This window comes from Solanum dulcamara, chromosome 5 (genome assembly GCF_947179165.1).
Source record: "Solanum dulcamara chromosome 5, daSolDulc1.2, whole genome shotgun sequence".
NCBI lineage: Eukaryota > Viridiplantae > Streptophyta > Magnoliopsida > Solanales > Solanaceae > Solanum > Solanum dulcamara.
The window spans coordinates 2594125-2738303 of NC_077241.1; the positions used below are offsets into that span (position 1 = coordinate 2594125).

A 144179-nucleotide genomic window follows, 5' to 3' on the forward strand; every position below is an offset into this window, starting at 1 on the left:
TCTCTTGGATGGTTTTCACCTTCTCCATAGCTTGGTGAACCAAGTCTGGTCCAATCAACTCAGCTTCGCCAACTTCGAACCAACCAATTGGTGATCTACATCTCCTCCCATACAGAGCTTCATAAGGAGCCATTTGAATACTCGAATGAAAGCTATTATTGTATGCAAACTCAATAAGAGGTAAATGATCATCCCAATTACCTTTGAAGTCAATGACACATGCTCTTAACATAAACTCCAAAGTCTGTATCGTACGCTCTACCTAACCGTCTGTTTTTGGATGAAAAGCAGTACTAAGGTTCACTCTTAAACCCAAACCCTTTTGAAATGACCTCCAAAATTGCGCAGTGAATTGAGCTCCCCTATCTGAGATGATAGATAAAGGAACTCCATGCAGTCTAACAATCTCTCAAAGATACAGTTTGGCATAATCCTCTACAGTGTTCGTAGTCTTAACCGGCAAGAAATGGGCCGATTTGTTCATCCTATCCACAATCACCCAAATAAAGTCATGATATTTGCGGGTTCATGGTAAACCGGTAATGAAGTCCATATTGATCATTTCCCACTTCCATTCTGGGATCTCTATATTCTAAGCCACTCCACAAGGCCTTTGATGCTCAACTTTAACTTGTTGGCAGTTCGGGCACTTGGACACAAACTCTGTTATATCTCTCTTCATTCCACTCCACTAGTATACTTCTCTCAAGTCATGATACATCTTTGTTGAACCTGGATAGATGGAATACCTAGAATTATGGGCTTCTTTCATGATTCTCTCCCGAATGCCATCAATACTTGGAACACATAATCTTCCTTGATATCTCAATACTCCATCTCCCCCTTTGGTAAAAGCCATTACCTTCTGCTTATGAACCTCATCCTTCAGTTGAAGAAGAATGGGATCCTGATCTTGCTTTTCTTTCACCTCTGCAACTAGAGATGATTCAGCTCCATTTCAGACTATTGTACCACCCTCACTAGAGTCAATAAGTTGAACTCCCAAACGTGCAAGTCTATGCACTTCCTTTGCCAACTCCTTCTTTTCCTCTTCCACATGGGCTGTACTCCTCATGGATAACCTGCTAAGAGCATCGGCAACTACGTTTGCTTTACTTAGGTGGTAGAGAATGCTCATGTCATAATCCTTGAGCAACTCTAGCCATCTCCTCTGCCTCAAGTTCAGCTCCTTCTGGCTGAATACATACTGCAAGCTCTTATGGTCTGTGAACACATCCACATGTACACCATAAAGATAGTGACGCCAGATCTTAAGAGCAAATACCACAGTTGCCAACTCAAGGTCATGAGTGTGGTAGTTCCTCTCATGAGTCTTAAGTTGTCTGGAGGCATAGGCAATGACCTTACCTTTCTGCATCAATACACATCCCAACCCAACTCTGGAAGCATCACAATAGATTACAAAACCATTCGTTCCTTCGGGTAGGGATAGTACTGGAGCAGTAGTCAATCTAGCTTTCAACTCTTGAAAACTTTTCTCACAAGCATCAGATCATTGAAACTTAGCCTTCTTCTGAGTCAGCTTAGTCAATGGTGAGGATATGAATGAAAATCCCTCAACAAACCTCCTGTAGTAACCAGCCAAACCTAAGAAACTCCTTATGTCGGTTGGAGAGGTGGGTCTGGGCCAGTTCTTAACTGCCTCAATCTTTTGAGTATCAACTTGAATTCCATCACCAGATATAATATGGCCTAGGAATGCTACAGACTCAAGCTAAAACTCACACTTCAAAAACTTAGCATACAACTCCCTCTCCTTAAGAGTTTGAAGGACAATCCTAAGGTGATTAGTATGCTCACTCTTACTTCTAGATAGACCAAAATATCATCGATGAAGACAATTACAAACGTATCCAGGTATGGCTTAAATACCCGGTTCATGAGGTCCATAAAAGCTGCAGGAGCATTTGTCAATCCAAAGGACATAACAAGAAACTCGAAATGACCATAGCGGGTTTGGAAAGTCGTCTTCGGGATGTCATATTCTCTCACTTTCAACTGGTGATGGCCTGATCTGAGGTCTATCTTAGAGAAGCATGTGGCACCCTGAAGTTGGTCAAATAAATCATCTATTCTAGGGAGAGGATACTTGTTCTTTATGGTGACCTTATTTAGTTGCCGGTAATCAATGCACATTCTAAGGGACCCATCTTTCTTTCGCACAAATAGGACAGGAGCGCCCCAAGGTGAGACATTTGGCCTAATAGGAGGTCTTTCAGTTGTTCTTTCAACTCTTTCAACTCAGCGGCAGCTATCCTATAAGGAGGAATGGAGATAGGTTGTGTATCCAAGGGATCTGTACATGTAGTTTCATCATGATCCACAGCTTATTCATAGCATTTATAGGTTGCACAAGCGGAAATTAGGTGATTTTCTCATTTTTCGTGTGTATTAGCCCATTAATATTTTGCTGAACTGACTTTCAATCAATTCTTTTTTGGAACCTTTATAGGATCCTCTGTAAGTATTTAGGAAAGTAGTACGTGTAGACTCGACATAATCCACGGCGTATTCATAGCATTTAGGGGTCGCACAAGCGGAATTAGGCTATTTTCTTATTTTTCGTGTGTATTAGCCCATTAATACTTTGGTGAACTAGGTTCTGTCAATTTTTTCCGATACATTTATGGGACCCTCTGTAAGCATCCGGGGGGTCAGTACGTGTAGCATAAGCATGATCCATGGTACATTCATAACATTTAGGGGCCGCACAAGTGGATTAAGTGATTTTCTCATTTTTCGTGTGTATTAACCCATAAATATTTTGGTGAACTGGCTTTCTGTTAATTGTTTTTGAAACCTTTAAAGGAACATTTGTAGGTACACTGGGGATCAGTATGTGTATCCTCGAGATGATCCATGGCACATTCATAGAATTTAGGGTTTGCACAAGCGGAATTAGGAGATTTTCTCATTTTCCGTATGTGTTAGCCTAGAATATTTAGGTTAACTAGCTTCAGGACAATATTTTTTTGAAACCTTTATGGAATCCTCTGTAAGTACCCAGGATATCAGTATGTGTAGCCTCGGCATGATCCATGAACATTTATAGCATTTAGGGGTAGCAAAAGAGGAATTAGGTGGTTTTTTTCCATTTTTCGTATTTGTTAGCCCATGAATATTTTTGTGAATTTGATTCCTGTTAATTTTTTTTAAAACCTTTTTGGGACCTCTGTAAGTACCCCGGGGATCAGTACGTTTATCTTTGACAAGATCCATGGCGTATTCATAGCATTTAAGGGTCGCATAAGCAGAATTAGACAATTTTCTACTTTTTTCGTATGTGTTAGCCAATGAATATTTTGGTGAACTGGCTTCCGGTCAATTTTTTTTTCTGAAACCTCTATAGGACTCTCCATAAGTACCCGGGGTATGAGTACTTGTAGCCTCGGCCCGATCTACGACACATTCATAGCATTTAGGACTGCACAAGCAAAATTAAATAATTTTTTCATTTTTCGTATGTGTTAGCCATGAATATTTTGGTGAACTGGCTTCGATCAAGTGACATGACTGATAGCTTTCGAGCTTGGTGACTCTTCCCAACTTTCCTCTTTTTCTTGAATACTACACTTCATTAACTGAAACTTATAGTTCCCACCAAAGTCTAATTCTATTTGCATACTCTTATTATGTTCAAGCCTAACTCGTAGTCACAAGGCACTACCTATAAGATGATCATATTTGTACAAATATGACCTAAGAGATTCATGTCCTATACCTTAATAGGGACTCTCATTTAAAAGATGCTACTTCTTCTTACCTCTCTAACACCCTTACCTAAAGCTCTTAACAAAGGTCACTAACAGCATAGTGTAATTAACCACATACCTACAAACACAACATTCAAGCCTATCATTCTCATCACTTTATGGCCTCATGTAGTCAACATCACTTAAGAATTATCATATCTACTTTAACATCTCTACATCCGCATTTGCATTAACTCCTATCAAATGAGCACACCAATATACCCTTACCTATCTAATACACTTAACAAGATCCCATCTCGCTCTTCCTTCATGTCTATAACCTTAATTAGAATAAGCATACCACAATTATCACAATAAGGAACACCCACTCTCTCTCATCTGCCATAACTGATCTACTATCATCAACATCGCTACCAAGACTAAAAAGAAAAGATCACTCAAAGGTATTAGAGCAAAAAATCATAAGCACTATTCATTCAAGAAATCCGATCTGAGAAAATTCATAACGTAATATGATCTCACTAGCTTTTTAAGGCATATCATGAGTTTATGGAACTGAGCATACTATGAAACGTGAGTGCATATATCATGTCTCATATAACATAGGGCCGGAAATTCTTAGATTCATGAAATAAGATCGAGATCATTGAAGGAAGTTAACACTCCTCACTCTAGGAATTGAGCATGAACATGAATCAACTTGAAGTGCATGAGTATGGGCCATGGGTATGGCCCTCATAAACAAGATAGGTGTAGGGTATCACCTAGTCAACTCATCACTTCTTAAAACTCAAGACCTACTTTGGTTCATTACCTCATCATCTCTCCCTTAGCTTGAACGTCACTACCCTGAGCCCGTAGAATAATTCTCTACACTAAGATATTAGCACACTGCTCCACATGGCCAAGGCATCACTAAACACAAAAAATCTTCGGTTATACTATACTCGAAGACACAAAACCACTACTAGGGCTTCATTCTAAGATACTTATCTTAACTTCCTTCTCTCTTTATAGGTATCTTTCTATACTTGCTGCTCTTATTGGAGTACACAACCACTTTTTCTAACTCTTGTGATCTAACCGGACAGCCGTTCGTAGCATCATAAGGAGGACCCTCCATGCTAGGATGAGCTAGGCTTTCAACAGCATAAGCCACCTCCCTCTTCTCTTTAGCTTGCTAGCACTCACTGGCGATCTGAAGGTCTCCTCACTGAACTATTCGGCGAGTCGCCGAAAGGGCACTTTAGATCACCTAAAATAACAGTTTCTGGAGGTTTTCGGGTCCATTCAGCGAGCTTAATTGGCGAGTCGCCAAATTGGCAGTGAGCTAGCTGAATTGTTCAGTCCAGACATGCTTCAGTAAAACAGCCATAACTTTTTACTCCAAACTCAGAATGATGCAAATTTGGTAGTGTTAAAAAGAAGACTCATAAACCTTTAATTAGATAGTTCATGGGACACCTAACTCTTTATATGCTGAGAGATATGGTCGTTAAAAGTTGACCATAATATGAACTCATGTAAAAACTTAGCCGATAGAAATGCTTTGAACTTGACTTGGTGTTTGAGGTTCCTTATGACCCTAAGCCACATCGAATATACTTAAAATACCTAGGAAAGGGCCTTAACATCTATACACAACTTAAAAGTCATCAGGTTCAAGCCTATAAGCATACGAAGAATGGTTCGAGTCTTAGCTTAGAAATTTTTGGGGTGTTACAAGATCCATGGCACATTCATAGAATTTAGGGGCCGTAAAAGCGAAATTTGCCAATTTTCTTATTTTTCATGTGTATAATGCCCATTAATATTTTGGTCAACTGGCTTTCTACCAATATTTTTTTAAAACCTTTATGGGACCCTTTGTATGTACCCAAGGGATAATTAAAAATAGTCTCGGCACGATCAACGACACATTCATAGAAGCCGCACAAGTAGAATTAGATGGTTTTCTCAATTTTTGTGTGTGTTAGTTCATGAATATTTTGGTGAACTGGCTTCCAGTCAATTGTTTTTTGAAACCTTTATGGGACCCCTCGTATGTACCCTAGGATCAGTATGTGTAGCTTCTAAATGATCCACTATACATTCATAGCATTTAGGGACAGTCTAAGAATTAAGCGATTTTCTTATTTTTCAAGTGTGTTAGCCCATAAATACTTTGGTGAACTAGCTTTCATTTAATATTTTTTCGAAATATTTATAGAAACCTTCGTATGTACCCAAGAGAGTAGTAAGTGTAGCCTCGGCACGATCCACAGCGTATTTATAATATTTTGGGGTTGCACAAGTAGAATTAGATAATTTTCTCATTTTTCATGTGTTTTAGCCCATTATTATTTTGGTGAACAGGCTTTCGATCAATTTTTCTGAAACCATTATGAGACCCTTTGTAAGTACCTGTGGTAGCAGTACGAGTAGCCTTGGCATGATCCACGATGTAATAATAGCATTTAAGGGTCGCACAAACAGAAGATGATTTTCTCATTTTTTGTGTATGTTAGCTCCATGAATATTTTGGTGAACTAGTTTTAGGTCAATTTTTTTATGAAACCTTTATGGGACACTCTGTACATACCTAGGGGAGAAAAATGTGTAGCCTCGACACGATCCACAACGTATTCATATCATTTAGGCGACGCAAAAGCAAAATTAGGCAATTTTATCATTTTTCGTGTGTTAGCAAATTAATATTTTGGTGAATTGGCTTCCGGTAAAAAAATCATAGCATTTATGGGACCCTCAATAAGTATCCGGAGTAAAAATACGTATAGCATCGGCATGATCCTTGGCGTATTCATAGCATTTAGGGGCCGTAAAGTTGGATATAGGCGATTTTCTCATTTTTCATTTGTTAGTCCATTAATTTTTTGGTGAACTGGCTTCCGATCAATTATTTTACAAAATATTTATGAGACCCTCCATAAGTACCCGCAGGAGCAATATGTGTAGCATCTGTATGATCCACTTCGTATTCATAGTATTTAGGGTCGCACAAGTGGGATTAGGCAATTTTCTCATTTTTCGTTTGTGTTAGCCCATTAATATTTTGGTGAATCGGCTTTCGATCAATTTTTATTTGAAACCTTTATAAGTTCCTCTGTATGTATCCAAGGGATCAGTACGTGTAGCCTCGACACGACCTACGACACATTCATAGCATTTAGCGGCCGCACAAGAGTAATTAAGCAATTTTTTCATTTTTTGTGTATGTTAGCCCGTTAATATTTTGGTAAACTGACTTTCAGTCAAAAAAAATTTAAAATCTTTGTGACACCCTCTGTAAGTACCTAAGGGAGAAGTACATGTAGCCTCAACATGATCCACGGGTTATTCATAGTATTTAGGGGTCGCCCAAGCAAAATTAGGTGATTTTCTTATTTTTCTTTTGCGTTAGCCTATCAATATTTTGGTGAACTAGAATCCGATCAATTTTTTTCCGAAACCTTTATGGATCCTCCATAAGTACCCGACGGATAAGTACGTGTAGCCTCGCTATGATCCATGGTGTATTCGTATCATTTAGGGTCGCACAAGTGGAATTAGTCGATTTTTTCATTTTTCGTTAATGTTAGCCTATTAATATTTTGATGAACCGGCTTTCGAGTAATTTTTTTCTGAAACCTTTGTGGAACCCTCCGTAAGTACCTGGAGAGTAGTATGTATAGCCTGCCTCGGCAATATCCATGGAGTATTCATAGCAATTAGGGTCGCACAAGCGGAATTAGTCGATTTTCTTATTTTTCGTGTGTGTTAATCCATTAATATTTTAGTGAACTACATTCGGGGAAAAAAATTTAAAACCTTTATGGGAACCACGATAAGCATCCGATGGAGCAATAAGTGTAGCCTCGGCATGATCCACGACATACTCATAGCATTTAGGTGCCGCACAAGTAGAATTACGCAATTGTTTGATTTTTTGTATATGTTAGTCTATGAATATTTTAGTAAACTAGTTTTCAATTAATTATTTTCCAAAACCTTTATGGGACGCACCGTAATTACTTGGGAGAGTTGTACGTGTATCCTCAGAATGATCCACGGTGTATTCATAGCATTTAGGGGCCTCACAAATGGAGTTAGGCGATTTTCTCATTATTCGTATATGTTAGCCCAATATTTTGGTAAACTGACTTTCGATTAATTTTAAAAAAAAAACATTTATAGGACCCTCTATAAGTATTTGAAAGATTAGTATGTGTATCCCGGACACGAAATTTTCTCATCTTTCGTGTTTGTTCACCCATAAATATTTTGGTGAATGGGATTTTAGTCCAAAAAAAATTCTAAAACCTTTATGGGACCTTCTGTAAGTACCTGTGGGATCATTACATGTAACCTCAACACAATCTACGATACATTCATAGCATTTAGGGGTCGCACAAGCGAATTAAGGCAATTTTCATATTTTTCGTGTATGTTAGCCCATGAAGATTTTGGTGAACTGACTTACGGATAATTTTGCTCCAAAACCTTTATGACACCCTCCGTAAGTATCTGGGAAAGCAATACGTATAGCCTCGATACTAACCATGGTTTATTAATAGCATTTAGGGCCGTACAAACGGAATTAAGCAATTTTTTCATTTTTTCATGTGTATTAGCCAATGAATATTTTGGAAAACTGGCTTCTGATCATTTTTTTCCCAAAATCTTTATGGGACCCTTAATAAATATTCGGGGGAGAAGTAAGTGTAGTATCGACATGATCGATCGTATATTCATAGCATTTAGGTGTCGCACAAGCGGAATTAAGCAATTTTCACATCTTCCATGTGTGTTAGCCCATAAATATTTTGATGAATTGGCTTTTAGTCAAAAAAATTCTAAAACCTTTATGGGACTTTCTGTAAGTATCCGGGGGATCAGTACATGTAACCTTAGCACGATCTACCGTACATCCATAGCATTTATGGGCCGCACAAGCCAAATAAGGTGATTTTCATATTTTTCGTATATGTTAGCCTCTAAACATTTTGGTGAACTGGCTTTTGAATAATTGTTTTCCAAACCCTTAATGACACCCTCCTTAAATACCTGGGGAAGCAATACATATAGCCTCGGCACTAACCACAGTGTATTAATAGAATTTAGGGCCGTACAAACAAAATTAAGCAATTTTTCTCATTTTTCGTCGGTATTAACCCATTAATATTTTGGTAAATTAGCTTCTGATCAATTTTTTTTAAAACTTTTATGGGACCCTTAATAAATATCCGGGGGAGCGGTAAGTGTAGTTTTGATACGATCCACCGCGTATTCATAGCATTTAGGTGCCGCACAAGCGGAATTAGGCAATTTTCTCATTTTTTGTGTGTTAGCCCATTAATAATTTGGTGAAATAGTTTTCAGTCATTGTTTTTTCTAAATCTTTAAAGGAACCCCCGCAAGTAATCGGGAGAGCAATACGTGAACTTTTGGTATGATCCACAACATATTCATAACATTTAGGGGTCACACAAGCAGAATTAGATGATTTTCTAATTTTTCCTGAGTGTTAACCATGAATATTTTGGTGAACTGGCTTCCGATCAATTGTTTTTTGAAACATTTATGGGATCTTTGGTAAGTACCTGGAGGGTCAGTACCTGTAGCTCCGGCACGATCAACGGCACATTCACAATATTTAGGAGCAACACAAGTGGAATTAGGCAATTTTCAAATTTTCCATGTACGTAAACGCCCATAAATATTCTGGTGAACTGACTTTCGGGTAAAAAAAATTTGAAACCTTTATGTGACCCTCTGTAAGTACCTGAGGGAGAAATACATGTAGCCTCTGCACGAACCTCAGTGTCTTCATAAAATTTAGGGTCGCACTAGAAAAATTAGGCAATTTTCTTATTTTTGTGTGTGTTAGCCCATGAATATTTTGGTGAACTGGCTTCTTGTCAATTATTTTCAAAACCTTTATGGGACCTTCCGTAAGTACTTGGGAGATCAGTACGTGTAGTCTCAATATGATCCATGGTAGATTCACAGCATTTAGGGGCAGCGCAAGCTGAATTAAGAGATTTTCTCATTTTTTGTGTGTATTAACCCATTAATATTTAAGTAAACTGGCTTTCGATCAAAAAAATTTCCGAAACAATTATGGGAACCTCGGTAAATATCCGAGGAAGCAATAATGTAGTCTCACACGATCCACAGCATATTCATATCATTTAGGTGCTGCACTAGCAGAATTAGGCGATTTTCTCATTTGTTTTGTGTGTTGGCTCATTTCTATTTTGGTGAACTGGATTCTAATCATTTTTTTCCAAAACCTTTAAAAGACTCTCTTAAGTAATCGTGAGAGTAGTATGTGAAGCCTCGGCACAATCCATAGCGTATTCATAGCATTTAGAGGCCGCGCAAGTGAAATTAGATGATTTTTCTTATTCTTCTTAAGTGTTAGCCATGGATATTTAAGTTGACTGACTTTTGGTCAATTTTTTTCTGAAACCTTTATGGAATCCTCCATAAGTACCCGGAGATAAGTATGTGTAGCCTAGGAATGATTCACGGCAAATTCATAGCATTTAGGGGCCGCACAAGCGGAATTAGCAAATTTTCTTATCTTTAATGTGTGTTAGCACATGAATATTTTGGTGAATTGGCATACGATAAAAAAAATCAAAACCTTTATGGGACCCTCTGTAAGTACCTGGGGGATTAGTAAGTATAGACTCGGCACGATCCACGGCATATTCATAGCATTTAGGGGCCGTTCAAGTAGGATTAGATGATTTTCCTCATTTTTTGTTTGTGTTAGCCAATTAATATTTTTGTGAACTAGGTTCCGATCAATATTTTTTCGAAACCTTTATGGATCTCTCCATAAATATAAGAGAGAGCAGTACATGTAGCCTCAGCACAATATACAACACATTCATAGCATTTATGGGTCGCACAAGTATAATTAGGCAATTTTCTCATACATCATATGTGTTAGCCTATGAATAATTTGGTGAACTGGCTTTTGGTCATTTTTTTTTGAAATATTTATGGGACCCTCTGTTGTAAGTACTCGAGAGAGCAGTACGTGTAGCCTCAGTACGATCGATGGTGTATTTATAGCAATTAGGGTCTGCACAAGGGGAATTAAGCAATTTTCTCATTTTTTGTGTGATTTAACCCATGAATATTTTGGTGAACTGACTTTAGTCAAATTTTTTCCAAAACCTTTATTATACCCTTCGTAAGTACTTCAGAGATCAATACTTGTAGCCTTAGTACGATTCACATCACATTCATAGCATTTAGAGGCCGCACAAGCGGAACTAGGCAATTTTCTCATTTTTCGTATGTGTTAGCCCATGAGAATTTTGGTGAACTTACTTCCGGTCAATTTGTTTTCAAAACCTTTATGGGACCTTCCGTATGTACCTAGGGGATTAGTACATGTAGCCTCAGTATGATCCATGACATATTCATAGCATTAAAGGGGTTGCACAATCGAAATTAGGTAATTTTCTCATTTTTCGTGTGTGTTAGTTAGCCCATAAATATTTTTGTAATACGGATTTCGGTTATTTTTTTCCGAACCTTTATAGGACCAATGGTATAAGTACATGTAGTTTGGCATGAGGGGTTGCACAAGCTTTTAAGATAAAATAGATGTAGATATAAACTTATTATATACGAATATACGCAAACTATACATAAAGAATATGCTTGGATTGAAGAGAAAAAAATTATGTCAAGAGAATTTTTATGAAATCTAGCAAAGCAATGTACATTTTCACAGATATAATCTTATATAGTATTATGTAATGAGATACGTATCATAATATTTATGTTGGACTGTATATGTTTAAAAACTTAAATTTTTTTCATAAATCGCTATCAGTGAATGCGATTTATGTCTTATCATTCATCTCTTTATTTTTACTTCTATTTTTTATATTTGAGCCGAGGTTAAAGTAGAGTTTCGAATATTGGGTCAGAATTCTCTATGAGTAAGCATAAAAAATCCCCTGTAAGCATTTAGAGGTTGCACAAGTGGAATTAGATGATTTTCTCATTTTTCGTATGTTAGCCCATGTATATTTTGGTGAAATGACTTTCGATTAAATTTTTCCCCTTTATAGGACCCTTCGTAAGTATCCGAAGGAACAGTACATGTAGCATCGGCATGATCCACGGTATATTCATAGCATTTAGGAGCCGCACAAGCGAAATTAGGCGATTTTTTTATTTTTCGTGTGTGTTAGGCCATAAGTATTTAGGTGAATTGATTTTCGGTCAAAAAAAAATTCAAAACCTTTATTGGTCCTTTCGTTTGTACATAGGGGTGCAATATGTGTAGCATCAACATAATCTAAAGTGTATTCATAGCATTTAGGGTCTTACAAGTAAAATTAGGTGATTTTCTCATTTTTCGTGTATGTTACCCATGAATTTTTTGGTGAATTGGCATTCGGTCAAATTTTTTCTGAAACCTTTATGAGACCCTCCGTAAGTATCCGGAGGAGTAGTAAGTGTAGCCTCGGCACGATCCACAATGTATTCATAATATTTAGGGGCTGCACAAGCAGAATTGGGCGAGTTCTCATTTTTCGTGTGTGTTTGCCGATTAATATTTTTATGAACTGGCTTCCGGTCAATTCTTTTTCAAAACCTTTATAGGACCCTCCGTAAGTATCCCTAGGGATAAGTACGTGTAGCCTCGACATGATCCAGAATGTATTCATAGCATTTAGGAGCCACACAAACGGAATTAGGCGATTTTCTTATTCTTTGTGTGTTAGCCCATGATATTTTGGCGAACTGGCTTCCGTTTAATTTTTTTCAAAACCTTTATGGTACCCTCAATAAGTACCCGGTAGAGAAGTACGTATAGTATCGATAATATCCACGGTGCATTCATTATATTTAGTGGTCGCACAAGCAGAATTAGGTGATTTTCTGATATGTTGTGTGTGTTAGTTAGCCCGTGAATATTTTAGTGAACTGATTTTCAGTCAATTTTTTTCGAAACCTTTATAGGGCCCTCTGTAAGTACCTAGGGGATCGAGATCAGTACATGTAGACTCGACATGATACATGACGCATTCATAGCATTTAGGGGCCGCACAAGAGGAATTAGGTAATTTTCTCATTTTTTTGTGTGTTAGCCAATGAATATTTTGGTGACTGGATTTCAGTCAATTTGTTCCAAAACCTTTATATAACCCTCCTTAAATATTCGGGGGATCAGTATGTGTAGACTAGATAGGATCCACAGTATATCCATAGCATTTAGGGGTCGTACAAACGGAATTAGGCAATTTTGTCATTTTTCGTGTGTGTTAGCCCATTAATATTTTGGTGAACTAGCTTTCGATCAATTTTTTTGAAATCTTTATGGGACCCTACGTAAGCATTCGGGGGAGTAGTATGTGTATCCATTGCACAATCCACATCATATTCATAGCATTTAGGGGGAGTACAAGTTGAATTGGGCAATTTTCATATTTTTCTTATGTGTTAGCCCATGAATATTTTGGTGATTTGGCTTCTAGTCAATTTTTTTCAAAACCATTATGGACCCTTCGTAAGTACATTGAGGAACATTACGGATAGTCTCGGCATGATCCACGATATTTTTATAATATTTAAGGGTCTGACAAGCAAAATTAGGCAATTTTCTTATTTTTCATGTGTGTTAGCTCATTAATATTTTGGTGAACTGACTTTTAGTCAATTGTTTTTTGAAACATTTATGGTACCCTATGTAATTATCCGAGGGAGCAGTACTTGTATCCTCGGCACAATCCATGGAAAATTCATAGCATTAAGAGGATGCATAAGCAGAATTAGATAATTTTCTCATTTTTCGTGTGTGTTAGCCCGTAAATATTTTTGTGAAATGGCTTCCGAACTATTATTTTTTGAAACCTTTATGGTACCGTCTGTATGTATACAAGTTATCAGTATGTGTATCCTTGGAATGATCCACATCACATTTATTGCATTTAGGGGTCGTACAAGCAGAATTATGTGATTTTCTCATTTTTCGTGTGTGTTAGCTAATTAATATTTTGGTAAACTGGCTTCTGATCAATTTTTTTCAAAACCTTTTTGAGACCTTTCGTAAGTACTCGGGGGATCATTACTTGTAGGCTCGACACGATCCACAGCATTATCATAGCATTTAGGGGTCCCACAAGCAGAATTAGATGATTTTCTCATTTTTCGTGTGTGTTAGACCATGAATATTTTGGTTAACTAGCTTCCGATAAAAAAAATTCTAAACCTTAATGGGACCCTCCATAAGTATCCAGGGGATAAATACGTATAGACTCGGGACAATTCATGGCATATTCATAGCATTTAAGGGCCGCACAAGTGGATTTAGGCGATTTTTCTCATTTTTCCTGTGGGTTAGCCTATTAATATTTTGGTGAACTGATTCTCGATCAATTTTTAACGAAACCTTAATGAGAGCCTCTTTAAATACCCATGGGATCAACACATGTAACCTTGGCCCGATCTACAATGCATTCATAGTATTAAGGGTCATACAAGGGAAATTGTGCTATTTTCTCATTTCTCATGTGTGTTAGTCCATGAATATTTTGATGAACTGGCTTTCAGCCCAATTTTTTTGAAACCTTTATGGGATCCTCTGTAATTACCTGGGGGATCAGTACGTTTAGCTTCGGCAGGATCCACGGCGTATTCATAGCATTTAAGGGCCGCACAAGCAGAATTATGCAATTTTCTCATTTTTCGTGTGTATTAACTCATGAATATTTTGGTGAATTAACTTCTGGTAAAAAAAATTAAAACCTTTATGAGATCCTCTGTAAGTATCTGAGAAATCAATACATGTAGCATCGACATGATCCACGATACATTCGTAGCATTTGGGGATCGCACAAGCAAAATTAGATGATTTTCTCATTTTTAGTATGTGTTAGCATATGAATATTTGGTGAACTAGCTTTCGGTTAATTTTTTTCTGAAACCTTTATGGTAATCTCCATAAGTACTTGGGGGATCAACATTTGTATTCTCGGCACGATTTACGGCACATTCATAGCATTTAAAGGACGCATAAGTAGAATTAGGCAATTTTCTCATTTTTCGTGTGTGTTAGCCCGTGAATATTTTGGTGAACTGGCTTTCGAACAATTATTTTTCGAAACTTTTATGGTATCCTCCGTATGCACCCGAGGTATTAATACATGTAGCTCCGGCATGATCCATGGCACTTTCTTTGCAATTAGGGGTCGCACAAGCAGAATTAAGCGATTTTCTCATTTTTCGTGTGTGTTAGCCAATGAATATTTTGGTGAACTAGCTTCCGGTCAATTATTTTTTCAAAATTTTTTTAACACCTTTCGTAAGTATTCGGGGATCATTACGTGTAGGTTCGACACGATCCACAGCACTATCATAGCATTTTGGCTCGCACAAGTGGAATTAGATGATTTTCTCATTTTTTGTGTGTGTTAGCCAATGAATATTTTGGTGATATGACTTTTGTTCATTCTTTTTAAACCTTTATGGGATCCTCTATAAGTACTCGGGGTAGAAATGCGTGTATCCTTGGCACGATCCTCAACGTATTCATAACATTTATAGGCCACACAAACGCAATTAGGCGATTTTCCCTTTTTCATGTGTGTTAGCCCATGAATAATTTGGTGAACTAACTTCTGATCAATTTTTTTCTGAATCTTTATGGGACCATCCGTAAGTACTCGGTGGATAAGTGTGTGTAGCATCGGGCAAGATTCACGGCGCATTCATATAATTTAGGAGTCGCGTAAGCTGAATTAGATGATTTTCTCATTTTCTATGTGTGTAAGTTAGCCCATGAATATTTTGGTGATATGACTTTCGTTCATTTTTTTTGAACCTTTATGGGACCCTTCGAAAGTACTCGGGGTAGAAGTACATGTATTCCCATCACGATCATCAGCCTATTCATAGCATTTATGGGCCGCACAAGCACAATTAGGCGATTTTCTCATTTTCATGTGTGTTAGCCCATTAATATTTTGGTGAACTGCTTCGGGTCAAAAAAAAATTGAAACTTTTATGAGACCATCTTTAAGTCCCATGGGAGAAGTATGTGTATCCTCGGCACGATCCATGGCATATTCAAAGCATTTAGGGGCCGCACAAGCAGAATTATGAGATTTTTTCATTTTTCGTGTATGTTAGTCAATGAATTTTTTGGTGATACGATTTTCATGCACTTTTTTTCCAAAACCTTTACAAGACCCTTCGTAATGATCTGGCGGAATAATAATTAGACCCTCACCATGATCCATACCCTTTTTTAGCATTTAGTGGCTACTCAACATGAATTAGGCAATTTTCTCAATTTTTCGTGTGTGTTAATCAATTCATTTTTTGGAGATACGATTTTTGCACACTTTTTCCGAAAAACTTTCAGGATCCTTCGTAATGACCTAGGGAAACAGTATTTAGATCCTCACCATAATTAATGCTATTTTTCTTTAGTATTTAGTGGCCACTCAACTGGAATTAGACAATTTTCTCAGCTTTTCGTGTGTATTAACTTATGAATATTTTGGTGATATTATTTTTGGATACTTTTTTTTCAAAACCTTTACAGGACCCTCTGAAATGATCTAGGGGAATAGTTCGTATAACTTCACCATTGTCACGACCTAGCCCCGTGACTAGTGTCCAAATTGGACCCTCGTATACACACATATTATCTATAGTCAATCGGCAATTAAGCATGATAAAGGATTTATATGGGTAGCACGTTGTCTCAAACTGTTACTTATATATATACTAAAATCACCTATTTCTTGGGGAGTCTTAATTGTCAAAAATAAGATAACATAATATGTAAGCCGACAAGGCTTCCATTCTGAATGTAAACGTCCAAAAACATAAGTCATACTAGTACACCGGACAACATCTATATACAACCCACTCATATGTCTACAGACCTCTAAGAGAATTAACAATAGCATATGACGGGACAGGGCCCCGTCGTACCCCTAAATACACAAATATATACATTATAAGAATTAGTACCCAAAGTTTGGGCTCCGAGACAATGGAGCACTTCAAACTCGTTGAGTAGAATCCTAAGTTGGCGGCTCTCCAAAATGAGTATTTGTACCTGCAGGCATGAAATGCAGCCCCCCGAACAAAAGGGGGTCAGTACGAACTATGTACTGAGTATATAAAGCATAAAATACCGTAAAGGAGATCACATCTGAAATAAAGATTCAGGAGTCAAGTATCATAATCAATAAATCACTGTACCTGTGTCTTATAAAATGAAGACATGCATATCATCATATATCGTACCTAGCCCGTTATGAGACTCGGTGTCACAATTATATCAATATATCGTCATATGTATATATATACCATACCCGGCCCTCTAGCAAGGGACTCGGTGAATAGAGTAGTGTACACTGATACCGTACCCGGCCCATTATGGGACTCGGTGCCATAATCATATCGTCATATCATCATAATATCATATTATCATATCACGTACCCGGCCCTCTAGTAAGGGACTCGGTGAATAATGTAGTGGAATCCATACATGATAACATACCCGGCCTATCGTAGGACTCGGTGAATAATACCATAACAATATGCACGAATAAGGTATCATTAGCAACCTTGCGAAATTTGATCATTATCGGAGACTTAATAGAATAAGCAAAATAGTCCATCATTTGAAAACCAAGACAATAGTCATTATGAATCACATCAATTATGGATTATACTAAAATATGAATTGTACCACAACATGAGTTATACCAACTAGGATGGCTGGAATCATACACATGAGTCAAGACATAACAATATAAATTTTGAAAATCAAGAACGGTAGCCATCCGAGTATATCTACGAATATGAGTTTCTTTGGAATTTAAGCATACGTCATTCGTTCGTTTCATATGGATCATGCCAAAAGAAGAAGATGTTAACTTTACATACCTTTAGCGTTTATACATATATGTTGTCCAATATTGTCTCAACCTATATTAAAACGTTAAGCACTATGATTAAGCTATGGACAAGAATAAAACGTAGTCTATCGTTAGTAGGTTATTTCTAAAAAAAATTGGACAGCACCTCCCCTATACCGCTCACTTTTCCCACTTTCAAACCAGCCATATAATCATCAACCAACATCAACAATCCAAAATATTGACACAAAATAAGATTTATTATTCATGTTACCAAAGCAGTAAATTCGGAAAGTCAAGTACCTCACGTTGTATCTAAATTTTGAAAATGAAAACGGCAAAACTGGACTTTATAACCTTCATGAAACATTTATATCTCTGTCTTAAGTTTCCAATGCAAAAGAAATCAACTCAAAATTCATTTTGTGCAAAGAGATATCATCAAAATACGAACAGCTATACATGAAGGAATTTTCAATCCAGAATCTGGACAGAATTTGTCTTATGATTCATGCTCAGTTTTCGACATAATAACAGCAGATATAGACTAAGACATAAACATAAGAGTTGTAGGTACGTGTATTAGCTTTCCAAAACATGTTTAATATCTAAAATCGAAGGTCTACACAATGAGATATTCCAGAATTACTACCAGCTACTCAATTCCAAAAACGGGTTTGAACATTCACAATCTTCATACACCTTTTTCCTCCAAATTCAAGAACAACAACTCATCAACAACATCAAAACAATATCAACCATTATTATACATCATCACTAAGATAATTCCATCTATTTAATCTACCTAAAACAACCCTTTAACCCATAACTCTCAACAAATCACCAAACTAGTTTATAACACTATTTTCTCCGTTCTAATCCGTTAAAACTCTAACTAAACTTGTTAACAATGAAAAGGAGACTTTAATATTACCTTAAATTTGCAGCACCACATAAAATCTTCTCCTTATTGGCTGATTTCTAGCTCAAATTGAAGCCAACGCGACGTACAACAATTTTCTCTTCATGAGCTTCGGATTTCGGGACTTGAATTTTGGTCGGATTTGGGATTTCTCTCAAGAACTCCCTTTCTCTCTCTCTCTGGAAATTTCCAGAATTATGTTGGTCTAAAGTTTGAAGGAATAGTTACAAAAAATCAGATCTAATTTCGTAGGTATTGGGCCTGACCCGAATTAGAATTGGGTTGGGCCGAATTCACTATTTAGTTTGGCCTGTCAGACTTAAAACATCTATATCTTATTACTCCGATATCACATTTCGTCCCACAACCTATGGTTGGAAAGATATTTCAATTATCTACAACTTTCATGTTGAGAGTTTTCCCAAATTCTCAAATTATAAAGAGGTTATGGCCTCCCGAAGTTAGCTTACCCGAAATGTGACTTTAAGAAAAACATATTTGATGGCTTCTATTTTGATTTGGCTTAAGGGTCCTTCTTGAGATGTATTTTACTACACATAAATTATTCATATAACTTGGCATCTACAACGAATCATGTCATTTTAAAATTCAAAATTAAAAGTCCTTGAATTTATAATCGTTAGCTTACGAATAATCCAAAATGCAAAAATACGGAATGTAACAACCATGATCCACACCATTTGGTATATATTTAGGGGATTCAATAAGAATTAAGATGAAGGGGAGCCTTGGAGTAACTGGTAAAGTTGCTGTCATGTGACCAGGAGGTCATGGGTTCAAGCCTTGGAAACAGCCTCTGGCAGAAATGCAAGGTAAGGCTGCGTACAATAGACCCTTGTGGTCGGGCCCTTCCCCGGATCCTGCGCATAGCGGGAGCTTAAGTTCACCGGGCTGCCCTTTTGCCCTTTAATAAGAATTAAGATATTATCTAAGTTTTTTGCATGTGTTAGTTTAGTCAATGGATTGTTTGATGATATGGTTTTTTGACACTTTTTTTTTTTCAAAATCTTTAGAGGACCCTACATAATGATATGAGAGAACAATACATATAGCATCAACATGATCCACGCTATTTTTTTATCATTTAGGTGTCAATCAACACGAATTAGGCAATTTTTTCTTTTTTCACTTGTGTTAATCAATGGATTTTTTGGTGATACAATCTTCGGGCACTTTTTTTTCAAAACATTTACAGGACCATCCGTAATGATCTGGGGGAACAGTACATATAACTTCACCATGATACACGCATTTTTTAGCATTTAGGGGCCACCTAACATAAATTAGATTATTTCTCAATTTTTCGAATATGTTAGTCAATGAATTTTTGGTAATACGATTTTCTGGAAAAAAAATTCCAAAACCTTTAAAAGACCCTCTGTAATAACCTAGGGGAACAATACGTATAGCCTCACCTTGATCAACGCCATTTTTTAGTATTTAGGGGTCACTCAACAAGAATTAGGCAATTTCTCAGGTTTTTTGTGTGTTTGTCAATGAATTTTTTGGTGAAATGGTTTTCGTGCACTTTTTTTCTAAAACATTTACAGGACCCTCCGTAATGACCTGAAAGAAGAGTACACATAGCCTCACCATAATTCATGCCATTTTTTTAGCATTTAGGGGTCACTCAATAGGAATTATGCAGTTTTCTCAGTTTTTTGCATGTGTTAATCAATGAATTTCTTGGTGATATAGTTTTCGGGATTTGGATGTCAGTAATGACTTGGGGGAATAGTATGTATAGCCTCACCATAATCCACGATATTTTTTATCATTTAGGGGCAACTCAACTGGAATTAGGCGATTCTCGTAGTTTTTCGTGTGTGTTAGTCATGAATTTTTCGATGATACAATTTTTAGACACTTTTTTAAAAAAACTTTTACAAGACCCTTCATAATGACCTAGAAAAACAGTACATATACTTTTACCATGATTCACACTATTTTTTTAGAATTTACCGCCCTAGTAATCCAAATTTGAATGCTTTCAAATTAAACATGACCAAAAGTATCTTTCAAATTAAACATATATAAGAATGTGCAACGGTAAGAATATAATATTAAAAAAAGTTAATATTGTGATTATAAAATAAAGTTAGTATAACATAACAAATATTACCCACTGAATAGTTTGGTATTAAATATGCAATTTCGATGGCGTTGAGCCAATTTTTTTCTATAAAAGGATTCAAAATATAAGAAAATAAATATATAAAAATTGAGAAAATTCAACGTCTATTATATATATATATATATATATATATATATATATATATACCCGTTAGTTCCTCTCATATGCCATTCCTAAGAGGAAGCATCACTATAAGATAAAACAAAATGAGATCAATGTTGAATTTCAAAACTTAATAAATATAAAAAGGCAAAAAAAAAAAATTAAACAAATTAATCAGAAAAATAAAACACGTAAATAAAAAGGAGTTTCTTTAATTATCAAGCATAATACAAGAGCAAATGAGAGAAAAAGATAGAAAAGGATTGAAAAGTATATACATAGTAATAGTAATAGTATTATAAAAAATGATTGTTATATAGATGTCTAACTGTCTTTATTAAAACAATTTCAATATTTTATCTAAATCATTGATTATACGTGTATTTTGATAGAAAATTCGATGAATTCGTGCGATAAACCTCGTGCGATGAATTCGATCGAGAAAATATGCCGGTCATTTGAAATATCACCTGATCAATTAATTCGGTCTGGCAAATAATCATTGGGAAATTTACATAAATGTATTGCATTAAGAAAATATTTATCATTTATAGCAATAATATTTTTTCACTGAACACTTATAAAACAATTTTAATACACATTAGCGAGAATAATTTATAAAACTCATATAATACAAGTTTTATTCATGGATAATATATTTATCACATACTTTAATACACTTATAATACATTGTGTCAATTTCTTACCAAACAAGTATAATATATTTTAAAACACTTATAATACATTTATATTGCATGCATAATTCACTTTTAATACATGACAGATATATCATAATATTGCTATAAATGGTAATAAATAAAAAATATCACTAAAATCAGTAATTATTTATTAAAAAGCTTTTTCCCTACTAATTTTTCCATAATCATACAATGGATGACCCGACCCGGAATTGGCCCAATTAAGTTCAGACAGAAAAAGCCCAAATTAACCTCAAGCCCAATAACTATTTTCATCAGTGCCACCAAAATCTCTTCTTTCTCTGTTTCATCTTCATCAATACTCCAAATTCTTCTCTTGAAATCTAAAAGAAACCACCAATTTCAATGGCACTTTCTGCTCTTTCACCAATTTTCTCTACAAACCCTTCTGCATCATCAACTTCTATATCAAGAACAAGAAGAATCACTCAAAAAAAAAACAAATTTAGTGTCTTTACTACACCTAAATTCACTCCAATTTCAGCACTTTCTGATCCATATGTTCTCCAAATAGCTGAAACTCTTGAAGATTCTTTGCCTTCTACCTCTTCTACACCACTTCAGAAATTAAGAATCAGTTCCTCAGACACCCTTTTGTCAACCCCTTGGCCATCTCGTAAAGATGAGCCTTTTAGATTCACTGACACTTCTTTCATCAAGAATTCAAGAATTGAACCAATTCAACCTCCAAAGATTCCATCTTTGACTTCTTTGGATGTTTCTGTAGATACCCTTTTGCCTACTCTTTCAATTGTTGATGGTTATATAATGGATTCTTTGTCTCAGGTAAACGAATTTCCTAGTGGGGTTTATGTTGGTAGTCTGTTGAGTGTAGATTCTGAAACTATAATGAAAAGGGTGTCTGAATATGAGTTTAGTTTTAAAGGGGATTTGTTTTGGTCACTTAATGGTGTAGGTACCCCTGATGTAGTACTAGTGTATGTACCAGAAGGGTGTAAGGTTGAGAATCCATTGTTATTGAGGTACATTTCTGTTGAAGGTAGTGATAAAGAGTCAAAAGCTTTGCCTTTTTCGAACCCGAGGGTGTTGGTGTTGGTGGAGAAGGGAGGTGAAATTAGTATAGTTGAAGAGTATGTAGGTGGAGATAGGGATAAATGTTACTGGACGAATTCCGTTATGGAAGTGGTTGTTGGGGAAGGGGCAAAGGTGAGTCATTCTTACATCCAAAATCAATCTTTCAATGCTGCACATATCAAGTGGACTTGGGTTCAGCAGGTAAACTTGCTCTTCTTTTTAATTAAAAAATGACCTTGATAGCACGCACTGTTCGAGTATTTCTGTATAAGTATGTCATCTATTGTGTAGTTTTAAGCAAATATCTAAACTGAAAAATCGTACTTGTTTGGTTTGGTTTGGCTTGCTTCACCACGAAAGACAATTTTAACCAATACATACAAGTCGCTATGGTTTATTCATGTAGGAAAAGTAGAAAATGATCTAGGCTTTCACATAAGAGAATGTTCACATATTTCTTAGAATTTCTGATTTGATACAATGTACCTTTAGTTTTGGTGGAGAACATGTGAGAAAGTGAACATCTCAATGATATAAAAGATTGGGGTTCGTAGATTCTCTACTTTCTGGTATACTGCTTTGTACAAGGGACATTTTCCATTATTAATAAAATTATTACCTTATAAAAAAAGAAAGAAAAGTTATAGGGAATATAGAATGATTTGGCTGAGTTGTGAAGACAACAGAATACCAGTTAGCTTCTTTGGTTTCTCTTCTCTATCTTGACTCGGTCCTTTTTTTAATGTCCTTCTCAGCACCTAGAACGGGTTCTTGATCGTCTTGTACGAATCAGTGACCTCTGAGAAGTGATGGTAGTTGTAAGCATTGTTCTCTACTTCATCATTTCTCTTTTTTGAGAATGATAACGGTTACTCTATATATCCACAAGTACACTACCACAAAAGTGTAGTTCCCCTCCAAAAAGTGTTATAATTACATTGACCCTTGATTCTATTAAATTACAGCCAATCTATACTTGTACTAATTGCTTGTGAGCTATCTAAGACTACCTATTTACACCAAAAACAGTACAGAGCTAAAGAATAGAACTTAAATCTCTGAATGCTGCTCTGTTTTCCTTCTAATTATCTCTGATTCCTCTCTAGCCATACTGTCCACCATATACAAGATAGGACAATCTTCCATCTCCTCCTTTCTTCCTGCATTTCCATCCCTATTCCAGCACTTCAAAACCTCTTTGATCCTCACTGGTTTCACCCAGCTGATCTTTCTCATGATGATGAACATTTGCCACAGCTGGTCTGTCCACTTGCTGTGTAAGAAGAGATGGTTGACTGTCTCTCCTTGCTCTTCACACAAAAAACACCTGGAACATAGGTGAAATCCTCTTTTGTTCAAGTATCTTTCTGCCCCTTCATCCTCTCTGAAAGCTGTGAAAGTTGTTTCTCTAATTGGCCATGTAACTTTAATTTCTTTGAGTTGAGCTGGTTTCGCAAGTTCCTTAATCTCTTATCCTGGTGGGTTTTGTTAACGTGCTTCTTCCCCTTAGCCTTACACTCTAGGTTCTGTAGTATTTCCTCAAGCTTCTTCAGGGTTCATATTTGGATGTAGCTTTGTGCCTTGCTTTATCAAGCTGCCGCCAACAAGCAACAGAAACCAAAAAAAAAAGAGAGACTACATTAAGTGGTTGAGTAGCATTCTACAGAATTCTTATAGGCAAAGGAATGGAAACAACACTTGGAAAAGAATATGCATGTTAAGAGGTATAGGGACTGTGTAAATACAATGCTTGGACTATGAAGGGGAGATTTGGCACAATGGTAAAAGTTATCGCCGTGCGACCAAGAGGTGATGGGTTCAAGCAGCGGAAACAACCTCTTGCCGAAATGCAACATAAGGTTCCATACATAAGACGCGATGTGGTCCGGCCATTCCCTGCACACCACGTATTTTGCAGGAAAATTAGTCCACCAGGCTGCGTTTCATGAAAAGAAAAATATTTATTAAGATATTAATATCAAATGGCACCAAATCCTTCTTCACTCTTGGATCAAACCCAAAGTAAAAAAGTAATAATGCTTTCCTCTCCCCCCTGCTGTTTCCGCATGGCTTTTTGTTCCTTTCTAATGTATGCATTATGCAGAGCATCCATGAGATGTGGTCATTATATAGATGATACGGTTATGGACCTTGATAATTAACTCGTCTAGTCTTGGTGATACTGTAATTTTTTTAAGAGCAATTTTTGTTTGAGCGTGAAATATGAATACCACTCCCTGCTTACTGTCTCTTTTCTATTTGATGCTAATTGTAAGTAACTTATTGTTACCTTTCCCTCCATGAGCAGATTTAGTGAGGGAAGCGTATACTTTTTCTGTTCCAGGAGATGGATCTTATTAGTTGCTTAAAGCAATTCCTTAGGAACTTCTGTAACATTTTTAGTTATTTTATTTATTTGTCTTTTGGGCAGATTAAGTTTGCTTCACAGTCGAGTTGATTACTTTCAGGAATCAACTAGCAAATACGAGCATGTAGAAGTAAGCACTGGTGGAAAGTTGAGCAGGCACAATATTCACATTCAGCAGGTTGGTCCAGACACGGCTACTGAGTTATCTACGTTTCATATGTGTGTCTCGGATCAAACACAAGATCTACACAGTAAATTAGTCCTAGATCATCCACGAGGTGTCTCTCAACAGATCCATAAGTGCATTGTGGCCCATTCGTCTGGACAGGCTGTTTTTGATGGAAACGTTCAAGTCAATAGGTATTGTTATTCTGTCTCACCTTTGATGTTTATTTTAGCGACTCGTTATTCTCCAAATCACCAGTGTTGAACATTTAAAAGTACTCATATTGTTTCATTAGCATGTTCTAGATCTCGTCATAGTCTGTTCCAGTTCATGTTTGCGTGTGTGTATTTCTTTTTAAATTATCTACGAAGCTTAAGAACTAATGTCCTATGCATATGGGGAAACTTTTTTCTTGGAAGGGTTCCAATGTTACTTCGATTAAAAATACTTTTTACTATTAGTTCACTCTGGTATAATCTAGTCATTTCTTGGTTTATTGTTCTGCAATCTAGTTACTAAAGCAACTTATTAAGATAGTACAAGGTTGAACAGAAGTTGCATATTCCATCTTTGACGTAGGTGTAAATTAGTAGTCTCTAGAATCTAGTCAACTCTTGCTTTTCGGTGGTCGATAGACGAGGTGTCTTTTGCTAAGTATGGTACTCAAATCCCTCATTTTTCTCGACTCTTCTTCTTATTCTGCCCATGTCTAGCAGACACTGGTACTTCACGACGCTATCTTAAAAATACTAACTGAACCTATGATAAGAACCTGTATGATTGTATCCGATAGTCAAATGGTCCATGTGACATACCTGACCAGCACCTTATTAATGACCTTTTCAATTTATTCTTTTTCAGTCGGGTAATGATTAGAAAACAAAAGCTTGATGTTCAACTATTGCAAGTTTTGTCTTATCAATAAGAGATGTAATGCAAACTTAGGAGAACCTTCACCTTATTTCCTCCTATGTTTCTCGGACTCTCCAGAAATGTCTCTTGCACCCGTGTCTGATCCTCAAAAGATGCAATACTTTTGGAGGAGTTCAGACACTTAGTGGCATGTTTGGAGAGTCCCAGCAACCTAGCTTTCCTCCCTTGACTTGCTCAAGCACAGTTGAGGGACACCAGCTAGTGGAAGTTAGTCAATAAGAAATGTAGTGCAAACTTAGGGGAGTGTTCATACGGGTTGTCTATGATTTTGATTATTGTTTATCTAATGTGTAAGATTTAAATGTGTGTAATTTTGAACAATGTTGCAGATATGCGCAGCAGACAGATGCAGGACAACTTACACGAAGCCTCCTTTTGGAGCCTCGGGCAACTGTGAATGTCAAACCTAATCTCCAAATCATCGCTGATGATGTCAAGTGTTCCCATGGTGCTGCAATCAGTGACCTCGAAGAGGACCAATTGTTTTACTTCAGGGCACGGGGTATTGATGCTGAAACTGCCAGAAAAGCTCTGATCTTTTCGTTTGCAGCTGAAGTAGTTGATCGTTTCCCAAATGCCTCAATTAGGAAGAAAGTTGAAACTCATATTAGAGAACTGCTAGATTCCTCACGCCCTTCACAGTGAGCCATTTTGAAATGTGGCACATTTTTCTTTCTTAGTTTTGCGCTGCACTAATGATAATGAATGAAAGCCTGTCTTTTACTAGATGAATATAAGCAGTTGTTCAGTGTAATGTAATTCTTTTTTGTATTGAAGAAATAAATATGGTGATGTTTATTTGGAACTTCCATTGGCTGCACCAAAAGTTGTAATCTTATTTTCTTTTCAAGAAAGTGGAATTGTTTGATAGGAAGTACAGTGACTTGTTTCCCAGTGAGGTGCTTTTTAATTTTGCACTTCTGAATGCCTGTGCTCAACTAAGGAAGGTTGAGATGATCACACTTCAAACTGATATCGAAGCAAGTAAATGCTTGTCACCCATTGTCATCATAAATTTTCACGTGTTTGGCTAATGAGATAAGAATCAAGCTCACACATGTGAAGACGTGTTAAGATAACAATTATATAGAAGTGTGTTCATTATGATAAAAGTTTTTAAATGAGAGAATTACACACTAAAACAACGATAAATGACTTGTTTACGCCCAACTAAGCAATTTAATCTTAACTAGTCAAATATTTAAGTGAAAAATACATCATTTAATCATCATGCATCTACTAAAAACACGTTAGCTTATGATAGACCAAAGAAAGGCACTAATAGAGTATAGCAAGCTGCTCGTAAAATAGCAATAACTTGATTGCAAGCTTACCAATCAATAGCTACAATACCACATTCTACCAGTCATTGATTTGATTAGCTTACTGTTCGCGACAAATTTCGTGTACGGAAATTAATAACTGCAATCACGAAACAAATGTAAAGAAAAATAATTTTCTTAATCAAACTTGTGAGTACAATTCTGTCTATCCCCTGATTCTTGTCTCTAATTTCTTTTCCTTGATTCGAGGGCTGAAGCAACGTATTTCTCGAGCACAAGATGATGTGGACCTCCTTTACTTTACTTGATCATTACTTGCATTCATTTGATTTGGCAGGAACACTAGATGAACATTGGATGCGAATAAATTTTTTACCGTATCTATCCGAGAGATACTGCAATCAGCACAAAAAGATATGGTGTACCTTTCCCTTTACCCCGTTCTGTAAAGACTTTACACAAGGGTTCAACAAGAATTCTCTCCTCTGTAAACCACATTGGTGGAAATCCACCTCCAAAATAAAGACTTATCCCCTATAGATTACAAATTACTTAAAGAACTTGAATGAATGAAAAGATCTACAAAGCAAAATCTAAGAAGAAACTAAATGAAAAGATCCAGTTTCTTTCTTTTCTAGGAGCAATTCTAAGCAATCCCAACTACAAAACTTCTACTTTCACGAGCCTTGTCGTATCTAGCACTAGTTCTGGCTGCTGTTAAAGGTATAACTGGAGCAAGAGATCAAAATTTCTGCATCACTATACATGAAATAGATCGCCGGGACAGTAACATCAGAGGTATTTCCCAGATGACTTCCAAATTCTTCCTTCGAGAGATACCACCATAACTGTAACATCATCGTGGTACTTCCTACGATCTCCTTGGGGGATGTCCAGTAATTCATGCAAATCCATTCCTGCAGATAAAATTAACATTCAGTTATAAACATGTAGTTTTGCATGCCCTTAACCAATAACCGAAACAAGTCATTTAAAGAGGCCTGTATAAGATAAACATGAAATCAAAGATTTTGTTACCATAGTTTTATCTAAACCAGACACTGGTACAGAAACAAGATACTACAGTATGGAGAACAATAAAATTGTCTGGAGTTGTTTAAAAGGAATTTTTTTTCAATCAGACCGGTTCTTTGTGAGAGGGAGGGGATGTCTGCAAAACCTAAGACACCAACAATTAAAAAAAGGTACACATAACTTGTTCAACTTCAGCATACATAGCCAACACGAATACAAACAGCAATATAACAATCAAAACTTCTGACACTTATTGGTGCAGCCATGTAGCACAGACAAAACATTGCAGTGCTAGCAAGGATGCAGACTCAAGACTTCCCAGTTATTTTAAGATCTCATCATGCAGCACTAGAACTATTATTCTGACTTGCATCTAACTTGACTTTTGGGGAAGATACAAACTTGTATAATTGGAAATCCACATACTTTACCATCAAGTAGTCTATTATAGTTCATGGCTTAGATTAAAAGGCATTTCTAACCTTTTATTGCCATAATTTTTTTAAAATGGCATATCGTAAAACTCAAATAATTGTTGTTTGCTAGAAATAAACTAGCAGTGGTGAAATTATTTCATAATAACAATTGTTAGGTGACATTTGAGAAGGATAACAGAATACGATCGTTTTAACGTTCTTTTAAGCAGGGGGTATTTCAATTCATACAACAAGTATTCAGAATAATGAAATGGGCCAAGCATAGATACAAAGAATTCACACAGCCTATCTCTAATTTGAGATTGAGACATAAAGCTTCAGCTTTTATGAGAAGGAAACTAATAGTTAACTCATCAGCTTCTAGATGTTCAGGTTACCAAATACAAAATTGGTCTAAATTAGAGAATAAAAGAAAGACGACACCAAGTCTAAAAAATTAAATGTAATTTTCACATCAAAAACTCAGGGTATTCAGCCAAAATCAACAGTAACTTAATACCCTTAACTCCCCACAGAAAGACTAGAAAGAAAATATACCAGCTTTCTTGGCTGCACGGAACAAGAGCTCCTCAATCAGATGCTGAGCAGGATCCCCATCAGGAAATTTCTCCATGAAATTCTCAACATGACAAACAACCTCCTGATTGCTCAAGTATTGGTATAAGCCATCAGAGGAAAGAACCAAAAACTGATCTCTAGGACAGAGTTTATGATGTCGCAGCGAAGGTGTACAAGATAGGTAAGGAGCATCCCCAATATACTCGTTCCGAAACATTTCTAGCAATGGCTCATTCAATTTAGGCTGCATCAGCACATCTCAAAATATTAGGCTGACTGGAAACAAGCATGTCAAAACAGAATATAAGTCTACAAGGGCAAAGAACTACGTCAACTATTTAAAGCATGACGCCGCCCAAATAAGTAGATGTCTGGCAAACTTTTGCATGTTCAGAGTAACTATACATAGAAAGGAACAGTAGTTGCTAGGGCAAACAGTAGTTGCTCATTCCATCTTCCAGACATCCATAGATAAATTTAATCGAATCAGAAAAAATGCACAGGCCAGTATATCTGGCATATCAACTATGTAATAGCACAAGATGGAAAATAGACCAAAAGAGGTCTGCTGGTGCCATAACTTTTAATATAAAACAAGCACCTGAACAAGCAAATGTGCAATTTGATCCAACAGCTGGAGATCTTTGGGATTGCAAACGAGGATGGAGAAAGAAAAGCAAATGACTGACCTTTTTAAGGAAGCCCGCTCCAAAAGCACGAGTGACTTTTAGACGACCTTTCACTCTATCATTAACAATGCAGTTGCTGTCGTCTGGGTGTTCATTCTTAATTCTAGTAACTTCCTGGAGATTGTTACATGAAACAAACTGTCTAAGACCCTGATTAATTAAAATACAAACATGGAGAAATATAACAAGCAATAGACAATTAAATATGTTACAAGTTTCATTATGAAAGGTAAGATTAATTTAAATTACCTGCTTTATTCATTTAGAAATAAACTTTAAATTTTTCATTTTATTGTCACAAGTATCAATGGCTTGTTTAGGCCACAAGTTTCGAAAGTCTTTGTTTATTTCTTCAACACCCAAACATACATAAAATGTGACCAAGGGGTATATTCATAACATTTTTTAATAATTATCTATAAGATTTCTGAGTATAGTTACTGTCTAGTGCTGCTTTTTGAAGACAGCTCATGTGTGATGAGGCACGTATCTTAGCACCTTGGTGCCTACACTAAAGCGACACCTAAGCGAGGTGAAGCACAACCTAGGTTTTGCCGAACTTCAAGCCTTAAGTGTGCCACAAAATGAGCCTTCAACAACACTCCAAGGAATTAATGCAAGCAATCTCATTGTCAATATCATAAGAACTAGAAACTACACATCTGACACGGAAAAGATGAATATGATAAAGGATGTGATGATAACATTTTAGTGGTTCTTCTGCCCTTCCACCCACCGCAGGTTGGCTGAGAGGGAGGTTCACAAGCATATTGCTTAACTAGTCTAAAAAGGCATATTAATTCACCATACTCACAGTATATTAACATTAGGAGCGGGAACTTTAGCGCGGATGGCAAACAATGTCAGACAGAGTACTGGCTATCTCTCAGCCTCAACTCGGATGGGAAAAAATTCAGACAGAGTACTTGCTATCCTCCCACTCACCACTGCCAAAGCCGAGTTTTGTTTTTAAGATAAAGCAGCTCATCTTTCTTATCAAGCTACATGCTGCTCTCCTACTACCCCTTCACAAAGCCTTGTGTCTATTTTTCCAATATAAGAGTTCTGAACAGCAACCAAGCAGAGGCAAAAAGTTAATTGATTTTTCACATCTCAGTCTTGAGAGCAGAGTTACCCAAGTACATGTACTAGTGAAAGAATGTAGGTAGCAGTGAAATAGTCGAGGTGTACGCAAGCACGTTCGGACACCACCACTATTGAATCCCTAATCAACCCTAATGTACAACCCTTCTGCTTCAAACCGCGCCATTCTGTAAGAGCAGCAAACAAAGCCACAGAAGACGGCCCACTTAACTAATGTAACTTATCTATCTGCAAGTCAGAAGGGAAAGAAATTGACTAGGAAGACTAACTCTAAACTCTGTTCTCAAAGTAACCACTTAAATTAGCAGAAACTTGCGCTCATGTTGCTTCAAAGCACAACTTCTCTCGAACAATAACATGTGTGCAAATCCAGTGCATAGTTAGCAAACACCAAAATTGTCCATACCATCAGATGGACCTTGAATATTAACCAAAAATCTCCTTTCATTGATGTCAAAACAGCTTCAATAGCTGTATGAGAGTTGGATGCTCATGCTCACAAACATTTTCTATTCCAATTCAGAATATCCAACCATTAGTCATGGTTATGTCAGGGTTAAGACTGGTCAGAATTATGAGTGGTGGCATCGCATGTGAAGGGGTCCACAGTAGTGTGGTCTGGTGTAATTGGTAATAGGTGTTACGGCAAGTAATTTGTTCAACAACTAGCCAGACCAGTGAACTACAACTATTATCTGTGGCAAGTTAAACAAAAAGAGCAAAAGATCCACTTGAATTTGCAGACTCATGTTGGAGTCATAAAACAATATTTTGCACTTATTGATCTCAATTAAGAAGGCTCAACAAACACAAGACACAAAAAGCTTCTCATAAATGTTACATGAAAATGAAGATACGCAACAAATCTGTTTTACTTCTTTTACTTATCCACCTCATCCTCTTCCTAGCACTTTTTTCTTTCCCTTTGTGTTTTGGCTTTGTTTCGCAGGAGTACTAAACCCGGTGCATTGCTTCCTAGTTCATGAAATCATCAAAGAAAATATCTAGTTGAACACTCACTATCCAATAAGACATTCAGATGAAAATGATCAACTCCTCTGGCAGAAAAAGATTTGGTATGACTTAACAATAGACAAGGGCATCTTCTCAACTAAGCACACGTCCTTTACTTGGGCATAATTACCATCATTTAATCATGATAGGAGTTGTTGATTCATCCCAATAGTCGAGGTTTCTTCCAACGCTCGGTAACGCGAGGATAGGGGAAAGGGAAAGAACCCATTCACTTGGCATTCAGAAATTTATCATATTCATTCTTGCCCATTGACCCAAGACTAAAAACTAAAAAGGTTGAGAACATCGTATTAATACATAGCTGAAGGAAAGCTGTGACCACTATTCGACTACAAACAATATCTTGCTTAAAAAGAGAGAGATGTGGAAATAAAAGTGAAGAATAAAAGAAAAAAAAAAGAACACAGAACGATCCGTTTATAAATACTAACACCTCAAGTACAAGTAATCTGTTTGTAACAAATTCAATAATGCATCCGATACAATAGTTATTACAAGTAGAGAACGTACTAACAGAAGCTATATTTGAATCTAACTTGGAAATTTCCTCAACCCGTTATTTCTTTTAGATGGATAACGAGTACTAGACAAGACAAATATCTTGACAGCTGCTTTTACTAAATCTAGAACACTCACATTTGACAAAAGGGTCAAATTTTTCTTAAAACACCTATACCAGCAAAAACGCTGCAAACCCTAAAATTTAATGGTTCAATTAACGTCTACCAAAAGTTCACAAGATGAGACCAACAGAGAAACCAGTTCGGCAGACAACAATATGAAACAGCTTTGCATATCACTAAAGCAGGAAACTGACTTTGCGATCTCTTTGCTTCTGAGGTTCCTATCTAGAAATGATATCCTAATGAAATTGATTAACCTACTACATTCAATGATGTTAACCAGTAAAGCCAGTATTGAGCACAAGGGAAATTGTTTCGGGACAGTAGATAAATGAAACAGCTTTTAAGTTACATTGATTGAGACTTGAAGTTTAATAACTCCTACTGAGCAAAATATTAATATAGTACTTAGAAAAGAGTTATACTTCTTAGTTCTTACCAAATTATCAAACTTCAAACATGGAATGAAGCACCAAAAAAAACCAATTGACAAAAAATAAAGAAACCAAGGACTCTTACTTCCTCAATGCTAGTGCTGTGATCGGTAGACAATTGCAAGGCAGCCAGCTTAGCAGCTTTAATAGGTATATCATTCATCACCTTATTTTCCTCATCGCCGGCAACTACGGATTCTTCAACAATGCCCTCAACAGCCAACTCACTGTTACCTGGAACTCTTGATTGTGAACTAGAACTAACCTCTTCAGGCTCATACTGTGCCACAATAGCACGACTATCGCCCACATTCATTACATACACATCTTCATCTCTCATCAGAGCAACCAACAAACAAGAACCCATTAATGCAAGCTCAGGATACCGATCAAGAACTTTATCTGTCATATCCAAGTATGCGAGCTCAGTGAATTCGAGAGCTCTTGACATTGCTCTCAAAACTAACTCATGATCAACTGGACCCACCTTACGCCGTTGTTCACTTCTATTAGTCCTTTCTTCTACTCTATTCTCCCCTACTTCAACTTTCTCTTTAGCTTGCAATCCAAATTTCCATGGAAATAACCTCTTACTCTCTTTATGCTTAATTAACAATCCGTGTTTCAACTTCGACAACAACAACGACCTCCTATTAACTGCTGAACCTGCACTATTTACACTTAACGCGTCATCTACTGAAAATGCAAATCTATCCGAACCCGAAAGATCAAGACCATCCTCTGTCTCAGCTTCTGCTAAATATTCCCACAATCTCCTCCTCCTAAACACTATTTCCCCTGATTGAAAAGTCACCTTCTTTTCCGACCCTTTATCTAGCTGTTCCAAATTAACCTCATTTTCACCTTCTTCTACTCCCCTACTTGTGGGGTTAGCTTCTCGATTAGAATTTGGTTTGTTTGAGTCCTCAATGATCATTTCATTTTCTAAACCTGCATTTTCTGCCTCCTGGTTACTAGTTTCTTCACTATCCCAAAACAAACCCTCTAATTCTCTGTACATTGCTTTGTACAGATTACTCATCAAGAATTCAGGTCCATCTGGTCCATTAAACCCATCATAAATCCCAACAAAGAGCCACCCATGTTCCTCCGATACAACCACATGCACGCGATCCTCACCGGCTTTCCCCAATGCCCATTGGACATTTGAATCACTCCCCACATCCGAATCACGAGTACAGTTTCCGGCAGCTGTCATTTCCTTTCTCCCGATGAAGTTTCTCACCGGAACCACCCACGGCCTCTTTTTCTCACTGAAGTTCCGGTAGAAAGCCTTCCTAATTCCTGCAATGCTCTTCTTCCTTCTCTTTTTTACATAAGCTCCACCTAATGGAGCTGAGAAGGGAACTCCATTCCCTCCTCCACCGCCGCCATCGGAGCTAGCGGCGGTGTCTAGCGGTCCAGATAGAGCACCCCGCTCGATTGGACCGGACATGAAAAAAGCTCTTTCCATTGGACCGGACGGTTCGCCGCCGCGAGGAACCGGCTGAAGAGGTAAAGCACAAAACGACGACGTACTTTCAAACCCATTGACAACACTACCCTTTAAACCACCACCAGCAAAACCCACAACACTACCATCACTACCAGTGGCATCATCGTAAATATTGTCAAGTTGAAGGACAGTTCTAGGAGTCAAAGTGTTTGCACTTACAGAAGCACCGGAAATCCCTCTGAACCCGGTTTCCGTCGAACCGGCCAGTCTGTTCCTCCCCGGTTCATCAAACCGGAGTGATTGAGAAGGTGAAACAAATCGATCTGAGTTGGTCGGAGAGATAAACCGGGCCGATGACCTTACATAGCAGAAGGAATGACCAAGTGTTTCATCAAGCGGTTCACTTCCGGTGAAGATCACCTCCGGTTCACCCCGGTTCACCGCCGGGTTAAAACATGGAAACAGCTGAGAAAACCCTCCTCCCATCACATTCGATTCATTTCACACCCACCCACCCCCTTCTACTACCCCACTTATATATATATGTATATTATATATATATATATATATATATAATTCTATCTCTATATTTCCACAAAAACAGAGCTACACAGAAGAGCAAAAAGAAAAAAAAACAGTGAAAAAGAGAAACTGGGTTTGCTTGATGAAGTGAAAGGGAGTGTAGTTGTTTGAGTTTCTTGGATTTGTTGTGAGAGAAAGTGATGATATATAGAGAGAGAAACAACTATACATTTATGTATAGATATAGAGAGAGAAAATGGAGTTTTGAGTTTTTTTTGTAATGTTTTTGCGGGCTGATGGAAGGTTTGTTTTTTTTTGTTTGAAAATGTACTATATATATCACTTGACATTTTTTTCTTTTGGTTTCTTATTAGAGGTTCCATAATCGTATTAAGATTTGATTAAATTGAATTAACTAAGTTTGACTAACTTGAATTGACATTGAGAAAGTGATTTCAATATAAGAAAAAATGGAAATGTAAGGGTAAGTCATTTTCCACTAGCGTTGTTTTTCTTTTTCGAATTGATTTGTAATGAGATCTATATATATATAATTTTTTTAAGATTTTATTTATAAAATTACACTGAATATGTTGTTGAAAAAAAATATACTATATCATTGAAGTTTTTTTTTTCTAATTTTTCATCAAGTATTTGATATATGTATTGAGTCTTAATTAATATGAATTCAAGTTGACAAAGTGATATTTTGATAATAAAGAGAAATGAAAATGTACTTCTAAACTTTATTAATTTTCCTTTTTTGTTTCTCATGAGATGTTTTATACTTATATTTAGGTTTTAGCTAATTTGAATTTTGTGTTGAAAAAGTTATATCGATTTAGAGAGAAACAAAAATCTACTATATTATTGAACTTTCATGAGTTTTGTTTTGTTTTTCGCCAAGTATTCGTTATTTATGTTGAGATCTCGATTAATTTGAATTTGTTGTAAAAAATGATATCAATACAAAGAGAAACGAAAATAAAGTATATCACTCAACTTCCATTTTTCGCTTTGAATTTTTTGTTAAGTGTTTAATATTCTTATTAAGGTTTCGACTAATATGAATTTACTCCGACGATAATCTAAATTTATATTGCGTTAAACTCATAAAAAAAACGCTCACTATAAAAAAAAATCTATATCTAAAACTCAACCTACAATCTTTAATTATTATAAGTGAAAGAATCTTTATTTATATCTTGAGAATCTTATTACATTATCTCCACTAATAGAGAAGTACATGTCAATTTGAAAGAAAAAAAGTAATTAAATATTTTGAGTGATCTTATTACAGTAATCCACATAATACTGAGTCTAAATCGTAAACAAATAGACACAATAAAAATCATAAATTTTCAAATCTTATTAAAAAGAGATAAGGACAATTTTCATTTACTTAAATTGTAATAATTTTTCGATTGCTGACTACGAATAGATTGAAAAAGATTTATAAAATTCATATATCTGAATTTAACTAGCTTGAAATGACTACGGAATAATTATGTATGCAGAAGTGAATGAAAAAAGAGATATATTAGCGATATTAAATAGTGATGTTTTTTTCTCCAACTTAAATTCTTCGATGTTTAAAATTTGCTAGCTCGATTAATTTGAAGCCTAGTTGGATAAGCTTAATGCAAAACTAAAACATTTTTTATCGAAAAGCATGAACCCAAAACGTTTAATTAAGAGTAAAGAGATCTTGATCTTCCAATCAAATCTCAACTGATGGTTTTTCTTATAGAATCTAGAGACAAATTACAGATGTTAAAGTTAATCATAGGTTTTGAACTGTCATCAAACACATATTCCGTCTTAGCATTACTGAGTTCGTATTTAAATACTTATACATATTAAATAAGATTATTTTTTTAATATAATACAATAACTAATTAAAAGTTACTAGGTTTTCTAAACCCTTAAGCTTGGAGAGTTGCAGTGCTATAAGGAAAACTCTCAAATTATATTGTATATATAAGGTCAAAAATAATTATTTTTTTTAGATATAATAAATATTGAATTCACTCAACTTTCTTCTTATTTTTTACTTCGTTATATTATAAATCCCTTTGATAAAAATTTAACTCCGTCATTATCATAAGCAGGGGCGGAACCAGAATATTTGATAAGGGGGTTCAAGAAAATTAAAAAATAAGGGACTGAATGAAAAAAGTAAAAAAATGTGTCATTGCCGAGAATCAAACCCGCGACCATGGGCTCAATCACAGTCGCCTTATCCACTGATCCACAATCTTCATTTGTTAAGAGGATGCAAAAATAATATTTGTACATGAATAAAAAAAATTGCAGTATATATATAGTGCAATTCTCCGACGAAGGGGGTTCGGTTGCCACCCCTCGCACCCCTGTAGCTCCGCCCCTGATCATAAGTAATACTCTACATCTGCCCCTTAATACATTGGTAGAGGAGAATAAAATGCTACATTAATTTTACATATATATAGTAAATGTTAAATTCTTTTTACATCTTTTTCTATTTTACTTTGTTATATTTCAAATCTCTTTGAATCCCTCCCCCTCCTTCCCTCGAATTTGACAACAAAACTTACTTTAGTACTTGGCAACAAAAGTTTAAATACCCATATAGTTAAAGTGTTAAAGTAAATTTTATTGTCAAATTCAAAAGAGATTTGATATATTTATTCTAAAATTTTAACTCCATCATCATCTGTAAGCTAAATAATACTTCACGTTCTCACCTTGTTAACCACGTCAGAATATCCAAAAGAGAATGTGCCTACATTATATATTGATGAAATTTTGAACTTATCACTTCAACTCGTCAAGTGAGATAGCCCTCAATCCGACGTTTGTGATGATAGTTTATGGACAATTTTAGATCTAAACTCTAAAGAATATACTAGTAAAGTGTTTGTTTAATTTTTTTAAAAAGGAAAATGAAAGGGGGGGGGGGGGGAGTAGGGTCAACGTAGTGGGTATCGAGGGGCATATTTTGTCTTTATTTATGGGTTGCTTTTGTCTTTATCGTTGTTTTTGGGTTACTGCGTCTGACTATTTGTTTTTGTTTTTACACCCTCCCAAAAGGTCAAGCCTAAGTTGAATATTAATAACCACTAGGATTTGGACTCTTTCCATACTTTCTTATGACCCTTTTACCCCTTAATAATAACTTTTTTTTTTAAAAAATAATAATATTACTTATCAAGTCATGTGATCGCACTCTGATTGTTAGGTGCGGAGCTAAGTGGGGGCTACCAAAAAATTATGCGATATGTTCAAGGTTAATTTTTTTTCCCTTATGTTTATATGATAGATGTTCATCAATTTTCTTGAATTCTTCGTGTCTTTACTTCCTAATATTTTGAACTTCTTTAATGAAAAGTTTAACTATACCATTGTTGATCGCGCTAGAATCACAAAACTCGTGAGAGTTGCTTTACGATGGCACAATAATCGCACAAAAATATCATGTAATTCGTAGAAGTTGATCAAATATGGTGAACCTATCGCACTCTCACCACACATTGCTAATACAAGTTTGACAAGAGTGGTGGTTGATGGCTAAGAGGTTGGGGTTGGACGGAGGGGTGGGGTGGGGTCGGAAGTTAGGAAGTGGATTTTGAAGATCAGGAATAGACAATCAACGAGAAATGTTATTTATATATCAAGAAGTTTTGTTTTTCCACATGAGAAATTATTTCCTAACTTTTAATGAATTTACTTTTAATTTCTAAAAAAAAATATTTATTTGACCAATTAAGTATAAAAAAATTTTAAAATACTTTCCTCCGTATCAAACACATGCATAGTCTCTTATCCTCTCCATTAATTTTCAAAACTTTTAAATACGTAGACTTCAAGGGGAAATTAGCTAACCTATATTTGTCCTAAATATATATATATGGCACTACAATGCTACATTTCTTTTTGACAAATCTAAGCTAATTATTTAGATAGTCAACACCAACTTTATGAAACTTCATATCATATGATAAATACTTTTAATTGGAGATTTAAATTTCAGCGGGTTAAAAATATTAGGTGTTTACATGTACCTCACGAAATTAATCAAAAGTGCAAAGAAACTGATTTAGACATTATAATTATGTGTAAAAAAAATAGACTGAAATCAATTTAATTTATTTTTTTGAGTGCTTGATCAAGGGTATAAACACCCAAAATATGCACATTAAAAATCTATAATTTTTATTTAATTAATGTTTTATTCATAGCAAAATATAAACTAATAATTTATATAATCGTTGATAGTGAAAGTAGATAAAGTATTGAAAAAAAGAAAGAATAATATTTCGGCTAGTTGGAATATTGGGTCCATATAGGGTATTAGTTGGTCAACGAATTGAAGAAAATATAGTCTAAAATTGTGGGGTCCATGTTGATTTTTTTTTAAAGATTTAAATTTATTATATCGTTCGATCAATTAATTTTTATATATATAGTATGCATATATATAAATATATATTTGATAAAAAATATATTTATTTTTTACATTTTGAATATATTTTGTAAGTTAATTGATCGAAGTATTTAGGACCGTAATCATACTTTTATTATAAAGTGAGTATTGACACACTTTTCGGTTAACACTCACATAATCAACTCTTTAAAGTTTATTCAATAATAGTAAGTTATCTTTCTAGCTTCATTTTTACTGTCCGAATCTTACATAATCAATATTCTAACCATGATTTGAGTTCGAAACACAAAAATAAATTGAATCAATCAACGATCAATGAATACTAGTATAAGTATTAGGTAATTCTGTCCACCAATAAAAGCGGATGTAGGTTGATGGATGAATTTTACAAAACTCAATAATTTTAGCTTAATTTATTTAATATGTAAAAATTATTAATTAAAATCTAATAATTTAAAATTCATATATTTCAAATTTTTAGTGTGCCTTTGCCCACCAAAATTTTAAATTTCAAACTTAATAAATAAAAATATAATTTTTAAATTCTGAATATGCCTAGAAGTTTTTGCTTGAGGCAAGAAACACGAATCTCCATCTACATATCATTTAAATAATTCATCCATATATTAATTTAATACCAAGAATCACAAGTAAGACTTTGCCAGCAGACATTCTTTTGCCAACCACACACAAATAAATTACTGGGCTATAAATGGATATAAGAATTTATAATAGCAATGTGCAGTTGCCTATCAAGAAGGACACAACAATAATAAAAAAAAAATTAAGGACAATTTCTAAAATTAATTAAATAACAAAAAATTATAATTGTTCTTATTATTTAATAATAATTCCTAATGAATTATCAAAAAATTATGTTAACTACGAATTATTCAATGCAAAAAAGCACATGATCTTTTTATATATCCATATGGTTGAGGCAATGAGGAGTTAGTTTTGTAGACAATTAAATGCAGGAAATATTTAAGAAAACTAGTAGTTGAGAATTTGAGTACGTAAAATTTAGGTCCTACAAATATTAATATGTTGAATTTTTGGGTGGAAGTTAGAACAAGTTCTTCTTAAATGTACTTTTAAGCGGTCGCTTTATTGTTAGAATAAGGGATAATAATTTCAAAAAAAATTGAGATTACTTTTTTGTTGTTAATGTATTTTAATAAATTTCATGGTGTACCTGTTTACTCTCACTAGCATAGGTACATGGATAATTCTGTCCACTCATACTTCAATAGATGAAAAGAAATAATCTATAGTGGATTAAGAACTTTGAGCTCAGCTTGATACGGTTACTAACTCTATTAAGCTTGGCTATACTGGATTCAAATTCGACTTGATATTATAATAAGCTTGATTGAGCTAGTTCGAAAGTGGTTTGCTCGGTTCGATTGACCCTAAACCTAACCAGGGTTCAACATAAATTAAATATGTTTTGCCGTTTTTAATTATAAAGAATTACAAAATCAATTAACCGACTATATATTCTATTTTATACAATCACAAATAATATTATATCAAAAAAGTCTTTCGTTGACTATATTTTGTATAAACATTTAATGTTTTAATATAAAAATCGTGATTTAAAATACTTTTTATATAACTTCTAACGATGTTAAGTCTGTCTCAAAAACTTTAACAATATAATCATCTTTATCTCATTTTATACTCCTTGTGGTGATTTTTTTTTTTAAAAAAAGAATATCGTACAATAGTATTCTTTTTTCTTTTAAATATACCTTTTTCTGTTTTAAAAGAAAAAAATTTGGAAGTTTTTGACAAGTCAAGTTGCGTGGGAAGAAAAAAAATGGCAATCAAATTTAAAAAGGTGCCTAAAAGGGAGAATATTTGTTTGATTATAGTAGAAAATTTAAGCATGTTCTCACAAGGTCAACTATCTAACATATATATTTGTCTCAAGTAGCTAGGGGAAACAAATTTATAAGAAAACTATAATTATAAAAGGTGTCATTTTCATTTTATAAAGTATTGTCAGACACCGTTTGAAATAAGGTATATTCATTCTTGGGTGAAATAGTAAGTATCCATTCAGTCTTAATTGGAGGTCTTAGGTTTTAGTCTTGACTCTTGAGAATAAAATTGTTTGCGCTGAAAAATATTTTTCCTTTCCCCCTTCCTAAGTAAGACTTTTCGGCGCAAATTATTAGTCAAATATCAAAGTGAATACTGAACGTCAGATGGAAATAAAAACAAATGCATATAGCACTAGGTTGGATTCAAAATTGATCCAAATTGGTGTAAATCAACTTGAAACAAATCCAAATTTGATGAACAATCTTCTAATTAATATCAACGCCAATAACTCTCAATGGTTGGATTCAACACAACCTTCACAAATCAATAGACTCACTTTGTTAACGTCAACACAAGCTAAACAAAATCAAACAATATAATGACGTTCTTCAAGTTTCTTCAACCAAACCAATCACAAAGTAAATAAGCAATAAGTCTTCAATTTTCTACAACACATATGATGATATGAAAGAAGAAAGGAGGAGAAATTATGACTTGAACTGATGACTTACATCACATCATAGTAACACTTAATCGCTGAGTTATATTCCTTTTTCACTCCCATCAAAAAATATAATTGACTAATTTAATGTCAAAAGGTTGAGAAACTCAAAGCTATTATTTTGACACTTAGAACCATATTTTTGCACTATTATAAAATATAAAAATAATGATCAAAATCAAATTCAATTATTAATTGTACCTATCAAAAATAAGATTAAATATTGATTCTGAAGTAACTGTAGTTACATATCTCTTTTTCATTCAAGAATTCTTATGCATTTTCACACTCCATTAAGACCCTGAAAAATGGACAAGTAACAAATTCCTTGATGATTTATATTTGCAGAACTTTAAAAAAATGGAATTTTTTTTTAAACACAACAACAATAATATATACAGTATAATTTCATAAATTAAGTCTATAAAGGATGACATGTTTCTTTACATAATCCCTATTTTTGTGGGAATAAAACAACTATTTTTGATAAATCTTCAACTTTATTAGGAAAATTCTCGTACTAATTATGTAATTATGTTGTACAATAATTATACCTAGGTCTATCTATTGTCTTATCTGTTGACCTAACAGAAAATTCAAGAATAGTAGCCACATACTTTCCACACATCATTAAATGTAAAACTTTGACTTAGAAGTGTATAGTATATGTTATTAGTCCTAAAATTCTTTTTTCAATTTTTGGACAGACAAAAAATAAAATGAATAGAACCAAAATCAACAATCAAACATTTGATCATCATTGTCTTTACACACTGTATTGACGATGAAATTACCTGTCTATATTGCCACATGCCCTCTTCTATAAGTTAATGTATTAACTTTTGTTGTCCCCAAGAGGATGCTTAAATGATTGAGGTACACATGAACACTAATATGATGGTCCCAAGTTGAATTTTTTTTTTATTCTATTCCTATTGCAGTTTCGATTAATTCTTATTTTTAATATTCACAACTCATATCAGAAACCTCTAATTAATATTCTTAGTGATTTCAAGTTCAAATATCAAAAAACTATTACATTTCTTATTAACTTACAAGACATTAATAGACAAATTTATTTGATATTTATGTTTTTTGAACTACGATTAGACAACATACATTTTTTGGACCCCATTATTATTGAAAAATGAGTTTGTTTATAGGTTATGATCGTGTAATTTATTTGTAGATTATTTGCAATTTAATCAATTATAATTACATGTTATTATTTTAATTTTTAAGTTACCATATCAAACTTGTATGCACCAGCTTGGTTAGAATTATTTCTTCAAAGTAAATTTGAAGACAAAAGTTCTAGTGAAAGAAAAGGTTTTCATGTCATAGATCACTCTAACTAACAAGAATTGTGATGGAACGCTTTATCCCAAATCTGAAATTTTTTGGCACAAATCAGAATTTAGTCGCAACTGGTCAAATAAAAATTGACCAAGTTTACTGAATATTGTAATTGCATGGAGGGAAAATTACCATATGAAACATTCATATTGATTTCTACAAGATCAAACCTTGCCATAATTTTCACTAGCAAAGAAGCAAATGTCAATACTTGTGAAAATTCAAGACTTGTTATAGCATGTAGTACTCTTCCTCAATGTAAACCTCAATGACTTCCTCTCATAATTCTCTTTGGAATTTCCATGAGTACTGCCCCTTAATTTGGATTTCCACTCAAGCAGCGCAGACGTGTCAGTCATCATGCCTGATAAGAAAACCCTGTAGAACCTGAACGCACTAGACTGTCCTTTAGAGACAATGACCACTATGGTTAATTTGTTAGTGTTATTCTTGGCAAATGGAAATGCTTCTAAAGGGTTTTTTCTTTCCCTATAAGTCAAAGTTCATCACTTAAACTATTGAAGATATCAATTACTATTTCCCTCAAAAGGCCACTCAAGCCGAAAAGTGATATATCGATCGTTCTTTAACGCGACACCTAAAAATACCATTTCAATCAATAAGGAAAAAAAATAGTCATCGATTACACAAGTCCCTTAATTAGTACATTTTACTAATCAATAGATCAACCATGAAACTTCATAATCCCTCCCCCCCCCCCAAAAAAAAAAAAATCACTTTTCTTTTACTATTTCACTTAAAAGATCACTTAAGCCGAAAGGTGATATATCAATAATTCTTTAATGACACGACACCTGAAATAACATTTCAACCAAAACAAGGAAAATGATCATCAATTACATAAATCCCTTAATTAATACACTTCTATAAAACCATGAGACTTTATATTTTTTTTCCAAATCATGTCAATTAATCTCCTGCATGAGTTGGCAATTCATTTTGTAATGGCATTGCATGTTTTTCATCAATATTCACAACAAATCTGTTCTATCATCTTGATCATTATACTCTTTGAAATGTGCAATTCTTCCCAATTCTTCAATATCCTCAATGTCAAGTCTTGCCATCATCTCCACTAGCAAAGAAGCATATGCAGCCAATGGTAATGCCTTCAAAAATTCAAGACTTTGTAATAACAATCTTTCTCAATGTTAGCCTCGACAATTTTCTCTCACAATTATCTTTTGAATTCTCATGAGTAGTAGTAGTACTACTCCTTAATTTGGATTTACACTCAAGCAACGCGGACGTACGTGTAGGTTTTCATACTGGATGAGCCCATCCTACGGGAGTTCAGTGCATCGGGATTTCCTTTAGAAACAACTGTTGCTAGGGTTAATTTGTTAGTGTTGTTATTGACAAATTGAAATGCTTATAAAGTGTTTTTATTTTATTATAAGTTGGAATTTATCACTTAAATGGTAACGAAACTATTAGATAGATGAACAAAGAAAGCCACTTATCTTTTACTATTTCACTCAATAGGTCACTCAAATCGAAAAGTAATATATCAGTCATTCTTTAATGACACGACACCTGAAAATACCATTTCAACCAAAATAAGAAAAAATAGTCATCAATTACACAAGTCTTTGAATTAGTACATTTCACTAATCAATAGATCAACCATGAAAATTTATAAAAAAAATTCGTATGTCAATTAATCTCCTGCATCATGAGTTGGCAATTCATGTAAAGGCCTTGAATGTTTTTCATCAATTGTCACCACAACATTTTCATCATCTGGATCATTATACTCTTTGAAATGTGCAATTCTTCCCAATTCTTCAACTTCTTCAATAACAAGATCAAGCCTTGCCACAATTTCAACTAGCAAAGAAGCAAAAGCAGCAAATGGCAATGCCTCTGAAAATTCAAGACTTGTTATAGCAATCTTGCTCAATGTTGGCCTCAATGATTTCCTCTCATAATTCTCTTTTGAATTTTCATGAGTAGTACTACCACCCATTAATTTGGATTTCCACTCAAGCAGTGCAGACGTGTCGGTCTTCACGCTCGATAAGGAACCCTTACGAGAGTTTAGTGCACCAGACTGTCCTCTAGAGACGATGGTCGCTAGGGTTAGCTTGTTGGTGTTGTTTTTGGAACCAATGAAGAGTTTTGGTTGGGATTTTATGGCCTTGTTGAGGTCTTGTAAAGCTTCATGAAGGTGATCAGATAGAATTTCTGGTGAACAATGTCTACGATATCTTATGCTATCTCCTAATTCCTTTAGAGCTTTTGCTACTTCTCCTGAGAGTCGTATGCATGGATCTTTGAACATTGCTCGAACCGATCGAGGAGTCTGAATAAAAAATATTTACACAATCAGATCATTCATAAAAATAATTATAAGTATATCAAAACGATAAAAGTAATAACTAATTATATACTATAGTTAAAAATCTTTGGACAATCAATATATGTAACTTAAAATAATGAGCACCAAACTTCATATATCCATTGTATAACAAGTTTCATAAGTAACATTTCACAAAGATTGTCTCCTCCCTATCAACCCTGCCCCCTCCCTACCAACACCCACTCCCCCTCGACCACCTTACCCCGCATAGTATTTATCTTGATTATATATAATTGTTTTTGGAATAATATTTATCGCCTACTCATCAAATACCAAATAATAAGTAAAAAAACATCACTTATTATCTAAGGGAACATTTACACACCCTAGGTCCTAATCTTGCCCAATCCTAGCACCCCCACCCATGATTTATCTAGATTATGTATAGATTCTATGAAACATGAGAAAATAAGAAAACATTTTTTTTCGTACCGAATACATCCTAGGTCCTAAACTCTCCGCCTCGTGCAAAATGAATAATTAAAAAAAATTTAGAAAGATAAACATTATTATAGAGCCAAACAACTAAAGAAAAAGAATAAATCATATGTACCTGAATTTCAGTTTGTAGACAACCATGAAGAGCCACAATTGTGTATCCAAAATGGCGAAGAACATTTCCCAATTTTACATATTGTTGCCATGGAAACCGATAACAATGTCTGGAGTGCCTTGGCTCCCAACTTGCATATAATGCCTGCCCCAATAAAATTTCATTCTTTAATTTTGGTCATGGCGTACGCAGAATTTTACAGTAATTTATATCAGTCTATAATCAGTGACAGAATCAGAAATTCATATAATTAATGAGATTAAAATATATATATATATATATATATATATATTAAAGTGTCATGTCACACCTAAGATTTGTGCACAAAGGTGGATTCAGGAAATGAAGTTTATAAGTTTTGGATTTAAGCCCTTTTAAGTTATTAGGTTTTAGATTGATAAATTATGCATGTTAAAGGAATGTGTCAAGGACAAATATATGGTCTCGAGCAAAGCTATTGGGTTTTATTGAACTCATACTGTCAACTATATATCCATCCTTGTTTGAACATATGATCTTGAACCCTCTTTATTACTACATTTGAGACTTTTCTTAAAGGAGATTTAACAATTCATATATGAATTAAGAAAAACTATTTGTGTACATAGTACAATTTCAGGAAAGTTGATTCAGTTGAACCTCTTGCCTCCTTTTAGCTCCGACCTTGCCTATTATCACTACTCGATTAGTATGTGCAAGGTGTCTCCATAAGTGGTGAAGCCACATAGATCGAAGGATGATCCGGTGACAGTTGAACATCCTTCATCAAAAGATTACTTATAACACACCCTTGGCACTATTTCTGTTGTAGAGGAGCTAATATTTTCAAGTTAGGTAAAAACTATATGCTAGTATATTTAATTATACTGGATAAATTCAAGTACTTACCAAGGTTTCATCAAATGATTTGGAATCCAAAACAGTCTTGTAACCATTGTAAATAGGATCCTCCAAATCTGAAGAGTTTTCTTTGGCTTTTTGTTGTTCCTCATCACTGAAATACTCATTAACACAAGCTGCATATATAGTTTATAAGTTTAAAATATTCATTAATGTAATAAATATAATTGAATTATGTAGCATCAAATAAAACTATATATAATCAGTCATGATCAAATAAGACATAGTTTATGTGACTTGTACAACAACTGCTAGTAAGAAAATGAAATGAATTTAAGAAGCATTTAACTTCTAAGAACTAATATTAATGTAATAGTCTTTTCTCCAATCAGATCACCTAAAAGATAATTATGATACAAATAAATGCCTATAATAAGTAAAAATAGCTATACGGAAAATAAAACAAACAACCTGCTATAATAGATCATTAATAATCACTTTAGGTCTCTTGATTATGGGTAAAATATGATTTTGATTTTTATGATATTCGACTAATACATTTAACCTTCAATTAATTTAAACGTGCACTTCTAATCTCTTTGCTTGTGAATGTTCACAAATTTAACCATAAATATCTATTATTCCACTACTTAATTATGAATGTGTTATATTAAGCTTATACTATATATTAATCTATAGCTCATGGTAATATTGATATAGCCCAAGTATAACATATATACTTCCAATATAAAAGTACTAAAACACATATATTTATAATTAATTAAAAATTAAATATGTTTAGTGAGATATCGCAAGAATCAAAATAAAAATTTACCAATAATCGAAGGACCAAAAGGGTTAATATCCCATTAGTAAATTACCTTCAATGGATTTTGCTAAGCCTTCAAACTTAGCAGCAGTGGAATTATGGAGGTCTTCTCCTGACCAATTTGGAAATATCAATAGGCTCATGAGGAGGCAAATACCACACCCAATAGCTATGGTATAAAAACGCTCGTGAGCGATTTTTAACACGTTATTAACACGATAGCTTGATACAGTTATTAAGTTGAAAGTCAAGAGGAATATCACCACACCATAATCGTAGTTTCTCTTTATGTAAGGGATAAATCTCATATACGTCGCTATAGCACCTGTCAAATAAGAAATTAATTAAATAAATAAAAATTTGCAGCCACGTCATGTCAAAAATATAATAAATAAATATGAAAGGAGTTTGTCGTATATCTTTTAGATGAGATTATCATACAATTCGATATAAAACTATGCTACCAAAATTATTAAAGAAAACAATATTCACAACACTTGAACTATGAATAATACTTCGGCTAGCACGTGCGAGGGAATGTTAAATTTAAATAAATAAAAATGTTAAAAATGAGATGATTATACAATTCAACAAAATAAATCACTTTTTCGTATAATTCTTAAATAAAATTATCATAAAATTCAATACGAAATGAGATCGTAGTCAAAGGTCAAACGACCAAATTTCGTGTCACCACTTATTAATGAAAAATATTCACGCACTTCAACCATAAAAGAAAATTCGACTAGTACGTTACAAGAATGTCATGTTAAGGACGTACATAATTAAATAAATAAAAGTATTTCATCTCTAAAAGATGGGATGATTATACAATTATTCAACAAAGTGAATTACTTTTTTTTTTAATTTCTAAAATAATTCTCCATTTGCATCAACTAATTATTATACAAACTTAAATGAATCTTACCAATAAAAAAAAGTGCAGCTCCAATAAATATAGCTCTAAATACGTGGCCAGTTTTTGTGGCAACATATTCAATCAAGAATGCCAATGATCCTGCTAATAGTGTTCCCAATCCTCTATTTAGCCCTTTGCACAATGTTGCCCCTATCATTTAAAAAAAATACACAAATTTAAGTTCTTTATACATACTGACAGTATAAAAATATATTTGTAGAATCAAGTTATTTAATTTATAACGTGACTACAAGTAAATTTCTACGATAAATTGTAGCAGAATATCGTGAGTTCACTAGTCATCAATGGTGCAAATTGTCGATTTCAATCGGGGCATATATATCTTGTCTCAAGCAGTGTCACAATATACTGCTTCGTCGATTACTTTTACTAGATATGTATATATAGATAATAAGAAAATTAAACAAAAATAATAGGTATAAATATAAAAAAAAATGACACTACCTATTATTAGTCACATATTAATTTGTTCGCTTCTTCAAATATGTTGAATACTCCATTTATGAAAAAAATCACTTTTTGAGAAATACGAGATATCTAAGTCACATACATCGTGTTTTGATCTAAAATTTCAATTCTTCTTGTGTTAAAATCCTGTGTATTCATGCACGACATCAATTTAGTTCAATAACACTATCGCGTCAAGTTACATACATGAGTTTGAGCATATGCATGCATATATTTTATTTGAATGACTTATATATTTTTGACTTTCAGGGACGTGTATGAGTAGATAAAAACTTATTGATAACACGTAAAATAATGTTGTTATTACCTGCGGTGAATTCGAGAACAACCACTACAGTCATGAGAGCCCAAATAGCATTACTTCCAAATCCTTTGAACAATGGCTCCATCAAATACAACAATGAAACCAATGTCAATGAAATTCCAACTTTTAGTGAGTGAATTACCCTTCTTGGATCTTCTTTCCCAACTCTCCAAATTGTCTTACATGTTAATTTTGGAATTTTTTTCATTTTTTCACCAAGAACATTCATGTGTAATTTCTTCATAATTGGTACCCAGTTATTAGTAGTATTTTCTCCATTATTCACCTCCATTTCCACTACCATATTGGGTATTTTTGTACCTTTTTTTTGTGTGTTAAAAAATGGCTAGGCCATGCAAAAATATATATAAATGAGAGGTTATAGTTTATTGAAAGTATATTGGGATTTATAGAGGAAGGGTTTCATTACTTTAAATTTATTACATTGAAAAAAAGAGAGGTGTGATGTTTGGTATGTTCACATGTTTCCTAATAAAGATAGTTTGAGATATTAATTATGCTCACTAGCATTTTATATATGGACAAAATAAAGTCAAAGTAGAGAAGAAAAACCAAAACTAATTTATGTGGAAAATATTTAGGTGAAAGGAGGTGATTATTAAAGATTTAATTTCTATAATAATTTATCGAAAACAGTCACTCTATCATATTCTTATGAGATAGAATTAAGATTTGTATGTACTCTACACTGGATATGTTATTATTGTTGTGATTTCTATAATAAGCTACTAGGTTAATTAGCACATCATTATCATAATTTTTTTTTAAATGACGGACGTTTATGCTTTAAGAGACCTTCTATGTCCAACCCAAGACACTAAGATTCTTTTTTAAACCTGCTCCCATTTTCGAGATGTATTTCCAACAAGCAAATTTACGATTAGGACTCATTGAAGCCCTATTATGTGTATATTCAAACATCCTAGCTCCATGGACGAACCCTGCAGAGGAATCCTTAGATTTTTGAGGCATTGAATTCTCACCAATGTTTTCGTTACTCAATAGATTTTTTTACAAAATTTGCGTTTTGTGATATTATTAATTAATGCATTATACTTCTTTTACCTGTTCTGGTTTTGTAGAATGTTCACGAATGGAATTAATTTTAACAATTTACCAGACATATAATACTATATAAGAGGAAATAAAAAGAAATTAACAGACACCAAAGAATACATAATACATAATAAAGATTAATTTCAACATTATTTGACAGAAATTTCGTACCACTTAATTTCATACACTAATAATATTTTAAAAAATTTCCGTTTATCTAATTTAACCGATTATAACATATTATTACTCTATTATAGGTTGTCAATAGCATGTATGATATCGAGAGTTATGTAAATATAAAAATTATTTATATTGTCAGTACACAAAACATAAACTCTTCGTGGAATTATTGTGTATACCCTTTCAAATGGTTTAAATTATTGCAGGTAGATATCACGGGTCATTAGCTGTGAAGGGTAAAAAAGTAGTTGACTTTAGCTTAGCTACTAAAGGAAAACATAGTTAGGCAAATGTTAGTATTTTTCAAAAAAAAGTTACCATCAAAGATGAGGGTGGATGAATAAGCTTTGAGATCAAGTTCGAATTTTAAATATGAAAAAAATGATAGAAAATGTTTTTTTTTCTTTTGTAATAGATCTTACATAACATAAATTTGAATTAGTCAGATTTCCGATACGAACATCAAAGCTAAATGAAAAAATAATGTTTGTTAAAGTAAAAGTAATGATTGTGTGTATTTAATTAGGGTTACAAGAATTATATACGTACATACTAACAAGGCTTGTGGTGAGATGAATATAATTTCTAGTTAAAGGATTTGGGTTCAAGTTTTGAGTATAATAGTAATATTATTAGGAAGTGCTTCCCTACGCAACGCAAATCTAAAGTAGTCGAAACCTTAATACAAATATCGAATATCGGATAGGAAAAAAGTATCATATGTGTGATGTTGTTCTCAAAACAGCTGGGCTGTTATAAACACTTGACTTTTGATTCTTTCTCGTGCATCTCAACTTCCCCTCTCCAATAAACCATCCGTCCAAATTGCACCACATGTCGTTCATTCATTCGCCACATGTGTTATGTAATTTCAGAACATATGGTACTCGATTCGTTTCAATTTATGTAACACACTTTGACTGATCGCGAAGTTTAAGAAAGAAAGAATAAAAACTTCTGATAGTGTAATCTAAAATAAGTCTCACATATTTATGTGGTTATATAGACCATTTTATTTAGGGTAAAATAAGAAAGTTAAAGTAAATTGTTTCTATCATTCTTTTTGTATGGACTAAAATGAAAAATGCATCACATAAATTAAAAAAAGTGAGTAATAAACATTCATAAAAAGTGACGTACACAGAATTTTATGGTTTTTTCTTGTCATAATTTAACCTGTAATTAGGATGCTTAAATTTAGGAGGATTTTAGGTTTAAACTTTCTATCTCACTTGTTGCTTTATTATATACATACATATAACTATATCTTAAGAAATATTCTAATATATTTACAAATGTATGCTGATAGAAATTCGTAAAATACACATTCATTATGTGAATTGAACTTAAGAAATTCACTTACAAAATGGAAAATGAATAATAAGTAATATAGTCTATTCCTTCATTCGACTGAAATATCAAACTTTTGGTCCACAACAAAATTCAAACTCGCAACATACACATCACATATTATGCTTTTACTACTGAATCAACGCTCGGGGAACTAAAGAGGCATTACGCTCTTACTATTGAACCAAAGCTCGGGGAAGGAGGCATTGCGCTCTTACTACTAAACCAAAGCTCGGCAAAGGAGGCGGTAGTTACTGTTGTATATAATTATACTTTCACCAATACTACCAGGGGCGGATCTACATGGACTCCAGGGGTTCATCCGAACCCCCTTCGTTAAAAAAATACACTGTATATATAAAATAATTTTTTTAATTTATGTATACATATTTAATATTGAACCCCTTGAACATAAGCTAAAGGACTAGCTCAGTGGCAAAGGGGGTTCAACATTTCGCCTTATCTTGCCTTAGGTTGTGGTTCGAATCTGAATAACCACATTTTTTTTTCTTCTGATTTTAGGTACATTTTTAGGCTAAGTTTTTGATGTTTTTAAAATTAAATGTAAATTAAAAAATAACTTCTTAATATATTAATTTTTTTTTAATTTTAAATCTTTAATTGAAAAATCACCAAATAAAAAAAACCCCTCTTTTTCTAACTTCTAGGGATTTCATTGTCTTATTTTCTCTCCAACTCTTCTCTTCTCCAATCGACTTTCTGCTGCTCTCTTTGTTGGCTGCTGCTGTCTATTTTTCATTGCCGCTTTCCGTTGCCGTTGTCCGTTGCTCGTTGCTCGCTGCTGTAGTCTGTTAAGTTCTTAGTTCTTCTTCCTTTTTTTTGTTCAAAAAATTTTCAGAATTCGTTGTTGTACCCCTTTATTGTAACATTAATACCGTTTTGCCTCCTATTAGATTACATAACTATTGTACTGATCTCAGATATCAAATTGTGATACATGAATGTGTATTTTAAGCAGAATAGTGGTCAATTTGTTAAAAAAGATGATGGAACCATTTATTAGATTGTACCATGCATTTTTTACTTAGATTGATTTGTATGGAACCATTTATCAAGAACTTTAGGTGCTATACTGATTGATCATGTCAGGTATTAGTTAATTTATGGTTTCAATTTTTAAGTTGTGATTCTACTCTCTAATAATTTTCTCGATTTGATTTCTTCATCAGAAATTAGAAAATTCTCTCTTTGTGTGTGTATGTGTCTTTGTTTTGTGTACATATATAGAGTGATTTTGGAGATTCAAAGCAAGTTGATAAGTTCTCCATGTTTTATGTTAATTATTTGTTTTCATCGTGCTTTCTTTGTACATTATAATGAAAATTTGAAAATATAGTCATCAATTTAACTGGGATTTATAAAATGATTTTTCATTGTACAAGTATCATTGTCAAATTTTGAACTAATTGGTACTGATCTCAATTCTGATATCTGAGTTTTATTTTGCGGACGAAGGGAACCTTAGTGCGTTTGTCCTTTTTTGGCTTTAGTATAATGGTATTTATTGTCTTATATATGTGCTCTTTACGATTCAGTCTCAAGCTTCAATGAAGAAGTATTTCACCAAAGTTTCGAAATCAAGTTTAGCCTCTCATAGTCATAGTCAATCTAACCAAGAAGAAAATGCTAATCATTCGGAAGTATCATTACATTCTTCTCAAGAATTTGATTTGGGTTCTTTAAAGTTTGATCCTGGTGAAAGAATCTCAATATTGAACTATCATCCAAATCATCGTGATGTTATTAGAAGAGCATACCTTTTGAATGGTCCTTGCCAACCTCGTCTAGCGGTGCATGAGTATCCTCAAACAAATATTTCTGGATCAATACATCGTTTTAATCATGAATGGTTTGATGATGTATATCATGATTGGTTGGAGTATAGTGTTAGTAAAGATGCAATCTATTGTTTGTATTGTTATCTATTTAAAGACCATAACATTCATCAAGGAGGAGGTGAAGTATTTTCAAGTGTTGGGTTTAAGAGTTGGAATAAAAAGAGTAGTCTTGATAAACATATTGGTCTACCAAATAGTATACATAATCAATCAAAAAAGAAATGTCAAGATTTATTACGACAACGACAGTCTATTCAATTTGCATTTGAGAGGCAAGCTAATCAACTCAAGTATGGATATTGGATTCGCTTAAGTGCTTCGGTTGATGTAGTAAGACTTTTCATAACTCAGAAATTTGCATTTCGAGGTCATGATGAATCTAAATCATCACTTAGTAGGGGTAACTTTCTTGAAATTCTCTCATGGTATGCAAAAAAATGTGATAAAATCTGTGATTATGTACTAGAACATGCTCCTCAAAATGATCAAATGATTTCTCCAATGATTCAAAAAGATATTGTGAGTGCATGTAAAATAGAGACCGTTAAAGTTATTCTTGAGGAATTAAATGGTGATTACTTTGTCTTGCTAGTTAATGAATCCTTTGATGTGTCACGCAAGGAGCAAATGTCTATTGTATTTCGGTATATTAATAAAAAGGGATTTGTGATGGAGCGACTTATTGACATTGTTCATGTTCAAGAAACTAGTGCTTCATCTCTAAAGGAGGCAATTGTTAATTTACTTGCTCAACATTCTTTGAGTCCATCAAGTGTATGTGGACAATGTTATGATGGGGCAAGCAATATGCAAGGTGAGATCAATGGCCTTAAAATGTTGATTAGGCAAGAAAGTAGATTGGCTCATTCCATCCATTGTTTTGCTCATCAACTTCAACTAACTCTTGTTGGGGTCTCTAAAAAGTGTGTTGAAGTGGGAAAACTTGTAGTATTGGTCTCAAATATTTTAAATGTATTGAAATCTTCTTTTAAACGTATGGATGAATTACGTGATTCTCAAAAAGAAATAATTAAAGAGACATTAGATATGGGTAAACTTACAACCGGTAGGGGCTTGAATCAACAACTTGGTCTTTCAAGAGCTTGTGACACTCGTTGGGGATCTCATTACAAATCCTTTAATAATTTTATTATTATGTTTGGCTCTATTCTTAATGTTCTTGAATCACTTGCTCTTGATGCACGAAATTTGGATGAAAGAGCTAAGGCAATGGGACATCTCGAAGCTTGCCGAACATACGAGGTTCCGTTCATGTTGCATTTGATGAGAAATGTCTTAGCAATTACAAATGAGCTTAATAAATGCTTACAAAAAAAGGAGCAAGATATTGCAAATGCCATGCTACTTGTTGAAGTAGCAAAGAGAAGGTTGCAAGTTTTAAGGGATGATGAATGGGACTCTCTTATTGCTAAGGTATCTACGTTTTGTATCAAACATGATGTTTTGATACCTAACTTTGAGGATCCATATGTTAGCTCTTTAAGATCACGAAGAAAGCCTGCTAACTATACAATCTTACATCATTATCGTGTTGAAGTCTTTTGCAGTATTATTGATTGGCAACTTCAAGAACTTAATGATCGTTTTGATGAAGTGACTACCGATTTGCTCAATGGAATTGCTTGCTTAAATCCAATTAACTCATTTTCAAGTTTTGACATCAAAAAAGTAATGAGAATGGCGAAATTATATCCGGATGACTTTGATGAATCTAATATGAGTGCTCTTGAGAATCAACTTGCAAGTTATGTTATTGATGTTCGTGATATTGATGAAAGGTTCTCCGATCTAAATGGGCTTTGTGATCTTTCCAAAAGATTAGTTCAGACAAAGAAATATTCTACTTATCCTTTGGTATTCCGCTTAGTGAAATTTGCTCTACTTCTATCAGTTGTCACTGCCTCCGTTGAAAGAGCTTTTTCGGCAATGAAGTTTATCAAGAATGACTTGCGAAGCCAAATGAGTGATGATTTTTTTAGTGGTTGTTTGGTGCCTTATTTAGAAAAAGATGTATTTGATAGTATTTTTAATGATGCTATTATTAAGACATTTCAAGATATGAAACCTCGTAGAATATAATTGTAATAGTGTATGTAGTTGAATTTCAATTGTAAAACAATATTTTGATATGCTTATTCGTGTGTTTGGTTTCTTAATCCCCCTTCAAGGTGGTGTAATTATCACTATGTTTTGTAATACATATCAAGATATAATAATTTCTATTGTTCAGGATGTTTTTGTATTGTTTTGAAGTCATTTTATGTCAAATTTTTTTTGTGGAGGAAGAGTGCTTTTACTTTGAGTTGGTGTTTATTTTAAGTCTTTTTAAATATAAAAGTTTACCATTTGCACTTTCAGGAGCTAAAGAGAATTCAAAAGAAACTGAAAAACATATAGAAGGGCCCCTGCTTCTTGCAAAACAGGTATATTTGATCCGACCCATTTATTTATGGATATGATTAGCGTATTTAATTTTTTTTGAACCCCCTTCATAAAATTTCTGGCTCTGCCACTGAATACTACTAGTCCCAAAATCATTCGATTAAGGGTATTATGCTCAGTATGAAAGAAAATATTTTTTAATTTTTTTATGTTTGGTTGGTCAAATATTTTCTCAGAAAAAATAAGGATTATAACTTCCCTATTATGTCCTCCCCACCCTCTACCACACCTGATCGATCTTCACCACCGCCCCTATATCATAGCCCTTATCCCCACCACCCTACACTACCCTCTCCGCTACACCTTCACCTTTTATAGTGTTTGTCTAGATTATATACAAATATTTTTAGGATAATATTTTTTTCTAGCGTATCGAATATAAGAAAATATGTAAGAAAATTATTTATTTTCCTAAATACAGATTTTCTAAGTAAACATTTTCACATCGTATTGAACACATCTTAAAGGTTAAGAAAGAAACATTTCAAGGTAAGAACTTGTAACGACCCATTATGTCGTTTTGAGAACTAGAATTTTTTTTAATTTTATTTTATAAAAGATTCATTCCGTAAATTTTTAATGAGTATTTGGATTAGTCGATAATCATGGTTATTTAGTTGAGGGGTAAATTTAAATAACTAATTTAACTAAGAGGCTAAGTTAATAATTTATTTAATACCCTATACTATTTTATTTATTAAAATAAGTTAGTAGGGTTACACTTTTGGGTCAGAATTTAAAAGGAGAACAAAAAGAGAGTTCTCGCCATTTAGCTTCGGCGCAACAAGAACAAAAACATCACTTGCAGTAGGTAAATCTTAGTCACACCTAGTATTTCTATTGAGAATATTGATAGATGTTATAATTCTATTATTATATGTTTGGTGTGGATAGAGTTAAACTTGAAATAGATTGCAAGGACATTATAAAGTCGTGGTGAATTGTCAATTCTGTTGAGAAGTTTCTGTAAGGACAAGTGGAATAATATTGGATAATGATAACAAATAGTGAATAGTGGAATATTAAGTTAATGATATGATGGTTGCAGGAAGCATGTCCTGAATGTTGCTTCCGTAATTAAAGTATTGGATATGTAGTTTTGGTTAAGAAAATTCTTGCAGTTTATTATATTATATTCCAATATTTTGATATATTGAGATATGTAATATTAGAATATTGTATTATATGAAAATCATTAGGGTTATGATATTGGAGGAAGTGGGGCTTAACCCTAGACTTGAATTTTAGGGAATTAATTATAGAGTTGGGTGAGTTGTTGGATCTAGGTTAAATATATAAATAATATTGGTGTCTACGGACTAATTTACTTATAAATATTATATATTTGATAAATTGGAAACGGCCTGAGGCATTGAAGAAAGGAAGGTCATTGGTGGATTAGCTTGCTTTACTTCGGTTCTTCGATTGAGGTAGATTATGATTTATTCTATATCATAGATAGACTCTTGATAGCGATTGATAGTCATTGAGTAATGTGTGAAGTTAACTATGCATTTAATTGTTGTGGTTTAGATTTTGGTATGTTGTGTGATTGGTCTGAAATCTCAAGACTGTGAAATCTATAATCTGAAAACTGCCCTATCAAAAATGGTGCCTTGAGTAAAGAAGGCTTGATAAAATATTGCTAATGAAGTGGAATGTAATAATAAAGAATGATAAATTAATTATATTGGATCGGGTGTCACGTTCCGATACTGTATATTTGGATCAGGTGTCACGTTCTGATACGGTATTATTGAATCGGGTGTCACGTTCTGATATGGTATTATTGAATCGGGTGTCGCGTTCCGACACGGTATTATTGAATCGGATGTCACATTCCGGCACGGTAATATTAAAGGATAACAACTTAAAATGACTTAGAATGAGAGAATAGAGATGAGAGTATGAGACAGAGGTAGCAGCTAGCAAGTGCAAGTGTGCAACTGGCAACTTATTTATATTTAGGTAAAATTAGGGTCTTATACTCTAAATGGGCTTGGCCTATTTAATTAAATGGGCTTGGCCTATTTAACTAAATGGACTTGTCCTATTGAGGCTTATTTTTAGGTTTATAAATTATAATTACCATACATATTTTATATGTTTAGGGATAAAAATATAATAAAATATAATAAATTCTTAACGGATTAACGGTTTACCCAATAACAAAATTGAGTAATCCCTCCCCCACACCGATAAGCCGTTAATTATAAAATTTAAATTCATTCCCCACCCGCTAATTCGATAACCCAATACCAATAAGTCAATAATCCAATTTTGCGGTTGGATTATCGATAGCGGTCGATTTTGAACAGCCCTAGTAGCATTAAGTCATTTTAATTTGTTTTTTCTTTAATATTACCGTGCCGGAACGTGACACCCGATCCAAATATACCGTATCGGAACGTGACACCCAATCCAAACATACCGTATCGGCTCATGACACCCGATCCAAATATAATTAATTTATCATTCTTTATTATTACATTTTACTTTATTACCAATATTTTATCAAGCCTTCTTTATTCAAGGCACCATTTTTGATAGGGCAATTTCAAGATTATAGATTTCACGGTCTTGAAATTTCAGACCAATCATCACAATTAAATGCATAGTAAACTTCACACATTACTCAATGACTATCAATCACTATTAAGAATCTATCTATGATATAGAATAAACCATAACCTACCTCAACCAAAGAACCGAAGTCAAGCAAACTAATTCTCCAATGTTCTTCCTTTCTTCCACGCCTCCGGATGTTTCCAATTTATCAAGTATGCATAATTCGTAAGTAACGAGTTCGTAGACACACGTATTACAATACTTCTAGTCTAAATTCCAAAAATCCTAGAGCACGAATCTATAATCACGTTCCTAATGTTGATGTCATTAATTTGTCAAGTCTTATATTTCTTAAATTCAAGCCTAGGATTAAATCTCAATTCCTCCAAATAACATAAATTCAATGATATTCATATAATATAATACACTTATTATTTAACTACCTATCTCAATATATCAAAACTTGAATTATAATGTGATAATTAACTAAAAATAACTAAAGGCGAGATAACTATTAGAAACAGTGGCCACGCACTATGCAACCAAATTGCAGAACCCTCCTTTCTTGATGCTCAATTCATTTTCACCTAATAGTACTCATAATGATTACCCAATAATTACTAATATATATGTATTGCCTATCTTAGCAATTAATATGCAGAAGGGAATGGAGTGTATCCATTACCTGAAAGTTGTATATTCGTTGGCTATGCTGCAGTTTATCACGTTCTAGGGCAATACTAATTTCACCAACTTATCTAATATATAGGCTAAGTGGTATAGATTATTAATTAAATTTACACTTTAGCCCACCAACTAAATTAATTATCTAAAGTTACCCTCAACTAAATAACCATAGTTATCGAATAGCCAAAATACCTATTAAAAATTTACAAAATGAGTTTTATAAAATAAAATAAAAACCTAGTACTCAAAACGACCTAGTAGGTCATTACAACATAATGTGCCGCTTGACAAGTATATTCTATGACCATAAGTTTTAAGATACTAAAGTCTATGAGCGTAAGTTTTAAGATAATACAGTAAATAAGACATTGTTTTATAGTCTAAGCGATGGTTTACGAGCATGCTATAAGAAAAGCTGGGATGAGGTCTATGACGTTGCTTACGAGCATGCTATGATAAAAGCCGGGATGAAGGTCTATGATGTTGTTGCACCAAAGACGCGGATCCTCTGTTCAATTGGAACCCGGCAGCATGGACATTTAGCAACTCTTCCCTTCTTCCCAAAGTTGTCGTTGCAGTTTGCACACAGAACTTGATGAGCACAAGGTAGGAAAACAACTGAAACTTCATGCTTCATGCATATGATGCACTCCCTAGAGTCATCCTTCTCGGAAGAATCCTGCTCAAAGCTATCAAACTCACGTAACATCCTTGCAATATCTCCATGGGGGTGCTGCTCCACATTAGAACCTGTTACCAAATTAGCAGACTGATTCTGCAGCTCAGTAGATGCTCTAAGCCGAGAAAGATCCTGTTCAAGCCGTTGCAGGTCATCCTTGTGCCGCTGGAAGTCTATTTCTGCCTTTGAGCGCAATTCCTCAAGCTTTCTTTTGTTGTTAGTCTCAACTGCTTCTTTGAAGCGTCGTTCTTCCTCCACTATTGCCGCTGCTTGCTCCTTAGCATTCCGTTCCTCCTTCCATTTCGCCTGTCAAAAATTAGTAACATTATGTATTAACAAGTTTGTCACGTGGTGTTCAGTTCAGCGCAGGAATTATAACAGTTCAGATTACATAACCTCCAGGAAAGGATAGACTAGAGTAGGAAATAAAAAGACGCATTGATAAGCCTAGGCTCATTGAATTACGCTTTGTGGGGATCTGCCAAAGAGACTTGCTATTGTTCACAAATAACCTTTTTATCCAGTAAAACAAACGTTGAACAAAATATTGGAACAGGATCGATCAAGTAATTCTATATCATAACACAACATGTAGGACACATTTTTCTACTGAAAATTATGTTACAAATCTCATGTAAGGTTTCATAAAATTTATGAAAACAAATTAAAATTTTGTAATGATCATTCAATAACATATTTTCCGACAACTTATCATGAAAGAAAAGAAAGGAGAAAAGAACAAAGAATCAGCCAAGAATTCATGAAAAAATGAACATGAGTACATTTCTTTTCAACCTTTTTCCCCTTTTCGGCAAGAATGAATGACTATGCTTTCGAATGGTTTTGAACATGAAGGGAAGGAAGAGGCTTTTGAAAAGAAAAAAAATATACTCTTCCAAAACGAAACTGAGTTCGACTGTTGGTGGCATTGAAAGAAACTGGAACATGTCTATTGGCTGATAGAAAGCACAAATGGTGCAAAGTTAAGTAATTTCTTTCAAGATGAGGCAAGATGAGGCCTCATCTTATCAAAAGAAAAGGTTTATGAAGTTTAAACTGCATTTTCGAACTACTCAAGTGAAACTTGGGAGAAATATAGTTGCGTATCTCCCAGACATTGGGAACGGAGGGCATTTCAACAATGTACCCAGTGTATCCCACAAGTGGGGTCTGGGGAGGATGGTGTGTATGCAACAGTCTCATCCCTACCTTATAAAGGTATAGAGACATGTCCAAATCCTAAAAGCATAGGAGCGTATGCTGCAATTCCCCCCTTCTTTCTTAGTCCAAAAATTTGCAGCTTCTGACGTAAAACACCATATTTACAACCTCCAGCTTCAATGTGATAAATAGATATAGCTAACAATTTACTGTGGGAAAAAAGAAAAACACAGGGTTTCTGATGACCTGCAAAACTGGTTCGTCAACTCATTGAATAGCTTCATTATAATTAAATGTCTAAATAGTTTACAATATTCACCAACTAGTAGGAGTCCTCGAGGAATACAACAACATGACTAAACAAAAGATCACCCATTCTTGTAGGAATCTTGTCAAACACACTTAGCTTCAGAGTTCTGATGACTCATCCTAGTACTGATCTCATCCAAGCAGCTTAAGTTTGGAATTCTTGATGACATGAGCTGGTAGGATACCATTCCTCACATAATTTATGACCTTTTCTTTTTGTAAAAACACAAGTATTCGGATTTGGGACTGGCTATGGTTTGCACAGGTCATATAGGGAGAGAAGAAACATAAGATCAAAGATAAAACTTAAGTACATGACACATCTTCTCTAAAAGATTTTGCTAGTGACTCTGGATAATTCATGATATGAAGAAAAGCAAATATCTGAGGCTAGGAAACGAAAATGCTTCCAATAACGACGAGCCTTTATGAAGCACCAAAGGTATGCCACATAATATGAGGACACAAGAATCTTAAACCAATTCTCAAACAGTAATGTATAATATTGTTCGCATTTCCACTGCAAGATTAACAATAACAAGTAAACATCAAGGAGAAAAAGAGATGAAAGATCACACCTCAGCGTCCTTTTGAGCTACCTCTAACTGAACCAGCTGGTTTTGCAAGTCTGAGATCTTTTGTTTCTCTGCTGCAATATCCTCCTGAAGCTTCTTTTTCTGTTTTTCCCAAACACCAAGCTTCTTAATGCACTTTTTCTCCCTTTTTGCAGCTTCCATGCATGTTTTTGCAGATTCCGAAGCACTTAGCTTTGCGGCCTCCATCTCCGCCCTCATTTCTGCATTCTCGTCCTCAATTCTTTTCACAGACAAGTTTGCCCTGTCAACTTTCGCACTAGCTGTTCTTAAAGCAGTCTCCATGTCCGATAATCTCTTCATGGTAGAATCTTCTATAACCGGTTTACCATTCTTCAGTCTCTGGATATCTTCCTTCTCCATCCTCAATGTTTTCAGTTCTGTCAAGTCATGGCTAAGCTTCCTAGCAGCCTGCATAGCTTTTTGGTGTGCCCAATCTTTCCTTTCCTTGACCTGTCTCTCAAGATCTTTTATCTGATCGAGCAAACTCAGAATCATCTCATCTTTCTGGTCCAGATCCTTGTTGCCCTGCTGCTGTGTATTTTCATCAAGATTCAAATCTTGAAATTTACCTACCACAGTGTTAACCACATCTTGACTTTTCGAAGTTTGTGAGTCACCCAACTGTGCAAGTCCACTTGATTGATTCCCATCAGCCAAAGAACTAGAGGAAGCCCGGGACTGGTTCTGCATATATTTAGGGTTTGACCTAAATCCAGCTGTAAATGCAGCTACATTTCTCTTTAGCATGGTTTTCATCGACGGAGTAAGGTTAAACCTCTTAGGACAATCGATCTCTTTCTGTGAACTAGAATCAGCGGTAATTGCAAAAGAGCTATTCAACGGAATCGCACTAGCAGTGCTATTCCCAAAACCCCAGCCGCCATGAAACCTACACATCGCAGGCACAACCCCAATAGGACCAGTAGCAACACCCTCCACATTAGCACTACTACTACCACCACCACCACTCACCGACCCACTAATACGACCACTCCCATCAGGAATTTCCATCACACTCGCCCTACCTACATGAAGATCACTAACCAACAAACACCACATCGCGTCTGCTTTACTTAAATGTGGTTTCATTTGTTGCAACAAGCAAATCATACCCGCTAACGAATACTCCTCAAGTTGTCTTAAATCAACAAAAGATTGGTCTGATTCATCCAAACTCAAACAACTCCCGCTATTCACATACCCATTATTCAAATACGACAACGAGTTATGTAATATATTCGTAAGCACATCCATCCCACCATAACAATGACCATTTTTCAATATAGCTTTCATTGCAACTTCCTCATCATAACCCAAATCCATAAGTTTAGTAATAGCCTCACTATACAAAATTTCCAAATTTTGTAACAAGATATCCTCCAACTGATCCTCAGTACAACAATTCAACCCACTCTCATCAATCCCCAAACCCAAACCCGAATCCCCATCTGACCCGACGTTAATCGGGTTTTTCTGTTGAGCTAAATCACTCTCAGAATTCAATTGACAAACCCCAGATTCAGAAATTCTAGAAAAATCTACAGAATTACTGTTACTGCTGATTTGGGTATTATTGTTATCATGATCGGTTCTCACCGATCTTGATCTTCGATTGTTTCTTATATACTTTTCTTTAGAACTCATTTGGGAATTTGAATTTTCACTAAAAACATCAAAATGAACCTGCAAAAAGGGCAAAACACAAAAGCAACAAAACTAAAAATTGAATCTTTTTTTTCAAGAATCAAGAATTGATTGAAGTTTATATGATTTTAGATGAAGAAAAAAGACTTACAGCTTTGTGATTATCGCCTTCTTCGATGGTTTTTTTTTCTTTCCAGCGGTTACAGATAGAGAGAATTTGGGAAGTGAAGGTTTACAAATGCCAACACAGAGAGAATTGGACACATATATATATATGTGTGGAAGCTTCTAGAAAGCTTCTATGGGCTTGTTATGGGCTTGGGAGATGTATTAATGATTGGGTTTAAGAAATTTCACCATTTTGAGAAATTTAACATAAATAGCGGTCTGCGTAAAAGGATACGATACGTATTAAAATTTTGATGATTTTTTGGAATTTGTGACAAATTTATCTATCAGAGAAACTATTGGTGATTAATCAGAAGTTATGAATAGTTTATTTTACAGTGTGACACAATATATTGATGGGTTGGGTTTAAGAAATTTCACTATTAAACAAAATTAACATAAATGCTTGCACGTGTAAAAGGATATAATACGTATTAAAGTTCTTGTGATTCGTTGAGACTTATGGCAAATCTAATTCAGGAAAAGGTATTGGTGATAATACATACTTTGCATTTGAAGAGGAAATATGAAAATAATATAGGAAAAACAAAACAAAATGGTATCTAAAGCTCCTTGTGATCCACAACATAATTTATACTAATATTCTTTATTTTTTGAGACTTTATGATTAACCCATCTAAAAGCTCCTTATGATCTATTAGATTATTTTTTTTACTAAATTCCAGTGATCTATTGTGATTTATGACAAAATAAGTTTTCTAGTGATTTGTTAGGTATTGAATTCTAACTTTTATCGTAAAAGTTATTAGCGAAACTTTTTAATTTAGACGAGATCTAATTTGAAGAGGGAATGTGAAAATAAAATAGGAAAAAATAGTGTATATTTATAGATGGTCAAACAAGTTATTTTTAAATATCTCTTATGAATTAGTTCTAACAAATAGTTTTTGAATCCTGTATATCCATTTCATAAAAGGAATTAACAAGACAAATAAGTATTATTAGGTCAATAATTATATAAAATTAAGACCAAGGGTAAATTGAAAAATGGAGATACCTTAACAAACTAATCGCATTAGTCAAATATAAATGAAAGTCGATTAGAGGGACTCTCGTTCAACGAATTAAAAATACATCAAAAATAATATATTGATGAATCTCAAAAGCTCTTATTGATAATACCTTTTGACACTTTGATATTGACTTCTCATTTTAGGGTTAAAGAAGGTCATATGAATTAATTTAATTATTAAAATATCACACGTCTCTATCTAAGACTTCAACATCATAATTCTATTTTTATCTAAAGTGTGAAGTAAATGAATTTCTAAAAGTGGTATTTCACAAAATTAGAAAGAAAAAAAATCACACCAAATTAGTTTGTAAGTATTATTTTTTATTTTTCACTTGTGTTCAATATTTTAAAAAAAATTTAATTAGTTGTGACGGGAGATCCATTAAAGAGGAATTTGTCTCAATGTTTTTTTTTTCGTTTTTTTTTTTATGTATTTGATGTATTCTTTAGTATTAAGTAGAATTTTTTGTGTTACCATTTTTAAAATTTGATGAGACGTTTTTGATGTATATAGCTTATGTATTCTTCATACCTTGGCGATTCACTAAGATATACATAAGTGGTTTCTATCCTTCTGTATAAGTCCTTTAAATTTGTCAAAGTAAGCATTATTTATCTTCATGAAATGTTTAACAAACTATGTAAGTTAGATTTAATGAGATCTCTAAAAAAAGGGAATTTTGTGGGAACTTATATTGAAGGTATAATTTTTGCAGTTTCTATCAAAAAATTGCTCTATTTCTAGAGTCTAATAAATAAATAAAAATTAAATGTGCAATTTCTATTATGTTTGGTTTTTTTTTATGTTTAGCAAAATGTTGTGTTGCAAATTTTAGGATTTGATGAGAGACTTTTCTAGTGTTTAAAAAAGAGCAATCCGTGGAGCATTTTCTTATTATGTACTTCTTTTTGGCTAAATCTTTTTTTTTTCCGGCTAGCTCTAGCCCTAGTAGAGGTCCGCTGACAAAGAAGAGCTCTACCGGTCTCTCCTTTTTTTGATTCCTTCAAAGAGACGAAGCATAATGAATTCACACAAGGTTCGTGTGTGTTGTAGGCAGTTTACCCTAATGTAAGCATTAGTGGCTAAGTCCATGGTTCGAACCCGTGACCTATATATCACACGGAAACAATTGTATTTTTACAATTAGAAATGAGAAACATATCTTCACTCAGTTCAAGTCTTAAAAGAAACAGTATTTACACTATATGATAAATGCAGCATTCTAGCTAGCTATATCATTACAGTTTGGAGCAACTTTTTATACATGTATATATGTATATCTAGCTAGCTATATATATATATATATATATATATATATATATATATATATATATATATATATATATATATAGAAGTCATGAACCTGGATTGCTTTGATAGATTCTGAAGGTATCCGACACCTCCCACTGAGGCGAATCCAAGATCTAGAGTCAGCGGATTCAAAATGAGCGGGATCCTATTATATGTATAAGCTTTCAAATGCTATTCACAGTTTATACATATAGTTCGATCCGAAAGTAATAGGTTTAGTTGAACCCATAGTACCTGCTCTAGATCCGCCTCTTCCTCTCGGTGTTAGGAAATAGGCAACTCAGAGAAAAGAAAGCTCTCCTTTTCTTTGGCCGCTGCAATTGAAGCTCGTTCTTAGCGACGAAATCAGCCATGTACTCTACAACAACCTGATGGAAAGAAAAAGATGAAAACAAAACAAGTTAAAATCTAGAGATAATGGTCAAAAACACACCTGAACTATCGTAAGTTTTACGAGTTTCACACCTAAACTATTCGAGCTTCATCACCATGGATCTATGTATTAAAACACACCTCAACGGCTAAACCGTCAGTTTTTTCCTTTTCCTATGTGATAGTTGTGGTGTGGTTTAATACATAGATGGAGATAGTTTATGTAGGAAAAGGGAAGAGTTGATAGTGTTGGGTGTGAAACTCGCGAAATGGCGATAGTTCAGGTATGTTTTTGACTATTAACTCTAAAAACTACCATAAAGACTAAGTTTGATTGACAGGAAACACAGTAAGCATAATAATTACCTGAGCCCCTAGCTTTATCATTTGCCTTGGTGGTACTTCTAGTGGAGTCTCATCAGCTCGAAAAGTTTTCAACTTTGACAAGAGCCTGAAGGAGTCGGGCAGCGTTCTTATTTGACTGTTGCTAATATCAAGCTCTTCAAGATTCTCAAGGTTCCCGATTGATCTTGGTAAAGTTCTCAAGTCTGCAAAGTTGTTTGCAAGATTAAGCTTTTCCAAGCTGACAGCAAAACAGAATGTTTCGGGTATGTTTTCAACTTCATTGAAGCTAAGATCAAGTTCCCTGAGGCGAGAAAGATTCCCAATTGTCGTTGGTAATCCTTTAATTCTGTTAATGTGCAGCGTAAGAATCTCCAAGTGTTCGAGCATTCCCATCGCTTCAGGGAGAGCTTTAAGCTGATTAAAATCCAATCTCAGCTCTACAAGGGAAGAACAAAATCCTATCGTGTAAGGAAGTTCCTCGAGCTGATTTGTTTCCACGTTTAGTCTCTTCAAGGAAGTTAAGTTCCCAACGAAATCAGGCAAACGAGAGAATCTGTTCGAACCCAAATCAAGATTGATCAGATTTACTAAGTTCCTGAAAGAAGCTGGCAGCGATTTCAACCTGTTCGCGTGAAGGTCGAGATCAGTCAAATTGATTAGCTCACCAAATGAATCAGGAAGGTTTATAATTTGGTTGGAGTGAAGATCGAGCTTCGTTAAAGCATTAAGGCTACCAATGGTAGTTGGAAGAGCCATAATTTGGTTATCGGCAACGTTTAGCTCAGTGACATTCACCAATTTCCCAAGTGACAATGGAAGCCATTCAATCTTGTCCATTAACTTGTTGTGAAGATCAACAACTCTTGCTCTAGTTTTGGCAGCATTTTCAATCAGGGCAGCTACTTTCATTAAACTGTACTTCTCTTTCTGCTTGATCCCTAAAGACAATTATACAACAATTAAGACATAGTATAATTGAATGTCATATCAATGATGAGCCAGGACTTTTACTAAGAGGATTCAAAATTCAGAGAAGTAAACACACAAAGAAAGCAAGAGGATTCAACATATATTATACACAACAACAACTACGCCTTGGTCCCAAACAACATATATAGTGTATATACATAAAAAGAAATTGACCTGTTTGCACATTATAATTTTCCGATGAAGGGATATCAATAGCTTCGTCACTGCCACACATACTGACCTATACCTGGAAACCTAATAGATTAGTTGACATACATAGCAAGCTAGCACCATCACTAAAAAGGAAAAAGAATCATGCAAGCTAGGATATAAGTTCCAAGAGAGAGACCAGAAAGAAAAACTCTAAATGATGTTTTTCCATCAATCTAAACATTGACGTCCAACAACAACTACGCCCCAATCCCAAACAAAGGGGTATATCAATAGCTCCGCCACTGCCACACATACTGACCTGTATCTGGAAACCTAGTAGATTAGTCGACATACATAGCAAGGAAAAAGAATCATACAAGCTAGGATTCAAGTTCCAAGAAAGACCAGAAGGACAAACTATAAATGATGTTTTCCATCAATCTAAGTTGGTGTTTGGCTATAGATTTTGGGGGTATATTTTGAAAATTTATCTTCAAATGTCTGTTTCGCCATGAAATTTTCCAATATTTTCAAGTTCTCAAGTTTTTGGGACTTACCACTCACAAAACATCAAATCTTTTTCCAAGTAAAATATATATATCCAAAACAAAACTTTAAATTTCAAAAATCACAACTTTAAAAGCTCAAATTTCAAGTTTCTGACTTCAAAATGTATGACCAAACGGGAGCTAAACCTTGGCATATATGTGTTGGTGAGCTGTAGCTGGTCCCAAACACAGTGGTGAAACCAGTAATTTTGCTAAGAAAGTCTGAGATTTACAACAAAATACTACGATAATCAAAGTACAAGCAACAACAGAACAACATAAACAGAAGGACAAGAAACCACATAAGCAACACTAGGACTACTAGTATGGATAGATAGCAAGACAACGCACTACTGCCTACTAACCTCTAGCCTAATCCGTGCTCTTCACAACCTCCACAACTCACAAGCAAGCAAAAAGTTGAAATCTTGGACACACACAAAAAAAGAATAAATGAAAGTGACCGCATAACAAAGCATTCTGAACATCAACTACAACAAAATAATACGATAACCTAAGTACAAGCAACAACAAATAGTAACATAAGGACAAGAAACCACATAAGCAATACTACGACCACCAGTATGGACAGATAGCAAGACAACACACCACCTACACAACCTCCACAGCTCACAAGCAAGCAAAAAGTTGAAATCTTGGACACAAAAATACAAAAAGAGAATAAAATATGCAAACCTGAAGAAGAAACAGTAATCTTTTCACAACTTGTAACCAAACCCTTCTTCAAAATCTCATCTTTTATTCCAACTTCACCAATTGGGTCCTCAAAAGAATTGATTTTTCCCATCTGGGTAACTCCAGAAATCAATTCTGTAGCTTTCTGAATCAACCCATCAAAATCTTGATAAGTCTTATCAAGTTCAATTAACTGAACAGCCTCTTTCCTCTGTTCTTTGCTTTGGAACAAAACCATAGCTTTTCTTACTTCTTGTAGTACAGAGTAAAGCTCAGCTGGAACATCTTTTTCTGGTTCCACTACTTTCTTGGAAATTTCATCAAGCTCTATTTTTTCTTCTGTTTCTACTGATTTAATTACAGAAATTGAAGCTTCAATTTCTAAAATGGAAGGTCTTGGGGGTAGTGATTTGTAGATTCTTGTGATTTCTTCTATGATTTTTGCACAGACGGGTGATGGGTTTTTTGTGATTGGTGTAGCCATGGTGATTTTCTTGATTCTCGGTGAGCAGAGAAGAAATGATTGAGAAATTAATAGATAGTAGTAGTTTATTTGGATTGTGTGTTGACTGTGTTTTGTGATGTTATGTTTGTAACTATATAACATGGGTTGTGCTCGCATTGATTTTGAATTTGAGCTTTGAATATAAAAAAAAAATTGTTCGGAGTATCATTTCTGAATAGGTCTGCAGCAAGCGATCCGAATTTAGTTAGAATTCCACGAGATCCGGACATCGAGTGAAAAATCTAAAAAAAATAAAATATATATATATATATATATATATATAACTATTAGACATTTTCAACTTAAATTTAAATTTATGATAACTATACTTTCTCCAATAGTTGAGCATCTGGATCATTAGTTGATAAGTCATACGAGAGAAACATTTATAAAATTTTACTATTTTCGTGAAAAGGAGTTTTCAAAATTTTAAACTAAAATCTTTTAATAAAAATATTTTATTATGTATTATATTGAACTGAAATTAATCATAATTTAACTGTCTAAATGAAATTAAGAAGTTGTTGATGTATTAAGTTTTCTATTTATATATGATTTAACAATTGAAGATTAAACATTACACTAGTTAAAATTTTGATGAATATTTATTGTATACCATTACCATAAGGTTAAGTTTGCCTATAATAATAAATGATATTACTTCATTTAAATTAAATTCTTAGTATATTCAATTAAAAGAACCTATAACTATTTTAGGTTTAACCGATTTGAATTCTTGACCAATCATATTTGATTATTTGTTATATTGTTTCCTATGAATAGTTTATGTAAAATTCAAATCAAAATCTTATAGAGGTCATGGATGAGCTCAAGATTATTTTTAAAAAATTGTTTCCTTCTAAGTTACTTTTGTGATTTATACGTTATGATTCAAGTCGCAAAATTAGTTATTGATATTTATATTAAAATAGATTGTCTAAATTATAGTTTTTAGGAGTGTGGATCTTTTTGAATTCTGCATAAATATCGAATGTTTTGTGCATTAGATTTTTTTATTTCCTACTAATATTTTATATTGGACCAATTACAATTCTTGGCCAATCATATTCAGTGCTTAAGAGTAAACAACATTATCTGCTTTTGGAAGTGTTTTAGGACAGGCTTTATTTGATATTAAATTATTAATTTCGATGATATTTAATATTTAATGTTTCCATGTGTGGATAATGGATTCGTTAATAATCATTGTTGTGTTCTTATCTACTTACATTATAGTCAAATAAAATTTATCAACTCTCAAAAATTGTTAGTCAAAATATCAGAAGAATGTTATATTTATTATAAAAGAATACAAAGTAGTGGATGCTCCATTTTCAAAATTTGATCCACGGCTTATTTTTTTTTATCTTTCTTCTACTGTATCTGGCTATAAATAGCTTCTTTGCAGTATGTAATGTACATATCGATACTCAATTCTCTCAACTTTCTCTCTTTCTCTTACTATTTCTGTTTCAGTTTTCCTTTATTTTTAATTTGCTAAGTTAGTTTGTTTTATAACACGTTATCAACACGAGATTTTATCACTTTGAGTTATTTTAAAAAGATAACAAAAGGATAAGAATTTTATTTTCTTAAAATGTTTAATATCTCTAAACTTGAATTTGTTGCTCTTGATATATCTGAAAAAGGTTACTCATCATGAGCATTAGATGTCGAAATACACCTAGAATCGATGGGTCTGGCAGACACCATCAAAGATGACAATATGGCATCTAGTCAAGACCGTGCCAAAGCCATGATATTTCTCTGTCATCATCGTGACGAGGGGTTAAAATTACAGTATCTCATATTAAAAGACCTTCTTAAACTGTAGAAGAATATAAAAGAAAGATATGACCATTTGAAGTTGGTCATCCTTCCACAGGCACATCATGATTGGCTCAATTTAAGATTGATGAATTTTAAAAATATAACTGAATATAATTTTGTCTTGTTTAGAATTATAGCACAGTTAAATTTATGCGGAGAAGAAATCATTGAACAAGACAAACTTGAAAAAATATACTCCACATTTTCACCTGCGAATATGCTCCTGTAGCAGCAATATCGCGAAAAGAGTTTAAAAAAATATTCTGAATTACTTTCTCACTTTCTTATCGCTGAACGACATAACGAACTGTTAATAAAAAATCATGATAGTCGGCACGTTGGTTCCTTGCCACTCCTGAAGTGAATCAGGCAAACTATAACCAACGAGAAAGAGGTCGTGGCCTCAATCGTGATCGTGGTCGTGGTCGAAGAAGAAATTACAATCATAATACTTGGCTGACACCGAGAAATGACCAGCAATATAAAAAAAGAGTGAAAAGCAAGAATCTATACCAAAGAAAAATTCAGAAAGTATATGTCATAAATATGGAGGTATGGGGCACTACACTAGTCACGGACCTATCGATCATTAAAACGTCTGGTTCAACTATATCAGGCATACTTGAAGAGAGCAGAAAATAATCTAGAGATAAATTTTATCTCTGAAGACAATATTGAGCCTATGCAGCTGGATGTAGCTGATTTTTTTAGTTTTTCAGAAGCAAATATGAATATTGATAAGCCTCATAATATTTAAATAATTTTATTTTTATTTATCTGTACTAAATAATATGTTTATATTTTTCTAATTCATGTAAATAAATAAAAATTGTATAATGAGCCATGTTTTATTTATAATATTTATTTTATTTCTTTTTAAAGAAAAATATGAATATGCCTCAAATTTTGTTTGGATCAATGATCAATCACGAGGATATTTGTGTAATTGATAGTGGAACGACTCATGCCATTTTTAAAGACGATAAATATTTTTCCTACTTGCTTAGAAGAAAAACAAATGTTACTACAATTTTTGATAATTAGAAAATAATTGAAGGCTCCGGAAGAGCTACTATATTTCTGCCTAAGGGGACAAAGATTGTTATAGAAGATGCATTGTTCTCTTCTAAATCCCAAGAAACTTATTAAGTTTTAAATATATTTGTGAAAATAGATATCATGTTGAGACACTAAATGAAATGAATATTGAATACCTTGGTTTAACTAAGAGTGTCTCAGGCCAGAAATATATTTTAAAAAAATTATCAACTTTATCGTCTGGCCTATATTATGCAGATATTAGTGCAATTGAAGCACATTTGATCGTAAACCAGAAGTTTACTGATCTAAATACATTTGTGTTATGTCATGATCGAATAGGACATCCTAGATCAATAATGATGAAACGAATTCTTGAAAATTCAACTGGACATTCGTTAAAGATCCAAAGATTCTTACGAATGATGAATTTTCCTATGTTGCTTGTTATCAAGGTAAATTAATTGCTAAACTATCAACCCTGAAAGTTGGCATCGAATCTTCTACCTTTTTAGAGCATATACATGGGGATATATATAGACCTATTCATCCATCTAGTGGATTGTTTAGATATTTTATGATCCTAATAGATACATCATCAAGATGGTCTTATGTGTGCCTCTTATCATCCCGCAATCTGGCGTTTGCGAAGTTATTAGAATAAATAATAAGATTAAGGGCGCAATTCTCAGATTATTCAATTAAAGTTATTCGCCTTAATAATGATGGAGAATTTACATCCCATATTTTTGATGATTATTGCTTATCAATTGTGATAAAAATTGAACATCCTGTTGCTCATGTTCATACTCAAAAATGGTTTTGCGGAGTCATTTATTAAGCGCTTACAATTGATAGTAAGACCTCTACTTATGAAAACAAAATTGTCGACTATTATTTGGGATCATGATATCTTACATGCAACAATATTTTTACATCTTAGACCGATAAATTATAATAAATACTCTTCGTCGCAATTAGTATTTGGTCATGAGCCAAATATAACCATCTATGAATTTTTAGTTGTGCGGTATATGTGTCTGTAGCACCACCACAACATACAAAGATGGACCATCAACGAAGGTTAGGCATATATGTTGGGTTTGACTCACCCTCCATAATTTGCTACCTTGAACCGTTGATAGGAGACTTATTTACTGCTCGATTTGTAGATTGTCGGTTTGATGAAACAACTTTTTCGCAATTAGAGAGAGAGAAAAAGGAACCCGAAAGAGAAATTGCGTGAAAAGTTTCATCACTATCTCATTTTGATCCACGTACCTGCACATGTGAGCAGGAGGTCCAGAAGATCATACATTTATAGAAAATAGAAAATCAAATACCAGACGCATTTACTAATTTGAAACAAATAACTAAGTCACATATCCCTGCAGTGAATATGTCTACACATATTCCTGTAGTGAATGTGTCTATCTGGATTGATGTCCCAAAAGGATCATCTACTAGTATCATAGCTTCTGAATCTCAAACACGTCTGAAGCGTGGTAGACCATTCGGTTCAAAGGATAAAAATCATAGAAAGAGAAGCATGAGAAATAATAAAGATGATACTACAAAAGAACCTCCTGAAGAAGGCCAAGATTTGAGTAATCTTGATATTTCTGAAGAAATCAGTGAATCCGAGACTCAAGTGAATGAAGAACTTTCAATAAGTTCTACCAGTGATGAGATAAATTTAAATCGATCAAAAATTACGATAGATAGTGTTTTTGCATATAATGTTGCACTTAACCTCATGCAAGATAGTGAAAGTCTTGAGCCTAAATTCGTCGAAAAATATCGACGTAGATGTGATTGGCCAGAATGGCAAAAGGCAATTCAATCAGAGTTAGACTCACTTGCTAAACGTGAGGTTTTTAGACCTGTAGTCCAAACCCCTGAAGGTGTAAAATCAGTTGGCTATAAATGGGTTTTTGTGAGAAAATAAAATGAGATAAATGAAATTGTAAGATACAAGGCACGCCTTGTTGCACAAGAATTCTCTCAAAGACCTGGGATCAACTATGAAGAAACATATTCACCTGTTATAGATGGAATAACTTTTCGATATCTCATTAGTTTAGTTGTACATAAAAATTTTGAAATACATCTAATGGATGTAGTTACAGCTTACCTTTATGGTTCACTTGATAATGAAATTTACATGAAAATTCTAGAAGAATTAAAATTTCCTAAAGCATGTACTAAGTCTCGGAAAATGTACTCAATCAAATTGCAAAGATCGTTATATGGTCTAAAACAATCAGGGTGTATGTGGTATAAGCGCCTTAGTGAGTACTTGATAAATGAAGGTTATATAAATAATGTCATATATCCATGTATTTTTATTAAGAAAACAGAATCAAAATTTATTATACTCGATGTTTATGTTGATGACATAAATCTCATTGGAACCCCTGAAGAGGTCCGAAAGGAGATTGAATAACTAAAGAAAGAATTTGAGATAAAAGATCTTGGAAAGACAAAATTTTGTCTGGGTCTGCAAATTGAACATTTAACATACGAAATTTTTGCCCACTAATCTGCCTATATTGAGATACTCTTAAAATAATTTTACATGGACAAAGTACATCCATTAAGCACTCCAATGATTGTTCGATCACTTGAAGTGGATAAAGATCTATTTCGACCTACAGAAGAGAATGATGAACTTCTTGGTCCTGAAGTATCATATCTCAGTGCTATTGGTGCACTTATGTATCTTGCTAACGCAATCAGGCCTGATATAATATTTTTTTTAATTTGCTGGCAGTGTATAGTTCATCCCCAACACGAAGACATTGGAAAGATATCAAACATATTTTGCGATACCTAAAGGGTACCATTGATATGAGTTTGTTTTATACTAACAAAGGCCGTGCAGACATTATTAGTTATGCAGATGCATGTTATTTATCAGACCCACATAAAGCTCGATCTCAAATAGGTCATCTATTTACATACGGAGGAACTGCTATATCATGACGATCTACAAAACAATCTATTATTACTACTTCTTCAAAACATGCTGAAATAATAGAAAAAATCATGAAGTAAGTACAGAATGTGTGTGGTTGAGATCAATGATACAGTTCATCAAAGAAAGATGCAGCTTGGAAAATGATGTCAAAGTACCCACAGTTATATCCAAAGACAATGTTGCATGCATAGCTCAATTGAAAGGTAGCTTCATAAAAGGAGACAGAACGAAACATATTTCATCAAAATTATTCTTTACACATGATATCCAGAAGAATGGTGATATTAATGTACAACAAGTTCGTTCGAGTGATAATCTTGCAGATTTATTCACAAAGACATTACCAACATCAACTTTTGAAAAGCTAAGATATAAGATTGAAATGCGTCGTCTCCAAAATATCAAATGAAGTTTTCATCAGAGGGAGTAAAATACGCGCTGTACTTTTTTTCCCTTAACCAAGATTTTGTCCCACTGGATTTTTCTGGTAAGGTTTTTAATGAGGCAGCACTCAAGGCATATTACCAGATTTGTGCACTCTTTCTCCTTCACTAGGCTTTTTCCCAGTGGGTTTTTCCTAGTTAGGTTTTAACAAAACACAACATCTATGAGTGTTCAGAATAACTATATATATTTGTTCTTTCATTAGATTTTTTTTTTTGTCATGGACATCTAAGGGGGAGTATTATAAAAGAAAGCAAAGTAGTGATGCTCCATTTTCAAAATGGGACCCACTACTTATTCTCCCTTATCTTTCTCCTACTGCACTTGGCTATAAATAGCCTCTTTGCAGTATATAATGTACATACCGATACTCAATTCTCTCAACTTTCTCTCTTTCTCTTACCATTTCTGTTTCTATCTTCCTTTATTTTTAATTTGCTACGTTAGTTTGTTTTATAACAATATTTGTATTTGAATTTTTCTTGATATATATAAATTATGAGTGTGTTTTGGGGAGGAAAATATTTTTTGAAAAATCAACATGAGAAAGTTGTAAATTCTACGAAAAGTTTCGCGAAACAAAGGTGTTAATTGAAAACTTAAATTATGAAAATTAAGATACACAATACAACATAACAAACACAACATATCTTATATATTCTCACAAATATAGTGGCGTAGCCACATGCAGTGAACGATAGTCAGTTGAACACCATCCATCAAAAACTTGTATTATGTATATAAAAAATTATACAAAGTATATAGATTAAAAATTACTTTTTAAACATATATTTATTAAATTTTGAACGCCTTTAACAAAAATTTTGATTTCGCCACTGCACAAATAGGGTCTGGGGAAGATATGCAGACATTATCGTGTACTTTATAAGGTAAAAAAAATTATTTCCAACATACTCTTGATTCAAAAAAGTAAAAGTAAGATAAAATTATAAACTACAAAGTTTGCTACCACAAGAGAAGTTAAAATGATATTACATGAGATTTATGATATGCTTAAATGTAGAATTTCAACTCAAACAACATATTTAGTGTCTTAGTGTAGTCATACAAGTGAAGTTTGGAGAGGATGACATATAGCCTTTTTTTATTTTGTGAAAATAGATAAAAAAAAATTGAGAGACCCTCGATTTAAATAAAGTATATCAAAATAATATACCAAAGAAAATATATAGTAGTAAAAGAATTTCAATATTATAAGAGAATTATATTATGCTAGATAAAAAAAATATAACATATAGAATTCAATATTAGGAGTCAACATTTCTATTACATAATTTGTCCATCTCCTTCGTTTTGAAAATGTTTGACTATTCCATTAGTTTATATACAATATATTTATAATTTCAATATTATTAAATAATTTTAATTTGAACTTTGATGTTATGCTTTCTCTATCACATTAATTAAGCTTCAAGCCTTATTTTAATGTTTTCCTAATTTGAATTATTGGGTTATGCCTAAAAATTACTACATATTACTTTTTAGTTTTCCAATTCACATTATGTGACGATGTATGAATAAACACAATTTTAAAGATGTAAATTCACGTCATATATTACCACATTTTCACAAGAGAACCTTTTTATATATAAATTAAAAATATTATATTTATCATGTCAATTTATATGACACTTTTTTTTCTAGTTAATTCGTATAAAATAAACATATTTAAATATTTAATAATAATTTAATTTTAAATATTTTATACATTTTTAATGAGATGATTTATAGTCATATAAATTTTTATAGCTTATTTTAGATCATATTTTTCTCTTTAAATTTCGAATCTAATCAAACACATTCACATACATTAAGATGAATAAAGTAGTTACAAAGTTAATTTGAGGAAAAAAATAACTTGTATTAAATATTCTTAGAAGATAGAAGTGTAAAAATGAAAAAAAAGGAGTTGTTTTTAGTTTCTCAATCGGTATTCGATATTCATTTTAGTATTTGGCTAATTCACATTCACACGAAAAAGTTTCACTTTAAGGATAAAATATTTTTTAAAAAACAAAACAATGCCTTTAACTTTAGGTTCGACCCCAATTTTGAATGTGCATTACTAGACACATAAATTTGTATAAAGTTGAACAAGTAGACAAACATGTCCTACATGTTAATTTGCATGAGATACAATTAAACTGATTTATATTACATAATATATTGTCACATATATCCACTTATTCAACTTTGTACAAATTTAAATATCCATTTATGCGTATCCAAAATTACAACAACAACAACATACCTAGTGAAATCCCATTAAGTGGGTATGTAGAAGGTAGAGTATACACAAATCTTATCACTATCTAAAAGAGGTAGAGAGACTGTTTTCGAAAGACCCTAGGCTCAAGTGCCTCAAACCCAAGTAAAGGAGAAAGAAGAAACAATGACGAAAGCATAGTAGTTAAAAAGAACGGAAAATGGTCAAAATTACCCCTGAACTTTGAAAAATAGTTTATTCATGCCCTTCGTTATACTTTAGGGCCAATTATACCCTTATTGTTATACTTTAGGCCAAATATGCCCTTGAGTATAACAGAGTGCCACGTGTCGGCCTCTCAGTGGCCAACTTATTTTCTCTTTTAAATATGTTTTTTTATTTATTTTTAAATTTGTTTTTTATTTGTTTTTAAATCTGTTTTTAAAATTTATTTTTTTAAATCTATTTTTAAAATATGTTAATTTTTAAAAACAGATTTTTTTTAAAAAAAAGATAAAAAACAGATTTAAAAAAAAAGATTTTTTTAAAAAAAGATTAAAAAAAGATTTTAAAATAAAAAAGATAAAAAACAGATTTTTTTTAAAAAAAGATTAAAAAACATATTTTAAAATAAAAAGATTTTAAATCTGTTTTTAAAATTTATTTTTTTAAATCTATTTTTTAAAATATGTTTTTTATTTGTTTTTAAAATCTTTCTTTTTTTTAAATCTTTTTTTTTATCTTTTTAAAAAAAATCTGTTTTTTTTTAAATTTAACATATTTAAAAAAATAGATTTTAAAAAATAAATTTTAAAAACAGATTTAAAAACAAATAAAAATACACATTTAAAAAGGAAAATAAGTTGTCCACTGAGAGGCCGACACGTGGCACTCTGTTATACTCAAGGGCATATTTGGCCCAAAGTATAATAATAAGGGTATAATTGGCCCTAAAGTATAACGAAGGGCATGAATAAACTATTTTTCAAAGTTCAGGGGTAATTTTGACCCTTTTCCGTAAAAAGAAAGGCAATGTAAAATCTATAAGAAAGAATCAATAACAACAGTAAAATAGTGTGATAATTGAAACACAATACAGAACATAAAACAAGACAACACTTCACCTTATTACCTTTCTACCCTAATACGTGTCCTCCACTCCTTCTTATCTAGAGTCACGTCCTTGATCATATAAAGTTGCGTCAAATTCTGTCTAATCATTTCTCCCTAATATTTCTTCTATCTACCTCTACCCTTGCGGATACCCCTACAACTAGCCTCTCGTATATCAAATTTAAAACCATATTTAGGAATCATGCCTAAAAATAACTTAAAATCTCATACTTGAATCCAAACCTCTAATTAAGCATTAAAAAAAAAAAACTTTAAAATAGCACGAGTGCTTTTTGAATTTTCCTTATAAACAAATTCGAAAAGCACAAATAAAGATCTCAGCACTTTCATATCATATATTTTCAGTCCAAAAGAGTTTCTTTTCCCTAATCGAACAATTTCCCCCCCAAAATCATATGAAAAACCCTAGAAATCTCATTGATTTTTGAACAAAAATCTCAATTTGATCTGATTTAATCGATTTTTTTTGGATTTATAGCTATTTTATTGTAAAATTGAATCAACTGTTTGATTAGCAGCCATGCCAGTGGCGGCTTCAGCAATATACTTCTTGAATCTCCGTGGCGATGTCCTTATTAACCGTCTCTACCGTGACGATGTTGGGTATTTGCTCATTTTTTAATTTATACCCAATTTCTTTCTTCTTTGCTCAATTTTATTTTGATTTTGATTTTGAGTATTTGTTAGTTTAAGAGAAATAATTGTTGATTTGTCTTTTTGAATTTTGATGAATGAGTTTTAATATGATGCTAGAAAGTTTTTCGTAACTGATGAGTGGCGGAGTCACTATTTTCAGTACAGGTACTTAAAATATAAATGCTTTTCCTTGAGCCTAGGTCTATTGGAAATAGGGGTAAGGTCTGCTTTTCCTTGAGCCTAGGTCTATTGGAAACAGGGGTAAGGTTTGCGTACATTGTACCTTCCCCAGACACCACTTTGTGGTATTACATGGGATATGTTGTTGTTTTTGGAACATTACTATGTATACATAAAAAATCATTTTGACTTTGTATATACATTGTAATTTCCCGTGTGTGTGTTGAGCTCAAAGTTGGAACCTTTTTTTTGTGATATGCCATTAGATCAGGTGATACTGATACCGGTTAGCTAGGTTAAGGTGTAGTTGTTAAAGTTGGTTGCCTGTAGTGCTGTATAAGACAAGCTAAGTCTTGGTGTAAATTTTTGCCTCACATAATTAAAAGTTTTGATTTCCTTGCTCACTTTTACTTGATTTTGATTTAGGGACTTAATTTAAGAGAAACGATGTTGATTATTTTTTGAAGTTTGATGATTTAGTTGTAGTATGCTGCTAGAGAGTTTTCGTAATGTGTGGTAAGTTCAAAGTTGTTACCTTTGTATCTTGTACTGTTAAATCAGGTGATACTGGTTAGTTAGGTTAAGGTTTAGTTGTTTTAGTTGTTAAATGTATATTGTATAAGATTGTTTGTAATGCTGTATAAGACAAACTGACAAACTAAGTATTGGTGTAGAATTTTTGCCTAACTAAGTTTTGAAGTTTGATTTCCTTACTCAATTTTACTTGATTTTGATCAAGGGAATTAATTAAGAGAAACAATTGTTGAGTTGAGTTTTGATGAATTAATTGCAGTCTGCTGCTAGAAAGTTTTTCCTAATGTGTGGTTTTGATAGCTCAAAGTTGGAAACCTTTTTTTAATCTTATGCCATTAGATCAGGAGATACCGGTTAGTTAGGTTAAAGTTTAGTTGTTGAAATTGTTAAACATAACAGATTGTTTGTTGTGCTGTATAAGGCAAACTAAGTCTTGGTGTAAAATTTTTGCCTAACCAAATTAAAAGTTTGATTTCCTTGCTCACTTTTACTTGATTTTGATTTAGGGACTTAATTTAAGAGAAACAATGTTGATTTATCTTTTGAAGTTTGATGAATGAATTGTAGTCTGCTGCTAGGAAGTTTTTCGTAATTTGTGGTATTGTAAGCTCAAAGTTGGAACCTTCTATTTTATCTTATCGCCATAGATCAGGTGATGATGGTTAGTTAGGTTAAGTTTTAGTTGTTGGGGTTGTTAAACAAAGCAGATTGTCTGTCTTGCTGTATAAGAAAAATTAAGTCTTGGCATAAAATTTTGCCTAGCTAATTGAAAGTTTGATTTCCTGGGTGGATATTTACATTTTAATGTGAAGTACCTTGTCGGAGGATGAATATTCTTCTTTGTTTCTTGTTTCTCAAGATTGACCCGTTCAAAAATTTAGAATTTCTTTTAATCTTGCCTCTTCAGGAAGTGGAGAAAATGTGTTTATTAGCTCATCATGATTTATCTTCGGTCAAACACATGTCTAATTGGTCCCTCAGTCCCTTATAAATCAATTTGTATCTAATACAAAAGTGTTCACATGCGAGAATAATGTGCTTCTTAGCCTGCTAATTTAGAAATTTTGTAGCTTCTATCTGACTTTTACCTTGCTTTGGGTCTTTGGCATCCAATGCCATCACTATAAGTACTTTAAAATAACTTCTACTTACTCTTCTTTTTGGTTGTCATGTTATAAGTGCTTATGTTTGTATGAAGGAAACTAAGTTCGTCTTTCAAATAAAGTGCATGTGAATCAATCATTGTGTCACCTGTCAGAATAAAGAAGCCGGTTACTGCATCACTTTGCTATATTTTTCATTTAACTATGAGTCTTTTCAAATTTTATCAGGGGGAATATGGTAGATGCCTTCCGGATGCATATAATGCAGTCAAAAGAACTTGGTACATGTCCCGTCCGGCAGATTGGAGGCTGTTCTTTCTTGTACATGAGAATTAGCAATGTCTATATTGTGATTGTTGTTAGCAGCAATGCAAATGTCGCATGTGCATTTAAGTTTGTTGTTGAGGTAAAACTCTATTGCTTAGTAGAATCATTCTTGCACTCTGACTGATGATTCATTCTTGCATCTGACTGATGATTTAGGTCTCAACCACTGTTTTTTATTTGTTTGTAATGAAAGCTTTTCATGTGTTTCCCTCCCCCTCTCTCTGGAGTAAGCGGAGAACGTCAATTTTTGCTCTCTTAGCATCAGTTGTTCACAAATGAACAGTTTTGTGTATATATCTTATGGATTGGAAGCATGTCAGGACTAGTATCTTAGTTTTAGTTATATTGAATTTCTGCACCTTTCCATATGTACTGCATTCTCTCTTCTAATCAAGAAATCCTGGTACTTCCTAAGAAGTGGAGATGAGAAAAATAATGTCATGACCATGACTTTATTGTGTAAATATGTTCTTCTGTGTGTTGTGCCAGTGTTTTCTTTTTACCACCAGAATAATAAAACTGCAATCCGCAATACACATGCAGGCTGTTACACTATTCAAATCTTATTTTGGTGGCGCCTTTGATGAAGATGCCATCCGCAATAACTTTGTTTTGATTTACGAGCTATTGGACGGTAAGCTTTAGGTTCTGACATGTTATCAGGGTTTGACAAGGGAAGCCTTTCTATGAAATAACTTCTTCTGGTTAGTTTGCTTCATCTTTGCGGTAGTAATGTTAATTTTTTGTGATTGTTCTCCCCCTGCTCCGTCTTCCTTCTCAATATGGAGAGGAATGATATAAATGTAATGATAATTGGATAGAGTACATCTATGAGGATAAGGCAAAATGACAACAACATACCAGTATAGTCTCACAAGTGAGGTCTAGGGAGTGTGGCTTTAACATGGGGTTGTGCGCGTATAAGATGACTAATGTTGAGAGACGTGTTATGGGCCCAAACTATGTCTATAGAGATGCATTAGGTGTGGTGAAATAATATTTAGGTCTTGCTTAAGAAAATTTTGAAGCCTCTTTATAATTGAAAGGAAAGAACTACCTGGACAGGGACTTTGGTTTTTTCGTGTGAGTTACTGTTTTTGTATCATTAATTCGTCCTTCAAAGAATTTCAGTTCAATGCACTGGGACAGACTATATATATCCTCTTTGGACATATTTTCTAGTTGCTAATATCAAAATATTTCATTGGGATATCCCTATTCTGGACAATATGCTGTGGTGCACAGAGTCAATAGAGAATGTATTCCTCTAGTGTGACCGTTTACTAACATTTCAGTTCATAGATTTTGCACCATCTATTGGCAATTTTCGGTTGCTTTCAGGTTTGTCTATGGAAAATTAAGTACACTTATCTTCCAACAAGCAATTATCTACCTTGGAATTTTAGTGCAATGTGTATGTGCTACATGCTTTTATGTCAAAAAGAGTAATCATTTTTCCTGTATTTATCTAAAATTGCAGAAATTATGGACTTTGGTTACCCTCAAAATCTGTCACCTGAAATTTTGAAACTCTACATTACTCAGGAAGGTGTCCGGTCATCCTTTTCATCCAAGGTTAGTTATTTTTCCTGTGCTTGCTTTCATAGTATGACAAAAAAATGTTGAACAATAGATTTATATTATCTACCTGTTTGATCTACTAAATAAAATCATCATGAGGGATATTATGCAGTGAGATAATAAATATGTATTTTGAGTATTATATCAATCTGTGTTTCCCTTCACAATGCAACAAAATCCTGCAGCATGTAGATAAGCCAGTTCCAAATGCAACATTGCAAGTAACTGGTGCGGTTGGTTGGCGCAGGGAGGGTCTTGTTTATAAGAAGAATGAGGTGCTTTTTGGCTCTGTCTTTTTTAAAATTTCTACGATCTTTTATCTTCCCTAGTAAACCAGTATTTGATGAAGGTTTATATATCAACAGGTATTTCTGGATATTGTGGAGAGTGTTAATCTCCTTATGTCTTCAAAAGGTAGAAGTTTTATAGTTTGGTAGGTGTCCTTTTTTTGACCAGTTTTTGGTTCTCATTTAATATATTATACTTGCAGGTAGCGTCCTCCGTTGTGATGTAACTGGAAAAGTTCTCATGAAATGCTTCCTTTCTGGAATGCCTGATCTGAAGTTGGGCTTAAATGATAAAATTGGCCTTGAGAAAGAGTCACAACTCAAGTCCCGTCCGACTAAGAGGTAGTGTCTGACTAATTGTCTGTGGCATTGCTTCTTGTGCTAGTTGTTTCAGGAAACGTCACTTGAATGTTACTTCTGTGTTTCGTCTATACCATTTGTTTCCTGGAGAAAGTTGAATCGTTTAGTTCTTTCAACCTCCTAATTTGACCTCATAAAGGAAAAAAGATAATTTCCCTGTCATTCATCTTCTCAGTTAATTTACCTTAACGAATAAAGATGACAATCCCACTTTATTGTGATTCTGCTTCTTTCAGTTGGTTCTCCTTATCTGCAAATTTTCAATGATAACTGTCCTCAAACATGTCTCAGTTTGGGCTCCAATTAGTTTCAGATGCTACATGTTTTGTTAATTATTTCTGCTTATTAACATAGTATATTGCTCTCCTACCTGGTGCAGCGGTAAAACTATTGAGCTCGATGATGTTACTTTCCACCAATGTGTAAATTTGACAAGATTCAACTCAGAAAAGACCGTCAGCTTTGTCCCGCCTGATGGTGAATTTGAATTGATGAAGTAACTTCTTACTTCTTTATATACATCTTTGTTTTCTGGGCTCTTTTGTTTTTTCTCTCATCTCAAGCCAGGAGGCTGAAGCTGTGGTTCCTCATTTTATTCTAGTAGAAAATGCTGAAGTTCCTTGGAAAATGGTTTCTTGTTACAGTGATTAATGGTACTATAGTCTATAACTATGGCAGCATAAATGTCAAATGTATCTGTGTCCCAGGAATCATTTTGGGGCAGCTTGTGTGCACCATGAGTCCATGACTAATCCACTGGGTGCTTGCTACATCCTCCCACCACACAATTACCAGATAACTTTGTCTACCAAGTCTTTGATAGGTGGGAAGAAATTACCTACTATTTTCTTTTGCCTCTACCGCAATTCGAACCTTAGTTTCCCTAGTTCATCGGAACTTCAGTGACCATTATGCCACTCGCTTGAGTTCAGTAGAAGTTCTATTATAACCAGCTTAGCCTCATAATTGTTGTCCTGTTATTTGGATATAAAACCTCTGCTACCTTTCCTCCATTTTCTGTATCAACAACAATCCTTGTGTAATCCACAAATAAGGTCTGAGGAGGGTAGAGTGTGCAGACCTGCCCCTACCTTTGAGAAGGTCTAGGATGTTCCCAAAAGACCCTCAACTGAGCAAACGGTGAAAAAGAGGTAATAGCAACAAACAAAAATAACAAGAAGATAATCAAATATTGAAGAGAAACAACAAGTAGTGATCGAAATCTAAATATAAAGAAATGAATAATACTAAACTCTGGGAAAAGGCAACGACTATGAACTAACCTTCGATCCTAATCCTCGACCTCCACACCCTCCTATCAAGGTCATGTCTTTGGTGAGTTGAAGTTGCGTCATATTTTGCCTAATCACCTACCCCAATATTTATTGGGCCTACCTCTACCCCTTCTCAAGCCTACTATGACCAATCTCTCACACCACCTATTCGGGGCACCCGCACCTCTTATCTTCACATGCCTGAATCATCTCAGCCTCCTTCCCGCATGTTATCTTCCACGGGAGCCACTCCCACTTTGTCCTGAATATCTTCATTCCTAATCTTATTTCTCATGGTGTGTCCACACATCCACCTCAACATCCTCATCTTCTCTATTTGCATATTCATATTCTGGACATGAGAATTCTTGACTAGCCAACTGTCCGCCTCATGTAACATAGTCGGTATGACCACTACTCGGTAGAAATTACCTTTTAAGTGTAGGTAGCACATTGTTGTCACATAGAACACCAAATGCTAACCTCCAATACTTGGTAGGCCACAAATTGGGAGAATTTGCACCTACATTAAATTTTAGAGGACATGCAAAAAACAATAATTTCATTCACCCCGCCCCAATACTATGAGTTACAATCCTCATCAATCTCTCCATTACCTTGGATCACTGACCCCAGGTATTTTAAACTTCCTCTATTAGGGAATGACTTATGTATCAAGTCCCGCTTCCATCTCCGCTTCATAGGACAAATCACTAAACTTGCACTCAAGTAATTAGTTTTGGTCCTGCTCAACTTTAAACCTTTAGATTTCAAGGTCTGTCTCGAAACCCCTAGCCTCGTGTTAACTCCGCCGCGCGTCTCGTCAATTAGAACTATGTCATCTGCAAATAGCATGTACCAAGGCACCTCTCCTTGAATATGACATGTCAATATGTCCATAGCCAATGCAAATAAGCTAAGAGTGTATCCCTGGTGCAACCCCATTTAGTATCTTCTTTTGCTAAAAGTGACACAATGTGAAACTTGAGCCCCTTATTTAGTTTAAAATTGAATCTCTTGGTTTTGTAATTGGTTATGTCAAATTAACGTCTGATTTCCTTATGGAATATTTACCTCATGTTTTATGCATTCAAGAATTTTATATTGGATATTCCAGCATCCTGATAAATCAAAACTATTCTTTCTCCTCCTAGTCAATTTGTTCACGTTCCCACTCATATTTCATAATGTGTGTTCCAAACTCTTAACTTAATAAGTTGTGGAAAAGTTAAAGTATTATCAGAACTGCTTGAGAAGTCTAGCAAGATACTCAAAGCAAAAGAAGCACTGGAAAAAAATCCAGAATTCTCTGAGCAATATAAATTGAAATAGTGTAACCTTTGAAGTGATGGAACAAGGGTTATTCTTACTTTCCCGGACTCCACTTTGTGGGACTACACTGGGTATGTTGTTGTTGTACTTGGAAAGTGTTGATGACCAAAGTATGGAGATTGTGTCTTGGCTTTTAAGCTCAAAATGTATGTCACTTGATTTGTAAGAGGTTCAGATTTTACCTTTTTTTTGTTTTGTTTGAAACTGATATCATGTTCAGATCATGGGCATTGTATAACATAGTGCCTGATATTGTTAAACCGTTAATCTTCAGGTACCGCATTACTGAAGGAGTAAATCTTCCTTTCCGTGTATTACCAACTATCAAAGAATTAGGCCGTACACGTATGGAAGTGAATGTTAAGGTTTGATATGGAATGAATTTTGATTTTAAACGTCAATTTGTGTTTATATGATTTACTGTTACTAACTTTGATTGTTTTTCAGGTTAAGAGTGTGTTTGGTGCAAAAATGTTTGCTCTTGGAGTAGTTATTAAAATTCCAGTGCCAAAGCAAACTGCAAAAACAAACTTCCAGGTGACGTCAGGGAGAGCAAAGTATAATGCAGCCATTGACTGTTTGGTTTGGAAGTGAGTATTCAATTGCTTAATCATGGTTGGCGTATTTCTTGAAGATGTGGTCAAGTATAGTGGAGCCTTCTTGTTTTTGTTTGTCCATAGTTTACCTGAACAGTAGGATAAAACAATAATTCAATGTTAATACCTCTTCCTATTGTGTCTGATTGGAGGAGTTAAATTTACTTAAGGCCAGCTGAGTGTAATATAACCTAATCCAGATGGAGGAGAATGGTTTCAATAGGTCATGGTTTAATAGAGAACTGATTGCTCAATTGTTTGGAAAATCCTATGTGTTTATTTCTTCCCAATTGGGTTTCCATTTTGTGTTTAAAAAAAGGGCAGCCCGGTGCACAAAGCATCCTGCATTCATGCAGGGTCAGGGGAAAGGCCGTACCCCAAGGGGTGTGATGTAGATAGCCTACCTTAATGCAAGCATTAGTGGCTACATCCACAGCTCAAACCCGTGACCTATAGGTCACACGAAAACAACTCTTTATGTTTAAATTTGAATATATCTAAAAGTTTCTTGGTCATAGTAGAGCATACAGAAGTGATGATCATGTCCTATTTTTGCCAGTAGGCATGTAGCTGTATTTGTACATTCTTCTGCAATAAGGTTAGTTTCTAAACATAGAATCTTCATTATGAACAACTTGGTGCAGGATACGAAAATTTCCGGGGCAAACTGAGTCGACATTGAGTGCTGAGGTTGAGTTAATTTCGACAATTACAGAGAAGAAGTCCTTGACTCGGCCACCAATTCAGATGGAATTTCAGGTAAATATTTTCCTTCCCGAAAGACCTGATAACCATGGTCCATTACAGTTCACGATCTTCTTTATCTCATGAATGGATCTTTTGGAGTGGGTTTGGGTTGGGAGTGGGTGGGGTTATTGAGTCATTGCAGGGTGTAGTTCTTGTAGTTTATGGTTTTAAAGAACCCATTCAACTTTGTTTCATCATATTCTATTGACTCTTAGAGTTCATGACCATTTCCTTATTCTTTGCAGGTTCCCATGTTCACAGCATCTGGATTGCGTGTTCGGTTTCTAAAGGTATGTTTGCCAAACTTACAATTCAATAGTGTTGTTCTTTTGGTATGAAGTTCAGCTTCATATAGTTAGCTTTGTGCAGGTGTGGGAGAAGAGTGGCTACAACACTGTTGAATGGGTTCGTTATATCACCAAAGCTGGTTCTTATGAGATTAGGTGCTAAGATGAAACAACTTACATGAGTTTGAGGTTGTCGTTGAACGATAACTCTATTTGAGGGATGCAATTATACCAACATCTGTGCACCGGATCCTGTCACGACTTAAAATGTGCTTGGGCGAGTATAGTACTAGGATGGGCGAGCCCCAGATAGTTCTCGTGTTTCATCCTGTGTTGACACCACCTAGTTTGGATTTGAGGCAGGGCTTGATTATCTTTTTTTTTTTTTAATCTTTTGTTGTTTTGGTGAGTTCTTTATGAGGACTAAGAAGAGGCCTTTTGTTAATTCTAGTTTGTTTCATATATTTTTCCACAAAAATTACTGTATCTTGTATGGTTCCTGGAAATGAATTAGATTATTTTTTTTTGGTCTTGAAAGCAGATATATTACAGAAAAAGTTGTGATTGATCCAACTCCTATGACTTCTTTGACATTGTTTCCAAATCTCACATATCCTCCATCTATATCTTTAACAACTTTGGAACTTTCTTTTTTGTCTGTTATGCGTCTGAAACACCCACTATCAGTGATCCACACACAGATCCAGTATGATTTCTTGGTGTGATCCCTGCAAAAACAAGGAAATTAGTTCCTTTTAGGTACCCAAGTATTTTTAATTTGGGTCCTTGATGATTCCATTCGTTTTAATTCGTTTGACCTATTTTGACTCGACACAGAGTGTAAGAAAGTAAAAGAATTTTTTTTGAATCTTGTGGTCTAAATTAAAGATATGTCAAATGTACCAAAATGGTCGGAGTACTTGTTTCTCCTAGTCTTGAATTTTTGGGTTTCCAAATCCATTTTTACATCACCCAATTCTTCTTCAAGTAAGTTAACTTTGATTTGATTTGTTTTGAGAAGAATTCGTCAGTCCTTTTATTTGGCAAATTTGTTATATTTATCAATCAATTTTTGAAGATCGTCTGTGACCAAATCAAGAGAAGCATATAGTTAGAACAATTCACTTAATTCATCTATTCCAATAAAACATATGTTTGTAGTTTCTCCTTGTTCTTCGTTAGATGCATCTTCATCACTCCATGCTTTAAGTGTCTTTGAATTGTTGTGTCTCCGTTAATTCTTTTTTCTTGAGCTCAGGAAAATCAGGCTTGATATGATCTGGTTTTCAACAATTGAAGTTCCTTCATAAGTGATTTGAAGTTTGTCCCACACTTCCTTGGCGGTATCACATGTGGAGATTTTGTTGTATTCTTCACTAGTACTGCACAATTAAGTAAACTGATAGTAGCTCTAAAATTAGTTCCTTTTGAATCATTTTCTGAGATGGGTTTTGGTCCTTTCTTAATCACAAGCCAAGCTTTTTTCTTTGTTGGCTTCATTTCTTAAAACTGAAAATTCTAACATTTTTATCTTACCCATAATTAATCAAACTTATTGTTTAAGGCTGACTTGAGTTGAATTCCCATTCTTGTGAATTTTTCAGTTAACTTTACAAAATGATACAAATATGTTCATTTGGGCAGAATTTGGGCGTTGGATGAAGTTCTTGACTTAAGCTTTCTTACAATTTTAGTCTTACACTTTATTTGGATGGTTGTTATACATATTATTTCATAATGTATCGTATTGTATTGTTTTAATAAATACAGTGTTTGGATAGATTGTATCTTTCTCCGTCGTTACATATATAATATCATACATCCATGATTTGAATGATAAAACTTAAAAGAAAAGTATGGTACAGGATAGAGTTACTGTGAAAAGGTAGGATAAAAGATGAAATATAATTATTAAATAATAAATAAAGACAAAATGAGAAGAAAATATTAAGGTAACGACGACAACACACCTAATCGATCGTTACATAAAATCGATCGTTTAACGTTACAATACAACAGAATTTAAGTAACAACCAAAACAAACATTGTATTTAAACTAACAATACAATACAATACAACAGGTAACAACCATCCAAACAAGGTGGTAGTTTATGTTAGGTAAATTGACAATCCAATTATAATTGCAAACTTTATTCTTGATTAGGTCTTGATGCAATCACTCCTTGTTGTGTTTATTTTTGAATATATCCAAAAGTTTCTTGGTCAAAGTAGAACATACAGAAGTTTTATTTTGCTATAGTAGACCATGGTAAACCATTTATTTTTCCTCAAAGACTTCTTAGAAGTTTTGTTAAATGGTAATTGATCGATCTAAGGGTCTGGGAGAGAAATAAAGGGAAATGGGTTAAGATGGGTTGGTTTGGTGTTAATGGGTCAGATTTTAATTTCAAATTTAACTAAATTAGATCGGTTTAATTTTGGCATGTGGACCTCTAATAAGAGGGTCAAGTGAAAATAATGGTTTTACAAAATCATCAGACTGTTAAAAAATAGCACAAACGGGTTCTTTCAGTAGCTAAGTGGCACAGTTGAGCTCTACGATATATATGAACATTTTTTTCAAAGTCTGATAGTATAATTGATTTTTTTATGACTAATTTAATTCTAGTTATGTGGACCTAGAGCTGCATATCGGTCGGATAATTTCACTTAACGATTTGGCCTATTGAATATTGATTTTTAAATTTACTAGCTAATCCGCTGGCCAACCTATAAGATATCGGTTTGTTCGGTAACGGATTAACAATTATCGGACGGGTATCAGGTGGTGTATCGGCTAACCTCTAATTAATTTTTATGGTGTATTTTTTCCGATGAACGCAACAAAAGAAATGATTTCTTTTCACTATTTTAAATGCAATGAGCCAGGAGCATCTTTAATTTATGCCTTTACATCTTTTAAATTTTTATGTTTTTTTGAGTTTGCTGACTTGTTCTCTATTCTTGAAGAGAAAATGTATATTTATAAAAAGGTAAATAAGTTTTCCTGTCTTTATAGCTTTAGCCTTTCGGAGCTAGGACTAACAAAAGAAAAATATATAATTACTCTTATATATTATGGTAAAATATTAAATGAGGCTAATATACCTAAAATAAAAGTGTAAGTATGGTAAGTCCTAACGGGTTAACGGTTTACCCAATAAGAAAATTGAATAATCCGCCTCCACACCAATAAGCCATTAATTATAAAATTTTAATTCGTTCCCCAATCATTTTGTTGTTCGATAACCCAATACCAATAAGTCAATAAGCCAATTTTGCGATTGACTTATCGATTACGGTTCAGTTTTGAACATTCCTATGCGGAGCTCTAATAAGAGGCCATGTGGAAATAATGGTTTTTGCAAAATTATCAAACCTGTCCGTTTAAAAAATAATGGCATGAACGGACCCTTTCTATAACGATAGTGGTATGATTGAGCCAAACTATTAAAGGATGACACAAATGAATATTTTCTCAAAGGTTGATGACATATTTAAGCTTTTCCCAAGTAAATAAGGGAGACTTGTGAAGTCTTTTTTTTGAATTTCTCACTCGATGTTTTATATCTTAATCATGACTCAGAGATGACTTAATTAATTTAAATTTGCAATGCATAAGACCCATCGAATATACATTGCATGAGGCGGTTGCCTTAGGCCCCAAATTTGAAGAACATTATATTTAAAAGCAATAACTAGTTATAAGTATTATTTTTAAAAAATATATTGAGTATTATTTGTAAAAAATAAAAGCTTTTCATGTAAGAGGAAATAATTAATACAAGTTTGATATATCTAGAATATTATGTCTCAAAAAAGATTAAATGAATTGTCTATAATAAATTTTATTAAAAAAAAAGTTAAAATTTAAGGCCTCCATTTGAATTTGACTTAGGACACTGATGTATTTGAGTTTTCCCTATTTAAGAGAAAAACACCCTTTAACATGAGTTATTTTTTTGGTTCAAATCTGAAACATCTGATTAATTAGAGGTGAGAGATCATATTCATCTCACCATAACCCTTATTAATTAAGAATAAAAGTTTTTCATTAAAGTTATAGCCTATTTGTACAAAGGTATCATTATAAATGTAATTGTTCTCAATAGCAATTTTTTTGTGAGTGATACATAACATAGTGGTGGTTTTATATGTATCCGATATATATATATCAAATAAGTAATGTAGCCCATAAGGTGTTTGATTCGAGATCAACACATTACTATGTGATAGTTTTTATGTATTAGATACATGTAGTATAAATTTGTATTTATGTTCATAGCCAAACAATGGGCATGATACATTACTATTTATGTATCTTATTATGTTTGAGAAATATTGTAGCTTATAAAAGATACATTATATATGTAATTGCTCTCAATAGCATTTTTTGTGAGTGATGCATAACACAGTGGTGGTTTAATATGTATCTGATACATATAATAAAGAGTTAAACAAATTGTGCAGCCATGTCTTAAAATGTTACTCAGAGGACTGCGCTTGGAGTATGAAAGTATCCTTATACAATTGTTTCTCCTTCACTTCTGCATTGTTTGTATCAGTTATGTAATTTGTCACTTCCAATTCTGATAAATAACACGAATCATTGATTTTTGATTCAACCATAATAAGAGCATGTGCTTTTTTGCACCTTCGACACAGACAATGACACTAGACGTTGCATCAAAGGAATGTATGATACATAGTAAAATAGATAAATTTGGCATTTTTATGTATCATATACATACTAATGAATTTGATACACACTGCTTTAGTTATAAAATAATAGGGTTTATGTATCAAGAATATGATTTGGTAATGTGTACATATACATAGTATTCTAAGTTGAATAAGACTGCAGATACATAGCAACAACTGATACATAATAAAATAGACAATTTATAGTATTCATGTATCAAATACATATATAATGAAACAGATTCATACTAATCGATGTTTCAATAAAATAGGGTTATGTATCAAAAATGTTATTTTGAACCCGATACATTGTCCATAATAAGGGTACAATGTAGTGACATATTCGACTTCCCCCCTTCTTTTGGACACTTTTTCAACAGGCGATTTAGAACTCGAATATGCATTTTTCTTTGACTTCTCCTCTTGCAATTTCTTCATGATTAATGGATCGTTCCGTAGTTTGAATCTATTTTCATGAAAATTATCATCATCCGAATAAAAAATACGAGGGACTATATCTTTAGTTTGTGTAACTAATTAGGTAAGACTAATACCAAACAATGGAACAAAATTCATATGTATTAGAAAATTGCACATGAACAACCTAAAATTGGAAAAAAAATAATAAAAAATATGAACTATTGAAAGGAAAAAAAATTGATGAAGAAAGCGTTCTATCTTTTTTAGAACTTGAAATCAATGAAGACTAGGATAATATTGTTGTAATTCAAAAATGGTGAGTTGGAGGTAATTGCTAATACATGTGTGATTTTGGACGTGAAATTGGTGAAGAAACACATAAAGTGGGAAGAGTAATAATGATATATCTGAGAATAGAAGACAAGGTGAGGAAAATAGAGATTTTTATAATTTTTTCAAATGATAATTTTTTTTAAACGAATATGATAAAAAATGTTGCACAGTTAGATAATTTTTCCTATATTAACTGTACTAAAACAAAGAGGAAACATAAACCTAACTTTCAATCTTAATGTCGGTTACACCAATCAACAGTATAATTAATCAACCAAAGAATTGGTGGGGATGGGTTAGTAGGATAAGTACGTACCACGCACCTAAAGTAGGAGAGCTCATCCTAATTATGATGGTCCTATTAAATTGAAGTCAATGAGGGAGACGTGAAGTTTTTTCATTTTGGTTTCTTATCCAGTTTCGATTATATTAGGATCCTGATTAATTTATGTTCTTATCATATAAGATTTATTTAAGAAAGAAGTGTTCTTTAACAATTTTTTTTTTATGTGAGAGCTTAAACCTAAAAATTTCTCATTAAAAATATAAAAGAATCTTATCCATCTCACCACAAATTAATAAAGGAAGAAGGTTCTTCAATGGCTATAACATGTTTGTAGAAAACAATAGCCACAATAAAGAGATATTGAATGAGTTCCCCCCGAAAATGAATACTTTAGTCTTGTGTGATAAAGAAGGCTCTATCAAAATTTAAAGACAATTTTTGCAAAGTGATATTTAGACTAATTATGTTGCATGTGGTGGAATTTTTGTTAGTCTAGTACTCTCGCGTTCAAAAAATGAAATTAAAGTTGGAGAAATGAAGATGTACGTTGCAATGAATATGTGTACATATTAGGAGAGATATAATTAGAATGAAGATATACGAGGTAAGGTGGGAGTGATTTTAATGGATGACAACATATATGATGAATGCCAGTGTGAAGGTGTGAAAAGCTGGTTATAGATGATTTCACAAGTGGTATAGGTAAACCGAAGAAGTATTGGCACGTAGATAGAACATGACGCAGTTTCAGTTTATTGAAGATATGACCATAAATAAAAGGGTACGGAGGACACAATTTTGTTAATAGGTAGCAGTGTGTTGTCTTGTTGTATGTTCATATTAGTAGTCAGATATTGTTTGTGTAGTTTCTTGTTACTATTTGTTGATTCTTTGTACCTCGACTATCATCTTATTTTGTTGTAGTTTTTGTACAGTTAATATTTGATTTTTTTGTTTTTTGTACTTTCTTTATTTATTTTTGAACTGTTTTTTCTTGAATCGAGGGTCAGTCGGAAACAATCTTTCTAGCACTGAGGTAGGGGTAGGATTTTTGGCATACTCTATCCTATTCAACGCCCACTTTCTAGGACTACACTGGGTATTTGTTATTATTAAATGTGATAAGAAGTTCACAACCCACATATTATATCTCACAAGTCATAACTTAATTCCTACAAATTTAATAAAAAGTTCTCTAAACTTATGTCTTGCAAATAAGATACTACACAACTTTTGCTACAAGACAAAAGTTTTTTAAGTCATTGCCTTGCAAAATTAGGTCATGTTAAGGGTATTTTGACCCATAAATTTTCATTAAATGAGAAGCCAAAGCAAAAATCAATTTGAGGGGTAAATGTTAAATATCATCCGAAATAGGGTCGATTTGTGCAAAACTTGAAAATATTTTACAGATATGATTTTTAAAATCTGATTCAAATATATGGTCAAACTCTAACAAAGGTAAAGAAAAAACGATTTGAAGGGTAAAAATGAAATATCACCAAAAATAGGGGAAAGGAAAACTTTTATTTATTTTTAACGACAGACATCTCATAAAATTAATCGAATTGTGTGAAAGTTGATCCAAACATCACAATTATCAAAAAAAATAATTGTGAATTTTTAAAAGCCTTTAGAAAATTTCAAAATATATATTCAAACTCTAGCAAGAGCTATAAAACCGATTTAAAGGGTTAAAATTAAATATCACTCGAAACAGAAGTAATTCTTGCAGAAACTTCAAAATAATTTTTCAAAATTTGAAATCAAAATATATATATTCAAACTCTTGCTTTAAATATATAAAACCTAAACTAATTAATAAAACCCTAAATTTGCAAAACATATCAAACTCTCTTTTTTTCCCCTTTCTCCTTTTTCTTTAGCACAGTGAAAACACCTTCTTCTTCTTCTTTTCTTCTTTTTTTTTTACAGTGAATTCTTTGCTCTCTTATGGATTCTCAAGAATCACCATTAGTACACCACCCACCCCAATTTCTACCACCACCCCTACCCCCACATAGCCATGGAATAATGGCGGCACCACCAACCCCACCACCACCTCAATCCCAACCCCAAACCCAACTCCACCAACAAGAACAACCAAACTCCTACATTTTACCCACAAATGCCATTTTTCAGCAACCCCAACAACAACATAACCTTCAATTTCCTTTCAATTCAGTTTCTGGGCAAAACCCAAAACCCAATTTTCTCGATCATTCTGACGGATCATCTGTTGCTGCTGCTGCTTCTGCTGCTGGGGCTGGGGCTGGGGCTAAGAAGAAGAGAGGTCGGCCGAGGAAGTATTCTGCTGATGGTAACAACGGTTTGGGTCATTCTCCTACTCCAATTGCACAAATTCCGGTGAATCATGCTGATTCTGGCGGTGGTGGTGTTAATGGGGCTTCTTCTTCCGAAAACCCCTCTAAGAAGGGTCGTGGGAGGCCCCCGGGCTCCGGAAAGAAGCAAAAGCAAGAAGCTTTAGGTATATATGTGTCTTCATTGTTGATTCAAATATGTATCTAGCTTTCTAATTTTGGAAGGATTTAGCTTATATACACTGATAATGCAAAGAATTAAGAAGCAAGTAGAAGCTTTAGGTATATATGATTATGTATCTAGCTTTTTAATTTGGGAAGGAGTTAACTTATATACATGGATAATGCAAAGAATTAAGAAGCAAGTAGAAGCTTTAGGTATATATGATTATGTATCTAGCCTTTTAATTTGGGAAGGAGTTAACTTATATACATGGATAATGCAAAGAATTAAGAATCAAGTAGAAGCTTTAAGTATATATGATTATGTATCTAGCTTCTAATTTGGGAAGGAGTTAACTTATATACATTGATAACATAAAGAATTTAACGTATATACATTGATAACTTAAATAATTAAGAAACAAGTAGAAGCTTTAGGTATATTTGTCGTCATTATTTCTTTAATTATGTATCTAGCTTCTAATTTGGGGAGTTAACTTATATACATTCATAAAGTAAAGAATTTAACTTGATTAGATTGATAACTTAAATAATTAAGAAACAAGTAGAAGCTTTAGGTGTATGTGTTTCATTATTGCTTCAATTATGTATCTAGCTTCTAAATTTGGGATTATGAATCTAGCTTCTAATCCGAAGTTTACGTAGTTTGAATCCTTCATCATAGTAGTATTGGGTTCCCTTTTTGTTTCCTTAACTTTCTCTTATGTCCCAATTTGTTTAGCACTGGTTGCTTATCAGATCAGGTTGACTAACTTTAGGGGCCAGATATATGAGATTAGTTTAATTTTTAAAAATTGAAGTTTAGCTATTTGGATACATCAAGAAGTACTATAAGTTGCAATTCTTGTAGGAAAAGGGTGAATGAAAATATTTTAAGATGGTAGTCAAAGTTCGCTTAGTTTGAATCTTGGGAAGTGAAAAGTCCCAAATAATTGTTCTTTATCGGTGTTTACCAATTTAGCACCTGCATCATAGTAATATTGGGTTTCTTGATGGTTGGCAGGTGCAGTTGGATTTGGATTTACGCCACACATAATCCCTGTGCACACCGGGGAGGTAAAATTTATTTTTCTTATTGATCTTTGGGCTAAAGCATGCATTTTTCATAGCATGATTTACAAAATTTTGATTAACCTTTTTACAAATGTTGTATATTGTTGTTCTAGAACAGGCTCGAGTTTCGAATTTCTTACGAGAGAAAAAGGAAGAAATTAGTTTATTTCTGTATGTACTTTTTTGTTGGCTTCCTTTATTTGTCTTGGTTGATACATCAATAATTACCATTGTCAATTCATGAGACGCATCAGAGTTTTGTTTGTGTGTTCCTTCCAATCATCATTATTCTTCATACTTTTATTTGCTTAGGCTGGATCCTGGTCCTTCCATCTCAAAATCTATTTTAAGTTGCATTTGATTTTTGTTTTTCCTTGGCCTCCTTATGTTTTAGGAAACCTATGCTATTTTTCATCTCAAACATTTTAATCAATTACTTGGAGGATATACTTTTCAGTTTTTTGATCAGATGTTGTCAGAGTTGGCTTAGTATCTTGGTGATTGAGTTGCTAGGAGTAAAGTGGGCTATGGAATTGTCTTTTGGCATTGAAAAGTTATTTTTCAAAAAACCCATGCACCTAGTTTTGTACTTACTAAAGGTTCTAGCATATACAGATTGCATATTTGTTGCATCAGTTGTTTATTATCTTCAGTTACTGCATTATGAAGGCTTTCTTTATCTGTCTTCAGCTGTGCAAGTCTTATCAATTTTTACGGGTAGAGGTGTTTCCTACAAATTTCCTCCACAAGTTCTTTATTTGCCTTTCCTCCTGTAGCTTTCTGCACCTAAACCCCCTCTATCTGTCTTTCTTTTTCTGGTCCCTATGCTTTGCTAATTTAAACATTGTCCAGAACTCTTCTCATTCCCTTATTCTAATGCTCAGTGCATTCTTCAATTTGAGGCGTTTGATGAAGCCTGCGACAAGAGGAGTACAGTTAGGGCCGTCTGGGTATGGATATTAATTTCTGATTCTCTGAGAAGTCGATAGAATTAGGATTTGATTGGTGATCCGATAAAGGGTTGTTTTTTAAAACAAAATGCAAATTGCGAGTCTGCCAGAGTGGCATCATGGGATATAGTGGTGGGGTGGGGTGGGGGTGGGGGTGGGGGTGGGTGGTTGATGTAGGGTTACTGGAGGAGGAAGGTGAATGACTTGTGTCGATACAGAAATTTTGTGGGGCAGTGAATCATGACAGAAAAAGCAGTGAATCATGACAGATTTTGTGGGGCTCACAACTTCATTTATTAAAAATGAGAAGTCTAATGTAACTAGTACGTAATATTTGTATCTTACCCATAATCAAAGTTCTTGTTTAAGGCTTACTTGAATTGAAGTCCTAATCTTGTGAATTTCTTGGTTGACTTTACTAAATGATGCAAATTTGTTACCTTGGCCACAGGACATTGCAAATAAGGTAATGACTTTCTCACTGCAAGGACCACGGGCAGTTTGTATTCTATCTGGCACTGGAGTCGTATGTAATGTCACCCTCCGGCAGTCTATAATAGGTGGTGGCACTGTGACGTATGAGGTCTGTATGAGTTTCGGCTTAAAGACACTTACGCTTTCTGTTGCCTTTATGCTTAGGCATGTGTGGGGTAGCTTATGCTTAGTTAGTCTATGTATATGTTGCAGTCTTTTTACTGATGTTTGCTGGCTGTGTGATCTGGAACTTGTATTTTTCGGCATTTATTTAGATGTATACTCACGTATCAGTTGCTTTTAACATTAGAGAAAAAATTCAGTAGAGTATATCCTTTTAGATATACTTCCTCTAGCTTATTTTTTTCTGTTACCTTTTAAAGAATCAACAGTTTCATACCGGCGTTTGTGTTTCCTACGTAAATTTTCATACTGGTGTTTGTGTTTCCTACCCAAATTATCACCATACTATTTATCACTTTTTTAGAATGATGATTTCAAGTGTTAATAATTGGGTTCTAAACTTAGTATTTAATAGATTTAATAGATTTCTTAACACAAATACACTGTTTGAGCAATAGCTACTGGGTTCGGCCGACCCCGTATGAGCTTCTAGCTTCGCCCCTGTTGATGGTCTGTCCGAGTCGGGTGCCAATCACATCTATTGGAAAACTTGTGAAGTTTCTTCTGTATACTAATGCTTGATTTTGATAAAGGTGATCATTGTGTGTACACTGATTGTCTTCCAGCATACTTATTTGGCATTGGTCATCGAGCATGGTGTTTTTCTTTATATGCAGGGTCAATTTAACATCATCTCGTTATCGGGGTCTTTCTTGCTGTCAGAAAAAAATGGTAACCGTAGCAGAACAGGTGGTCTTAGCGTGTCACTATCTGGGCCAGATGGTAGAGTTTTGGGCGGAGTTGTTGCTGGAAGTCTCAAGGCTGCCTCTCCGGTACAGGTGTTATTCTAACTACTTCTGTCCTTGCATTCATGCTTCTTTTTTTCTCTTCCTTTTGGATAGACCAGTAGCGCATGGCTCGAAACTCAGTGGATAAATGGGCCCACCTCTCTATCCTTCTCTTAAGTAGTAGGTTTTTGCAATAGGGTTCAAACTTCGAACCCTGATGTGTGCGTAACTTGCACATTGTGTACTGCTTTTTACTCACTAGACCAAAGCCTTGGGCCATCCTTGCCCTGATGTTTGAGTGCATATTGTGTACTTGCTAACGGTTTTCATTTTTCTACCAGCTGGTTGTGGGTAGCTTCATTCCAGAAAAGGAAAAGCCTATGTCTGAGGCACCATCTTCAACTCCACCTCCCAATATGTTGAATTTTTGTGCTCCGGTCACTGAGGCGAGCTCTCCTTCCCCGGGTGCCTCAAGTGACTCAGCTGATGAGAACGGTGGTAGCCCTCTCAGTCACGAACGAGGACCTTTTGGTAATACTGCTCAACCTATGCATAATTCTGCTCAACCAATGCACGGTATCCCAACGTACTGGGGTCAAGCAATGTGAAAAAGCTTCCTTCGATTTCTTGATTCCCGCCACTGATCGCAAATCCGAATGGGGCAGATTTTAGGCCTTAGGTTTAGTTCTTGACTTCAGCTTGCTTTCAATTTTAGTCGTAGTATATGTTAGGGCAGATTTGTTTATTCTCAAATTGACAAACCAATGCAATTATATTAGCAAACTTTCTTCTGGATTAGGTCTTAATGCAATTTCTCCTTGTTGCCATAATAGTGCTTTCTTTCTTATTATGAGTTTGTCCTCTTTTTATTTAGCTTTGTTAAGTTATTGACTGAAATTTATGAACTCCAAGTTGGAGCAAAAACTTGCAAATCAAGGGGTGTGTTGCGTACGGAGGAAAATGTTTTCCAATTTTTTTATATTCAGTTGGTCAACATTTTTGGAAAATATTTTTTCTAAAAAAATGACTTTCGTAATAAAAATAAATTCTACAAGTAGCATTTCACATTAATCATATCTTTTTCATCCTCCAAGTCCCCCATCCCCACATGCATCTCCCTTCAGACAAGGAGGCCACATTTCCATCTTCTCCAATTCCCTTTAGCATCTAGCTAATTGATTACTGTTGTTTTGTTTCCAATTTCTCTACAAGTAACTACGTCAGTTGCAAACAAGTTGGAATTGACTATATGAATCCCCACTTTTCTATATATGCTTTTGACTGAAAGATTGAAAAAGGTGATGCACAAGTTGGTAGATAAACGTCAGATGGATTTCATTAACGATTGAAAATCGCTACGACGAAGAGGGAGGAAATGGAAGAATTATGTATTATGAACAGAGTAACTTACATAATTCAAAGGTTAAAAACAATTAGGTGAAGATACTTATGGAAAATAGTGATAGTAATATATTTTACGCGCTCCTTTCTTGTTATTAAACTACACTGTGGATGGTGACTGTTTCATATCTGTGGAGAAAGAAGGTGCTAATAATACAAAACTTAACCTTTTATAATACAACATGTTCATGGAAGGACCACATTCCAAAGAGTGTGACGTAGACAATCTACCTTAATGCAAGCATTAGTAGCTAGTTTCACAGCTTGAACCCATTACCAGAAACAATATGTATAGCCTCGGCATGATACGACCACTCAATAGGAATTAGGCGATTTTCTAAGTTTTTCGTGTATGTTAGTCAACGAATTTTTTGTGGATATGATTTTCAAACACTTTTTTTCCAAAACCTTTATAGGACCCTCCGTAATGATCTGAGAGAACAATATGTATAGCCTGACCATAATCCACACTGTTTCCTTAGTATTTAGGAGTCACTTAGCAAGAATTAGACGATTTTCTCAGTTTTTCATGTGTTAGCCCATGAATTTTATAGTGATATGACTTTCAGTCTATTGTTTTTGGAAAACCTTTACATGAACCTCCATAACAACCTGGGGGAACACTATGTGTAGTCTCGGTGTGATTCACGCCATTTTCATAGCATTTACGGAGGGTCCCGTAAAAGTTTTGGATAAAAATTGACCGAAAGTCATACCACCAAAATATTCATGAGCTAATACACACGAAAAATAAAAAAAATTGGCTTATTCTGCTTGAGCTGCCCCTAAATGCTATAAATATGATGTGGATCGTGCCGAGGCTACACATACTTCTCCCCCGGATATTTATGAAGGGTCCCGTAAAGGTTTGATAAAAATTGACCGAAAGTCATACCACCAAAATAATCATGGGCTAACACACACGAAAAATAAAAAAAATCAGCTTATTCCGCTTGAGCTGCCCCCAAATGCTATAAATATGATGTGGATCGTGCTGAATCCACACGTACTTCTCACCCAGATATTTATGGAGGGTACCGTAAAGGTTTGGAAAAATTGAGAGGAAGTCTACCACCAAAATATTCATGGGCTAACACACGCGAAAAATGAAAAAATCGTCTAATTCCGCTTGATTGGTCCCTAAATGCTACAAATATATTGTGGATCGTGACGACGCTACACGTACTTCTCCCCATGGTACTTATGAAAGGTTCCGTAAAGGTTTCGAAAAAAAATTGACAGAGAGCCATACCACCAAAATATTTATGGGCTAACACTCACGAAAAAAATGAGAAAATCACCTAATTTCGCTTGAGTGGCCCCTAAATGCTATAAATATATCGTGGATCATGCCGATGCTACACGTACTACTCCCCGGGGTACTTACGGAGGGTCCCGTGAAGGTTTCGAAAAAAAGTAGTCCGGAAGCCATACCACCAAATATTCATGGGCTAACACACGAAAAAAAAAGAAGAGAAAGTCACTTAATTTCACTTGAGTGACTCCTAAATTAGCATATAAATATGTCGTGGATTGAACCGAGGCTACACGTATAGCTCCCCCGAGTACTTACAGAGGGTCTCGTAAAGATTTCGTATAAAAATTGACCTTAAACATACCACCAAAACATCCATGGCTAACACACACGAAAAATGAGAAAATCGCCTAATTCCGCTTGAGTAGTCCCTAAATGTTATAAATATATCGTAAATCACGCCGAGGCTACATGTACTGCTTCCCTGAAAGAATTCCATAAAGGTTCCAGAAAAAAATTGACTGATAGCCATACCACCAAAATATTCATGGGCACACACAAAAAATGAGAAAATCGGCTAATTCCGGTTGAGTGATCCTAAATGTTATAAATATGTCGTGGATCATGCCGATGCTACACATACTTCTTCCCTGGTACCTAGAAGGGTATCGTAAAAATTTCAGAAAAAATTAACCAAAAGCCCCTGAGGGAACAATACGTATAGTCTTACCATGATCCACGTTATTTTTTAATAGATAGGAGTCACTCATTAGAAATTAAGTTATTTTCTCAATTTTCCATGTATGTTAATCAATGAATAATTTGATAATATATATCACACAGAAACAACTTTCTCATTACTCCACGGCTCCCCTTTGATTAAATCTGTAAGGAGGGGATACTGGAGCCCTCCAGATTGAGAACATGGAGGTCAAGAGAAAAGTGCAAAAAAAGCAGGACATGTTTAGTGCAACATCATACTGATATTCTAAGTCAAGGTCTTGAAAGAGGACATAGGAAGGACTGTTATAGAATGCAGCTAGCACTTAGAAAAGGCATAATAGTTAAATGGGCCATTTAACTTCGGTTCAGTTTATATTTATGCCTTCCAATTTTGGGTGTGCACAAATTTGTATAAAGTTAAAAGAAAAATAGACATATGCGTCCTACGTGGCATCATATATTTATTATGCCACGTAGAACGCATGTGTCTACTTATTTAATTTTATACAAATTTAAATGTCTACTTATCCACATCCAAAACTGGAGGGCATAAATCTCGAAAGACATTGATTCACCCTCTAGTGATGAAAGGAAAAAGTTAGATCAATGGATGATTTTGGAAACAAGGACAAAGCAACCTTGAACAAAAATGGCTCTGCCAGTGAACATTCATGTGTACCAATTAATTGAGACTGAATTAAAGTGAAATTTCGTAGTGTTTAATTTAGTTGAAACTCAACTCTTTGCAATTGCTAATTGGCCTAAAAATTAATTAGTTAGAGTATAAGAAACTGATAAATTAAAGTTTATGAAAATCTACCCTCCAAAGTATATATCCACTTCTTTGTGGGTGATAATGCATTACACTCAAGTTTATTTTAGCCAAACTTCTCACCATTTTTATGGGGGGAAAGAAACATTATTGTATGGTGAAAAAAACTACTATATTACTTAAAAGGGCTTGTAACATATTAAACGTCAAACACATAATTAAGTAAAAATGTGTCGTCTCTAACGAACCAAATTTTAGGTAAAGATGGTCATGTAAATGCAACGTGGCACTTAATATACATAGAGGGTCTAGGAAGGCAAAAGGTACTAGTTTCTTATAAACTCGTAAATTATGCTCTAAACTTCGATATTATATTTATATGTGTTTGGCTCATAAAAAAAAAGTTGCGTCCAAATATTTAAGCAATTAAACAATTCATGTTAAATTGAGAGTCCCAAATTGCCTCCTCCATGGGCCTTACTATTTGTCAAATTGTTTGTCACTTTCCAAATTCTACCATATTCTCCACTCAAACGGTTCAATTTCCATCAAATTTTTACCATTGAAGTTAATCTACATAAATTATTATTCCAAATTAGTTCCTACCAAACATAGTATTTTTTTATATATATATTCATCAAACAACAAGTCAAATAACAACTATATAACCAAGTCTAACACCTTCAAGAAAAGTTCAAGAAACTTCATAAGACAAAGTAGTTAGCTAGACATACATTTTTTTGAGTCCAGATTCAAAAGGGCATATTATGGATTGCATACTTCTCCCTGTATCAATCTTGAAAAGGCGTTCCTCGATCCAATTAGGTTACCAACCACTCTCAAAAAATGGTTATGGAGATACAAATACTGATCAGGTGACAGTGGTGGTCGGAAAAGAGAGGAGGGAATTTTTGGTGGATGCATTTGTGTTGGAAGAAAGCCCTTTTAGGACTTTGTTTGAAATGGTTAGGAAGAAGGGAGATAGAAGGAAAGTGAATGAGAATAAGGAAAACAAAGTGATTTTTGTTGATGTGGATGCTATATTGTTTGAGCATATGTTGTGGTTGATGGCAAATGATTATTCTTTTTTGTTTCAACTCAATCTCAAAGAGATCATTGACTTCTATGACCAAGATAGTTAAAAGTTATGTCGCTCGGACTATTTAAATATCATATTCTTTAAAAGTGGTGCATTATTAGAGGATTTGACATAAGCACAATTATATTTTTAAAGAGTCCAAGTAATATAGGTTAAAAAATACGAGTTTCTGATTCGACGAAATGGATTGAATATCATTTGATTGTTACTATATATATATAAATCTTGTTTTTTTCTTACTTCCTAGATCAATTCAAGGATAAATATTTCTATATGTATGTCACTTCTGAAAATTCCCTTTTGATCAAAATGACTTCATTTTACAGGTTGCTAAAAGTGACTATAATAATAATTCGGATACAAAGTGGAATCCATTTTCCAGCATATGAGCCCAGAGATATCTAGTTAAGAATGAAAGAATAATCAATTAGTATATTTGTTTGAAGGGATTACACAAATCTCATAGTGTTAAGAATTAATTACATCTTATCCTTACTTTTTTCTAAATTACAAAAATCTCTTAAATTTGATGGAATCCAAATAGATCCCAAAACGTCTTGATACATCGTGTCTCTGTTTCGGATACATCACTCAACGTTCCGATACATCACATACGTCTGGATACATCACGTAAAAAGTGATGCATCCGATCAATACATCGCGTAAAGTAATGTATCCGACCAATACATCACGTAAAGTGATGTATCCGAAAATAGGATAGAGTAGGGACTTTTATAAATTTTTCAAATGATAGAAAATTTTAAAATATATGATAAAATAAGTTGTATATTTAGGTAATTTTTCCTACTGATTATACATATATTGTGCATTTACCTGCTTCATTTTTTGGACGGGTAAAAGTCAGCAATGTTGGTGTGACAATGTGGGAACAGACCAGTAATGTTAGTAAGTTATTTTTGGGGCCAAAATAATGGGAAGCCCAACAAATAAGTAATTGGGGCCAATAAAATAAAGTTGAAAGTCCACTTATGTTTGTTTTTGGGTTCTTTGCCTTGGCATTTATCTTAGATTTTCAAGTTTGGAACTTGTTACTCTTATATATAAGAGGCTACAATCACACGACGGATGGACGACGTGTCTGTTTGAGTTGTGTGCTTGTAGTGACTTTGTTCAATATATTTAAAAATTATGTTAAATTTATTATAATTAACAACTTAAAATATTTAAATTCGAAGAATTTTAGTAGCTCAATTGGTTGACTATTTAAATTTTCACGTTGTTGGTGAATCAGACGATCCCTTAATATTTACACATGTTGTCATAAGCTATTTTCTTCATAATATAAATAATCTATTACCAAACATTTGTGCAAAAAATGTCGTTGGAGTTGAGTAAGTTGTCATTAATCATATCATAATTATTTTTATTGGACATAAAATAGTTATCATTACTCTATTCCTTTAAAGAATCATAAGCATAGAGGTTTAATTTAATTTATAAATCACTACAAGACGTGTTTTTGGTCAGCTCTATAGTTTATTTGGACTATATAATTTGAGTTTAATTTTGTATTGACAACTTGTTTGATAGTTTACTAATTTTGCCAAGAAAAAGACAAAATAAAATTATTTAACTTGAGTTCAAGTCTTCCTTAAATAATATATGTATCCCTTTTTTTTTTAATTCAATTTTAGTTGGTAAGTTAAGATATCTATGTCCTAACAACTCACCATTGGAAATCAAGAACTACTAGTACCACACCCACCCCCAAATTGAACCAAATTTGGAGCGGTGGTGAAGCTAGAAATTTCGATAAGAATATTTAAAATTTAATATATATGTATAAAATATAGCTTTTGACTTGTATTACTAACAATTCATATAATATATAATTTTTTAATCAAGAATGTTTAACCGATCACCTTTAATTCCTATATATGACGACATTACTACCCTGCGTTGGATGTTATTAGTAGTTCAAGTCCGCTTATCTCAGATCGTAAACTTAACTAGTAAAAGTTTTATGAGAGCGTTCATTGTTTTTACTCAGCAATTCAATTTCTATATGATTTGTCATTTATGGGCGTTGATATATAAGATCCATTTATTTAACATCGTATGTCATGATTTTAAAAGTGAAGAGAAAGGTTCAAATGAGGAAAAATTTACGAGAATACAAAGGCAACACTAATCGATAAAAATGCTACAAGGGTGTTGACACTTACCAATAGGGCTGTACAGGACAAACCGATAAACCGCACCAAACCGACAAATCGAACCAAACCGGAAAAAAAACCCGACTAGTGGTTTGGTGTTTGAAAAAAAAACCCGACCATTATAGGGTTGGTTTGGTTTTAACTAAAAAAATTCAAACCGAACCCAAACCGACCCGATTATAGATATAGTATTTTTAAATTATGTTATACATAAAAATGTTTATTAAAATGTAATTTATAAATATTTTTTAAATTTTTTTCATAATTTTTGTTTTCTTTCTTACATTTAGATTTGGACTTGAGTAGCCCATCTAAATAATATACAAAAAAAAACTTATCTTATAAAGTTATATTATAAAGTTAAAACTTCAAACAGTGTTGTGCCTCCATCTTATATGTTGATATTTTGTACTAGAACTCTTTTTAAGAAGCACTGCTATGTGCTTTTTATTAGATACTATGAGAAACCCGAAAAAATTCGAAAAAACTCAAAAAAACCTGAGAAACCCGAAAAACCCGAATAAACCCGAAAAACCCGAGAAAAATTGATATCGAAAAACCCGACTTTTATTGGTTTGGTTTGATTTATAGATTTAATAACCCGACACAAATGGTTTGGTTTGGTTTATAAAAAATCCGAACTAGCCCGGTCCATGTACACCCCTACTTACCAAAATAATAGTTAAATTGGGAAAAGATAAGATATCACCTTAGGTTATATTGATTTTTTTGTATTAGACTTATAATAAAGCCAAAAAATTATTTATATATAAGAATCATATACAAGAATAACTTTAATAAGTTCTCCATGCATACATAAGTGCATTAAGTTCTCCATTTAAAGATATTTTCTAAAAATATAGTTTATAGATTTTATTACTAAAAAATCGTGAATTTCTGATGGAATCTATTGAAATTTGGTAGTACTTCACACGGTGTTTTGACGGTAATATCCGTTGAAAATTCATTTTTTTAGTGTTTGTATTGATAGTTCGAAGAATTTGTACATTATTGATGCAATTAAACATATCATTTTAGCAAGTCATCACTCTACTTTTCAGATTATTATATCAGAATTGAACTAACTTGATCGTAAAAACAACTTATACATAGTCTCTCGCTACATTAAAATCTAAATTCTATATATTTAATGTGGATTTAAGGAATCCCTTTTGTTCTTTTTTTAAATATAAATAGCTGGTATTCTTTATTATCCATATATATATATAACTCAATTACTAGTGGAGAATAAAGCAACTTGAAGTCGTAAAGTTCACTATTTAAGAGGAAATCTTCTTTAATGGAAAAATATGGTAGGCAAAATAGAATCACTTAGTTTAATAATAGTAATTATACTATAAAAAGAAGTTTGGTATTAACAGCAACAAAGTTATGTGTATTCAATTGTATAATTTATAATTATACTGAAGTCGCCGACTCTAGATCTTAAATATCGCCTTTAGTTAATTATGAGCGGGAAAAAGAACACTGATTGATGTATAAGGAGACAGAACTCATCCTACCAAATAATTACTACTCCCTTCGTCTCATTTATATGGCATCCTTTCTTTTTTATTCGTTCCAAAAAGAATATCACATTACTATATTAGAAACGATTAAACTTTAAAATTCGTCTTTTATCCTTAATAAAATAATTTATAACCACACAAATATCTACAGGTTATTTTAGACCATAAATTTTAAAAGTCTTCCTTTTTTCCTTAAAAATTATTTCAAATAAAAGAGTGCTACATAAAATGAGACGAATGGAGTGCTTTTTTTAGTGTTTCACTCTGTGTTCAGCACCTGCTTTAATTCAAATTCACGACGTGGAAAGAGACATTAAAGAACGAAAGTGTTCCTTACTAAAAGAAATTTATTTCCAATATTGAATCGGAGATCTCTAGTCAATGATGAAGAGATATTTTATCCCATCACAACCTTTCAAGGTACATATAAAGTTACATACTTGAATAAGGAGGATGGTGCCACATACATAATATTACATAAAGAAAGAGCAAGCAAGAAACCACTAAGTTAAAATTAATTGGACACAGAAAAAGGTATGCACAACAAAATGAAAATGAAAACTTGTCCTAATTCATGTTGTTCATCAAGAAAATGAAATCCTTAGAGCAAAACGTATTCATGATTATGAAAATTGAAATCCTATTTCATGTTGTTCATCAAGAAAATTTGAGAAAACTGTTCAAAAGTGAAAGCATATTTTTTTTTATTTCTCATATTTATTTTGGGGTATGACTAACTGAATTTGAGTCAAAAAATTCATTTTGGGGGTAAAGTACTAAAGATGACTTCAAGCTCGAACTTGAAACCTTTAATTCAGAATAAATGAGTACTTAATTCCTACTTTACCACCATTTTTGAGGGTACAAGTGAAAGCATTAGAGAGAACTTGAGAACATAAGTCTACTTAAAAAAACCAATACTCCTAGTATTTATTTCAAACAAATGAAAGCCTTGAAGCAACAATAAAGTTTTGTTTGTGTGATTTATAACTTATAAATTTGAGCCTCAAAAGTAATCATTAATCCTTATATTAAATTAGGTTTTCCACATTTCACAACTTAAGATATGATCCTTTTCCGGACCTTACTAATACAGAATATTTTGTACACTAAATTGTTGTGTAATATATATTTCAAATATTTGATAATTGATGGTACAAATATTTGAAAGACAAGTACTGAAAACTTGTCATGTGTTTCCATTTTTCTAAAGGTCAATTTAGGTGAGAGAGAAGAAAAAAAAAAGCATTGTTTTCAGCAATTGACCAGTAGGGGATCAAATTCCCAAGAAAGTGTAGTAGCAAAATCAAGAAATTCAGCTCAAACATTAATGTAAGACATGTTATTAATAGAACCTCCACCACATGAACTTTTTATTTAATCAAAAAAGAAGAACAACCCCAGTGTAGTAAAACCCCTTATTGGCATACAATTTAATCTTTAAGTTTTGCTATATATAGTTAATCCCTAGCTATCTCAATTAATGTTACACTTTTTGTTTCTCGAGATTCAGATTATGTAAATTATAAAATTGATCAAATATTTTAGAACGTATTTTTCCATCATACTGAAACGAGGATACTTATAACTTATATTATTTTTCATATAATTTTTGAATATTTAAATTTAAATTTTGAAATGTTAAATTAATATATCTAATTTAATTTAACTTCAAAAATTAGTCAAATTAACTCCAAATAATGGAAAATTATAAAAATTAGGATTGAGGGGTTGGTATGGTTACTAGTCTTGAAAGAAATGCAAGAGAGGGAAAAGTCTACCATTCAAGATCTCCTTAGACTAAAGTCAAATAATTTCTTTTATGCTATTATATATAATAATCTACAATAGAGAAAATAGAAAAAATTGAGAAGAAACATACATCAAATAACAAGTAAGATGAGCACAAGTATATGTTAGGTGGATTAATTTGAGGAATATTGCATTCTCAAACCACTTCTTTATAGAAAAAGAGTTCCATAAAAAACATTAAGAGTAGATGATCATCACTATTTTCAGAATTCCATAGAGTTACAAAACCAAGAAGAAACAAAACAAGAAGAAAAAAAATACAAAAAAATTCCCCAAAAATAAATGGGGAAAATCCAACAATCACTACATTCATCACTATGACAAACATGGTAGTACATTAAGAATTTTCGCGCAACTTCAACTTCTCAAAGATATGGTGATTGAATGCCATGATGCACACAAATTCAAGAGGTAATCAACATTAATTACTTCTTGAAAATGAAGTGATTCAACGTCATGATGCACACAGATTACAGAAGCCAACACGACTCATTATACTCTAATCTTCAAGAAAATGTACCTATTAGACTCCAAATGGTAGTTGTCCATTAGGCATATTCAAAGGAAGATTAAAGAATGGAAATCCAGATGAAGGGTCAGGGAATTGGCTATTATTGTTATTATTAACACCACCACCACCACTATTAGGGCCATTATTATTGCCACTAGAGACTTGTGACACTTGTGGTTGAATTTGAAGTCCTTCATCTTCCTCTAATGGCAATCTCTCATAAGCAACATTTGTAAAGGATGAAGCTATAACAATAACTGGTCCAGAAGCAATCAATTCCCCTACTACACTTCCTCCAACAACTTGCCCTTGTCCACCAGCCAGGAATATTGTCAAACTCGTCGCACCTGTTGAAGACATAACTAAGTAAATAAATAAAATTGTGTTTCAATTATAGAGACAAAATGACTACATGACTAATTCATTGCATGTGGTGAGGATGTTGTTGAAGTCATAATTAAGTAAATAAAATAGTTATTTGCTATATGAGAGACGACAATCGTAAGGTTAGCTAACAACAGTTGTTGAAGACATAACTAAGTAAATAAAATCGTGAATTTTACTCATGAACCAAGAATCCTACTATAAGGATTCAAGAAAATATAATAAAGTCGTCACATGTAGGATTCAAACTTTTCATGACATGATGCAATTACTTCCTTACGTCAAGGAGATTCAAGAACATTCAAACGTAAAAGAAAAAAATTTACCTTATTATTATAGTATAATTTTCCGACCGACGAAGAAAAATTCAGCTAAACCTTATTCATTGCACTTAGTTTCATCTCAAATTCACCCTATTACTATAATATAATTTTTCAATGAAGAGGATTCAATTGAACCTCCTTCGTGAACTTAACTTCCGCCACAGAGTTTTTTCTGCCAACAGATTAATTTATTTTAGATGAGATGGTCACACAGTATCATACCTGGTGGAGCGGGTGGAGGCAAGAATGAGCCAGAAAGGGAAAGAATTTCAAATCTTCCATGCAATGTTACTACAGAACCAGCTGCAGCAGGTTGTCTTATGCTAACATTTGTTACTGTCCCACTACCACTTAGTATACAAATTCCTCTTTGTCTTCTCCTAGCATAAGTTGAAACACACTCAAATACATCACATCCATTTCCAATCTCCAATATATGTGCTCTCAATGTGTTTGCACTTTCTCTAGTGATTATTACTGGTGGTTTTGGCTTGTTTTTCGACCCCGGTGGCCGCCCTCTAGGTCTCCGTCCAACGATATCACCTATTATTATTGAAGACATAATTAAGTAAATAAAAATTATAAGCTCTCTAATTATCATTTGAACTTTTATATGAAATGACCGGTCAAATATCACCACTTATCATGTTGCGCCCCCAAGTGATCGGTGTGTGTTGCTGATGAAAAATATAACTAAGTAAATAAAAGTCGACTCTCTCAAATCGTTTAAATTTTTAAATGAAATTTATCACATAATTTAACATTGTTTTAGACAAAAAAAAGATCTTGGGGTCAAGTCTCACCGCCAGACACCACCTATTATTTTTCTAGAGCTTTATGTGTTTGATTCATGAAAAAGAATTAGGCGAGCATGGGCTAGAGAGGGTGTACTAATCAAAGATATAACTAAATAATAAAAATATGTTTTATCTAATTGTTCAAATTTTTAGATTTAAGTCTCACCGGCCATCACCATCTATTATCAATAAAAAAATTGTCGGAGCTTGATTCATTAAAAAAATAAGTAAATAAAAGCGTGTTCTCTCTAACCTTGATTTTGGTGACCGTTATCCTCATGGTGATGGTCATCGGAAAATTGGTTGTTGTTAGCTTCATCATCTGGATGTCTTTGTAGATTGAAGTCAGCCGGGTGGTGAAGTTGATGAATATAACGAGAAGTAGTACTTAAATCCAAACCAGCCATGACCAAAACATTCAAAAGTACAAGAAACACAAGAAATAGAAAAAAAAAACTATAAAAAACAATTTCAAATGAAACAAATATTAAAAACTACTAGATGTGTTTTTTTTTCTTTGGTTTTGTTTAATATAAGGTTTTAAAAATGGGATTATTTTTCTATATTTTTTGTGTGTAGATTTGAATAAGAGATTTAGAAAATAAGAAGGAGCTTACTATGGAGATTTGGTTTTTGAGTGGAAAGAAAGGGAAGGGGAGAAGGAGGAGAGAGAGGGGGGACAAAGACTCAAACAAACGCAGTCATTTCTTTCTCTCACCCTAAAGTTTATAAATATATAAGTATAAAATAATAGGAGGGTGGAAATTATTTGTTTATTCAACTACTATATAGTATAGTAGTAGGTTTTATTAAAAGAGAAAAACAATTGAGTTTAACTTTTATATATAGACGCGAATTCATAGTGTCAACTATAGGTTTGGTAATTCTATAGTTTTCGCCTAAATCTCATTTATGTTAAGAAATTTATATATTAGATTTGGCGAAATTTATCGGTGTTCCTCTAAATTTGGCATCAACTTTCACTTAAACACCTTAACTAGGCTTTGTTCATTTTAGACACCTCAAGTAAGGCTCCGATGTGTCATTTTGACACTTTTTTGACAATCACCAAAATATATTAAGTGTGTGTAATGCATTCGCCTAATGTGTCAAAAACAGCAAATTAAATAAAGACACGTGACATATATATATATATATATATATCAAATAATGGTTTTTGAATAGAAAAAAATGACCAATAATTTGATGACACGTGACATTTTTTAATCCAAATAATAATTTTTTTAACAAATAAAAATTAACAACTATTAACCTCACTCACCACGCCGTCATCTTCTCCAACCCCATCCACCCCAACCCCAACCCCAACCCACCAAATCTTCTTCTCCTCCAATACCCACCCAAGCTATCCATATCATCTAAAGAGGAAAAAATTGAGCTATAATGGCAAACAAAAATATAAATCAATTGGATCAAAAAATCTGACAAACCTCCATTTTTTTCGGCAAGATTAATACAAATCTAAAATTATTTTCTTTGAAATTGTTAAAGAATTCAAACCTTAAAGAACCCATAACAAAATTCAAAGTCCAATTAAAAAATAAATGAGCTATTCTCCAATTTCTCAGATTTCTAAAAACAACTTCAACAATACAAGTAGTAATCTTTGAACCCAACTCATCAAGTTCTTGGCTTTTTGATGAATGAAAAGGCTTAGTGAATATGTGAACAAGTCTATCAACGATTCTTGAATCGTCTGGAGAGATTGGGGGAGGGGAATTAATGGATTTTGGGCAAATGGGTGTTGAAGAAAATGGAGAAAGATTGTGTTTTGTAAAAGAAAAACACGCAATGAAGAAGAAGAAGAAATGATGGCAGAAATGAAGAAGAAGAAGAACAAAAAAAAATTTAAAGAAAAAAATGTTTTTCACGCACTTAAAATGGGTGCAGCACACGTAATGTACCAAGTCAGCACAAAGTGTCAAAATGACACATCGGAGCCTTACTTGAGGTGTCTAAAATGAACAAAGCCTAGTTGAGGTGTATAAGTGAAATTTGGTGCCAACTTTAGGGGGCCGCCGATGAATTTCGCCATTAGATTTTAAATCTGATTATTAATAGAGGCAAATTCAAAATTTTAAGTATATAAGTTTTGAATTTTAAAAAAGAAAGTTTGTTGGGTTATGGCTAAGTTATTAATTAATGCATATAATATGAAACTAAGTAATTAAATTAAGATAAAATTACATATTTACACATGTTATATTACCATATTTACTAATATTCCCTACCATTTGTAAAAATCTCAAAAATTCTTCTTTTTTTAACACTCTCTCCATCTCACGGATACATCACATTTAACTTCTCTCAACTATCCTTAATTCACACCTAATTTCAACCTTGAGCTTCGACAATTTTTTTTTGAATTTCAGTCCAATTATTACTCAATTTCAAGCTTTTAAGTAAAGGTATATTCAAGTTTTTGCTTATCTAAAATCTCACTTCAATCTCACCTCATTCGATTTTCATTGATTTCTTCTGTAATTTTTTGTTGTTTTTACTATTATTGTTCACTGATACATATGAAATCCGCTTCATCTTTTAGTGTTGGTCTCACACAGTTGAATAAAAATCAAGGAATTTTTGTTTCACCGGATTCTGATTCATCTTGGGAAAGATACCACGAGGTTAGATCCAAACATCGTAACGATCTAGTAGTTATGGATAAGTTACATGCAAAATTGAAGTCAAAATCTCCAGTTCAACATGCACCCAAAGAAGCAGACAAAAAGATTGAAGGGGTTACATCACGCCCTAATCTCCCAAAGGTATGAGTTCATCTAAGTTGTGTTCTGTTTTTTTTTTAAAATCTCAATTTTTCTTATACATTTCAATGTACCTTTCTTAATGTTACTATTTTGATACTTAAACTTCTGATATGGTTTTGTTATTGTTGTTGTGATACGTAAGGTCTAATATTTTTTATAATTTTCTAATACATCAAGTACCAATCAAGATACATAAGGCGTTTATGACTTTTGCATTGTTTACGATACATTAATTTCTGCTTTTTTTATTGCTTTTGAAATCTAAAGGCAAAACAAAGTGTCTCATATTAATATATATAATCTCTATATGTAGAATGATTAGCCATGCATCTGATTCATAAGGTCACTTTTGTATCATCTATTCTAATGTATCATATCAGATGTACAATGTATCAAGTTCAAGTTGTATTTAATCATTTTCCCTATCAATGCAGGAACCGAAGTACGTCATCAAAAAGATTCATTCCCACTCTTTGAGATTCGGCACTGCATATACGGTTAATTTTATTGATGATTTCAAATCATCAATAGGTGAAGAAGCTATACAGTTATTTAGGCAAACCATCTTGGGTCACTACCTAGATATATCACAGTGTAATTTTCAAGGGCAAATCATCAAATGTCTCTTACTTCTTGAGGTAGAGCAAAAAAATAAAGAGGAATTGCACATTCGTCACGTGCAGGGTAATGTACTCCAATTCAACATCAAGGACTATTAAAATCGCATGCCAACAAGTAATTATGATATTTACAACTTATATCAATACAAGTTATTTATTGTATATGTACTGTCATTGTAATATAAGTTTTCAGATACCAAAGGCGGAACACTACAGATCCAAGTGCTCTTCATTCGGTTCTCACAGTAAGACCGATCATTCCTTGTTTGTTTATCGTCGAGGTTCTTCTATGGCTTATCTTTTATTATATGTCGACGATATTATTTTAACTGCTTCCTCCGATGAGCTTCGCTAGTTTATCATATCACTTCTTAGCTCAAAATTAGTTATGAAGGATTTGGGCTTGTTAAGCTATTTCTTGGGCATTGTTGTTACTCGTCATTCAATCAGTCTCTTTTTATCTCAAAAGAAGTATGCAACTGAGCCGAAGCTTGGGGGTACTACGAGCATGCCATTTGCGGACCCATCACTTCATCAGAGTCTTGTCGAGGCACTGCAGTACCTCACGTTCACAAGACCCGATATTACTTATGATGTGTAATAGGTATGCTTATTCATGCATGACCCACGGGATGAGCACATGAACGTTCTCAAGCGCAACGTGCGCTACCTACAAGGTATTTTGGATTATGGTCTTCACATTTATCCCTCTTCCACAACCACTATTGTCTCGTATGCTGATGCTGATTGGGGTGGGTGCACCGATACACGACGTTCAACTTTGGATTATTGTGTTTTTATGGGTGATAACTTGATCTCATGGTCGGCCAAACGTCAAGCTATTTTGTCCCGTTCGAGTGTAGAGGCAGAACATCGAGGGGTTGCCAATGTGGTTTCTGAGTCATATTGTTTGTGAAACTTGTTTTTGGAACTTCATTGTCCTATTCCACAGGCTACTTTGGTTTACTGTGATAATGTTAGCGTCATTTATCTGGCTGGTAATCCTGTTCAGCATCAACGCACTAAGCACATTGAGATGGATATACATTTTATACAGGAAAAGGTAGCTCGTGGCCAGGTTCGAGTGTTACATGTCTCCTCTCGTTATCAGATTGCAGATATCTTCACCAAAGGCCTTCCGTTGATGTTATTTGAGGATTTTCCGGACAGTCTTAGCATTCGGCGACCTCCCGCTCTGACTGCAGAGGTGTGTTAGAATATATGAAAATATATTCTGACAGATTGTAACAGATTGTATATATCTAGTTCCTAATATAGAGATATTTAGTTTATTTAGTTCCTAATATAGAGATATTTAGTTTCCTTAATTAAGCCTAATTATACTCTTGTATTTGTGTATATAAACTATTGAGGTTAATGAAATAGATCAAGGGATTAATCTCTTTCACTTTTCTTTCTTTTCTCCTCATTTTTCCTTCTCCTTTTTCCTCCACTTATGTTTGTCTCCCTATGTTTTTTCTCCCCTTTGGCTATAAATTGTCATAGTTTTGCAATGAAGATGGTACATACGAATTCACTGAAAAATCCTCTTTTTCTCTTACTGTTTTTACTATTTCTTCTTATTATTAAATTGTTAAGTTAGTTTATTTAATAACACTCAAAAAATTAAAATGAAAATGAAAAAACTTAGGCACCTACAATAATAATAAAATAAAAAAAGGAGGAAATTGGTGGCTGGTGACGGTAAACAGTTGAAAATTGCAATAATAGTTTGCGTGAAATGAATGAGAATATTTATTATTATATTATTTATATGAAGTCAAGATTTGGGAAACTAGAGCAAGTTGGATTATATTGTTTTCATTTTTTGAAAGTGTATTAATTTAATTAATAAACTAAACATGATAATGAAGGCATTTTATTTTTCTTTAACTTGCAGCAAGTATTCGGTGTATTCAAAACTATTTAATAAATTCATTTTTTCAGCCGAAGTCAAATTTTAAAATTTTTGAATTCAGAATCTTGATCCTTTTAAATTTTAGTTCTAAATTCATAATTTGTTTATATTTAGTGAATTTTCTAAAAATAAATATAGAATTTGAAATAAAGCTATTGAATTTGACTGAACTAGTAAGTTATACTTTAGCTCCGTCCCTGATTGCCGTGTTGATACTGTAAGGGATCGTTTTGTTTGAATACAAGTTATGATGGGATAAGTTATGACGGGATAAGTTATGATGGTATTAGTTATGAAGGATAAATTGTGATGAGATTATTTTTAATTTATTGTTTGGTTTGTTGCATATAAAATAATATGCAATATATAAATTTTAAGAATAAATTATTTGATTACAAAAATACCCTTTATGAATGTGAAAAAGTGATGTATAAAAAGGTTTAAAGAGATATTTTTGTCATTTACCTACTTTATCCCAGGATAAGTTATCCCGTAATTACTATACCACTCAAGGAAAATGATAACTTATCCCGATTATAATTATTAATCTTGAAATAAGTTATCCACACTTTGTAACCAAACAAATAATTGAGGATTACTAAATATTTATCTCAAGAGATTAGGATAGAACACTTTCTACAAAAAAAATTCTCAATTCTACTATCTGAGGGCGAAATATCTGGTTAAAAATTGAGAGATATCTCGACCATCCATGATACTATCGATAGCAGGGACAGAACTAGAAGGGAGGAAGGGGTTTTTATCAATTCGAACTTCTGTGTAGGTAAATTATATTGTATATATATAAAATTAAAAAAAATATTTAATGTATATATAATAGTAAATGAAACCTTAGATTGAATTTATGTGGTAGGGTTAAATATGGTTTGATTGATATGTGAGGTGCACACAAGACTTTATTAATCATGGTTAAGGATATCAAAGTTTTGACCAGATTTTAATTAATGCTTACACAGAGAAAAACGTGAAGATGAGAGAGACTATATATATATTATAATTAAAGTAATTATAATATTATTTTAATAGTAGGACATATGTTAAAAACAAATTTCAAATACAAGTATAGATTGTGGTGAGATGATTAAAATTGCTTCACCTTAAATTAGAAAATTCCGAATTCAAGTTCATTGGAAAGAAAAAAAAATTGTTGAAAGTGTCATTTCCAAAATAGGCCATATAATATGCAAATCGAATTTAATCAGAAATTAATACACATATCAAAATTTTATATTAAAGAAAAAGAAATTAGTGGATGGGGAAGAGTGGCCAAGTGGGAAGAGGCTAATGGATCCCACATTTGTCCTGACCTCACCACCCTGGACGGCTTTCTTTTCTTTTATAGTCTTTCTTTCACTTTGGGCCATCCTTGCTTGACTTTGCTTAATTTTTGGCATTTGGTGCCTAAACCAGTGATTTGACCCCCTAATCACTATCGAAGATCGTGGCTGGTAAGTATGTACTTATTTTTTAATCAGATATTTTGAATTTATATTTTGAATACGAAATTATTTTTAATAGAGAATATTTTACCTCTAAGATATATCTCATGTCTTAGAGATTGGATTGATCTGATTCGATATGATACTGGGACCAACCAAAGGAACACTAAAAGGGTATTATCCTCCTAATTCGCCCGCCAAACGGACCGACCCACTATGAATCGGTAGTGGTTCGATTCGGTCCACGCTGAAATATTTCTAGGGTCGGCCCCTTAGGCTCCTGATCAAGATTAGTATGTTCACAAGACCATGACTAGCTCGGTCTCTTTCCCTACCCTAAGGCAAAGTGAGATGTTCGAACACGAATTCAATTTAGTCATGATTCAAAGAAGATATTGGATACCGGGTGCCTAATAATAAAAAAAAACTAGCCAATCAGTGAAATAATCTTATCTTAAAATTTAACTTGTTAAGTTGTAGTGATGTGAATTCTTTATTTATTTTTTCTCTATACTAGTTGGTCAACAATCAATTAGAATTATCTATAATTCTTAGTAGTTAGGGGTGTAAATAGACCGGATTGACTCGAATTTTTTACAAACCAAATCAAACCATTTGTTTCGAGTTGTTAAATCTATAAACTAAATCAAATCAATAAAAATCAGATTTTTCGATATCATTTTTTTCGGGTTTTTTGGGTTTTTTCATAGTATCTAATAAAAAGCACAGAGCAGTGCTTCTTAAAAAGAGTTCTAGTACAAAATATCAACTTTATAATATAACTTTATAAGATGGGTTTTTTTTGTATATTATTTAGATGAGATTCTCAAGTCCAAATCTAAATGTAAGAAAGAAAACAAAAATTATGAAAAAATTTTAAAAAATATTTATAAATTACATTTTAATAAATATTTTTATGTATAACATAATTTAAAAGTAGTATATCTATAATCGGGTCGGTTTGGGTTCGGTTTGACTTTTTTTAGTTAAAACCAAACCAACCCTATAATGATCGGGGTTTTTTCCAAACACCAAACTAAGTCAAACCGAAACACTAGTCGGATTTTTTTCCAGTTTGGTACGGTTTATCGATTTGCCCTGTACAACCCTACTAGTAGTACATAAAAGGTATAACAAATGAATTCATTCTTTTTATCAAAAGGACAGAACGGTCAAAGAATGAACAGAACAATATAATTATCCTAGAATGATATATATTCATCGCAATTTTTAGTATCTCAAACACACTCTCCATGTTGATATGATTTTTCTTGTAGATATCGAAATATTTCACTAATGGTGGCTATGAGACTCATACTAATTCATACATGTGCTTACATTGATATTATCTATGTATAAATGTTTATAATATAAAGTAGTCAAAGAATGAATCAAACAAAATAATTTTTATAGAATATCATTCCTTGTAAGTTTTAGATCGTTGAAATATTCTCTTTCGTATCTATTTGAATTTTTATCATGAATCAAATCAAAATATTTTCTTAACAATGACTATGAGACTCAAATTCAAGACATCTGCTTAATTATTTCGATAATAGGTTAATAAATTTGGTTATACAACATAAGTTTTAAATTATTATTATCATTGAGGAGATAAATTTTCTTAATTTATTATGGGATTAGGAATCCAACCCCCCATACTTCTATGTTCAACAAACACACAACATTTGATTCTGTATACTTTAATTGCTTATATCAACTTGTTTTCAACAACTAATTAAATTAAGGTGCAAAGGCAATTACTTTTATTTTTTATTTAGATTTCTATGGAATACAATATGCTTTGTCTGTGGCTAATGTTAAAAAAAGGAATATATATATATATAATGTTCAAGCTTACAAATAAAATTAGATTATCATTTAATATTTGTAATAACTTATAGGATTTTAGACTCAGATCCAGCATTTTCTTATAAAATTTACTAAAATGGACAACCGGTAAGAATTTCTTACCAAATGGCTACCCTATTTATAAATATAAAATCTTATAGTTATTCTACATTCATTTATTAAATGCAGTGTCAGAATAATTTACCCAAGATAGTGTCCCAATTATTAGGCACCAGTATTCAACTTAGATCAACATGAAGTATTGTACTCATGTATATTTTATGAAATAAATTATTGACAAAAAATAACCTAAAGTATTACCAACATTTCAGGGTTGAAGTAGTCAAGTGGACTTGTCTTTTTTAAAATAATAATTAAAAAAAAACTTTGGTTTAAAGTTAAATATGAACAAACCATATGAACCCATGATGAAACAAAAAAGGGTGTCGGTACACTTTTTCACATAATAGGAGGCAATAAAATTATGTTTTAATTTATGTGTAACAATCAACTATATCCAAAATGAAACATAATCATACATATTAATTGGACTTAATTTTCGATATTTACAGCACTATTTTCAACTCGAATTATATATACACACACCCATATGTTATATATGAATACACACACCACACTCATAACCACTAAGGCAATATCTACTGTTACAAAGAAAAGTATATTCATTGACTTAAAAAATCTTGATTCGTCTCCACATGAGGTGTGAAGGATACTATATTTAAGGTATTAAAATGCCCCACTATGAACAATTATAGTTGGAGTTTGCAATAAATTTTACGAAATACAATAAAGCCTTTAAAATCTACGAACAGTAATTCTTGAAGATTTTTCTTCACAGCTTCTCTTAAGAACAAGAACTCGTTGACAAAATTATTGAAAGGGTATGAGAAGAAGATAAACTTGTAATCTATAAACATATGTGTATCTATAACGTCAAGAAGACGAAGTTAGCCTTTTTGAATAACACATATTCATATAAAGAATTGTATATGTTCTTTCAAATGACTCCTTAAAATATATGTAACATTATCAATATATATAAATTAAACTCATAATACAAATGATATATAAATTAGGGTTTCATACTACTACAACATAAAATTTTACTAAATATAGGATATGAGCATCTAACATGTACACACATGTTCTTTTTTCTTTGGTAGGGAAATATATAGTGAAAAGAATTGATTGATTCTAGACTATTCTCTCCCAATGAAGAGTGAAGACATGAGAAGAAAGAAAAAGAGGAAAAACAAAGTATGTATATATATATATATATATATATTATACAATTAATATGGCATGGTCCTATATTATAATTATAACTTTTATGAAGCTTCTAGCATCAATATTTTACCCCTTGTTTGCTAAGAATTGAGGTTTAGTTGTATAATCATTGAGGGTGTCTTTGACTATTATATAATATAAGAATACAAAATGTCTTTAATTATAGCTGCCCAATGGTCCTCCATTCCTTTTTTTTTAAAAAAAAAAACGCACACACACACTGGCTAACACATTCAACAACTTTAATATGATAAATAATTGAAATAATTTGAGAGATGTTCTCCCTCCAAAATTTGCTTTGTAATGTGATAAATAATTGAAATAATTTGAGAGATGTTCTCCCTCCAAAATTTGCTTTGTAATGCTACTTTCTGTTATGGTTCACGATATTATGTTTATTTCTCTTATCTTAGCTGTTTTAAGGATTCTTTTTGTCAATTTATATTAATCCAAAAGGTTACAATATGACCACGCTACCCTTTTTTAATATTATTCTATTCTAAATAATTAATTAGAAGAGGTTATTATTTGAAAAGGGTATAGTCGTTATATTGTAATTTTTGGATCAATAATATATATGCAAAAAAATCAAACATGAAAATCAAAATAAGGGGTAAGCGTCGAGGGCGGAGCGACATTATGGTTAGAAGGTTCATTTGAATTCTTTTCGGTGGAAAATTATACTATTTATATATGGTTAAAAATCATTTTTATGTATATATAATAGATGTCGAACCCTTTAGCTAATTTGTATGTTTATTTCTTCAGATTTTGAACCTATTAGTTAAAATTCTGACTCCACCACTGATAAACATAATTTCGTGAATCAGAAGGGAGGTTAGTCTTACAAAGTAAAACCTGAAGGGAGATCTTTGAATTGATCCCTAAATAATAAATGAAAAGTTCTTTTGTAATCATATGATATCTAATGCTAATTGGTTTGATTAATCCAAATTCGTCGTATCAAGTCCATTAAAATAGAAGTGAAGTTAGCCCTTAAGTTACACGTTCATCCGGACCCAATAATTTTAACTCAAAACAACTTAGGTTAAGTGATTAGAAGTTTATTAGATTGCATCTTTTTATAGACCTTGTCCTTCTAGGAAAATTATATAATCCAATATCATATTATTATTTTTAATTATTGATGTTCGATATTCATATTGGAGTTTGATTGAATTTCAATTCATGACAGAAAGTGTTACATTTGAGGGTAAAACTTTTTCTAATAATGATGATTTCATATGCAAAGCTCGAACCAAAACCTCTGATAGAAAATTAAAAAAGTAAGTATTATCCCACCGTATCGCTCATTGATAAAATCATACCATTATTTATTCATGAATCCATGAGAAAAGCATCTAATCAATCAAACTCATGCCTCCGTTAAATAGCATAGAAAAGATATGCGTTTAAAGTATGAAAGGGACTTTGAAAAGATTTTAAAAAAAAATTTACTTTAAATTTTAGATTGAGATTTTATCACAATGATCAATTGGTTTAAAGAACAACACTTTTATATATATTTAAAAATAATTTAACTTTGAAATTTTTATTTTATTCATAAAATTGTGCTTTTATAACCACATAAATTTACGACATATTTTAAATCTTCTTAATTTTATAGTTGGTCAAAGTATGTATAAGTTACTATCGCAGAAAAGGAAAATGATTGAGAGATTTGATTATATTACTACTATATAAGTATATATTATCTCATTTCCTTTTAGGAAATTTGGAACAAAGAATCAAAGATGTCAATTCCAAAAATAAACTGATCAATAGCAGCAGCTAGTCCTACTATGACTTTGTCATATCCATATCAACTAAGGACAAACTTTTAATGTAATTTTTATTTAATTATATAATATATATATATATACTAGTCTCTCGACATATGCATTGCACGTGTTTATCAATTTATGGCAAGATGACTGGACATCACTTTAACGTTAGATTATAAACATTTTCTTAAAATAATATCAATATTGTTTATTAAAAAATTAATTAAGTAAACGAAAGGATAAAGTAAATGCTTTTGTGAATGGTAATTGTTGAATTTTGACTTGTTTTTCGACGCTACGATAACTGGATATCATCTGAACCTATCAATATGAACAATCAAAGTTTATTTAGAAATAATTTATTTTTAATTCTTATTTTGATTTTATGAGTTTCAGTCTAGTAATTAAGTGTATCTCATCTAATACTTCCTTATAAACGGTATTCACAGTTTATATTCCTTAATGGAGTTTGTGGAAGATACACATTAGGGTAGAAGGTAGTTTCTCGGTAGTTTCTTGCCCATCAATTTATGTTATTATTTGTGTTTACTTGTATACCTTGATTATCATATCATTTTGTTGTAGTTATTGTCTTGTTACTCTTTGTTGTTTTTTGTACTATCTTTATTTCCTGTACGCCTATTATTACTCTTTCGTATAATGTTTTGTGCGATTTTTCTTGAGACGAAGGCCTATCGAAAGTAAGCTCTCTACTTCTGATGTAAAGGTAAGTCTACGTACACTCTATCCTTCTCATATTCCACTTTATAGGATTAAATTGGGTATGTTATTATATATTCCTTTCATCCATTTCAATTACTTTGTCATCACCATACCTATTCTTTTCACATTTTTATTTCTCTTAAAAGTGCAAAGTAAAATTAACCATGTGAAATTTTGCTTTCTACCAAAGCCTCCACCAGTAGGTAACAAACAAATTGCAAAGTCAATGCTAAAAGTAAATCGGAGAAAAAATTATTGTACTTTATTGAAGTACATGAGTGGAAGAATCTCTAAAATTATGCATGAAACAAAGAAGCTATATAATAAACATTACTTAATTACACATCAATCAGTACGTCTAACTCAGGAGCCCTATGCCTTAATGATGCATAATATAGTCTAATTATATATTACAAAGTCCAACATGCAAGAAGGTGAAATTAAGAGATTATGGAAAAATAGAAAAAAATTAACATTATCAATTTAGGAGATATGTGACTTTTTAAATTGTTGAATTGATTAGCACACTATTATTATAAATAGTTGATCTTGCAAAATTCTTTAATTAGAATAGAAAACAAAGTTTAGAGAAGTATTAGTCTAAAACATAATATATAAACATTAAGGAATAATATCAATTACCAAAGCAGATAGATCATTCGAAAGAAGTATCCAAATGTTAGTTAATTAGGTGATTAGTTGTCACGATCCAACCCCGTAGGCTGCGACTGGGGTCCGACCTGGACCCCCGTATACGTATCTATCAGCTATAGTCAAGTTGAACTGTGTGTGATGTGATACTATACACAAAAACCCCAATGGGCCAAAACTTTTTCAGGTACATGTAGCCCCTTTCATTCGTACCATATCATGAAAGGGCACGCAAGCCGACAAGGCTGCTGTAACATAAAAATATTTACAACGCAACATACAGGCATAGCTGAAATAAATTTATAAACAACCCACATACACATGTCTACAGACCTCTAAGAGTTATGAACAGTAACATATGGCGGGACAGAGCCCCCGTCGTACCCCTGAATAAACAAATGCCGACATCAAATAACCAGCACCAAGAGTTAGGCTCTAGAACAGTGGAGCCCTTCCAACATAGCTGAGCAGAAATCCTAAGCTGGAGGATCAACAAAATGAATATCTGTACCTGCGGGCATGAAATGCAGCCCCCCGAAGAACGGGGGGTCAGTATGATATATGTACTGAGTATGTAAAGCATAACACATCATAACTGGGATGAAAACTGAAACAAGGGTGCAAGAAACAAATATAACATTTAACAACTCACTGTACCTGCATCTTAGGACATGTAGTCATATACATTCTCATACACTGTACCCGGCCCTCTAGTGAACTCGGTGTCATAATCGTTTCATCATCTTAACATGTCATCATATCATCATATATATTACTTCATTATATCGTCGTATACGGAATCATTTCATCGTATATGGTATAATCTTATCGTATATGTCATCATATTACCTCCGATTCATTATGGGGCTCGGGGTCACAAATGTATCACTATATTTTTATATGCATGCCTACATAAGGTATCCGGCCCTTTAGTGAGAGACTCGGTGAAGGGAGTGGGGTACATCTATAGCGTACCAGCATCATATACATACGTACCCGTCCCTCTAGTGAGGGACTCGGTATTCCTTTCTTATTTCGCCACACATACCATCACACACGTACCATCATATTACAACACATACTATCATATTACGGTCGGCCCGGGATACGATAAATAATTATATCATCATAACATATACCACACCTCACGTACAGAATTATCTCCTCGTACGTGGAATTATACACATCCGGCCCGGGATGCGGTGAAAAAAATAGTAAAGTAGCGTCCAATATAATATTCGACCCATCGTGGGACGCGAAGAAAGAAGGGTTACAGCATGCACGAGTAGAGTAGTGATAAATCATATGCAATTAAGTCACCCTCTAAGACTCAATGAAACAGTCAAGTGAACCGTCACCTGAAGACCAGAGAAGTAATTATCCGAAGTGCCCTTTAGATGTCATTAGGAATTAGATCAATTGGGGCCTCAGGAACCACAAACGTGCATCAAGACAATACCACATAGCTTATGCAAGCAAAGACACAACTTATGCAATCAAAAACATTTATCACTGTAGAGCCTTTAGGAAGAGGAGTTGGCATCTCCACTTACTATTCAATATATAGAAGGCTCGAGAATAGTAGTTTAACTACTTTCAGGCTTTTAATGTTCAAAAGTGACTACAGGTCATGAGTTATACTCGGAGCTCATAATTGGAATTACCTCTAAACCCATATCACATATCATTTCACTTACAATTAAGTCATTCCAAAAGAAAGAAGAAATAGGCTTTATATGTACTACTTTTCATCACATAAAAGACTTAAAGACAACAATTCAGCTATTGCAGGAGTTCTAACATCAAGAAGTGGACAAGACTTATGAATCATACTTGAAGTTTTATGAGTGAAATTATCCTCACATTTCATATACATATCAATCGTAACTTACATCTAAGACATGCCAAAGAAAAGAAGGGATAGCGTCAAATACCTGTTATGGGTTAATCATATCCAGACTCACTTCGTTACTCCTTTAACCTATTTAACATGAAAATAATACTAAGTTTAGTGACTTTCGACTTTCCATCTCCTAAACCTATCACCCATTATCCATAGGAATTACTTTCTTGATCACACTTCTCGACTAGTCTATTAGTTAGTTAAGAAGTTAACAGAATTCCGGCAGTATCTCCTCTATAACTCACCCTATCCAAACCTCCAATTACCTTCTTAATTACTACATCCAACCAACGACAACAATCAGCAGCTCATATACAAGTAAACCATTTCAATATTACACAACACAAACTCCAGACAACTCGCTTAAAACTTTGATACCAAAATAGGGTTTTTAATCTCTATTTCGTAAAACCTTTAACCACACGAAACGGAATGTCATGTGGCTGCAACCAGAAGAATATACATTCATTTTTAGTCATGTTCCATCCCTGCAACACTACAAAATAACGCCCAACACAACACCACAATAACAACGACTCTAGCCAAACTTTAATCCGTTAAAATCGCGTTAAATCAGCCCTACATGACCTGAAACGTTCTTTAGTCGTAACATGTATATTTTCATGTTTCGAATCCATATTTATACCTTCATAACATTTCCAAACCCTTACCAAAACGTGGGAGAAGAGAACCAAGTCATATCTTGCTAAAAATCAACTTCGGAAGCTCCTTAACATGCTGAAAGTTTGCGGGCTGTTTGCGTCACTTCTTCGCTGCCCCAAACAGTAATTTTACGCTATTAAACACCTTCATGTAGCTGTGGAATACCTTAAATAATTAATTCACGGCGTCGGAGGCTTACCTTGAATTGGAGCAACCGGTGGCTGCCTTGCTCTTGCTCTCACATTTTTGTCTTCTTTTTTTTTCTAAGTAAAAGACTAAGGAAATGAATCCTTAGTCATCAAGACATGTATATATACACTCCCTTGGAGAGTGACACGTGGCAGCCCCTAGGAGTGACACGTGGTAGCCCCCTAGGGCGCCACCTCATCCATGCGCCCAATCATAAGCTGCCACATGGTAGTGTGGGGTCCATCCCAAGCAGGTGAGTCACCTATTTAGCCCAAGTAGGTGCGTCACCTACTTGTCACCTACTTGCTTCATTTTCGTCGGTTCGTAATCTCGTCTTACTTTGAGAGCCGATGCATTCCTTGCTACTTAAGCTCGAAGTGTGCTCCAGTAGCTTAAGTAGGTAAGATATCCAAGTTAGTAGCTTACGCGAGTAAGTCGAATCCTACGACTCACTACTTGGCCTCCAACTCCTTCCGGATTCTTATAACCCTACTTTCAGTCTTCCCTATTATGGGGTATCTCATTCTCCTTTCCTTAGAGTTACTTGATAGCGTTGTAGCTAATCTGGGTCACGTGGCAACTTTTAAGAAGTTTAAGAAGGCTTTCCGAAGTACAAAAGTATGGGGCATAACATTAGTTTGGATAGAGACTTGTTTGAAAAAAATTTAGGTGATTAGTTTGGACAGAGACTTGTTTGAAAAAAAATTCATCGAATAAGTGTTTAAATAGTAAATACTACATGATCATGAACGGGACAAATGAAGTAGAAGGACACAAAATGTAAAGATTTTTTGAGGATAAATAAAGCTTAAACCAGCGGCATAAAATAATCACTTTACATATAAAAGGTATTACATGGTTATGAAAACTGTCAAGTCAATTTCACGTTATGTTTCAAAATATGTTGTAAGTACTATATGGTCAATGGCTAAGGAAACAATATTTAAAATACCTTTTGTATGGTTGCTCGAAAGTTGAAAAATAAAGCTTGATGATTTAACAAAGAATAAAGTTGTGTAAAGATAATTAGGAGGCAGGAGGTTTTTAGATTGTTTCAGTCTTGTCTATTCGTGAAATTTTTCTCTGCAATGTGAAGAAGTATTATGCAGTTTCCAAATCCTTAATTATCACACAGTTATGTGAGGAATAAAGGAAGCAATGTTATCTTAAATCATGTCAATGTTATACAGATCTAGCACAAATAATTTCAATAGTTTTAGCAACAAAATAAGGAATCCTTATTCAGAAATCACTTGAGACAAAAGATTAGGAGTAACATGAAAAGTTTCTACAACACAAAGCTTCATGATGTAAACAAAAGTGAACTTGCAATCTATTTAAGTATTGTTGAAGACGTAATAGCATATAGGCATAATTTCTGGCAATAAAGCGGTGGAAGAAAAAGTTGTGTAAAGAAGATGAGTGAGAGAAGAAGAAGACAGTTATTTGAAGAAATCAATGACAAATCTTGGCAGAACAACGTGGCTATTGGGAAGAGGCGTCTCTATGAAAACTATTCGTACATCATCGCAAGAAGCAGGGTTGAGTTGGCGGTGGTTCATTTTTTTTTTTTTAAATTGATAAATAGGATTTTTTTCTGAAATTGGGAAGATTTTAATAATATAGGATACTTAGTTAATTTAGAGGGAAATTTTAGTAATTTAACTTTTTAATTTAGGAGTTTATGTTTTTAAAGTAATATATATATATATATTTGAAATTTATTAAATATTTAATAATATTTAATTATAAATATACTTATTATAATATTAATTTAATATTAATATAAAAAATTAAAAAATTTTAATTCTGAATTTACAATATATCTTACCCTTTGTTTTTTTTGAAAAGGACAAATCAAGAAAATTGACATTTTTGTTGCCCAATGAACACTTCTTCTACTTAAATGACATGTAGTGGGGACATTGGCCAGTATTTTTAATTTAATTAATTTGTTTTCCATTTTCCTTTGGTTTTTTGTAGGACCCCATAAATCTAGGGGCGTTTGATTTATTTTTCAACTTGGCTACTTGTATCAAACTCTTGTTTAGGGTCTATTGGTGGCTAGGAATTAGGAATTGGGGAGGAAAATGATGGAAATTGAATATCATTTGCAATGACGGAGTCAAAATTTATAATTAATATAATATAAAAAATAAAAGTCCTTAAAGATGACTCAGTTGGTTTGGAAGGTGGATATCCATACGGATAATCCGAAATCGATTGCCCTTCAATGTCTTATGAATCAAGCTTGTCGTATAGAACTTGTCTAATAGTGTTTACATTCCCTGTTTGATTTGTATGCTATTACATAGCAGGGGATTTACCTAGTACATATAAAATATTCACCCGAAAGGCAAAGATTGTAGTAATTATGGATTATCCTAAGTTCAATGGATTAATCTTTCATCAATACTACATGTTCTAATGGGATTTACTCATTCCAAACATATTCTTTTAAAGTCAGACAATTGGTTAGCAAGTAGCAAGAAATAGCATGAAATAGGAAGGTAAGTTGTTTGAAGGATTTCATTTTGGAAAATCTTAACAAATCAATTAATTTATTAATTAAACTTTCACCTTATTAATAAAAATTGAATTTAATATCTTTCTCAGTTTTTCCACCTCAACTCCCAATTTGGAAGGAAAAAATTAAAGGGAAGCAGGTGGGCAAGCGGGGGATGGGTTGAAGTCAAAGCAGAGGTGCAGTCCACCGTGGAGTTGTCGACCACATAAGGCAATTTTCTATACTTTCTTCCGTCTCATATTAATTATCATATTTTTTTATCCGTTTCTAAAAAAATTATAAATATTTTTTTATTATTTCTTTTAATATATATTTATTTTTCCAGTAATTTTTATTATTTTACTTATTTATTTTAGCAAATTGAGAGATTTTTTATTAATTTTTTATAATAGTCAAATTAAGAATTTTAAAACATCGTTAATAAGGTTAGTTTAATAGAATATACAGAGTACACTCCTAATAAAAAAAATCTTAAATTAGTTTTATTTTAAAAGTATTTAAATTAAAATAAATATTTTTAATAATTTTGACAATTAATATGAGAGGAAGAAAAATATTTTTAAATTTATCACTTTTGTGGGTTCAAAATATTTTCTATTGGGAATTGGTCAATTGTTTTCTTTTTCCTTGAGCCCTTAAAACTCGGGGGTTTTTCTCTCCTTTCCTCACCTACTCCTTTGAGAGTAAACCCCACCACCCTAACAAGCTATAGTTGTTATTTTGTTTTTAGTTTATATTTTGTCTTTTGTGGTATGTCATATGGAACTTCAAAAATAGTCGTGAATTTGAGTTATGTCTTGGCCTTGGCCGTATTCTTCCCTTTTCTCTCTTATTGTGATGTAAAGTTCATCTATAGTATCATGATGTGCACCTCATCGTCGATAAATTTATCAGCATGAAAGTCAGTTAGTCCTTCTTTAACCACCCTCATCAATCTGTCTTCTATTTGGAGCATCATATTATGTAGAATTAAGTTAATGATCGCACTCCAAAAAGTTATGATATAAATTTTATATACCATGATCAAAGAATTAAGTAATATCTAATTTCATGACTTGAAAGTATCCATCACACCCTTGGTATGTGCTTAATTATTAATAATACAATATGAAGCCTCTTCTAGTGGTAAAGCAATTGTGTTGCTTTTCAATGTTTCGAAGGTTCGAACACGTGGAGAGTAGATAAATATCCTAAAAGAGAAACTATTAATAAACTTTCATAATAAATAAGTTTAATAATTTGAAAAATATGACAAATAATCTAATATAATAAATTCATAAAGTTATATTGATATTATAAATTCTTTTTTACAATTTCAATGAATATAAATTAAATAATAAAGAAAACCTTATAGTGATTGATATTTGTCCTTGAAACGATCCTCACTCACCAACTTCCTCCATTTCTTCACGTTTCCCTCACATCTCCCCTGATTAACTCTGTTATCCTTCTTTCTTTGTTTCTTTTTGGTTTTCCGCCTGGTATTCAGAATCAGTGGAATTTCGATTAAATTTAGATAGCGCATTGCAGGGTTCATTTGGGGATGACATTCCCAACAAGATTTTCGCTATACCACGGTTCAAACCCAAGATCTCTGATTAAGAGTGGATCAATTTCACCATTGCATCACAATTCATGTTGGTGTTTTTGTTTCTTGATGATGAATAATTTTCATTTTGTTTTTTTTTCTAAACCATCTATCTACATTCACAACTTAGGATCATATAAATAAAGTTTGCGCACACTTTATTTATTGCTAGAAAATATGAAATTAGCTACGGAATTTATCGATAATCCCCGGTTAATCCATATAGCTCCTAACTAATTGGATTTCTTATAATTCGTCGCTAATTCGTAGCTAAATGGGTTTAGCATGTGGTTTATGTTGTTTAGCTATGAAAGTTTATCCGTCACTAATTAGTAATTCCTTATTTTCTAATAGTGATTCCATCTATAAAATTACACCGAATTTATTATTATTATTATATAATTACACACAAAAAAAACATGAAAATAAATAATGCAAGAATTTAACAAGATTTGACATAGCTTACGTCTTTGAGTAGAAGCTGAATTAATGAATTTTTCACTTTAAAGACAAAAACAAAAAAAAATGAATATATAACATCTTCAATTATAAAACTATATTTCAAAATCAAATGGGCCAATAAGCCCTACATAAAACAAAAAATATGACCAAGTATGAACTAGGGCCACCTCACATCTTTAAATCAATCGATGACGTTCAAAATTATGATAATAATTATAATTAGGTATTTTACAAGTTTAAATCGCAATTCGAAATCAACTAGAATTTAAAACACAAAATAAATGGACGATACACTATATGATCACGTATGAACTAGGCCCAATTGCACAAAATACCATATCAAGTAGGGATGATTATCGGTCTATCCATTCCACCTTATTCTTAGGTAAACACATATCTTCCTTCTTATGTACCGTCGCTTGAATGAAAACAGTTGATCGGTCCGACTTTTCCAAATGCCCCTCACTAACCCTTCTCCTTTACGAGTCTGAATTTTTCGCGTTGTTTCTGTTGACGTGGTCCACGAATTCTTCATCATCCGAAGAAATAGAAAATATCAAAAAGTTCGAATTCACAGTTAATAACATTGATTCAATTGACATTGACATAATAGAAATATCTCGTCAATTAAGAAGGATTCTCCAAATACCTGAAATAGAGATAATAATAGAAAATGTTCGATCTGATTTTTTTTTATTTTTTCTAGTTTGATTTATCACTTGAATCGAAATTTGCACACTTCTAATGAAGTATCAAATGTAACTTCTTCTTTCTTTTTTTGGGTGTGTATATATATGTCAATGGACTTGCAATAATATCTACAAAGTCAAGTAATTGAATACTATAAAAATATTATAGTTTCGAACTACTTTTTATAGTGCATCACTACTAAATAAACTAGTAGATTTTCTCAGGCAGTAATTATTTATTTATTCTTTTACTTCCCATTTGATATGAATAAATTATTTTATAGTCAAGTATATTCTTAATTAATTGACCTATCATTGTTAATATTCTGCAGCTATCATCCACTCTCTTCATATATTAGTGATTAACTTAGAGAATATATATATATATATATATATATATATATATGTTTTAAAGATTATTTTTTCTTATATCCTATTAAATTCATACTTTTTAAGTAGTTCTCACATACATAATATTTGGATAAGTACATAATATATTTACTTTAACGTACTAAAAGTACAATGTCGTGATTATTAGCAAGATTTTTAAAAAAATTATCAATCAAAATAATAATAATATAGGAACATGTCCATTAATGTTGAATGATCATGTTACTCTAATTTTATAGAACCACCAATAGGAAATCAATAATTATGAATAAGAAAGAGAAAAATATAATAATAAGAGCACGACTTAAGGAGTTATTATCAAGTAATTTGTATTTTAATCCTCAAGCATTGTCTAGTCATGTGTGAGTAGGTGTGTACCATTATGTTGGTCAAATTTTGATTACTAGTATGTATCACTATAAAAAGAACAAAAATTAGCAATGGAGAACAACTTCTGTCATTAAACAACAAAAAAAAAAAATTATCGCTAATCTTATTTAACATCGGAATAGTGACGACTTATTAAAATCTATATAAAAATTAGCGATGAATTTTATAGCTAATTCATGTTTAGTTATTTTCTTGTAGTCTATTTAAGAGTTTAAAATTATCGACAACATGATCCTAGATAGGAGAATACGGAGGTCGAAGATTAAGATAGAAGGATAATGGATAATCAAACATGTCTAGTTTTTCCTTCTCAATATATTATTATTACGTACACTTCTTTTATTTTATTCTTAAATTCTAATCGTATTATTTGTTGTTGTTATTTTTTTTTCTACTTTATTTATTTTTGCACTATTATATTTCTTTTCAAACATGTTTTGAATTATTTTTCTTGAGCTAAAGATCTATTGAAATAACCCTTCTCCTTTCACAAGATAGGGGTAAGATCTAAGGTCTACTTGTTGTCGTGATAGTCTTAAAGGCTTGATACAAGAATAGATTATAAAGAACAAAAATCTACTTAACAACAAATTATTAAAAAAAATATTAGTTACGAATTATTTATCAACAGATTAGCGATGAATTTTATAGCTAAATACTCTTCTTCTTTTTTGGTGTTAAGGTTTGAGATTAAATAAGATTGGATTAGAAAAGAGAATCCAATGAAATAAAATGTTATCCATCCATCTTAATTGATTAAAAATCAAATAATTGATGAGAGAATTGAGGCACCTTTTGATTCTTTCCAAGTGCTCACATCACATGGACCTAATATATATATAAGTCCAAGTAAATGACATTATTATATATGAATTGTCGTTTAGTGAATAATTAATTAACTATTAACGATAAATTTCTTGATAATCTCAATGACATTATTATCATGCTCAACCACTAGCTATAGTACTTGTCGTTGGCTAATTACCTCTAATTATATTTTAATCCAAGGGTCCCACATACTAGCTTTTATTCTTAAAAGAATTAATTGATTAATTGTAGTATTTTAATTGTAAAACTCTTTTGTTAGGAGACTAACGACTTTCTTGATACACAAGGGAATGGATTTGCAGTAACCACGAGTTGTGTATTTTCTTTATCAACAGCCTAGATCTGTTCTAGGGAATGCAACCTAAATAAACAGAACCCTAATCTAATGTGAAAAATTCGTATTCTTTCAACTCCCATAATGATATATTTATAAGAGTAAACTCCACCCAAAAGATATTTTCAATATTTAATTAATTTATAACGTTAATCAAAAGCTTAATCTGGAGAAAGATCCTTGAATATAAAGTGTAACTCTCAAATAGCTTTTTAAACAAGAATAAAGCTTTGGTATTGGTAACCACATATTTCCTTAAACAAATATGTGAACTACAATTACAGACTAAATATTTAATAGAACATTTGATTAATCAATGTTTTTTTTTTACAATTAAAAATGTCTTTTCTATCTAGATTAAACCTCGGATGAGAACAAAATGATTTAATCATAAGTACTTTAGACTTGAAACTTAACTAACAAATTAAATAATTTTGATTAATTAATTAATTAAATTAGTATTATATTTACTATTACCCTATAGAAAACTAGAAGACTTGCTACATAGATCTTGCTGTTCTTGGTTAAAAATATTTGAGCCCTTTCTTTTTTCTTGAATTAATTATACAATTAAATGAGAATATTTTAAATCTTGTGTCTACTTTTTGTGGATTAATTGATTTTAATATATAGTAGTAGATTATCTAATTTTTAAAATAAAATATCTTTGAGAAAAGATTGGTATTGTCAAGTACGCATCATAACAGACACTGAAAGTAATGTATGATTAAAAATTTTATGGTCAAATATTAAACAACTAATTAGTGTATTTTATCAAAGTTGATTAATAAAAAATATTTTATTTAGAATTAATATATTACAAAGAAAAGTCCCCTCTGTAACTATGACGGCTCTTTTGAAAATTCATTAAATCTCAAGTACAAGTTTCAGTACTAAAGTAAAAAAATAGTTGAATTATCTAATATGGACTAATTTAGAAACATTTTAAAGAATATATGAGCATATTTAATTTCCATATGTTAATTAAATAAAAGCTACTTAATATTTTAAGGTAATAATTGAAAAGTCAATCTCTCAAACACAAATTTGAATAACACAAACCATAAGCTAACTTATCGTTAAATGATCCATAACTAATATAATTTTCTGATAAATCTTAAATATGATAAACGGTGGAACCGTTTTTTTTTAGAGACAAACCTAATCGGAAAACCTTCGAACTTTTGACTTCTCTAACAATTAAAAGTTCATATAAGAAGACTAGTCATCTCATTAGCCATTGATGTGAAACTTTTTCATTCTTTAATATTCTCTTACGCCCAGAACTGGACATCTGGAGCATGGACAAGTCAATTTGGATGCTCGATATTGGGTGAGATAGCACCTGCTTTGACACCACATGGCGCCTGTGTCTAACTCAACCCCAAAAGTTAGCTCATGAGAGCAGGATTGTCCAAGTCTATATAAGCAGACCACTAATCTATTCCCCAACCAATATTAGACGTTAACCTATTCTAATACCCCCCCCCCCTCATGTCCAAGCCCAACTAGAACGTGGACAGAAAATCCAAATAGGGATGGGATATGACTTTGATACCATGTCAAATTAGGTGTTGAGCCAAACTCACACCTCAAAGTATTATACCTATCATGGTATCATAGGCAGGTCCATTCGCGTCTAAGCTTTCGATCGACAAATCAATTGATCTGGATATGCATGTGGTGTTAGAGTCTCACATTGGGTAGAGAATGGTTGCTTATATATATGAACTTGGTTAATCCTCTCTTCATGAACTAATTTTTGAGTTGAATTAGACCCAAAATCTATTTCTTTACAAATAACTTACAAATTTAATTCTATATATGGGATCTTGATAAAATAGAATATACACAAATCTTATTTCTATCATGTAAAATAAAGTAATTATTTTTGATAGACTTTTGACTCAAAATAAAGTTTTACAGAACAATTGATAAAAGGGAATACGAAAATAAAAGGCTACAAATTATAAATGCTTTGCTTGGAACCCTAGTGTATGTCATGAGCAAAAAGATATATATGCCTTGGTTAAGAAACCTAAAATTCAGGAGCTTTAGGGAATTGCTTTCACCAAAGCCAAGTAATGAACTTCACTAAACACTATTATATTCTATAAAGAAAAAGGTCCTACAAACAAAAATAATAATTAAAAAATACAATCTTGTTTTATATCATAGTTTTACATGGTGTGTGGAATCTTAAAAGTGTCTAAAAAGACAATTTAATAGAAAAACTATTTAGTTAAGACAATGAAAATAAGTTGCACATGGTGTTGATTAGGACCACATTGTCGTTTTATTATGACAATAAAAGATTTAGGTAATCATGTAACTTATCTTTTTCTTTCTTTTGTTTTCTCCCTATAAAAAAAATTAAGTTCTACAAATCAACAATCTAAAATATATTTATACAATCAGATTATTTATATATAATCATATTATAATACATATAAACTTTATCTTATTAATAACAATGTCGCAATAGTAATTTAGTCCGTCGTAGAGAAATCGTTGATGCATACAATTGATTATTACGTTTGATTGAAAAGTCTCAAGACTCAAAATTACTACACGTTGGATTATGATTTGTACCCTTTAAGTTATAGTTACCGCTAAATACTACTACTTTCCTCCGTTAATATTTTTTTGTTCATGTTTGACTTTGCACACCGTCTAAAAAATAATAAATAAAATAATAAATTTATTGTATCACCCTAATTATAATTAGTATAACTCATCTAAATATTAAAAAATAAATAATACTTAATAATAAGGATAAAATAAAACGATAAATTATATCTCTAAAATTTCTTTTTAGAGCAATTCTACTTTTATTTATGAGATAATTATTATTTATAGATAAAGTGAAATAAGGCCCACAATAATTTATTTTGGGCCGTGACAGCGCAAAATTCAAATAAGCCCATTTCCATTTACTAACGGATAAAATTTAATAAATAACCACTTTCTAACCATTGTAATTGAAATAATAGCGATTGCATTGAAATTTTAACTAGGATGTGGCTGAAAAATGATCAATTAAAGCTATTTCTTCTTCAATATTCAATATTTTTACTCAATCCGTCTTAATTTATACTAGTACAATATTTTGTTGAATACTTCCTCCGTATCAACTTGTGATCTAAAATAAATCTAAGAAACTTTTGCGATTAGAAATTATTTTATTAAAAATAAAATAAAAAGTTTAAAATTAAACTACTATTAAATACTTAAAACGAAGAGTGTTACATAAATTGAGAAAAAAGAAATAACATAAAATAATATTGAATAAATTTGAAAAATTATTGAACTTAAAATTAGTTGTTGTTTTTTTAAAAAAGGGACATGGTGCAAACGTGCTCACGTGCAATGCACGTGGCACACAATCCAATGGAGATCATGTGGTTAAGTTGTCATAAAAGGCCTCCACTTTTAAATTTTGTACTTTCACATACTTTAGTTTATATTTTATCATTTTTCACCTCCTTTCACGTGAAAACTTTTTGTACTAATAATACATGTTCTTTCTCCACTCATGTGGTGCATACACGATCATTATCCTTTTAATTAATGTGTTGTTTTTACATTAAAAAAATAAAAAGTTCTAGAAAAATGAGAATTTGAAGTTGGAGAAAGAAAATTTTAAAAGAGGAAGTTTTATTAGGGTTATTCGATTACAGAGATGTATTCTAATATAATTAGAGGATGTATAATAATATAATTGTTGTGGAACAACTTTATCGTAAGTTATATTCAAGGTTTAATCAAGACCGGCTCAAGCCCTAAAAAAAGGCTTCAATATATTTGTTGTCATTTTTTTATTAATTATTATGTACATATTTTTAAAAAATTACTATTTTTTAAAAATACGATTGATATAGTTAAAATTAAAAGTCGTAAACAATTAAATTTGTAGTTACTTTATATATCTTAATTCATCTCAATTTGAATTAATCATGTTTTAATGTAGGTTTTGTAAGATTGTCTTTAATTCTTTGAGGTGTCTTCTTAGACATTCTAAGCTCAAATTAATTAGATTATCAATTAATTAAATTTTAAAAAATACTATCTTGACTTTGAATTCTTCTAAAGCGTAACAATCACTACAATAATGATGATTTAGACCTATTTCTGCAATAAAAGTATTATGAAATATTATACAAGTAAAAATGATATTCTATTTGACATACTCAATCAGGTAAAGTCTTAATTTTATTTTTAAATACTTCTATAATAATTTTTATAGTTTGTGTAACAATGACTCAATTGAAAACATTTCAAAATTATAATCAATAAGAACTTACCTTGGATCTAAATATTTGTTGTGTTATATAACGTACAATAATTTGTATATGTCTATTTGTGTCTTAGAAATATACAAGAAATATTATATTGTTAATTAAAAAAAAGAAAAAATAATATCAGATTATAATTAGCTATCATGTATTTTAAGAAGTTAGGAGATTTAATATATCAAAAAATTACTGAATAAATGTAGCTCCATAAATAGGAGAAAAAATACTGATTATTTCCTAGCATTATGAGTATAATTGAACTCAAAGTATACAATCCAAGGGGTGGGACGGACATTGTGGTAGAGAAAGTTCACTTAAGCAAATATCATAAATACAACTACATATAATATATCAGAGGTACATTTTTTAATGTATATATTTGCTAGTCTAATGTATACAACTAACTTAAGCCATGCCACTATTATTATTCTTTTATGTTACATAGATTTTATACAGTATTATAACATCTCTCCCAAAGTACAATTCAGAAAAATCCTGCATACGACGCTAATTATTTGTTCTCACTATATTGTAAGCACTTTACAAGTTACTTGAATTCTTGCCTTCTTGTTTAAGTCGGAGGATTCTCTGATGTAGCCTTCTCCGATGATCGTGGATTTTCCAGAGTCCATGTCCGAGAATTACAGCAGAGTATATCCCATGTGTGATTATAGGTGCAAGAATGTTGTTTGTCTGTTGCATCCACAAGAACAAATAAGCTATAGTTACCCGAATTTCATGTATCAATAGAGGTAAATCCAACATCTAAACTTGATGGTTCCAACCTTAAAAGATTTTTTAGTATTGAACTTATTGCAACTTTTAAACTATGAGTTCATAAGTTGATATTTGTTGAAACCTTATTGGTTTTTTCACATATATGTCTACCCTCCCGAATGCCATGTAGACAGTACCATTCAAATATCACCAGAGAATCCATCATTTATACTTGATGGGTTCAATCTTTTAAGGTTTTTAGCACTGAACTAATCAATAGTTATGAAATTATTGAGTTCAAAAGTTAACATTCATTGAAACATCGTGGTTTTTATCACCTATGTGCCTAACCACCTAAACTTCATGTAGACACTACCTTTAAGTATCAGCAGAGGCGAGGCGAGTCCAACATTTAACTTGACAGGTTCAATCTTTAAGATTGTTAGCACTGAACTCATCGTAATTATGAAACAATGAGTTAAGAAGTTAGTATTCATTGATATTTTGGTGGTGTTTCACGTATGTGACTACCCTCCATATCGACGATAGTAGATTTAGTTGAACCCATAAAAACTGTTCCCGTTCACCTCTGGGTATCAGATTAGCTATAGTACAAATAAACACAAACAGAAACTTATGTTACCTGGATCCATTCAAACCCAAGGTAAAGGGCTAGTATTGATTCCAGTAAAGGAGAGTAAATCTTCTTCATTTGTCGCCTCTCATACCAAGCTGCAAAAACATTCAGGAAGACGGAAAAAATTAACATATCACGCGATAATATGAGCTGAATATCTTCAGTACTAACAATTCAAGATTATTTTTGTTAAACGCCAGACTCTAAATAATTAACTCTGCCTCATAAGCTAAATAAAAAACAATTTTCCTTTGATACATTCTCTTCTTGGTCTCTTTTGGTGACATCCATAAACAGGGAGGGGACTCCATATAAGTTTTAACACATATGGGTGTGTTTGGTACCAAGAAAAACGTGGAAACTGGAAACGTTCTCTCAGAAAATATTTTTTTACTTATTCTAGTGTTTGGTAAAGTAAGCAGAAACTAATCTAAAAAACCTAGATATATAATCTAGGCAATACTATGAGGGGTGGGTGTGGGGGCTATGGGTGGTGGGTTTGGGATGAGATGTACTACAGAATGGGGAGGAGTAGAACGTCAGTTATGGAACTTGTTTTCCCTACTCCTACTAGGAAAGTCATTTTCCTCATATTTAAAAAACTTACTTTCCTTTCCTGCCGAAAATGTTTTCCAAAATCTTTTACCAACCAAGCAAGGGAAATTTTTCTAGAAAATGGCTTCCTCTGTACCAAATACCCTCCTAGAATGAGAAGTAGGCCCCTTATTTTTTGTGGCAGGGAGAGCTCTACCCTTAGCCTTAGTGAAATCATGTATTAATATTAATTTAGATAGCTATTCTTATACTGAAAGGCTTGAGAAGGCCCTACGGAATAACGGGAAGCATGTATTTTGTCACACTCCCTGCCTCCCAAATGTGCCTAGAAACGGGAAAGATGCAGCAGACCGACAACTAGGAGGAGCGTTTAGAAACCTTGCAATGTAACTATGATAGAAAGCTTCTTGCTTGCTGACAAACCCTTTGCCTTTCTTTTGGCTCAAACTAGTCGTAACTGTTTAATTTTTGTCGGTCAGCTGGTGGATACAGACTAGGCTAAGAGATATACTTTATCTCTTCTACTCCTAGTTGATATCGGCTGCACTAATAGCATTAAGTTAATTAGGTTTAAACGCCACGAGTGAGAGCTGTCTTAACTTTGCCATGAGCAGAGAAGAGGGGTCAAACCTGCAAAGAGTTTTTTCAGATCTTCACGACCTGAACGTGACTTCAGCATTGGTGCAACAACATAGGTAGGATCTGAAAGTGAAAACAACAAATAGCCAAGTGATTGTGATTAAGCATGTAAGAGGAGAGGACAACGAAGGATCTCAAAATGCAGCCTATGCAACAGACCTTTTGGAGAAGCAGCAATATAATACAAAGAACCGGTCAGAGCTGCTGTCATTACAGCTGCAAATGCTTGAGCAAATGGTACATAAGGTGGCAAAACACCAGTCTACATTTTAAGAAAACAAAACGTGTCAGGGCATCAGAATAATTTGGATATTTGTAACTTGGAGTCAGAGTATGTTGCTCGGACTCTTCAAAAACATGGATGAATGTATGTCAGATCCTCCAAAAGTAGGGCATTATGGAGGACCGTCACAGGTATTATAGCATTT

The 144179-nt window shown here is 33.0% G+C and overlaps 10 protein-coding genes and 1 long non-coding RNA gene across 12 annotated transcripts in view; 4 read left to right on the forward strand and 7 right to left on the reverse strand.

Moving 5' to 3' along the window:
* Positions 1-16545: 16545 nt before the first annotated feature.
* Positions 16546-18871, reverse strand: LOC129890329 (uncharacterized). Its single transcript, XR_008766999.1, has 3 exons — positions 18561-18871; positions 17655-17696; positions 16546-16818 (listed from the first exon to the last, which is right to left on the reverse strand). It is a non-coding gene; the product is annotated as an uncharacterized LOC129890329 (long non-coding RNA).
* Positions 18872-21786: 2915 nt separating this feature from the next.
* On the forward strand, positions 21787-26900 carry LOC129888759 (protein ABCI7, chloroplastic). The gene is made up of 3 exons (XM_055963755.1): positions 21787-22760; positions 25028-25287; positions 26356-26900. The coding sequence occupies exons 1-3, from the start codon at positions 21870-21872 to the stop codon at positions 26669-26671; spliced, it is 1467 nt and encodes a 488-aa protein (XP_055819730.1). The 5' UTR covers positions 21787-21869; the 3' UTR covers positions 26672-26900.
* Positions 26901-27656: 756 nt separating this feature from the next.
* LOC129888760 (protein phosphatase 2C 29-like) lies at positions 27657-35197 on the reverse strand. The gene is made up of 4 exons (XM_055963756.1): positions 33310-35197; positions 30029-30142; positions 29319-29583; positions 27657-28226 (listed from the first exon to the last, which is right to left on the reverse strand). Exons 1-4 carry the CDS (start codon positions 35164-35166, stop codon positions 28102-28104), a joined length of 2361 nt encoding a protein of 786 aa, XP_055819731.1. The 5' UTR covers positions 35167-35197; the 3' UTR covers positions 27657-28101.
* A 9801-nt stretch (positions 35198-44998) lies between these two features.
* On the reverse strand, positions 44999-50227 carry LOC129888761 (aluminum-activated malate transporter 12-like). Its single transcript, XM_055963758.1, has 6 exons — positions 49856-50227; positions 49069-49209; positions 48193-48465; positions 47360-47487; positions 46472-46615; positions 44999-45861 (listed from the first exon to the last, which is right to left on the reverse strand). The coding sequence occupies exons 1-6, from the start codon at positions 50154-50156 to the stop codon at positions 45217-45219; spliced, it is 1632 nt and encodes a 543-aa protein (XP_055819733.1). The 5' UTR covers positions 50157-50227; the 3' UTR covers positions 44999-45216.
* Positions 50228-54027: 3800 nt separating this feature from the next.
* Positions 54028-56418, forward strand: LOC129889788 (uncharacterized). The gene has a single exon (XM_055965238.1). The coding sequence runs from the start codon at positions 54028-54030 to the stop codon at positions 56416-56418; it is 2391 nt and encodes a 796-aa protein (XP_055821213.1).
* Positions 56419-60225: 3807 nt separating this feature from the next.
* Positions 60226-64676, reverse strand: LOC129888762 (MND1-interacting protein 1-like). The gene is made up of 3 exons (XM_055963759.1): positions 64577-64676; positions 62764-64464; positions 60226-61021 (listed from the first exon to the last, which is right to left on the reverse strand). Exons 2-3 carry the CDS (start codon positions 64423-64425, stop codon positions 60512-60514), a joined length of 2172 nt encoding a protein of 723 aa, XP_055819734.1. The 5' UTR covers positions 64426-64464; positions 64577-64676; the 3' UTR covers positions 60226-60511.
* A 2267-nt stretch (positions 64677-66943) lies between these two features.
* On the reverse strand, positions 66944-70606 carry LOC129888763 (plant intracellular Ras-group-related LRR protein 5-like). Of its 2 annotated transcripts, XM_055963761.1 has the most exons (4): positions 70025-70606; positions 67680-68596; positions 67176-67309; positions 66944-67086 (listed from the first exon to the last, which is right to left on the reverse strand). In XM_055963761.1, the coding sequence occupies exons 1-3, from the start codon at positions 70506-70508 to the stop codon at positions 67181-67183; spliced, it is 1530 nt and encodes a 509-aa protein (XP_055819736.1). In that variant the 5' UTR covers positions 70509-70606; the 3' UTR covers positions 66944-67086; positions 67176-67180. The 2 variants fall into 2 exon arrangements, with proteins under 2 accessions (XP_055819736.1, XP_055819735.1); XM_055963760.1 differs by having other exon boundaries at positions 66944-67309.
* A 9794-nt stretch (positions 70607-80400) lies between these two features.
* LOC129888764 (AP-2 complex subunit mu-like) lies at positions 80401-89949 on the forward strand. The gene is made up of 13 exons (XM_055963763.1): positions 80401-80785; positions 82864-83041; positions 83506-83596; positions 84443-84537; positions 84729-84818; positions 84909-84957; positions 85034-85172; positions 85570-85686; positions 88071-88161; positions 88244-88386; positions 89037-89151; positions 89385-89429; positions 89509-89949. Exons 1-13 carry the CDS (start codon positions 80703-80705, stop codon positions 89587-89589), a joined length of 1317 nt encoding a protein of 438 aa, XP_055819738.1. The 5' UTR covers positions 80401-80702; the 3' UTR covers positions 89590-89949.
* A 7033-nt stretch (positions 89950-96982) lies between these two features.
* Positions 96983-101905, forward strand: LOC129888765 (AT-hook motif nuclear-localized protein 10-like). The gene is made up of 5 exons (XM_055963764.1): positions 96983-97654; positions 98674-98726; positions 100125-100256; positions 100948-101109; positions 101400-101905. The coding sequence occupies exons 1-5, from the start codon at positions 97120-97122 to the stop codon at positions 101664-101666; spliced, it is 1149 nt and encodes a 382-aa protein (XP_055819739.1). The 5' UTR covers positions 96983-97119; the 3' UTR covers positions 101667-101905.
* Positions 101906-111989: 10084 nt separating this feature from the next.
* On the reverse strand, positions 111990-114569 carry LOC129890330 (AT-hook motif nuclear-localized protein 23-like). Its single transcript, XM_055965896.1, has 3 exons — positions 114095-114569; positions 113267-113587; positions 111990-112684 (listed from the first exon to the last, which is right to left on the reverse strand). The coding sequence occupies exons 1-3, from the start codon at positions 114246-114248 to the stop codon at positions 112350-112352; spliced, it is 810 nt and encodes a 269-aa protein (XP_055821871.1). The 5' UTR covers positions 114249-114569; the 3' UTR covers positions 111990-112349.
* A 26957-nt stretch (positions 114570-141526) lies between these two features.
* The window catches only part of LOC129888766 (uncharacterized), a 7235-nt gene continuing 4582 nt past the window's right edge, over positions 141527-144179 (reverse strand). The window contains exons 6-9 of the mRNA XM_055963765.1: positions 143911-144013; positions 143743-143814; positions 142564-142652; positions 141527-141896 (exon numbers count right to left, since the gene is read on the reverse strand). Of these exons, the coding sequence (XP_055819740.1) occupies positions 141744-141896; positions 142564-142652; positions 143743-143814; positions 143911-144013 (417 nt within the window). The 3' untranslated portion in view covers positions 141527-141743. The remainder of the gene's footprint in view (positions 141897-142563; positions 142653-143742; positions 143815-143910; positions 144014-144179) is intronic.

Bases quoted from the DNA above. Each gene is read 5' to 3' on its own strand.
- LOC129888759 (XM_055963755.1), top strand. From the start codon at position 21,870: ATGGCACTTTCTGCTCTTTCACCAATTTTCTCTACAAACCCTTCTGCA. The intron at 22,761-25,027 runs GTAAACTTGCTC...GATTACTTTCAG, and splicing joins AGTGGACTTGGGTTCAGCAG to GAATCAACTAGCAAATACGA. The intron at 25,288-26,355 runs GTATTGTTATTC...ACAATGTTGCAG, and splicing joins GGAAACGTTCAAGTCAATAG to ATATGCGCAGCAGACAGATG.
- LOC129888760 (XM_055963756.1), bottom strand. From the start codon at position 35,166: ATGGGAGGAGGGTTTTCTCAGCTGTTTCCATGTTTTAACCCGGCGGTG. The intron at 30,143-33,309 runs GTAAGAGTCCTT...AACAATCTCCAG, and splicing joins ACAGCACTAGCATTGAGGAA to GAAGTTACTAGAATTAAGAA. The intron at 28,227-29,318 runs GTATATTTTCTT...TTTTATCTGCAG, and splicing joins CCGTGCAGCCAAGAAAGCTG to GAATGGATTTGCATGAATTA.
- LOC129888761 (XM_055963758.1), bottom strand. From the start codon at position 50,156: ATGGTAGTGGAAATGGAGGTGAATAATGGAGAAAATACTACTAATAAC. The intron at 48,466-49,068 runs GTAAGATTCATT...CTTATTTGACAG, and splicing joins AGCTGCACTTTTTTTTATTG to GTGCTATAGCGACGTATATG. The intron at 46,616-47,359 runs GTAAGTACTTGA...TTATTGGGGCAG, and splicing joins AATCATTTGATGAAACCTTG to GCATTATATGCAAGTTGGGA.
- LOC129889788 (XM_055965238.1), top strand. From the start codon at position 54,028: ATGAAGAAGTATTTCACCAAAGTTTCGAAATCAAGTTTAGCCTCTCAT.
- LOC129888762 (XM_055963759.1), bottom strand. From the start codon at position 64,425: ATGAGTTCTAAAGAAAAGTATATAAGAAACAATCGAAGATCAAGATCG. The intron at 61,022-62,763 runs GTGTGATCTTTC...AATTTTTGACAG, and splicing joins TAGCTCAAAAGGACGCTGAG to GCGAAATGGAAGGAGGAACG.
- LOC129888763 (XM_055963761.1), bottom strand. From the start codon at position 70,508: ATGGCTACACCAATCACAAAAAACCCATCACCCGTCTGTGCAAAAATC. The intron at 68,597-70,024 runs GTTTGCATATTT...AATTGTCTTTAG, and splicing joins GATTACTGTTTCTTCTTCAG to GGATCAAGCAGAAAGAGAAG. The intron at 67,310-67,679 runs GTAATTATTATG...TCTTTCCATCAG, and splicing joins TGATAAAGCTAGGGGCTCAG to GTTGTTGTAGAGTACATGGC.
- LOC129888764 (XM_055963763.1), top strand. From the start codon at position 80,703: ATGCCAGTGGCGGCTTCAGCAATATACTTCTTGAATCTCCGTGGCGAT. The intron at 84,819-84,908 runs GTGCTTTTTGGC...ATATATCAACAG, and splicing joins TTGTTTATAAGAAGAATGAG to GTATTTCTGGATATTGTGGA. The intron at 89,152-89,384 runs GTAAATATTTTC...TATTCTTTGCAG, and splicing joins CAATTCAGATGGAATTTCAG to GTTCCCATGTTCACAGCATC.
- LOC129888765 (XM_055963764.1), top strand. From the start codon at position 97,120: ATGGATTCTCAAGAATCACCATTAGTACACCACCCACCCCAATTTCTA. The intron at 98,727-100,124 runs GTAAAATTTATT...CCTTGGCCACAG, and splicing joins TCCCTGTGCACACCGGGGAG to GACATTGCAAATAAGGTAAT. The intron at 101,110-101,399 runs GTGTTATTCTAA...TTTTTCTACCAG, and splicing joins AGGCTGCCTCTCCGGTACAG to CTGGTTGTGGGTAGCTTCAT.
- LOC129890330 (XM_055965896.1), bottom strand. From the start codon at position 114,248: ATGGCTGGTTTGGATTTAAGTACTACTTCTCGTTATATTCATCAACTT. The intron at 113,588-114,094 runs GTTAGAGAGAAC...CAATAATAATAG, and splicing joins TAACGGTCACCAAAATCAAG to GTGATATCGTTGGACGGAGA. The intron at 112,685-113,266 runs GTATGATACTGT...TGTCTTCAACAG, and splicing joins GCCTCCACCCGCTCCACCAG to GTGCGACGAGTTTGACAATA.